Source organism: Heloderma suspectum, chromosome 4 (genome assembly GCF_057233095.1).
Source record: "Heloderma suspectum isolate Gila_16-S chromosome 4, 16-S_ref, whole genome shotgun sequence".
NCBI lineage: Eukaryota > Metazoa > Chordata > Lepidosauria > Squamata > Helodermatidae > Heloderma > Heloderma suspectum.
In genome coordinates this window covers 131,614,859-131,759,037 of record NC_139461.1, presented here as the reverse complement: position 1 = coordinate 131,759,037, position 144,179 = coordinate 131,614,859, and the positions used below count along the sequence as shown (strand labels likewise).

General features: G+C 43.9%; 1 protein-coding gene and 1 pseudogene across 3 annotated transcripts; both read left to right on the top strand.

Annotated features, from left to right (window-relative positions):
• The first annotated feature begins 17,555 nt into the window (after nt 1-17,555).
• LOC146347398 (protein CFDP2 pseudogene) lies at nt 17,556-18,591 on the top strand (annotated as a pseudogene).
• Nucleotides 18,592-44,716: 26,125 nt separating this feature from the next.
• Nucleotides 44,717-141,053, top strand: BASP1 (brain abundant membrane attached signal protein 1). 3 transcript variants are annotated; one of them, XM_084850559.1, is made up of 3 exons: nt 44,717-44,917; nt 103,291-103,459; nt 139,326-141,053. In XM_084850559.1, the coding sequence occupies exons 2-3, from the start codon at nt 103,436-103,438 to the stop codon at nt 140,067-140,069; spliced, it is 768 nt and encodes a 255-aa protein (XP_084706685.1). In that variant the 5' UTR covers nt 44,717-44,917; nt 103,291-103,435; the 3' UTR covers nt 140,070-141,053. The 3 variants fall into 3 exon arrangements, with proteins under 3 accessions (XP_084706685.1, XP_084706687.1, XP_084706686.1); XM_084850561.1 differs by lacking the exon at nt 103,291-103,459 and having other exon boundaries at nt 44,789-44,917; XM_084850560.1 differs by lacking the exons at nt 44,717-44,917; nt 103,291-103,459 and adding an exon at nt 131,443-131,623.
• Nucleotides 141,054-144,179: the final 3,126 nt, after the last annotated feature.

Here is a 144,179-nt window from a genome sequence, read left to right as displayed (position 1 = left end):
TGTGTGGCTGAAATCTCAGAAGGCTGAAAACTGGCTGAATAATATTAGAATGGGGGCTTCAGTGACCTGTATAGCTCCTACCCCAAGGCTAGCAAAAACAGAATTAATTACGCAAAAATATAGGATAAATTATACAAATTAGATAATTTTTTCTCGCATTCCATAATTTATACTGGTTGCACAATTCAGCTTTTTGTAGTGCAGAATTTGGAATGTTTGAATGCAGATTATATGTGTGTGTGTGTGTGTGTGTGCAGTACACATAGTCCTAAAACAATCTAAAGAAAATGGTTGTGCCATTAGGAGTGAAGTAGAGTGTATTTATTTTGAAGCATGTATCTATATGCTGGGCAGATGACATATGTATGAAATATCCCTCCCCACTCCCCCCCAGTCAAAATTGAGAGGGAGGGGTTACTTCTGCAACACAAAGAACATCACAGAATAGCATAAGAGTCAGATGCTCTCAATAATTTATCAGAAATCTATAAAACAGTATTATATGTTGTCAGTAAAACCACCATATTATATCAACATTCTTGATTATATCGGTTCATACAAGAACCATAAACATATAGGAGAAATCACCCTTTAAAAATCACAGATTGTAATGTATACTTGGGATCAGCACAACCCAGATCACTTCTAAGAATACAGTTGGGATCAACACAGTAAAGATTTTTAGAAAAATCTGGGGATTTAAATGACAGTCTATTGTATTATTCTATAGATTCTGCCCCAATGAAGAGCTCAGTCACATGGGGACATTTACAGTGCAATCCTATACATGTCTACTTCCAGGTAAGCGTGCATAGGATTGCACCCATAGCAACTATTAAGAATACCTACAGCTTTTGACATACATGAAATGTGACTTCTATGACTTAACCCAGACTCTGATTTCCCACTGGATCCCTATAACTTGCTCATTAGCCACTCCCCTAACTTGTTGACTTCCAGTTCTCTAAGCACAGCACCAATGTGCTCAGTCCTCTGCACATAGGAAGTTCCTTTATTACGGAGTCAGATCATTGGTCCATCTAGTTCAGTATTGTGACACTGATCGGCAGCAGCTGTCCAGGGTTTCAGACAGTCAGGATTTTTTCCTAGCCCTACCTGGAGATGCCAGGGATGAAACCTGGAACTTCCTACATGCAAAACATATGCTCCACCACTGAGCTACAGCTCTTCCTCTTGCACCACCAAGGGACTGGTTGATGCCCTATGTTAGCTAACATCTACCGTCATCTGCTCCTCCACAATTATGATACACCTGGTACCAAACATCAAATCTGGAAGATCACGAATATACAGTATGAATACCTACCAGACTTACAAGTAATTTCATTTTCCAACAGACATGAAACCACTCACTGGGTATTTTCCTCTTTTCTGCAAAGAGCATTCCCCTCTATCAACAGAATGTGGAGATTGTAAAGCAAAGTTCTCAAAAGATCAGGAAATTACAGCTCGTTGTGCTTAACAAAGTTTTCCAACAGACTCACAGATACGCACAGAACTGGGCTGTATGTTGCAACCAAGCTGTTATATTTCTAGATTTAATGTCTAGGGCTATTTTAAGACTGCAACAGGGAGGTTCACAAATATTTTCTTTGGCTTTGGCTCTTTTAAACATTACCACTCATTCAATTTTGTTTGACCATTTTTAGATTTTGGATATTCGCTGATTCATTAAAAAAAGCTAACAAAAACATCCCACGCTGAATGTAAAAATAGTATTTTTCATTATTGTTGTTGTTGTAAAGCCATATTCCTATATTATTAAGATAAACTCAGACAGTGGGCTTCTGTCCAGGCCTAAAAGACATCTGTCTGTCCAGCTGAGCCATGCTGCCTGCCAGCTTCTTCATCCTTTCCTTCTCTTTGACTTGAATCTCCCTTTGTGTTTCATCTGGAGTCAACAGGATGCTGCATCATTATTATCCCCTTCCCGGTGGCAGTTTCCTTTGATTGCTATGGACGGTTTCTGGTGCCACAAGCATCTGTCATTCTACTTCTGCAGTCCTTCCTTTACTTGTTGCTCTGCTCTTAACAATACGGCTATTCAACCCGTATATGGTAATATTAATTTAGTCTTCAAAGCTGTTTACTGGCCCTCGTGATTCTAAAACAGGGCTGGGGAACCTATGGTCCTCCAGATGTTGTTGGACTGCTACTCCCATCATCCCTCAACATTGGTCAGGCTGGCTAGGACTGATAGGAATTAGAGTCTAATGACATCTGGAGCGCCACAGCTTCCCCAGCTCAGTTCTAAACCAATTCACTTATGAGTCAGGCTGTAGCCCTAAGCATGAGAAAGAAAGTCCCGTTGAACTAATGGTGTATCGGATTGCAGCCAGTGGCTCCAAACCCCTCCACTTTCCATGGCATGTTCTAATCCCATTCCGTATGTCTATGAGACCTCAGAGTGCACATTTTTTAGGACAGTGATTCCCAACAAGGTGGCCATGTGTCCTCTTATAGAGGACACACCTCTATTTGAAGAGCTGCTAGAAGACTGCCTTCTATTTGAAGGACTGTCCAGTCCAAGACCAGTATTAAAGAACCATCAGAAGGAAGAGCTGGACCTTGCCCATCAACAGCACCTGGACAGCAGACTGAGCAAGGCACACAGGTCACCTGGTCACATTCTTCCACACTATGCTGAGATGTGCTGTATTTCAATGTATCTCTACAGCAAGCTTAGACCCAAAGGTAGAATAAATGTGCATCACTCACATTTGATGAACTCAGTGATCTGGTTCAGATGTTATACCACCCCATGGTTTAAAGAAACCATGAATTGTTGTGAACTAGCGGGAGTGGGCATGCTGGCTCCTGACCACTCCCACTGTACTAAACAACTATGGGTTCAAAGTCTGGGTTGTTTCTCCCCCAACAACCCACAGTTCCAGATTGACACGGTACACTAAACAACTCAGGGACAGAGCATCCCTGGCTTGTTTAGTGCAGTGGAAGTGGGTGAGGAGATGAGAGCCAGCATGGTCACTCACTCCCAAGGAGCCCATCGTTTGTTTTCACCATGGATTGTTGTGTTGTCTGAACCAGCACAATGCAGGGCCATTAGCTGCAACTGCATTTTAGATTTGAATCCTAAAAAAGAATGGGTGGGGTCTGCCCATTCAAAAAATGGCTACTATGGTGGGCATGGCTGGCTACAACATACTCATTTCCCAGAAGACAAATTGGTGAGATGAAAAGGAAAGTAACTTGCCCAAGAGCCTAAGTACAACGCAGAGATAGAGTCTGAACTCCAAATCATAAAACTACTCCTTTAACCCTAAATAAAGATGGCACTGAAAGCCAGCATTTTGCGTTGCAGCATGCCAGCTTCCCAGTTAATTTTTTTTAATTAAAAATGTCTTAGGAAATAAAATAAAAATCAGAAGGAGCAGAGAGGCTGGCAGGCACCATGCTGGAGATCCCAGCCTTACGTGAGAGTTTCACATGACAGCTTCCTATCCTTATAAAACAGTCTCAGTCAACCCTTTGGTCTAAGGGAAAACCAGAGACTTCAACTCGCTGTCACACACCTTCCTTCTGAGTCTGGCTTGCCTTGTTTTGCCTTGTTTTTACCTTTTGGCCCCCTGTCTTCCTTGCAGTCCTGTCTGGATTGATTGTATGGTTATGGATGCACAACCCATTTGTCTTTGAGTAAGAATTAAAACAGATACATCATTAGACTGATGATCAAGTTTATTGACCTTAGATTTACCCCGTCGTGCTTGTGAACTTTGGTCTCCTGAAATGGAGCTGTCTGACAGCTATGTGAGCATGTAACCCAAGTACTAACTGTGATTACTAATTGTAATTTGATGACACTGCAGATCTCAAGTGATGGCTGTTAAGATTTTTTTTAAATTGTGTCTCCTGTGCTTATTATTATATTACTGGGAATCGAGAACAATAATTTAGTATATTTTGTGTGGTCTGTGAGCTAGCAAAGCATCCCTTTGAACTTAATCCCCATTTCAAAATGTGAAATACTGTCCTGTGAAATGTGGACACTGCACAAAATCATTGGAATAACCTTTGACAGCTTTACTCAGACTGCTTGACAGCCACTTTATTCAAACAACTGCTCAAGTTATTTGGCTTCCCTTTTCAGATAGCAGTCCCACCAATGCCTTTCTGCAGTACACCTGTTCTCTGTTTGTGGCATGCCATCGTCGGAACTGCGTGGATTGATCTGTGATGAACCAATGTGCGAATGGTTCTGCCCCTAGGCAGGGGCTCAGACTAGATGGCCTTTTAGCCCCTCCCAACTCTGTGGGCTGGTTCACACATGTATGGACACCACTTGGTTATTGTACACTTGATGACTTGCAGCTGCATGTGTGAACTGATTTACTCCAATAGGGTTGTAACGGAGGTGACGTCAGGGGATATGGACATTCTGTTTGGGGTGCTAGATCTGTAACCGGTCCTTCATAGTTGCATAGCTCACTTAATATTACATGCCTTCTCCAACCCCCCCCCCCAACCTTCACACATTCACTGAACGAATGAGAAGGGTGGGATTGTGCCAGCTAGCCACACCCCTAAGGACACGCCCCTGACATCCATGTGTTCCATTGAATGTGCAGGTGTGGCAAGAGAAGTACACTGACATTGAGTGCATAGCTAGCTGGTGTGGTCCCTCTCTCCACTCATGCATTCACTGAATGGCAGGAAGTCCCTCCCCCCACCCTGCAAAATCATTTAAAGGAGCTACAGTGTTCAAGTAATTAACATGCCATTTGTGAACCTCTCCTATAAGTCCATGAATACTCAGGACCTCTTCAAATATGAAATAGTGGCAAATACTCATCAGGGATCTGCAACCAATGCCAGGTCTATAGTTAATGTATCTGTACAATACACATATAAGACATATGTATGTTGTACTTCTATAATATATTCATTCTGTGTACAATGAAAAATCCTTTAAATGTTATGTGCAAGCCAGGAACATAAGACAGGAGCGTGGCTGAGCAGAAAGCCTTTCATAGAAGTGTTTCTTTCTGAGTATTTGTTGAGGGCTTTCCTCACCACCGAGTTGCTCCAGCTGTCCCTAGTTTTGATTAGGTTTAGAGGGCAGGATTTTGTGATATGGGGATGTGGCCTTCACCCCTACAAGTCCCAGCATTCCTTTTTTTAGAAACTCTGAACAGATTGAGGAAGGCTAAACCTGAGGTGCTTTGAAAGATAATTATCTCCTAACTCATGAAAACCACAGAGTGAAGCTATGAGCAACATGAACTGGATCTGGGTTTGGATGATGGTTTGAGGTAAGCAATTGAGCATTCCTCTCCTTACCCCTCCCCACCCAAATCCTGGCTTGTATTAACCCAGAGTTCCCTATGATATCTGAACTGGGGCCAGAACCATGGTTTATGAAGCCTTGAATGGTCATCTGAACCAGGCCACCAGGAATCAACACTCATATCTTAGGCTTAGTTTAATCATCCTAGTTTGGTTTCTCAGAATGTCAAGCTTCCACAGTCACGATGCAAGGCCAGGCAGTTTGCATTCCCTATATAAATATTTAACACCAACCGCCCCTACAAAAAAGGCTAATGAAACCTAGCCCTGCTCTTCCCCTATTCCTTCTAAGAAGTCTGCAAGCTGAGGTAAGAAGGTGCTAAAACTGAATGTTTCTATACCATGAACCTGCCAGCTGGATTTCCTCTGAGGGAGTGCCCTGGCACAGAAAGCAATGCTCATGCCATATCTCGCTGGGCTTTTCATCCACCCAGTTGGTGTTTTTGTCTTCCTCTCACTTGTTTGTAGTGCCCTTGAGTGCTATCAGTACATGGAGTTGCCCATTCTTCCATAATGTTCAAGGTACCTTATTAATCCTTTTGGGGAGGGGTGGGTTGTTTTATTTTTGCAACAAAATAATCGCACATTCCAAACTGTCAGGGAAGGGGATCTCTGGGGGAAAGAAGACTGGAGAAAAAAGGGAGGGGTTAGGGTGAAAAGGAGTGTAGGGAACTCGACCTGTGTCAAGCAGCCTCTGGGGAGGGAAGGAATAATCCGATATGGGTGTGGGAGACTTGAGAATGAAGCAGAGCTCTTTAAAGGTATGTTGTGATTTGTCTGTGATTTGCAGTATTTCTTTTTTTCTTTTTTTCAGGGACTGTCAGTCATTACCTGGAAAGCTGGAGTCTTCTCAAATATATATGTCCTTGAAACTCTTCTCATTGTTTTTAATGGGCTGATCCTCAAAAAGGAATGTCAACCAACCCCTCTTAGGAGACAACACAATTTCCCCACTAGCATAAGCCCTCATACATGTAGATACAATTTCAAATAGGAACACGAGACATGGAGCAAGGAATATGCCATGACAAGAGATCAACATGCTAAAAGCAATGCAACAACCCTCCCCGCAAACCACAAAATATCACCAGGAAATCAGACACAGTCTTAGAGATGGGGATTAGGGAAACCGGGGTGGGGGGTTGACTTAATTTCTCTATCTAGCTCACTTTCTATAATATTGCCTCTGCTGTTCCTACAGATGTGATTGATTGCAGACTATTGACTGTGCTTCTGACTGCAATGCTTAATCCAGACAACACTTAATCAATCCCAAAACCAGAAGCAATCAGCTTCCACTGTGCAGACTCTGGTTCAGACTATCATAATGCAGACACCTACTTTCTGGATCCCAATCCATGTACCTGGATTCTCATTTTGATAAATGATCACAATGTTATATATGGTTTACACAGGGGCACTGAAAAACAATTCCAAGGTGGCAGGCTGGAGAGCTGTTTGGTTATGTTGAAAACAGTTGATCAGCTCTCTGGGGATCTTGTGTTCAATGTAAACAGCGAATTCCCTACAGTGAGGGTGCGGGAACTCTTTCAGCCCGAGGGGCAAATTTTGGATAAGGCTTCAGGGGCCACATTCCAGTGGTGGGTGGGGCCAAAGGCAAAAGAGGGTGGGTGTTAGGAATGAATCTGAGCATGTGGAGATGTCTGGCAGCTCAGATTTGGAATCAGAATGGGAACAGCAAGAACAGAGGGAGGCAACCTCCCAGGGAGCCCAGATACGACAAGACTTTCTTCCCAAGACCTTGACACACAGATGGCCCAGCCTGAGCAGCTCCCCCATTCCTCCACCATAAGAAGTCAAGTTTAGGAGGGAGAGAGGAGGAAGGTGAGGGACGTGACTTGAGGGATGCTAGGGTCTGTCACAGAGTGAAGTGGGAAAAGTTAGGGGCAAGGCTCAGACACTCTGCCAGGTTGACCGCTCGTGGAAGCCAACGTAGGAGGGAGCCACCCTAAGGGAGGGGCATCCCTGTGAAGCAAGTCTGGCCATGAAGTTCATGCCCAGACTGCTGGCAACTTCTCTAACTTCCACTTCATCTCCTGTATTGATATTTGTATATGTGTGGATTAGCTGGTTCTATGCAGTCTGAGAGTTTCCTAGAATCTGTATTTGTAAAGAAGCTAGTCCTTTACTAATAAAGTAGTGTTGGCCTGAAGCTTTGTTTCCTGGAATGTTTTGATTGCAAAAGGAGAGAACAAAGGAACATGACAGCAGGGCCAAAATACCAGCATATTTTAAAGCTCTAATTGCTAGAAACTAAGACTGTTTTTACATGAGGCATTTATAGTGCATTCATGACTGGCCATCTACAGAAGTTTGTGGGTCCTTTACATGACACCGTTGTCATCCAGGGCCCCTCCTGTGCTAAGCCCAACAAAAAGCACAGTTAAGAAAGAAAACGCAGTTTAAATGAAGTATTTAAATTCCACAGGATGCATCGCCATTTTTCAGCCACTATATGGTGCTGTTTTTCATTGAAAGATATTCGGGATGGTGAGAAAGGACGTTTCTCGCATTCTTCGAGAATCTCTGCATCAGCCTAAAACCCAGCATTTAAAACGGGGCCATCTGCTTCTGTTTTAAATGCAGGATCACAACAGACTCCCTTTACACGGCTTCCTTTCCCCCTCCCCTTTCCCCCTCCTTCTCCCCTTTATCTGAGTCTTCCATATGTTTCATTGACCTAGCTCCTGTTCTTGCGGCTTTTCCTTTTTTACAGAGGGAACTCAAGTGAAACACAAGTGCGGTAATTTGATATCTCATTATCTCTGATCTTTCACCAAATGGAATAAATGTCACTTAGTGCAAGAGATGCCCTGGACATTAACAGCATCATCTAAAGGGCCCACAGTCTTCCGTGAGCAACCAAGCTCAACAGCAGGATAAAAGCTCTGTGTGAAGAAGTCCTTTGTCTAATGAGCCAATTCTCATTGCGCCACAGAGATGGAAGAAAATGCTCCAGGGGGCTCCCAAATTTTCCTTTAATACAGAGATATCCTAAGTTTTAGAAGAGGCATTTCAACCTATTAGGGTGAAGAAAAATTTGCACAAAAGCTGGGAAACCACCAAACAATTAGTGTTTGGGGGGGAGGGGGTGTGACCATCTGGGGAATCCCAGAGGGCTGGATTGGGACCCCAGGAGGGCCAGATTTGGCTCTTGAGCCTGAGGCTCTTCACCCCTGCTCTACACCTATAGTTTCCAAGAAGTGGCCAGGTTGACACCTGGAGATTTTCGCTTTATGTTTATGTGCTGCTGAATCTGGAAACTCAACAGCAGCCATGTTCTCTCCCCAATTTGTCACACACACCCCTCTCTCCTGTAACATGTAGGACTCCAGCTGTTCCATTTAACAGGGAGAGGAGGGGGCAAACAAAATTACTGGGGGTAAAACCAATGGGAGAAGCCACAGCTGCTGAACACAGATTGAAAGGGAAAAAGGAAATCCCTGGTTAGCATCCTGGTAATTTTCATTCTTAAAAACTATTGCATGGCTGTAATGGATTCCTAGCCTACCTAGATGGCTTGAATCAGAATGCAGAAGAGGGGTATATTGGAGGTGGGGACAAGGAGAGTGGGTTGTGTGGGAGTATGAGAAAAAGAATGGGAAATGTGGAGGTTAGAGAATGTAGAGCTTTAACATGTATGGGATGGCTGAGGTGCACAATTGTGTGTCCGTCCTTGGAACTGGGGGCAATGCTGGATGTCAGAAAGCCTTCAGGCAGAGATGGCACAATGCGTAACCCTTCAGACCTTTTGGCCTACAGCTCCCATCAGCCCCAGCAACATAGCTAATGATGAGGGATCATGGGAGTTGTAGACTAAGGCCCCTGGTGGGCTACAAGTTGCCCATCCCTGACTAAAGGGCTAGAATAGGCCCATCCAACTTTGGTTATCTGACCCTACGGTATAACATCCTGCATGACAGTTGATGTGCTTGTGTGACTTTGTCTGATGGGTGCCCTGCTCAGAGCAGCAAGGGGGCAGGCGAGAAATGCATGTGGTGTGATAGGCAAGATGAGAACATGACCTACTTTGGCCTCACAAAGGAAACGTGGGTAGTGCCAACGCATAAAGATCCGAGCTGGATTGAGTTGTGCATGACAGGAATCTGTGATTGCCCTCTGGGAATCAGCACAGTGTCTACATGGGAGTCAGGAATCTGCACTAACCTCAGCTACAGCCCTGAAACAGCAACAGGATCCTAAAATTACAAAGGTCAGAGAGTACGGTTTCCTTCACAAGGCAGGTACATAGCCATCCAAGGCTTGTCATGTGACAGGGCACACTGGTTGCTTTGTTGGGAGAACAGCTCAGATGCATCACTTGCTCTGTGACCATGCTGTAAATGGCCACCCTTCGGGATTGGGGTTACAGATCATAGGATCATTGGGAGGATTTTGAGACAGTTCCCCTCCGTTCTTCAGGAGCACCTATTCCTCTGGCCAAGTCACTCGCTCAACAAACTGTGCCTAAAGAACTGCACAAGTAGTTTTATGCATTCAAGGAGCCTTTGGGGTAGTATCCAATGTTAGTCCTACATAGAGTAGATCTGTTGAAATGAACAAGACTTAAGTTAACTTAAGTCTTAGTCATTTCAATGAATCTACTCTGTGTAGGACTAACATTGAATCCTATCCTTGGCTTGTGTTTCTTGAACACGCCTACTTGCCCCATGGCAAACTGCTTTTGCAGCTGAGGAAATTTCCAAAAACAGTGTGTGACGTGGCATGGGATTCTGCTGCTCGAAATGAAAAAGAAAGAAAACCACTGAGCAAGTCCAAGAAGCCCTTGGATGCGCCTAAAGGAGCTCTTTTGATCCCAGTAAAAGTTATTCTTGTTATAAATGCACATCTGTACTAGCTGTCCATGCCAAAAGTCAACCCCCTTTGCTTCTTCCTAAAAGGGGACGACAGTCCTGTATTGATAAGCATTGCTATAGTTATTAATGAGCTCTTAAAAACAAATGTTCTTCAAATACACTGCTTTTTTTGAATCTTGAATGGGTCTCAAGAGCAGGCCTTTGGAGCCTGTTGAATTGAACACTTTGCCCTGCTACTGAAATGTGAAATGGCACCCATGCCTGGTTTGCTTCAGGGTGGCCATGTGTCCTCTTTTACAGAGGACCGATCTCTGTTTGAAGGGCTGCCAGAGCACTGTCATCTGTTTTGAAGTCATCCTCTGTTTGAAGGAGTGTCCTGACTAAGTCCGATTTAAAGATAAAGAACCATCAGAACTGTTTCTCATCAACAGTTAGCACCTGAATAGCAGACTGAACAGGCAGGCACACAGATCACCTGGTCACAGTCTTCCACACTATGGTAAGATTACTGTGTTGCAGTGTGATAAATTTTTTAATTCAAATATTTTTTTTCTAAATGTGTATAAATTAGCATATGCAAAGTTTATGCAAACCAATGTCCTCTTCTGTCCTCTTTTTTGCCAATTCATAAGCGGCCAACCTATTTAATAAGGAAAATGTCCGTGAAGTAAATGAACTTGCAAACCTGGCAAAACTAAAAACTGTGACAACCACAGGAAATCTTGTAAATCCTGGGATGGTTTTTGATGGCAGGAGCTCAGTGGGTGATAGCGGGCAAGGAGTATTGTGGGTTTTTTTTACTAGCTTAGCCATGTTTTAATGCATGTTTTGGGCAAGTTTATGTCTTAAATCATTGGAATGTCGCCTGACCCAAGCCTTTGGGATAACATGAGCTTTACATTTATATATCAATAAATATTTCATCTCAGTCTGCCTTGGGAAATCCTGTTATGTGTTAAATTTCATTGTATATCCCCGGCCCCATGAAAAAGTGTTTCAGTGCACTGATTAACTTTAAAATCATTCATAGGCATGTACATAATCAAATGGGTATCACTGTTTGCAGCCTAACAGGAAAATAAAGAGATGAAAAACAATTCTAACAAACTAATTAACCCAGTGAACTCTCTGTAGGGACTGAAGTCTGAAGAAAGAGCCTCCAGGCAACTGTAAATAGTGCAGGAGGTCACTGAAAGCTCATCTGTTAGAACTCCGTGAATCAGCTATAGTAGTAAAGCAAAATGACTGTGATTTTGAAACAAGATGTTTAACTAACCACTCAGTTTATTAAATAGGAAATTAGAGGGGTGGCTTTCTACAGTCTATCCATCCATCCATCCATCCATCCACACTTTCCCTTTGATATTTTGATTCATCTTTAATTACAGGTGGATTGAGTTGATGCAAGCAACTTAGGACAGAACTAGAGGTCCAATTTCTTTGAAAAAGGATGCACTGAGCCAGGGCCAGCATCAAGAGTTGGCAGAGCTGGGCGCCAGCCGTGGGCCCACACCCTAGCAGAGGGCCCACTGATAAGAGCCCCTGCAAGCTGCTTGTTCACCTGCCTCTGGCTCTGGCCCAGACAACGGTGGTGGTGGTGAGAAGGAGGAGCAGTAGATGCCACTGCCCGCTTGACCATTGCCTCTCTGCCTGGCAAGCAAGCAGGTGGTAGCAATAATGAGGAAAAGGAGCAGCAGCAGCTGTTGACAATGCTGGTGAGCAGGTAGACTCAATGCGGGAGAAGGGCCCATTGCGGTCATGTTGCCCAAGGGCCCCCCAAACCTGGAGCCAGCAGTGCACTGAACACATCGAGTCACGTGGGGGCAGAGATGGCAATGGCGATTTTAATCGGAGAAGGAGAGGGTGGGAGTACTGAACCATTTCTCCACCTGCTGCTTTCTCCCCTGCAAGTCCTTCTCCCAGGCCCTTTTTCACCTACCTAGGCTCTGAGATTGAAAATAAACCCAGCGCTAGGGTGGTGGTGGTTGCAGGAAAAACAGCAGCAGAGAGCATAAGAGCATCTCTACATCAGCCTAAAATCCTACATTTAAAAGTGGTCTTTCTGCTTCCATTTTAAATGCAGGATCACAACGGACTCCCTTTACACATGCTTCTTTCCCCCCTTTCCCCCTCCTTTTCCCCATTATCTGAGGCTGCCTTTACACTCCCCCCCCCCCGCAGTCCTCCTGTTGTAGATCCTTTCTGCTTCTACAGCGGGCTCCCAGACCGCGACCATGTGATTGCTGAGAGGGGAAGTTTTTAATTTTCAAGGTTCCATAGAACTCAATGAAACAGCGTCATCTAGTAGCTGTTTTAATAGCACAACAATCCAACTTAAATAGTTCATTATTTCTGGATCTTTTTGAGATGGGATAGCCAGGAAACACCTCTGGATGTGCCCTGGAGGTTGACAATGTAATGAAAAGGACCCACAAACTTCTGTGAGTGAGCAATCTCAATAGCAGGATAAAAGCTCCATGTGAAGAAGCCCGGAGTCTTCCATATGTTTCATTGACCTAGCTCCTCTTCTTGCGGCTCTTCCTTTTCCATGGAGGGCATTCAAATGGAACACAAATGGGTAATTTGATAGCTCATTATCTCCAGTCTATTTAAAAATGGAATAAAGGTCATTTAGTGCAGGAGATGCCTGGGAGGTTCACGACATCATCTAAAGGGCCCGCAAACTTCAATGAGTGAGCAATCTCAACAGTAGGATAAAAGCTCTGTGTGAAGAAGCCCCCAATGTTCAGAGCAACTCCTTGATGATTTTCTACTTGAAATCACTCATACCTTTCACTCTGCAGCAGCAAAGCGACGCTTGAGGACAACTCTCTGTTACCATCACATTTACTTCTGCCATTAACAGTGACTGACTGTGCAATCCTATACATGTTTCTTCCGAAGTAAGTCCCTCTATGTTTAATGGGACTCACTCCCTAGGAGGTGCGTTTAACATTACAGCCTCCCTCAAGGAAACCTATTTACAGTAGCATGGATATACTGCAGTGGATCTATACCAGCCTTGCCTAACCTGATGCCCTCCAGGTGTGTTGGATAACTGCCACCATCATCCACAGCCAGCATAACCACTGGACATGCTGGTTGGGGATGATAGGAGTTATAATCCAATACATCTGGAGGACGCTTGCGGAAGGCTGATCTGCACTATATTTTGTATAACAAATGAGCTCTATGGTGCAGGATTCCTCTAAGTAGGAGAAAAACAAAACAATAACAGTATATGAATGCAAGCACTGTGTTTGCTTTCGTGAAGAAGGAAAGAAATCACAGTAGTCATGAACTGATTACACTCAATAGATGTGTTCATCTCTACAGATGTATCTATTTTAAAATGGTCTTTTAAAAACCAGTTTTTTAAAGTTACTGCTGGGAGCAAAACCAACAGAATTCTGCTACGCAACAGTATAAGCACAGCGATGTGAAATCCAGAATTGACCCAGTAATGTTTTAACAAGAGAAGATTAGGGGAATGCCTGTAAAATTCAGTTGCCTTCTTCGTCATTTGGATTAAAAAGATTGCTCAGTCTTAAATAATTACTCTGCATGCCTTACTTCCTGCCAAAAGCATGGTTTACTAATCCTATAACATTCCTGGATTAAGGGGTGTGTAAATCTCAGGCTCCTTATAGACTATTTCCACTAGTAAGAATTTTGGGCTCTAATGTTTCTTTGCTCAATTACAAATAGAATGTATAGCTCTCTACATCAGTGCTATTTTTGTTTTAAGCCTGTATAATGGTCACAAGTTTAAGTTTCCACTACGGCATCTGAAAAGTGCAGGGCCAGTCCATGCTTTGAACATCTACACACAAATCTATTGATGGGAAAATGCTTCATTTTCTGAGCATGAGCTAGACGACAAAGATCTAACCAAGAATTTCAAGAATTTTCGACAGTGACTCATCATGTGTTCAGGCACCATATGGCAAAACTTACCCACAATTCATTAGGTGACCATCTAAAGTCTGTTGAGCTGCATACATTCTAGTGACTTGGGAGAAGTTGTACTTCCAATGAGGAGTAAACCAAATGACTTATTATTATTGCTCCACACAGGCCTACTTCAGATATTAAGTGGGCTGCACACTCCGGGAGAGAGCGGAGGACAGGAAGGCCTGGTGTGCTATGGTCCATGGGGTCACGAAGAGTCGGACATGACTGAGTGACTGAACAACAAATGATAGCTGCTAAAAAACAAAGGCACATGGGGAGCTGTTTGTGTGAGCACACGATTCAGCTGATTTCAGCTACACCACTCTAACCCCAGCAAAAGAGGAATTATACCGGTTTAGTTGGAACTGGTCGATCTGCATGAGGAAACCGCTTCACACAAAACAGCTCATGAGATGGAATGGCACCAGGATCAGATCCAGGTTTTGGAGGGCCCTTGGGCAAGAGACCCTCAGTGACCCCCCTCCCTCAGTGAGTCTCCTTCTCACTGCCATTGCCACCAGCTGCCATTGCACCTCATCTTCTCCTTCATCATTGCTGCCATTTGCTTGCTTGACAGATAGCGATCCGGTGAGCAAGTAGGAAGTGGCATCTATTGCTCCTCCTCCTCCCCCTCCACCACCACCACCACAATTGTCTGGGCCAGAGCAAGAGGCAGGTGAACAAGCAGGTTGCCATGGTGAAGAGGAGGAGCATCTCCAGGGGGCTCTTGTCAGTTAGCCCGTTGGGGGAGTGTGGGCCCTCGGCAGGTACCCAACCATGCCTACCTTTGACATTGGCCCTGAATGGCACATACCCACATGCTTTTGGCAACTATTGTGCTACAATATATTACTATCTCTGAATATATGGTTATTTAAAAGGGGAAGTGTTTTGTGAGGGAGTGTCCTGGGGACATCTCCAATTTTCAGGGGGCAGAGGCTGATGCCTCAATAAACCATGTCCATTGGAACATGGAAGTAATCATGTAACCCTGGTGACTAATGTGATTGGCACTTTTTCATGTTGCCAATGTGACATGAACTTCCAACCACCAGGAAACAGTTTCCAGCAGGAATCTCTTGCTCTTCTTCTACTGTAATATAAAATGACACCACTGTTAAATCAGGGCAGACTAGGGTGGCCACTTATGAACTGCCAAAAAAGAGGACAAGAGGACACCGATTGGTAGGAAACTTGCATGTCTGCATTTATATGTATAGATGCAAATTTAGAAATCATTATGATACTTTAAATAGAAATACAGTACATCTCACCATAGCGTGGAAGGCTGTGACCAGGTGACCTCTGTGCGGGCCTGCTCAGTCTACTGTCCAAGTGCTGTTGATGGGCACCTTCAAGGCGCAGTTCTTCCTCCTCATGGTTCTTTATCTTTAAACCAGACTTGGCCTGGACAGTACTTCAAATAGAGGACTGTCCTCTGCAAAAGAGGACACATGGACATTGTATCCTAGACCATGTGGGACTTTTACAACACAATCTTTGGCATGTTTACAAGTAAGTCCCAGTGAGTTTGATGGGAATTGCTCTCAAGGAAGCTTGCATAAGATCACAGCCTTAATGATAGCCAATGTAATAACACTTATCTTTCCCTGGGTTTTTTTTTGTTTTTGTTTCCAGGCTGAAGCCTTTGGAATGCGGCAGGCTATAAGAATAAACAAACAAACAAATGCAACACTAGCAAATTTTCATCAGAGGCCCTATTTTAATCAATGGGGATTTTGCTTAAGAACATATTGGTATAAGGTAGCTTCAATTTTTTTTTTTCCCAAAACCCTATCTATCTGTCATCTATCTATCCTGTACATGTTACACATGGAACTGGGTTTTTGGTCTTTTTCTAAGTGCTCATGGCATGGCACTTCTGTGATAAAATCATAACTACTAAAAATGGTTTCTTATACCTTTGGCAGACATCCAGATTTTTCACAAGCAAATGATATTGTGAAGGCAACTTGAATAATTGTTCTCCAAGTGTTTCCTTTGGGTATATGAAGAATGCTGACTATTCATGAAATGGGGAGCTGGATAAAACTTCTTGGTTGCATGATCAGCTGAAGTGTTTGAACTGAGCAGCTGCTTATCTTGTGAATGGAATTTCCTGTTAGTACACTTTTCAGCCTCCTTCTTCAAGAAAAGAACAACAAAAGTCAACAAGCCATGTCAATGTATTATGTCCTAATATCTTAGCAACAAGATTTTATTTCACAGAGTACTTATTTCTTATATGGTATATTCTTCCGTGTGAACAGGGGCACCATTTCAAATTGTGGATGGTCACAAGGAATAGATTTCAGCCAGAGACAAGGTTCCAGCAAGGTTTTAAAGCTTGCTCTTGAATATATTCACCATTAAATATTGCCCCCCGCAAGGGCAGTGTATTTTAAAAACATTGGTTGTGGGTTTTTAAATATCTTATAATAGCTATAGTAATGTTATCAATAGAAGCCAAGCCATCGCCTGCTTTGCTTTGCTTTATTTTTAAAAGGGGATTTGTGCCTTTGGCTTACATTTCTAGTATGCAGGCCCATTTCATTGTTTAACCAAGGGTCACTCAAAGTAGAAGTAATACAGGTGGAGAGATATAGGTGCTCCTGAGAATTAGTCAGTACAGTCTGAAAGTGGAGCGTGGGGTGGGGGAAATGACACAAAGCTCTCTCTGAATATCTGGCCCAAGCCAGTGCTTCCAAAAGATGTGTAAACTGAACTCCCATCATAGGGGGTGGAATCCCTTATTGCACTCTTGGTGCCTGTACAGCAGGGGTGTTGAACGTTAGGCCTGTGTGCCAAATCTGGTCCATGAGGGGTCTCAATCCAGCCCTCTGGGGTTCCCCAGAAGGCGCAGTTAGCGGATCATTTGGTGCTTTTCCGGCTTTTTGCATTCTTCCCCATTGAAGAAAATTGAAATGCCTCTCCTAAGATTTAGTTACTAGAAGGGTAAGAGCTTTAAACTAAAATATGCTGGTATTTTTGGTCTGCTGCCTTTGCCTTTAGCCCCACCCACTGCTGGATTATGGCCTCTAAGAGCTTCTCCAAAACTGAATTCGGCCTCCCCTGGGCTGAAAGAGGTTCAATGCCCCTGCTGTACATGCTGTCTATATATTATCATAGGCAGTACCACTAAAAGGGTGCCTTTGGTGGATCCTGGAATTGTGATAGAATATAGGGGAGGCATTTTGTGTTTTATAGATTAAAATCAGAATCTTTAACAATGTCAGAAAAAGAGCACAGCATTTTACTCAGCATGTGAAGTAACTTTTGAGAAACCTACAGTGGCCCTATTTACATCTCTGTAGTAATGAGTGTGCATGCTGGTCCCAAGCCCGGATAAATGGGGAGGGTTGGAGAAAGACCAGGCAACCTACTCTGGAAAAAGTTTGCCAAGAAAATTTTATGGAAATGCTCTCAAAAGTATCAGATATGGTACCCAACGGCAGGCCCCCCAGGCCAAAAGGTACCCAACAAGCTACTGGGGAAGAGCAAGGGCCTCTGATAAGTAATCATGGCAAAAATTATGTGTCTGAGGTAGATCCAGCAGGAACCCCATCTGTTGATACAGCCAAAGGTGAAAGTAAGGGGTCTGCGCTGTACAGAGATCCATTGAATAGCAACATGGAATGTCAGAGGAATGAGTCTGGGCAAACTGGATATTGTTAAACAAGAAATGGAGAGACTAAAAATTGACCTTCTTGGAGTCAGTGAGCTACACTGGACTGACAATGGCTTTTTTCAATTTGAGGACTTTACTGTTTATTATTCAGGACATGATACTAAGAGAACAAAAGGAGTGGCGTTTATTGCAAACAAGAAATTTGCTCGAGCAGTAGAAAGTTTTTCGATGGTCAACGATTGAATTATGACCATTCGTATTCGTGCCAAACCCCTCAACATCACAGTTGTCCAGGCCTATGCTCCAACGACTGATGCAACAGAATTTGAAATAGAAAGTTGTTATGCCACCATACAAGAAACTTTGAAATCAGTACCCAAGAAAGGCAGCGTTTATATACTGGGTGATTTTAATGCAAAAATTGGCACACAAGTAGAGATAGGCATCACAGGTAGATTTGGTCTAGGAGAAAGGAATGATGCAGGTGACCGTCTGGTACAATTTTGTCATGAAAATCAGTTTCGAATCATGAATACATGGTTCAAACAGCACAAACGTCGCTTATACACTTGGACATCACCAAATGGACTTTATCATAATCAGATTGACTATGTCCTATGCAATTATGGATGGACCAGCTCAGTACTTGCTGTCAAAACACATCCAGGCGCCGACTGTGGTTGAGATCATAATTTGTTGGCGGCAAAAATCAGAGTTAAATTATGTAACATTAAAAAGACTGCACCACCACGGAAGTTTGACGTCACCAAAATTCCTTCTACTTACTTAAGTGAAGTGAAAAATAGGCTGGAACTGCTGGATGCAGCAGAAAAAATGCCCAATTAACTGTGGCAGGAAATTTATAAGATCATCATTGAAATGGCAGTTGAGCATATACCATATGGGAAGCCAGATAAAAAGTGTAAGTGGCTCTCGAGTGAAACTATCAAAATAGCAGAGCAGAGAAAAATAGCCAAAGCAAAAGGAAAATGGGAAGTCGCATGAAGACTGAATGCAACTTTCCAGAGAGCAGCAAGGAAAGATAATGAAGTCTATTGGGGCGAGTATTGCAAACAGTTAGAAAAGGACTACATGAGGGGCCATATCAGGAATGCATTTATGCAAGTTAAAAAGATTCGAACATCATTTACTGCTCGCAAAGGTACTATTAAAAACAAGCAAAGGAAAGTATTATCCAACCAACAAGATGTCAAGAACAGATGGCGAGAATATACTGAAGAGCTGTATACTGGTAGCAAAGACGCACTGCCGCTGGATGCTGAGGATTGTGAAGTGGAAAAAGAACCATCCATTCTTAAGGAAGAGATTGTGTGGGCTATGAGACAACTACCAAACAACAAGACCCCAGGCATTGACAACATCCCTGTCGAATTGTTAAGGCCTGTACCATCCAAAATTATCAAGTTTTGTGTCAGAAAGTCTGGGAAACCAATGAATGGCCATGGGACTGGAAACATTCAGTGTTTATTCCACTACCAAAAAAGGGAGACTCTAAAGATTGTTCCAATTACCGCACAATTGCTCTCATACCTCATATTAGCAAAATTTTTCTTAGGATTATACAAAAGCGCTTGGTACCAACCATTGAAAGGGAATTACCAGACGTTCAAGCTGGCTTCTGAGAGGGACGTGGTACTCGTGACCACATAGCAAATCTGCGAGGGATCATGGAAAAATCTCATGAATATCAAAAGGTCATCTACTTATGCTTTATTGATTACAAGAAAGCTTTTGACTGTGTTGAGAATGACCAGTTGTGGAGAGCACTACAAGATCTGGGAGTACCAGCGCATTTGGTCAAGTTAGTACAGTCATTGTACACAAATCAGGAAGCCACCATTCGAACATCATATGGAGATACTGATTGGTTTAAAATAGAGAAAGGAGTACGGGAAGGCTGCATTCTTTCACCTTTTCTTTTTAACCTTTATACCGAAATGATCATGAGGAAATTAGAGCTCGAAGAAACAGAAATCGGGGTAAAGGTTGGCAGAAGGATTATAAATAACCTTCGTTATGCTGATGACACAACTCTCCTCTCAGAAACCAAAGAAGGTCTGGAATACATGATCAAGAAAATCAAAGAAGAGAGTGAGAAGTTTGGCCTCTCCTTAAACATCAAAAAGACCAAGCTCATGTCCACTGTGAAGAACGGAAATATCAGCATAGTAGTTGATGGTGAAGAGTTTGAATGTGTAGAAGAATTTATTTTCTTAGGATCACAGATCAATCATAGTGGTGAATGCAGCCCAGAAATAAACATCGAATTGCGATGGGTCACACAACAATGATGAGCATGAACCGAATATGGAAAAACAAGGACATCAGCTTGACAACTAAATGCAGATTAGTTTGTACCACCATGTTTCCCATAGTTACTTATGGATGCGAAAGTTGGACAATGAAGAAACAAGACAGAAAGACAATTGATGTATTTGAGCTGTGGTGTTGGAGAAGGCTCCTGCGCATTCCTTGGACAGCTAAGATAACAAATAAGCAAGTACTGGAACATATAAACCCAGACATGTAATTAGGTGGAAAAATCATGAAATTGCGATTGACTTATTTTGGCCATGTTATGTGGAGGAACTCACTAGAAAAAGCAATTATGCTCAGATTGGTTAGCGGAAAAAGGAAAAGAACAAGATGGCTAGATACCATCAAAACTGATACCAACCAGAGCATGGAACAGCTCAAAGAAATAGTACAAGATCGGGATATGTGGAGAGAGATGATCCATAGAATCGCCAAAAGTTGGACACAACTGAATGGATAATATCATCATCAGTAATGAGAGAAACACGTACAAGACAAGCACTGGAATGGGATGCATGTTTGTGAACACATTTCATTGGGCATCCATTATTCTACTGTTTGCCATATGTAGCGAACTCAAGAGTTTATGCAACTGCTTCTTCACTTATCCATTTTAAAATGGTGAGTTATCCTATCTCCGTGTGCTTTATTGGTAGAATAAACAGGAGCAGGGCCAGCATACAGGGCAGGCATGGTTGGGCACCTGCCGAGGGACCACGCCCCAGCAGGGGCCCACTGGCAGGAGCCCTCTGGACTTGCTCCTCCTCTTCACCACTGCAACCAGCCTGTTCATCTGCCTCTCGCTCTGGCCCAGACAACGGTGTTGGTGAGAAGGAGGAGGAGGAGGAGATGCCACTGCCCACTTACTCACTGGCTCTCTGCCTGTCAAGCAAGCATGTGGTGGTGGTGATGAGAAAGAGGAGGAGGAGCAAGAGCAGCTGGTGACAATGGTGATGAGAAGGTAGACTCACAGAGGGAGGGGGACCACTGAGGACATCTTACCCAAGAGCCAGGACCAGCCCTCCTACCTCAAGCAGCAGTCTGGGAGGAGTGGTGAATTGCATACTCCCCGGCCTTTGCCAGAAGGGCTCCCTGCTGCTACATCACTGGACTGAATTGGTCTGGAGAGTCCCACGGGCCCTGCTTGCCCACTGCAGCAAATGCCACAGCAGGGGAGCAGCTGGTTGGGCTCTCCGGAGCAGCCACCCACCTCTGTTTCACTCTGAGAGGGATCTCAGAGCAAGACAGAGGACAGGCGGCTGCTCTGGAGGAGCTGCCTTCCCTCTGGCTCACTCTAAGAACCCTCTCAGAGTGAGCTTGAAGATGGGCAGCCTCTCTGGAGGGTCACCCAGACTGAAATGCCAGAACTAGGCATTTCCTGGCTGGAGAGATGTCCCAGGAGACTGCATGTGCTGCAGGCAATCTCTCAGGACACTCATCCCCTGGAGCAGTCAGCTGGTCCTCTGTTTAGCTAGAGCTAACAGAGGATGGGCCGCTGCTCCGAAGGAGAGATGTCTTAGGAGATCACCTGCAGCACAGGTGATCTCCTTGGACACCTCTCCAGTCAATGCCTGGCTCTGAGGAAGGACCCCCTCAGAGCCAGGCGTTTCAGACTGGGCGACTCTCAGAAGAGTTTTCGCCAGCCGACATGGCTCTTCAGAGAGGATGGCAATGATCTTTAATTCTGGCTCTGTGGCAGAGGAAAACTATTTTATACCAGCCAGGTGTCTGGCTCATAAATGACTGCAACAAATGTTTGTAAATTTGATAAGTATTGACTCTGGTTTAATCATTTAATTCTCTGGCAATTTTGTTCTTTGTTATGGCCTGTGGCTTATAGCAATTGGACTGAACTGAATTGCACTGACTGCCAGGGGCACTGGCAGTGATTCCCTTCATTTATTTTGGAGGTGCCAGAAAGGCGAATTAAGGCTGCAATCCTATACACACTTACCTGGGAATAAGTCCCACTGAACTCAGTGGGACTTACTTCTGCGTAGACATGCACAGGCTTACACTGTAAGGGTGCAATTCTATACCATCTTACCTATATGAGTAAGCCCCATTGAATTCAGTGGGACTTACTTCTGAGAAGGACTGACCTATTAGAGTGTTACAGTAGTGAGCATCTCATCCAGACGTCCATTTGAACATTTCAATCAATAAAAACGTATTTGTATGATTTTGATATAGTTCTATAATCTGCCATCAACTGTCCTGTGGGAAGGATTCCAGTAGAGAGAAGCAAGTGAAGGAGCCCCCCCCCCCCCCGCAGCCACCCACCATAAACAGCCCTGTAGCCAAGAGAGAGGAAGATGGCAAGAGACACTTGCTCCTGTTCCAGCTGGACTGATTTTTGTGTGTGGCCATTTTATAATTTCTATGCTATTTGTCAGCCACCTTGATAGGATTTCTATCCTGAGAGGCAGCATATATGTAATTGCAAGAAATAAAATCAATAATCAATGTTAGAAAGCTTAAAATGCAAACAATCTCTCTGAGGCAACATGAACATGGATTTATTTGGGTTTTTTTGGCCCAAGACCTATATCAGTCCTCCTCTATAAAGGGACCTTTCAATACTTTTATATATATGCCCAGTTCAAACACATAGAACAGACACACACACACACACAGAGCAAACAACAATGCCCCTTTACTGGGGACTTAGAAGCACTAATAAATTCAGCTTAATAACAATGTTACATTTTGACCAGAAGGGGACGTTTTGAAACTTTTTGCTGTAGGTAGCAAATTCAGATCAGGCAATACACAGGAGTGGAAGATGCATAGACTAATGGCACAGACTAATTATCATTTCTCTAAACTGAAAACTTCCAGCTTCTTCCTCTGAGCCAGGAATTATCTCAGGGACTTTCCATATCTCATTTGCTGAGAAGTCCCTCCTGAATGAGAAATAAATGAATGTGCTGGAGCCATCTAGGGCTCTCATAATCCAGGGCTGTAATACTCCTCATCCAAGCCCTCAGGTTTCCTTGGAGTTATTGCCGGCATGATGCAGAGGGCCAAGGGTCAGTTCCCCCTTCTTGGATAGGTGGAGCTTGCCACACCTCCCTTCAGGGTATCATTCTTTGCATTTAAAACATGCAAGAGAAGTACTAATTTCAAAACTGCAAACCACAGTTAGATGAACAATCCAATTATATCTGAAGGTTGCTTTGTGTGGAACATTGAAAGCATTCATAACAGGCTCCTCCATAGCTGTTTGTTTGTGTGGTTTCCCCACTCCCATTTTTACTGTGTTCCTATACTGAAGTAACCATGTTTCTCCTGCAGTTGATGGAGGAGGAAGAAAACATGGAAATGTTTCCTGCCATTTTCCAAGGCTCTGCCTGGCTGAACATGGGAATCTATTCTTTGGGCCTAAGGGGCCCAAACCTGTATCTGTCTAGACCAGCCTTCCACAATCTGGTGCCTGTCAGATGTGTTGAACAAGAACTCTCATCATCATGAGGATGATGGGAGTTGTAGTCCAACACATATGGAGGGCACCAGGTTAGGGAAGGCTGGTCTAGGCTGTCTATCTCCACAAGAGCTTTCAGTCTTCTGCCAAAGGACCGTCTGACTTCATGATGCATTCACAATGGAGAATTATGGGTCAGTAAACAACTGCAATTTCTCAAGCTGTTACACTGTCCATTTGAAGTTACAAATGCAACAGGCTTTCCTCATACTAACTCAACAAATTCTCTGCCTATGGAGCCACAGCCCTAACCTTTAAGATTCTTCCCTCTAAGCCTGCATGTATGAGCAACCAAAACAAGAGTCTGTACACATGCATACACAAATGTTTATTTTTATCATACTAAAAATGGCCTCGGTTGTATCCTTTGTTTTAGACCTCTCCATATGATCCCTAAGTAGTGGCATGTCCACCATTTACTGTATATAGGCACTAAGTGTAGCTATTTGTTGCTCCTTACTTTCTTGGAAATGGACAGCTGGCGGCACATACGACATTCATTTCAAGACCAAAGTTCTTCCTCTATACCCATTTGCAAAACTTTGCACCTAAAAATATCAGATGAAATTAAATCCCTCTGGCAAAATGGGGTAAAATTTCAAAGCAAGACCCAAGAATTAAGTAGCGACTCCCCATTTAAAGAGACCTCTGGCTTAGAACTTGTCGTGTGTCAGTCTGCAACATTTTCTGCTTCCAGGGGTTAGCTTTTCAGCTGCCATGCCACTCCTTGCAAATGCATCCACCCACAGAAATGTGGGTGTTCTATGGGGAGAGCTTCAAATTGCAGCTCTGTTATTGCAGTGATCATGCAAATATCTCTAATAAGGCACTCAGTTTTTAGTGGGCATTATTGTCCCTTAAAAGGAAAGTGCCAGCATTTTATTATGGACTCTAGTAATCTGGGAAAAATTGTAAGCAGTGAAACTAGCAGGGAAAGATTGGAGTGACTTTTGATACTACATAACTTTCTCTTCTCTGTGCATCTTTACTATGTCTGAAGCTCATCTTTTGCACCCCTTGCTGTCAGATGCACCAGCTCCCAACTTGGAGAGGTACAGAAGTTGATCTTTGAACCCTTCCTTGCAGTGACAGGAAGCGAGAGTCACTTGTATGCCTGAAGTTGTTCTATATTTCTTTTAGGCCACCTGGGTTTCGGTTCCCACTAAAAAGGCTTAGGGTGGCAGCAGTGGATGGAGCAGAAAGGAATCATATAATGTTGGGTGAGGGTTTGCTACATGTGATTGGTTAGGTCTGAAGAAACTAGCTGACTTCAGGCTAGGATAAAATAATCTATTCCAAAATTTGCCATGTGAACATTTGGGCATTTGTTAATTCAGATTTTGAGTTTTTGATATCAGTGTGTTTGGGCAATGAAAGATTTTAATTATAAAACGGTGCTTATTTTTGCCGATATGTGATCAGTTTGATGGTGGAAAATGCCAATGGACAAATCTCACAGTGGAAGAAATGAGAAAGCACTTTTGGCATTTGTGACAGAGGAGAACCCAAAGTAACTGATGTTAAATGGGAATTTTAACCCCTGGGGCATCTCCCTCATATAAGAGAGAAGTGTTTTCGACTAAAGTCGTTTTGATTATCTGGGTGTGCCACCTCGTGGCCAGATTACTGCAATTCAGTGTAAAGTTATTTGGGAAGGACCATGTCAGAAAATCCTTTTTTATCATGGAAAATTTTCCTTCCCAGATTTTCTCATTTCTTACTGGGCTCTGGGAGGTTAGGCTGAGAGAGACTGACTAGCTTAGAGCCGCCCTCACCCAGGGAGCTTCATGGCTGAGAGGGGATTTGAACCCCAGTCACTCTCCAATATTCTGTTCACTACATCACACTGGCTCTTTGTAGCAGCCAAACAAATGATGTAGTGCAGGGGTGGGCAACATGTGCCCCCTCCCGTGTTTTAGCCTACAACTCCCATCATCCCTCACCATTCACTATGCTGTTTGGGGCTGGTGTAGGCCAAAACATCTGAAGGGCCACATGTTGCCCACCGCTGATGTACCACCTGATGCTAAAGACAGAAAAGGAAGAGGCAGGCAACAGGAAAAGGATTCCAATGGGGTGGTGATGGTAGATGCAAGAGGAAATAGAGCTCAAGCCACAGCACCACTTCTCCCTGTACAGACTACACTAGCCTTCCCCAACCTGGTGCCATGCTGGCTGGGAATGATGGGAGTTGCAGTCCAACACATCTGGAGGGCACCAGGTTGGGGAAACCTGGCCTACGCTATGGGCTTGAGTGTCATAGTCCTGCTTTTAAAATCCTATCCACTTGAATTTCAGGTTTCTCTCACTCTCCACCAATTAAGGCCTTTCTGCTCCCCTCAATTCTGTCATGCTGTTTGGTAATCATCGTTGCATTAGGCAGATTGCTGGTGTATAACTCCGAGTGGTGGGCTCATGGGAGCTAACAGTTAGGAGATAGCTGGAGAGCATCTTGCTCTCTTGAGTCTTTGGAATGAGATAGTCATCGGAGCTTGGAGGAGGTGACCCCACCAGGTAAGGGGAAGGGCTAGGGGTGTGTGTGTGTGTGTGTGTGTGTGCGCGTGCGTGTGAAGAAACAGCATTTTGTAGTTTGGGAATAGAGACAGAGGGAGACAGCAAATGCTAAACCAGGGGTAGGCAACAAGGTGCTCATAGACACCAATGCACCCCCAAACACCTTTCTTGCTGCCCATCAAGGTGACCTACCTCTGCTTTGACACATTTTCTTGCCAGCAGTTGGGACCAGTGCAAACTAGGTTTCTGTTGGTGCTGAAAATTGTGGGTTCATAGGAGTTGTTTTAGAGTGTTGGGGCTCAAACTCCACCTCTGCCTCGTACGCTGTCTTTTTGGGTTACTTGTCCTTTGCCACACATCCCATGGCAGCCAATTTGTGTTGTGCCCAGGACAGTTTCTGAAATTGCCAGATGTGCCCATGGCCCAAAAATATTGCCTACCCCTGTGCTTAGCTGAAGGTTGAAGCACCTTGGGTATGCAGGGCCTCTCTCTGGCGACCTGATGGATGATCCTCCACCTTGTAGGAGTGCCTACTCTAACTCCAATTAACCTCTTATATTTGACTTGCATCTTTATAAATAAAGCAGTTCTTACAAAGATACCTTAAGTGTCTAGTGCTCCCAGTCAAAGAAAACCAAACTGAATTTCTGCTGTTTCTGGAAAGTCCTACCACTCAGGAGTGCAGAGCACACATAACATTGTCTCCATCAACAGCCAAGACCATATTTCTGCTAAGAGGTTGTGCCTACTATGTCACAATGTCAGGATTCTGACAGTGTCCACAGGGACAGAGAAATATAAAGGATATTTCAGAGACCTTTAGGCTGAGTTGGAAATCGGGAACTGTTGAGCTGACAGCTGGTTTGAATTCAGAGAGAGATTTGGATTGTCTGTCTGCCTTGTTTAACAGTAGTTTCCTTTTCACAGGGAACTCTGGGAATTGTAGTTCTGTGAAGGGTGGGGAATCCCTACAGGAACATTTTCAGCATCTTCTCCTGGAATTCTTTAGGGCAGGTGTAGGCAACCTGGTGTCATCCAAGTGTTTTGAACTACAACTTCCATCAGCCCCAGCCAGCATAGGCAATGGTAAGGGATTATGGGAGCTGTAGTACAAACATCTGGAGGGCACTAGGTAGCTTACCCATGGTTAGGAGAAGTCATGACAATTACGCTGGTATAAAACTGATATACATTTGTAGAGTAAATATATCCTGAGGCTGAATAATTAGCTACATGCTGAAGAAACATTAATTATTTAGAACTCCATGAGAAACTGGTGGTTCCTTGACAGGTAGACAGAAAGGGCTGATGGGAGGACAACAGAAACACTCTGTTAATCATGTGGAGACATTTCCATTCCTGACTGCATGTTTTAGGATAGGAGAGCCAGTTCTTAGAGCAGGTAGATTTGCAAAAAAGTATGTGCTGCTAGTACACATATATTGCTAATGAAACAAACATGCACAATGTTAAGGAAATATCTATGTAATCTGTAATCTGTTTAATAAAGAAGCATTTCTGGACTATATATATGTGAGTGTGTATGTGTGTAGATAGATAGATAGATACAGTAGATAGCTAGCTAGCTAGATAGCGTTGCATGCATAGTTGTCTATTTAGACTGCAGACTATCAGCCTGAATGATTTACTTGAGTCTGCTTATAGATGAGAAAGAGCTTCTTTTTAATGAACAATTGTATGTGACTGGAAAGTTTGCATATTTTTTCAAGGAGAGTCCTCGGGCCAAAAACCAATTAGTCAACCAACCAAAATCTATTTGGGCATGTGCCTATAGAAACTAAAGGAAAAGTGAACTGGCCCACCCACCCAAAGATCCAAGGGCTGCTGGGAGTTCGTGCTCCTTCATGGCAGCAAGAATGTAATGAAGAAGGGAAGACCATCCCTGCCTCATCACTGCCTAAGGACAAAAGCTGTTTGGTGACTGGGTGGGGTGGGGACTACTTTTTCTCTCATACGAAGGACTTCACCATAAGTATCACTTACTCTCTGGGTTGCTGCTTATTTTCGGGATGCATATGACCATTGCTGGGGAAAATCTGTTTCTTCTTCTTTATGAAGAAAATTGTAATAATTAAAGCTATCATAAAGGATAGAACAATATACAGAATGAATATATTTTCAATATATTTCCATAATTAGCTAAACATATCACCACTTCAGATGAAGAATCTCTAACCTTTCACCTTTCTCTTCCCTCCCATCCCTGGTAAAAGGCTCTTGAGCTCCTTCCAATATTTCTGTCTTAACAGCCGTGATTACTTTGCTATCCCAGCAATATAGTCTCTGCCAGGGGATCCTGCCTGCTTCTTATGTCATAACGCCGGAGTTCTGGTCTCCATGGGGACCCAGGAATACAAAGGATACTTCAGAGTCCTTTATGTTCAGTTAAAGATGAGGAGTCACTGAGTGAGGACTAAGTTCAGGGCTTGTGGGTTGCCTTGGCTGCCCACCTCAGAAACGGAGGGGCAACCTGCCCAGCATGAAAAGAAGACACACAAGGTAGGAGGTGTGAGAGAGTAACCCCTAGATCCTGTGGAGTGGGGAATATATTTTAATGAATAAAGACACGCCTGGTGGAATATGGTGTGGCAGTGATTGTGCCAAGGAGAGGAAACGAAATTGATGCAGACTGTAGAGAGCTGCTGAATGGTGAAATATTGATGCCAGAGGATGAATGGGTGGGAAATATATTGGGTTACGTCTGGTATTGATGGGAAGGATGGGAAGAATTAAAGGTATCTCAGACCTCATGTAATTGGAATTGGGTTAAATCTTAAGAGGTTTGAACTGTTCATGGGGGTGGGGGCAGGGGGGGAAAGGTTTTATTAAAGGAGTTAAGAGACACCCCCATATTTTTGTAAGATAAAGATTCTCAGACTGGCACTGCTCAAAGTAAACATCCAGAATTTGTCTCATGAGATAGTTGGAGAACAGTTAAAAGAGTCTCAAATTGAAACAGTGCAGATTATCTATAATGAGGTTCAGGTTGTCCTGCAACTGTAAGCTGTGAACATTCTACTTCTCCCCCTCCCATCCTGGGCATGGGATTCCAGAATGTTCCCTGTGTGGCTAAAGGATGGGGAGGGAGAGAGCACATTTTCTTCCATGGCGGTGGGTAAACCTGCATGGAACTCTGGGAAGTCCAATTCACTGTTCCAAGATGGATGATGGAATCTAATGACATGCTTGATCAAATGCCTTTATGGTGACATTTCTCAAGATAATATTGGGGACTGGAACTCAGTTGGCATGTTTGGCTGAAAACCAATACTGAAAAATATATCGAGACTCATCTTTCTTCCTCTACTGCTAACAGTAGCTGGGTGTGGGGTGTGTGTGTGTGTGTGAGTGTGTGTAGGGCTTGGCATCAAGAAACTGGCATGGTGGCAGAAGAGTTATTTCTCCCCACCACACACACCGCAGTCCTCATCCAAATTGCCTCTCCCATGGCTGCTTTTTTGCAAACAAAAAGAGCAGGGAAGTTAAAAGGTAGGATTTCTTCACACCACACACAGTTAAACTATGGAATCTGCTACCACAAAATGTAGCAATGGCCACCAGCTGGGACAGCTTTAAAAGGGGATTAGATAAACTGCTGGAAGATAAGGCTATCAGTGGCTACTAATCATGATGGATATATACTACCTTCAGGAGCAGAGGCAGCATGCCTCTGAATATCAGTCACTGGGAAACATGACTGGGAGGGTGCTGTTGCACTGATGTCCTGCTTCTGGGTTCCCAGTGGGCATCTGGCTGGCCAGTGGCCACTGTGGGACCAGAATGTTTGTTTGTTTGTGTGTTTTATTTACAATATTTGTATACCTTTCCATATCTAAAACAGATTTCAGAGCACTGAACATAAAAGATAAAATAGTAAAAGGATTAAAATATTAAAATAACATTAAAATTATGCTTTTTAAAAACAGAATACCAATAAAAACATGGCTGGTCAGTTAAAGAATGCCTTTTGGAACAGTACTGTTTTGAGGAGGTGCTGGAAGCAACACAGTGTTGGTGCCTGCCTGACCTCCAGAGGCAGGGAGTTCCAAAGAAAGGGGCCACCACACTGAAGGCTCTCCTCCTGGTGGACTCCAATCGGGCCATAGGTCCATGTGAAACTACCAGGCTCATGCTCTGGTGGAATGTTGGACTAGATAGGCCTTTGGTCTGATCCAGCACTATATTTTTATGCTAAGAGGTCCAGTCACAGATCTCCTGCATCACATTTAGCTTGACTTGCAAGGCTGCAATTGGTAATTTTTATAGGAGGGACAGATATGCCTGCCTTTGTAGCAGTAGGGTTAGTATACCTCCTACTTTTTAATGGTAAAAATATAATCCTCAATTATATAACTGACAATTGGTCACACATTAATGAATCCTCAAAGCACTGTGGTCACTTTACCAGATGACATTCTAGCCTTGTCTAATATTTGGTCTGATACTGATATCATGGCTGGTGGCCTTGGAATAACAAATTGCAAGTAACAATGGTATTATCCTACCTTTGCTGAACCCGGCCTTCGGGAGGAGAGGCAGCATTTGTAACAGAAGGGATTTGTAGTAGAAGTAACCTTCTGGCTGATGTCATCAGGATGGGACTGTTTTGTTCATGAGTTAGTTGCAGTAAAACACTTGGAAAAGTAATGCCTGTTTCAGTTCTGTTAAAGTACGTGGTGTCAGAAGTGGATGAATCCTGCAACTAACTGCATAATAGTACTAGATTCTGAAAGCAAAAAGAAGGCCCACTAGATGTTAAAACTCAAAGATGTCAAAAAATATCAGGAATAACATAGCATCAGTGACGGCACATTGAGCATAGAGGGGGGCAAAGGCCTAGTAAAGGAACAATACTGGAATGACTGAACAAGCTTCAGCAGGCCCTGACTCTATATCATAACACATTCCAGACCCAGATAAAATGGAACCATTCAAGCACACAGCATCAGAACAGTTTGATTTCTGGTCCCCTGGAATGTGGCCTAAGTGGATTAGGTGCTTCAACTAATTCAGAGAAGTCTCCAGTTTAACAAGTAAGTATGTTATGGGGGATCAGACTGATGAAGTCCTAATGTCAGTTCTACTCCCTGCAGAATACAAAGCTCAGTAGAGTAAAGTGATGGAAGCTTTTACAGACCATTTCATTGGAAAGAAAAATGTGGTTTATGAGCAGACTAGACTTAACCTCCACACTGGAACCTGTAGACAGTTGTATCATGTCTTGGCACACACTAGCAGAATCCTGTGAGTAGGGTACTCTCAAAGAAGACCTCATCAGGGACCATCTTCTAGTAGGTCTTCAATATGATAAGTCATCATAACAATTACAATTGGATCTTGCTTTAACTCTTTGAAAGGCCATTGTACAAGCTCAACAATCCAAGATGATCAAGACAAATTAAAGTAGCAAATGTTCCCACGTCAGATCTGGGCAGAGAATCTTGAACAGAGCTGGCCCAAAGCAGCATTATTCGGCCTGGGTGTGTATATGTGTTTTCCTTTCTCCAGCTCCAGGCTTGGGGATAGCTTATCTTGGGCAGCAAGCACAGTGCCAGGCAGGGCCAGAAAGATGATAAGTTGGCCCACTTGGTGCTATAGGATGTCCCGGCTGCCTGTCTTTCCTTGTTACAAGGCTGAAATGGCAAGCTCTGCATCAGAGCTGGGCAGACAAGAGGCATCCCAGGCATCTTGAACACAGCTGGCCCAAAGCAACGTTAATGTCCCTAGGGGAATGTGTTTTCCTTTCTCTCCCTCTAGCCTTGGGGTAGCTTCTCTTGGGCAGCAAATATATTGCCAGGCAAGGCCAGAAAGATGGTAAGTTGGCCCACCTGCTGCTGTAGGAGGTCGTGGCTCCTGAGCCAGGTGAAGTCCAAAAGAGCTGATAATGAGTTGAAAACTGCATGCAACCCAACCAAGTACTACAGCTGACTTGTCTCCAAAAGTTGCAGATAAATTCCATCAGAAAGATAAAGTGATAATATGTCACCAGAGATGCAATTTCAATACCAGACACACAAGCAAATATGTCTCAACTCTTTCTCCATGGCAGAAAGTTTGGATTCCAGAAATAGGAACTGTCTGGGCTAATGCAGAAACTTCTCATTCATATGTAGGGCCTTTTCCCGTGGAATCGAGAACACCTTGTTTACATTCCTCCTGTATTTCACTAAATCAGAATGTACCCCAGTTCTACCAGAAGGAGTAGATTTGTAGAAGACCTAGTTATTACAGATGCAGTAATTAGAAAGGAAAAAGTTAGAAGTAAAGTTTGAACAGAGTTACCGTTATATGTTTGAACATGGGGCTCCTCAGGGGTTGGTTTTGTCCCCCATGCTGTTTAACATCTGCATGAAACCACTGAGTGGGGTCATCAGGAGTTTTGGAATGTGATGTCATCAGTATGCTGATGACACACAACTCCATTTCTCCTTTTCATCCTTGCCGGGTGAGGCTGTGGATGTGCTAAATCAGTCCCTGCCTGTGACAATGGACTGGATGAGGGCTAATAAACTGAAGCTCAGTCCAGACAAGACTGAGATGCTGTTAGTGGGTGGTTCTTCTGACTGGATGGAGGGTGCTCAACCTGTTCTGGATGGGGTTGCACTCCTCTTGAAGGAGCAGATTTGTAGCTTGGGGGCTCTCCTGGAGTCAGCTCTGTCATTTGAGGCTCAGGTGGCCTCAGTGGCTCGGAGTGCCTTCTACCAGCTTCAGCTGGTTGCCCAGCTACACCTCTATCCAGACAGGGATAATCTGGTTTCAGTCATCTATGCTCTGGCAATCTCCAAATTAGATTACTGCAAATACATTCTACATGGGACTGCCCTTGAAGACTGTTCAGAAACTGCAGCTTATGTAAAATGTGGCAGTGAAATTAATAACTGGGACCAGAAGGTCTGAGCGTATAAGACCAATTTTGGCCCGCTTGCATTGGCTGCCTATATGTTTCTTAGTCTGATTCAAAGTGCTGGTTTTAACCTATAAAAGTTTTACATGGCTCAGGTCTGCAATACCTGACGGAACACCTCTCTCAACCTGAAAGTACCCAGACACTACGATCAGAGGTCTTCTTCCGAGTTCCACCTCCGAGGGAGTCTTGGAATGTGGCAACAAGGGAGAGGGCCTTCTCAGTGGTGGCCCCCTGACTGGTGACACTGTAATCTTTTTGGCACCAGGTTAAGACTGCCCTCTACTCCTAGGCATTTAATGGCATAAGATGGGTCATTTATGACTGTTGTCTTGAACAGGTCTGTTACGAAAAATTGTTTTACCGAAATTGTTTTTAGCTCTTTATACTGTTTTAAATTTTGTGTGTTAAAAACAGTCTTAAAATTTTTATTTTATCATACTGTTGTCTTCTGTAATGCTATTGCTGTATTTTTAATGAATTGTTGTAAACTGCCCAGAGAGCTTCGGCTATGGGGCAGTATAGAAATTAAAATGACAATAATAATTATAATAATAAATTAAATCAATTTGCTGCCTATCATGACACCCAAAATGTGCTGCCTAAGGTGGCTGCCTCACTCTGCCCAATGGTAGGGCAGGCCCTGCCTGCTGCAGCTCCTGTCTGCCTCAGCTCTATTAATAATGCGGGATTCTTTAGGAAGAGACACCCACTGACCCCTGCTCCAGCACCAAAGAAGTATTGGCCAATGATATGTCAAAGGACACTGGCAATCGGTAATCGAGGTTGTCATCGGTAATCGAGGTTGTCATACTGGGAACCAACAGTGGTGCTTGCGAGACAAACCCACCACCAGAGGTAAACTAGTGTTACTGCCATGACACTTGCATTTTCCTAACTGCCATTGCATCTCTTGATAAACCATTGTATCCCCTAAGGAAACCCCAAAGCTTTTCTGATATTAAAACACACTGATACGGATTCCTTTGTGTGTGTGTATGTGTGTATTCTTGAGCTTTTCTTGAAAAATAGCTTTTCCTTTATCCTTTTGCTCTCTAGGTCCTTCTCAGCTCTAAAAGCAACAGTTCCGGATGTAGATGCAATGGTTACCATTTCTCACAGCACTTTCTAGGCCCTTCATTAGAAGGCAAATAAAATCTGTGGCTGGAGGTCATTAAGGAGTTCCAGCAATTGAGTGTAGGTGTCTGGGTTGCTAGGCCTATGTTTACAGGTGGCCTTCTCCGGGGATCAGGGAATTGGCTTCTCTTGCCCAAATTATCTGAATGCCCCCCATCTCAACTTTTCAGATGTAGTGTTGTCATTTTGTAGTTGAAAAAAAGAAAATAATTTCAACCTTATCTTGGTGCTAGGTTTCCTCGAATGAACAAAGTCTTGCTACTTCCAGGCACAACAACTACAGTTCTGTGTTTTCTCTCATCACTGCTTAGATTGTATGTTCTGAAAGAAGTTGGCTTCTGTCTGCTTATGTGAATGAACAGAACTACTGGGTGCACAAGAAAGAAAGTTTCAGTTAATAAATGAGTGCAAAACAAACCAAACTAAAAGAGTTTATTGTATTATAGCAATTTGCCCTTATACACAGTTACAGGGGGGAAAAGATTACTATACAATTTAAAACTCTACTGATAGACCCTCAAAAACTGAATAATTTTCCTTACAGCATTTAAGCTTTGTAATACGCATCTGTAAAACATTGACAAGAAATTTAGATGTTCTGAAGGATACATATTTGTCAGCAGCAGACAATAGAAAACAAACCTTTACAAGAGATGACCTTCCCTTCAACGATTTTAACAATGGATGAATATATTTGGCTCTAAAATCATTATAGATAGAGCATTCTAGAAGTACATGAATAATATCTTCAACTGATACAGAATTGCAACCACATACTCTGTCCTTCTTAGGAATCCCTTTATGCTGACCGACCCAATCTGCAAAAGGAAGAACATTTAATCTTGCCTGAGTAAAAGCTACCTTCATTTTAACATTTGGCAGATCTACCAAGTATTTTGGGAGCGATAGGTATGAAGGAATAAAGGAGGCAAAGAAGTTGTTAGCTTGACAAGCCTTAATTCTAGCCATCTGAGATTGCATCTCAGTGTCTTGAAGCCTTCGGAGCAATATTACTTTAGCTCTATCATATCCTTGGATTAAGAGAAAAGAGGCAGAGAATCCCAAACTCATGACAGCAAGTTGCATTTTTTGCTTCCAAGAGTTTGGGCCCATCTCTTCCAATACCATCAGAATAAATTCTGATACCCGCTTAAAGATGATTTTTAACTAAAAAGCAGGGCTAATCTAAGAGCTCCAGCTTTGATAGTCATCACACCCAGTTCTGTACGAACCAATTCCAGTTTTGTAGAAATGGGAACTGCCAGAAGTCTATGCAGAAATTTATTTTGTGCTCTTCCTAATGAATCTAAATTGGCCATAGCGCATCGTGGAGCTCCATATAGCATTTTTGGCAGAACCCTAGTCTTATACAATTCTAGGGTGAGCTGAACCAGACTGCCCCCTTTTGTATGATAAAACTGTAAGAATCAGTTTAATGTTCTTCCAGCTAGTAAGGTGCTTGACTGAACCTGTGAAGATCATGTACCTGTCCAGTGGAAGACCACACCAAGATACTCAAAAGAGAATACTTGCTCCAATTTATTCCCATCGAGTGACCAACTAAGAATTTGCTTGGATTTATGAAATATCATAGTTTTTGTTTTCTGGTAATGGATAGAAAGAAGCACGTTCCTACAATATAAACTGAACCAGTTCAGCAATCTATGAAAGCCCAACTGGGTGTGAGAAATCAGGATTGCACCATCCACCTAAAGGAGGATTGAATATTTCCGATTTCCCACTTTAACTAGAAAATAATGGCCACCCCTTAAAAACTCTACTACATCATTTATAAATAAATGGAAAAGGAGTGGGGCAAGTAAACACCCTTGTCTTACTCCTTTTGTGATTGGTACAGAGTCAGATAAATGTCTTCCATCAATTCTAACTTGCAAAGATGTCCCAGAATATAACATCATTATACATTTTAAAAGCTGTGGGTCAATGCCCATAGATTGTAATTTGCTCCACAAACGTTCCCGAGAAATAGAATCAAAAGCAGCTTTCAAATCAATAAAAGCCACATAGACATGTTTGACAATTCCAGCCAAATATTTATCAATCATGTATTTCAGCATAAAGCAGTTATCTAGAGCTGACGACCTGGACGAAAGCCAGCCTGTTCTGGAACAAGCAAAGCATGATCCTCCACCATGATCCTCCAGTTTTTCTAGGAGAGATGTGGCATAAATCTTCCCTGGAACATCTAATAAACTAATTATTTATTAGCCTATAATTTGCCGGGTGTGCATGCCAGAGAGTTGCTGTTAAATGAACAAGAGCGGTAAAGAATTTGGCAACTGGACACCCCTCTGTCTTCATGATTGCATCTTCTCCCATTGTGGATTATTGCTCATGAACAATAAGTGTTTTTCTTCTCCCTCTTCCTGTCATATGTGTGTTGTATTCTGTAATGCTGATGTTGCATTTTTTATGAATTGTTGTGAACCACCCAGAGAGCTTTGGCTATGGGGCGGTATAGAAATGAAAATAATAACAACAACAATAATAAATGACTGCCAGTGTCAGAAAACTATGCTTTTGAATATACTTACCCCTACATTTAGCTCAGAGCCGAAGCAACTACTCTCCTCAGTGTTTATAGTAAACAGACTGTGCCCTCTTGAGGGCCTCTGTGGAAAGACACTGATGTTGACTTAATTTTATGACTACAGCAGTTAATGAAATTCTGGATTTTGCTGGGAAGACCAGTATATTCAACAATCAAAATTAAAATGGGGTGATGTACGTGATGATGTGAGATTCCTCATGTTTTATGGCAAACTAGACATAGCAGCAGAGCAGATCGGTGTGTCAGAACTGGGTTGCCACCAATTTCCTTTAAAGCAGGGGATAGGGGCGATTTCAAGCCCCGCATGGATGGGCAGGAGCTATTCCCTCACTCGCACTTTCTCCCCTGAAACCAATTCTCCCCATCCGTTTTTCTCCCAAGGGCATCTCCATCAGGAGAGAAATAGCGGAAGAGAAGCAGCTTCAAAGGGGAAAGCATGAGCATTGGAAGCCTCCCCTCACTTCCTGCCCACTCATGAGGCACTTCTCTCCCCCTGCTCTACTTTATAGTTTTTGAATTTTAATATTTAATCAGAATTTTAATCAGAATTTTAAACTGATGATTTCAATTTATTTATTTATTTAAAATTATTTTTAGGCTGCCTTTAAGGGTAGAACCTTTAATTTTTATTTTTTTAAAAACAATAATGTAATAATGACATTTTTTGTTTGTTAGCCACCTTGAACTCCTAGGAGAAAAGGCAGGATATAAATGTTTTAAAATCAATAAATAGATAAAGCAACTGGCAGGACCTGCATTTGGACACATGCGTTGTGCGGCCATAATGTCTCACTTGCTGTAACATTGAGTGCTGATGTATACTGAGTTGTGTCTCAGAAGTCATAAAAAAACCCCTAGGCTTGTCCTCTTGAGTGCATTGCAATAAGGTTGACAAAAAAGGGGAAAGGGATGCTGACTTGGACTCTAGAGTTTTCTATCCTTTATTTGGTGGTTTAGCAGATAAAGTCCTAATGCGTGTCCTGCAACTAGTGATAACTCACCTTCTCCACTAAGGTTGCACATCACTTCTGCCTATGGAACTGAGCATCAGTGTTCAGGAAGACACCTATAGCCAGGTTAAAAGAATTAAAGAGTATGTGCAGGCCAGCATCTTATTTTTCCTTCATTTCAGTTGGGAATATACGGGGTTGGATCCAGACTTAGTCATACTGAGAGAAGACCCACTGAAATCAATGGGTCTTGAGTTAGTCATGACTAAGTTAAGTTCCATTGATTTCAATGGGTCTACTCTAAGAATGACTCAGTCTGGATTAAAGCCATAGTTTATATTTTCAACAACAGGTTTGCCCATGTTTGTGAGGAAAGACCAGCATAAACAGAAAATAAGGTTACACTCTGAACAAATGCACACTAAATGGTGAATCTCTCGTGTGTGTGTGTGTGTGTGTGTGTGTGTGTGTACCTGTCAATCTAAATATTTCTGGGGTAGTTTAGAATAATAAAATCCAATACAGCAATACAGCAATAACACAATACAAGATGGAACAGCATATAAAATGCAGCATTAAAACAATATCACCAAAAATGAAAAGTCCTGGGGAAATAAAAAGGTCTTTGCCTAGTGCTGGAGTTGGCAACAGGTGAGCCTTCCTGGGGAGAGCATTCCAAAAGCAGGGTGGCACCACCTAGAACACCCTCTTCACAGTAATAAACACCTGCCTCGCCTCAGATGGCCAGGGGGATCCAGAGGAGAGCCTCTGAAGATGACTGTGGTATATGGGCAGGTTCAAGTTGGAGTAGGTAATCTTTCAGGTAGCCAGGTCCTAATCTGTGTAGGGATTTGTGCCTGGAAATGGACTATGAACCGGTGAAGCTCTTTAAGCACTGTCAGTATATGTTCTCATCACTTGATCACACTTAGCAGCCTGGTACCTGCATTTTGAACTAACAGCAGTTTCTGAGCATTCTTCAAAGTCAGCCCCACATATACCACATTACCTGGAGGTAACCAGAGCATAGATAACTATGGCCAGTTATCTTTATTATCATGTATTTTCAGACGAGGAGTAAATAAAGAATAGATTAATAAAGGAAGGAGTCTTGCTTGATGTGTTGATGAGATATGACTTGGGGTGCTGTTTTAATGTGTAAGGCTAACAGAGACCCCAAATCCAATTCCATACCATTCCCTGTTTGGATTTTCACAAATCTGCTATATCATGTGACTTCTTCTCACTGCACTGAAATAAATTACTTCTGCTTAATTTCCACAGAGAACTGGGGACTAGCCATTATAGATATGAAGCAGATAAATTGTAGATGTCAAGGATCAAGAGCTTTCAAAAAAGTGTCTCTCCCCACACCCTTATGGAAGCTCCTTAAATCTATGGTCTCTAAAAATCTATCACCATGCCCCACATCTCTGTGAATCTGTTTGTCTACTTTATCCTCCTGAACATTTTTGTTTGTGTGGGTTGGAGAAGTACCATTAGAAAGATGAAACTAATAGAAATAATGTTTGGGAAACAATTTCCCACATAATTTGACAAATTGCACAATTTTATCTGGGATACCACCCCCCAAACTACCCTTCTTCCTAGGAACTCTATAAAGGAATAGCACCATTCCCCTATTTTGGGGAGCCAGCAGTGTGTCAGAGGTACCTCTGAGCATAGGCAGTGGCAGAGTAGCTCAGATTCCAAAGAGGAACCGCAAAACGTGGGGGAGGAACTTTCCCAGACTCTTCCAGACAGGAGAGAGAGACTCCTCAGGTTTCAATAGTCCAGCTGGATGGAGAGGGCCTGTCTTCACACACCCCTGTGAGAGATAGCGAACAGGGAGAGGTGGGGATTGGAGAGCCCGAATTCTTAGACGCCAGGTGCAGACGCAGAGCCAAGAGAGAGATGGAAGGGGTGGAGCTTAGGTGATCTGCCCGATTGGCCCGGTGGGAACAGCTATGCGTAGAGACCTCACGAGATAGATGGAGACCCCCCCTTAAGTTAGGAAAGCGTGCCCACCTTTTCTCAAGCGGTGGGCAACTTTCAACCTTCGTAACTTCCCTTTGAACTCCCTGTGGCATTTCCTTTGTAGACCGTGAGTTACTGACAATTTGCATCTGTATGACCCATTGAAGTAAAAGGATTAAAGAGCCGTGGATAGAAGCCTCTTGTCTTTGTTTTGATTTGGCTATTTGAAGTTCAGCAGGGACAAAAGGGAACCCTGACACAGTGTTTTTGTGACACCCACAGTAGTTTCACCAATCACTGGCCTCATCTCAGACCTTCTTACACAGCTAACTATCAACACATCTCACATTAAGGAGGGAGACAAAAGATTAGCATGCTTAACAGGCCTAGAACAAAGAGTCAAAACATGGACACAGAGGTTACCAATAACCAGCCAAGGCCAGCCCAAGACATTTTGCTGCCTGAGGAGGAGCAGGCACCCCCCAACACACACACATGGTGCATAGTACCTACAGCCAGTCAAGTCATTTTGGCACCTGAGGCAGAAAATCCCACAAGGCCCTCTCCCTCTCAGTCATCATGATCATTTTAATAATTTAAATGTTAATTTGTTACACTTTTGTGACACTCAAAATTAGTTGCCTGAGGCCGCTGTCTCACTCTGCCTAATGGTAAGGCTGGCCCTGAGTTACCAGCACAGCTACTCTGGAAACACAACTGAGGGACAGGAGTTGGCGAAACAGGAATACATTCTGCAAGGGACATACCAAAAACAATAGCAGAGATGAACTCCAGACTCTAGACACATTCTCACTGTTTGGTGAACACACAGCCACGGGGATGGCCTACCTATAGTCGAATAGGACTGAAGAGCAGGCTGAGGAAAAGATGCAGATGAAGCAGCAAGTATAGGCAAGGTTCCTAAGGGACACAGAGAAGAAGGAAGCAGGAGCCAAGGAAAGGAATGGCAACTGAGAAGGAATATTGTGGCTGATACACACTTAGCTATAGCCTTTTTGGTCATGTTTTCTGTACATTAGGGATAAGCAGCTGGAGGCTCAGAGCCAAATCTGGCCCACAGCATGCTCCCTGATTACAAGGCCTTGCCCCCTCCCCACATGATTACTCACCTCACCTACTTCAAGCTGAGGCACGAGCCCTTCATTGTGGCTCCGCACATACACTAAACACCCGGAGGAGAGTGGGATCACACCCTGCTAGCCCTGCCCTCCAATGTCTGATGGGGTGAGTTGGGGTGGGGTGGGATGAGTTGGGGGCCGGGCCAGTGATGTGTGGTCTTGCCCCGTCCACGTTTACTGCACAGCTCACCCCCTTTTACTGTCTCTTCCCCAGTGTGAAAAAAAAAAAGCTCTGCCAAGAGTTCTGTCATGTTTGCACCTCAGCTGCTCACACTCTGGCACAAACCAAATGGGAGTGAGCCACTGCGATTCAAAAAGAGGTAATAGGTGAGCTCCTGCTGCTGTCATGCTGAAGGGAGTGGGGGTGAAAAGGCCCTTTCCCTGTCTCTTGGATTTTCTGGTATCAGTGGGCAAAGTCAATATTGCTGAGCCCTCACTCGCTTGAAAATATGGCCCATCAAAAATTATTTGCTGACCATGGATGTATACTTTCCCACCATGCGGTGGTAATTTTGTTGCTTGTTGTTGTTCAGTCGTTCACTCGTGTCCGACTCTTTGTGACCCCATGGACCATTGCATGCCAGGCCTTCCTGTCCTGCACTCTCTCCCGGAGGGTGCTCAAGTCCATATTCATTGCATCGGTGATGCTGTCTAGCCATCTCATCCTCTGCTGTCCCCTTCTTCTTTTGCCTTCAATCTTTCTCAGCATCAGGATCTTTTCCAGTGAGTTTTCTCATGTGTGGGTAATTACATGAAGCCTTGGAAACTTGAATCTTATCTCCCATTTTTAGACTACACTCCTCAAAGCATTTGAGCCCAGGAAACTAATAAAAAACTGCAGCTTGCTTTCAAAAGGAAAAGTAGTGCTTGCTCAGTGGAAATGTAGTAGCCATGGCCACAGAAAAACCTTCTCACAAACGTATCCAGTAGTTCAATACGTAAGTGTGCTGGCTATTCATGCTTAGGACACTTCTGGAGAGATTTTACAAGGTAGTTAACTGTACATTGGTGACAAGCAGAAACAAATAAATGGCATTAAGCACTGATTTACAATAATTTGAATACTGGAGCTAACGTTTTATCAATTCATACCAGTCATTTAGTTGCATATAAACATATTATGGCTCTTTTATAGCCTACATAGGGACAGCTTAATAGGAATGCATTCTGGTGGATTTGCATTTCTTAATCCTGATGCAGGCTTTGTCTCTTGTTTCCATAGCAATGAGTGGATCTATATTCCAATCACGCTGACTCCTGGGCTTGTTGCCTCCATGAGGAGAGCGGAGCCAGTTACTTAAGCATGTATGAATTTTGGGGAATGATGTGGCATGGTGGAATCTAAAATAAAGAGGCAGATTAATCGAATGAAGGAATTTGTTTGAATTAGGATATTTCAATTTAGTAAGCTGGCTGTGTGCATTCCTTCAGAACACTGGCTCATCATTACAGAATAAATTAATAGATAATAAGTTTGATGTATATTGCCTTATTGATATAGCTCTTGAAAATTGGCATGTGTCTAGCCGCTAGACTCAAGCATGCTTATTGCAGATGAGAAATTAATGCTTTCTAAAAAAATAAAAGATCTCCCAGAAAAGTGAGCTGCACTCTTTTGGCTATAGTGTATTTTCCTCTCTCTACAATAGAAGTTATTTCTTTTTATTCTAATATGTTTGGTGGTGGTGGAATGGTATTAACATATAAATGCATTTTATTATATTAAAATATTATGCCAACTAGGTTTGTTGCTACTGAAATCTGTGCTCTGTTAAACATTGAACAATGGATTCTATACAGCAAATCTTTGGAATGAGGTTCAATAATATGTATTTTTGACCACCTGTTAGTTTTCTACACTGCTCTGTTTACCAAAGCTTAAGTAAATACTTGCTGAACACTTCATATCTGACAAAGTTTATGTGTACGTATTATAAAACTGAGTACATTTCTGAGTAAATGAATATTAAGTCTGTGTTTATTTGAAGTGACCTATTTGTTCCAGCTCCGCTATTTGCTCTGTCTTCTGATATGCAATTCCTAACTGGTATTTTGTCTCCTTTCCAGGTCCCTTATCTTCTTTATGTGGGATCTGTACGGAGAATAGTTAACTTTCATCCTAGCCCATTGACGTAAGCCATTGAAACAAGTCCCATTGATTTCAGTAGAATCTATGTTAGGGTGTGCTACACACATGAAAGCTGCAAACCTATGCACATTTGCCTGAGAGTAAGCCCTTTTGAACACAATGGGACTTCTAAGTAAACATGAATAGAATGTACACTTCTATGTACATATTCTAAATGTAATTCTAAGTACACTTACTAGGGAGTAAGTCCTGTTAGACAAAGTGGACCTCCCTGCTGAGTAAACATGCTGATTTTTTTTTTTTAAAAAAAACCACTTTTGTGGCCCTCATGCGATTTGTGTGCACATATGTGAATTGTACACATATGTGTAAAAGCACATGTGTGAAAGTGGCATTTTCCTGCTTTTCTAGCTAATTTTAAATTCACATTACAGATGCAGGAAATGCAAGCTTTTTGGGTGTCATGTCGAGTGCATATAATGTAATATTCACCCGCCATGTGAATCAAGCATCTTAGCCTGAATTCTTAGTACAAGTTACTTTATCAAGTTTAGGTTAATTAAACAGGTTTGCACAATATTCCTCCCCTTTAAGGTGCTGGAATAACTTTGCACTGCGACACAGAACACCAATATTGTAGCAACGTATTTTTTGGAAAAATATTGTAACTTTTATTTTTATTCATTAAAAATATGACCTGCTATACAGCTCTTTACAGAGCAGAGGGCGCCACAGAACTACAAATAAAAACCCACCAAAATCTCTCTTTCTCCCCCTCCTCTCCATTTGGCCGCGCGCTAAACACATGCAGCCCTTGCTTTATCAAAAAAAATAAAGCCGTTGCCCTCACATTATGGGAGTGGTAGGGGAATCACAAGGCTGTAGAATATCTGGAACCTTTACTGCATTTTAATACAAGGAGAAAAGAGTGCATGAGGGGTGGGGTGCTGAAAGTCCTTGAGCATGATAAAGAATCCTTCCAGACCTTAGAAACACTGCGCCTCCACTTCATCAGCATCCTTCCCTTTCTCTTCAGAGAAGAGTTGCCTCCATGGTTTCTAGATTTAACGCAGTTCTGTCTTCTCTCCCCAAGGTCTCCGAGATGTCCCATCACCAGAGGGAGAATGTCTTGCATTTCCCCATAAAGATGGAACTTTTAAAGCAGGCATGCGGGCTGGCTTGTAAATGGAGAGCCTCGCTGGCCACTGTTCCAACCGAAGCACAGCAGCACGCCGCACATTCCAGCATGGAGACTTCCCTGGGTGGTCTTCGTTGTCCTGGCTATGAGCTGTCGCTCCTCCAGAGAAGCCAGGGGAGCGTGGAAGTTCTTTTGTTGGTCTCTCTCTGTCTCTTATTTCCAACCCAGTAGCAAAAAGTGCTGCCGCTAGACGATCAACAATAATAACCACACATATAAAATAAATAATACCAATACCAATAATCCTCAGGCTTTTAAAAATGGAGAGGGGGAAAAAAGTACCAATTACCTCTGAAGGATTGAAAGATCTCTTGAGAAAGGAGGAGAAATCCACTAGGAGAGATCCTTTTTTTCAGTCTGTCCCTGGGATCCCTTCACGTGGGGGGGGGTGAAGCTCACAAGGTATGTTTATGCACCTTCCAAAACAAGACTCCTCTTTGAACGGGAAAAGCCTATATTTAAAACCTTGGCTCAGGACGCCCCCTATGGGCGAGCGAGAGCATCTTTTGCAGCGGCTAATCTCGGGCTGCTAGTAGTGGGCGAGGACAGAAAGAAATAATTTAAAAAAAGAAGGGAAGAAACCACACCAAACCCGTTGAGTGCGTGTGCGTGCGCGCATGTGTGGCTTTTGAACTGCCCACAGACTGTCAGAGAAGCGGGAGGGAGGGAGAGAGAAGTGCAGAGGCAGCAGCGGCGCCGCTTCAATCAGCCAGCTCCAGCCACTCCACTCCCAGCAGCCGAGCGAGGGAGATCTCCGGCGACTCAGTGGGCAACAGGGCTAGCCGGGACCCCTCTCTTTGTGACCCCGGAGCGCACAAGCCCCCACACAAAGGGGGACCGAGGAGCGAAGGTAAGAGCCGCCGTTTCATCCCATCGGAGACGTGACTGAGACGCTGATTTACACCCCATTCGATCCGAATTCTTTTCTCTTCCCTATCTCCCCCCCGCGCAAAGCCGTTTCTACATTGTTACTCAGTCAATGAGTGGTGGAGGTAGTAATACTGTCGGATCTACATTTTTTAAAAATAATCATAATAGCGCTACAGTAGAGGGAGAAGCAGATCTTGCGAGTGTCCCCCCCCCCCCTTGTGTAGTCCACATGCCTTGAGCACGGGTTTCTACGGAAGGGAGGAAAGCTATACATTGATGCGAGTAAGATATGTAGTGAAATCTGTTCTAGACTCGAGGCGCCTGTGGGGAGATTGTATGATGGGGAGCATGCATGGGAAAATCGGGTGGAGGGCTTTTGAATAGATTTTTTTTTTTTTTTAAACAAACACCACCCCTCTTTCTGGGGTGGGAGGGAAATGTTACAGACTTCTTTTGAAAAATTACTGTCTATGATATGAAAAATGCCTAGGGGAGCGGGACACACACACAAATACATCCATGTTAAGATCATGTAGAGGAGTGTGTGTGTGGAGGGGGGAAACAGGGAGGTAGAAGAACGTACAGCGAGATAGCTTGTCTGAGATGGTTTTCACGGTATTACCTGTGGAGCACTTTGGCGAAAAGCCCGAACGATCTGTGCGTGTATATTGGTTAAACCTTGAGAATTTAACCCCTCCAATCTTATTTTTAGTAGAGGGCAGGCAGGGTGTGTGTGTGGGGGGGGGGGGAGAGGAAAAGATCCAGCACTTGTAAATGGACATCTGCCAATTTAAACCATTCTGCCGTGAAACAGCGCAGTGGTTCCTGCTTAGGCGATCCTAAAGAAAAGAGCATAGATCTTTATTAAGCAGGCACGAGTGTGATTTAAAACGAAGAAAGAAAATTACAGCAGTCGCTGCATCAGTTTTAATCTCCCACCATGCAAATTAGTAATGCCCAGGCAAAAGCTGGAAAACGAGAGGTTCTTTAAATAAATTTTAAAAACAACAACCCGCAAAGATCCGTCGGATCTTCTAAACCTTCAGTGCGATTAGAAATGTTGCATGGATCCCCGTGGCTTCATCCTCCCCCTCCTCCCCACGAATATTCACAGAAGAAGAAAAAAAACCCTCCCGACATCCCAACAGCTCTTCTCATGCTCCCAAGCAAATGTGGCTTTTTGTAAATCATAGATCCTGCAGTTTTGCTTCATTCTCCACCCCTGCTGGGTATCCACAGGATCACTGCACATAAAATGAGCGTTTAAATAGTGGCTCTAAAAACATAGTGCCCAGATCCCACCGTTCCTTTAAAGGATGCTTTTTAAGGAGCCGTGGCACACACCGTCTGCCACATCGCGTAGATAGGCGAGAAAAACCTCCAGTTTGGACTCCCTTTTGCGGTACTGCAGAGGAAATGAATGAAAGTCTCCTGTAATTACCTATTCCTTTGTCTTCATCTCGCGCATGCGTGGGACAGCAGGGTGTGGAAGAGGAACGGGGCAAATCGCTCCATCGTCAGTCAGGCTTATATCAGAATTGGTGGAACAAAGGCAGGCGTCTTCAGATAATAATCATTCAAGCCTTGTACGATAGCATTTGCGGAAAGCCATTTGCCAATAGATCCATTCTGTATAAGTATATTGTTGAATGCTGCATTGGTTTTAAACGGGGTGGGGGGATTTGAGCCCCTGCACCAAATTTGCAGCCCCACTTAAAAGAAATAGTGTGTGATATTAAAGGGGAAAATCTGTGCACTGTAGAATTGTTAAGATTGGCATTAGTGTAGCACTGCTACCACGATTTCTTTTCCTCTGTGGCAGAATCCCCTTCCCCCCACATCTTATCTGCCATTTAGAATAATGAAATTAGGATAAAGAAGTCAATAAGGTGGGTGCAGGCTCTGATAAATTTTCACTCTGTAGTTTCTCGCAAAATGGCCTTCAATCAACTGTGCTGAGAACAGGGGCAACCATTTCACTGTGTTCCTCCACTCACTGACTAGTATCTGCTAGGCTGGCCATCTTGTCTGCAAACATCAGGGGTGGTAGATGAACGGCACTAATTAGACCGATTCATTAGAAGAGGACAATTAGGCACCTTGAGTGTACCTAGTACAATTAAGTGTCACTTTTAATGACAGTGTGAAGAAGCTGTTGCTATAGGAGGCAATTGAGCTGCGTGCCAAATCTCTCCACTTTTTCTTCTTCTGTATTTTCTCCCATAATGTTTTCCTTGGGGGTGGGGAAATAAAAAGAGATACTCAAAATCTCTCATATTTGGGTGGTCTTCTCTTGACATCTGGTTCATTGTTTCTCTTCTTTCCACTCTTCTCTCCACTAATTTTGAGGAATGTGATTTATCAAGATGCCCAGAGGATGCAGACTGCCATTTCCCCACACATCTGGAATGGACGTGTGGTAAAACGCTCCTTACGTCTTGGCAGGATGATGCAGATGACTGAGTTTATCCCAGAGTAGCCTGGTAATCTGTATAGGCTCACAGTTCAGTTCCTGGTGAAAATCTTGGAATTATCGAAGGTTGTGGGAGTATACAAATTCTTTTTTCAATTAATAAGGGCCAAGGGGAAGGATTTGCGCAAGCAACATTTGCTTAGACAACAGCCGTTTGAGAGGTACAAAAGAATTCTACACCCACTGGGTAGATTGAAATTGCAATTTTACCATAATTCTGTGTGTGGTGATATTCTCCTTACCATATGGGAGGCCCATACAAATGCCCGTGTTCACCCTGGATTAATTTGGTTGTCTAGAGGAAATAATAGGAATGAATCGGGTGAATTTTCAAGCTTCGCCGGGGCATGGATCTATTCAAGGGTTTGCCAAGAGAGAGAAACTGTCACATTTGAAGAGAATCGCCACTTCTAGGCCCAATTAAATACAGATGTAAATGGGCCAATAGAACACTATTCTCTTGGAATGCAGATTGGGTAACCTCTGTCCACAGGCCTCAGAATCAATCAATCAACAGTTTATTGCCTTGACCACAGGACATAACAAACTAGTGACAGAATCTATCTGAAAGCCACCAGATTTCAGTCTGCGGGAGGGGGATAATACTTTACTCAAGGGCAGGGCCAGATTCTCAGCAAGCTGAAAAGCCTACTGTTGGAAATCTTACATTGCCAAAATAAAAAGTTATATGTTTTGAGAGCATTTGTTCTGGTTCCTTTTCTTATACCTCATAATAACTATATCAGCACAGGTCAAGTAGTCACCTTAAAAACAATAACAATAACAACAACCAAAGAGCAGAAAACTTTTTGCATTTGGCATACCTGGTACTTAGGCCCAATAATTGGTTAATATGGTATACCAGGGACTGGCCAGACATATAGGCCCTTCAGAGAAACAACTGCACATGATCTGGTCTGAAACATGGGGGAAGCATTATTGTCCCACCTTCCCTAAACAGCACCCATGGTTTGGATATTGAAAAAGAAAACAGAAACTGGAGTTTTGGAAGGAGAGGAGGAGCATGAAAAGAAGGGAAATAAGCTCCTCACCAGTTGCTGTGGTCCCCTATTAGAGGCTCTGCATATTAATGAAGTACCTGCCAAGTTTTATTACAGAATAAACATTTGCATCTTTACATGTTGAGGATTTTACTTTCAGGTGCAGAAGGCTACACTCCACTGTCTAATAAAATGGCTAACAGGAAACCACTCTGGGCCCCCCACAGTTGAGCTCTCCCTCTTCCTCACTTGCTTTGGCATGTGCTAACATGTCCAAACAGCTGATTGGGTAATTCAGGAAATTTGTTAGTGAAATAACTGTTGGGGAAGCACACAGCATTGCTGCTCTGCAAAACTGAGCCCACTGAGATGATGACCCCTGATTGCATGTTGTTAAAATCTTGCTCAAATGGTCTAAACTTGCTCAAACATTCTGTTTGATATAATGTTTCTACTCTTGCCTGCTTCCCCCACCCCCCAAATACGATGTGTTTAAAAAGAGACTGTAAGATAAGAGAAATTAAGTTCTAAGAACCCTTCCAAAGTTACACCAAGGACATGTACTTTCTGAAATCATTACCATCCACAAAGATGGCAGCAGTAGTAACTGCAACTGGAAGTTACCAATAAAATGTATTTTCTAAAGTGTTCTGTAGTTTTCTGTCTTTCTTGCAGCCCCTTGTTACAGCTGACGTTGTGATCAGTTAACTAAGCATTTTGTGTAGGGTGCAGTTGTACTTAGAAAAGCATCTTTCATGTAGAAAACAGAAGTCTATTTTTTTTTTACTAAGTATTTGCTGAAACCCATAATATAAAGTTGAAACTTCCTCTCCCATCATAACATCTCTTTGCCTCTTTAGCAATGTCACTTTTAAATGTCTGGCACTAATATCTTCAACATAGCCACTAGAAGTGCAACTCACTGAAATCACTGGGACTTGCTCCCACATAGGTATGTTTAGGATTAAGTGTGAGTTGCCTTACGAAGCTGTTTTCTCATAATTGTTAACAGCTAACAGCCAAGACCTAAGTATGATTACTTGGAAGTAACTCCCACTGAGTTCAGTGGGAGTTAATTCCTGGTAAGTGTGATTCAGAGAAGTCATGTATCCTGATCCCATGCAAGTTTACTCAGAATTAAGCCTTACTGAGTTCAGAGTGGCTTACTTCCAAATAAGTGTTTATAGGGCACACACTTCCAGATATACCTAAATCCCATATAAATCAATGTGACTTCCTTCTAAGAAAAGTTGGTTGGAATTTAGCTGTTAATCTGTCATGCCTCAGTAAATCTCTAATTCTTTAGGCCTGATCTTGATTTGCAAAATTTAACCTAGTGAAATTATAGGCTTTTACTTACTTTGTTTGAAAATATCGTGTTTTTAGCCCATATGGTTTCCAAGGAGCGTTTATGCAAGTGACTCAGAAACTAAATGGAGTCTTAGGTGGAGTTTCTATGTTCTCCTACATCCTATTCCCTCTTTGCTCCTTTTGCGTCTCCCATATCATGTCTGCCCTTCTTCCATGTTCTGTGCCCATCTCATTCGTGACACAATATTTGAAATTCTGTGAATATATTCTGCATTGGAAATGCACTGGATCAGAATATACTGTGTAAGTCAAGCAAATGTTTGTCATTTGAAAGATATGCGTAATTTACTGGAAAGGTAGGATTTTGGTTTCTTGTTTTGGAGTCCTACCAGTGTGGTTATAGACTTCTGGTAGCGTCACTGATTGCTGACTAGTGAATTTTGACTGACCCATTATATCCTTGTAGCTTGGCTAGTACAGATATATGGCCATTGTCGGTATTTCTTATCCTTTATCTAATTAGTGAATTAAATATTCAGAAGTGATGTAGCCCAAGATGCACATCTATGCCCTCCCCATCACGATGCACAGATAGCTTTGGGATCCAACACACAATGCGGGGCTTTCCCTTCTTAGCAAGAAATGGGTTCTGTTGTACAGGGCACTACTCTACTGAGAGTAAATATCTACTGAAAATGCAAATGCTATATACTTTAATTGCAAACTGGATCTTTAGATCAAACATTCAAACACTATGGATTGGGTGTAACTAAATTGCTCTGGTTTGTTATATCCTCTGAGGGTCTAATAAGAGAATGCAAAAATTCAATCAAAATTTAGGAACCACAATCCAGCTACCGTACCTAAGGCTGTCATTGTATCCTTATTGCTGCCCCTCTCAAATCTCCCACTACTATCAGGATTGCACCATACATTGTCACAAACACTACACTTTAGAAAGATTTGGTTAAGCTTTGAAAAACAGGTCCCATTTATGCCTTAATCTGAACAAGGGTTCCTGCCTTAGGTTTCCAGCGCCCATGCTTCATCTCAGAACATGTGAATTAACTGAGTGCTTCTGGGTATGTGCAGAGTTTTTTTTTTTAATCCCATTACTGAGTACTAGGATTACCCTGAACACACCTACAATTTCAGAGGAGGTTGAGCTCCCCTCCTGCATCTTCAGTTTTAAAAATTAAATCACTGATTCAATGCCTGCTTCTTATGGAGGGCTTTGTGCATTCAAAAGTCCCTCCTCAGCATGGTCCTAAAATCTATACTCTCCACCATGAATTTAAGCTAGTGATGAAATTTCTAGGGTGGTTATCTCTCCCCTTAATCCCACCACGACAAGAGGTGCATTTACTACAACCATAACCATTGTTTGAGATAAGTTTAGCCTCAGGACATATTTCAGGTTTCATGGGGACACATTACCTGTGCCATGGGGATGATGCCAAACTCAGCTTCCTGTGGCATGGCCTCCAGTCTGCTTTCATAGCATTTTCATTCATTCATTCCATTTATATCCCGCCTTCTTTTCCTCCTCAAGGAACTCAAGGCAGCGTACATAATCCTCCTCTCCATTTTATCCTCACAACAACAACCCTGTGAGGTAGCTTGGGCTGAGAGTCTGCGACTGGCCCAAAGTCACCCAGTGAGCTTCCATGGCCAAGTGGGGACTAGAACCCGGATCTCCCAACTCCCAGTCCAACACTGTAGCCACTACACCACACTGGCTCTCATTTTGAAGTACCTTATCACATAGGACGCCACCATAATGCACTGAGTCTTTACACTACCAGCAGTGGCTGCCAGTAATATGGAGCAGCGGCATGGAGACCCTCAGCATGATTGTTGCACTTCGTGTAATAAATGCCCATATATGTTACAGTACAGGAATGAACTAGACATAGCAAATATAACATGTGCTCTGGCTGTCCAGTTCAGACAGGTAGATCTGAGGATCCCTATGTAATCTAGTGTGTTTGGTTGGGGACCAGTTCAAACTAGATACGACAGGAGGCTAGGTGGTGCTGGCACCATGCCATGATGGTGAGCTCATACAAATAACAAAACTACCTGGGGTGAGCTGTCTCACCCTATCAGTCAATTTTATTACAGTCATAGATGAGCAAGTGTCTCTCCCTAAGGTAGCTTGGTCATCTGTATCAGTCTGCCAAGTGGGAATAAGATTTTACCATGTATCAGGTGCGGATGTGTGATGCAATGTGTGCTGTGGTGGTAGCTTGCCCATTCACAGTCCAGAACAGTTATTCTCAAACGTGGTCCGCAAACCATAAATGTTCTGTCAGCTCCACTCAAGTGGTCTGTGGAAAGTCTGTGAAACAGTCGAGAATATCTGTTCTTGGTCCTGCATTTGATTTATTTTTTTCTGACAACAGAGACTGAGGTCCTTTTGACCAGGCCCAAATTATTGAAGAGGCTAACGAGGCCCTGACCAAATACAGAAACAGGATGAATGCAAAACCTGACCTGAGGCTAAAGCTGACAAACATTACACCTGATTTCATGGAGTGTTGCTCACAAAAACAGGTACAGCCATTGCATTAGGAAGGCAAGATCACAGTGATTAAAATATGAGTTGTTTCTGTGCTTTGATTTGAAGAACAACAAATAAGGAGTCCAGCAAGATGCCCAGCAACTTTCAAGTGGTCCATGGGGAAGTTTGAGAACTGCTGGTCTAGAACAATAAACTATCTAAGAAGCCAGAGTAGAGCAGAATGGTAAGGTGAGGGATAGGGTCAGGAAATGGTATTGGAGGAGGAGCAAAGCCAGCAAGACAGGCAAGTTGATTTAGATACAAGCTGTCTTGAGCTGAAGGAGGCTGCCTTCTCTGGGGGACAGGAGAAAGGAGCCTCAGGCTCTGTCCCCACTCATGAATCTCACTCGAGTGGCTGTGGTAGTAATCATATTTATTGTTTTATAAAGCATCTCAAATCAGTAGGCACTGTACAGTAATGAAGTTAAGAGGAACAAACCCTGCCTGCAGACTTGCAGTCAAAAGAAATTGTTGACGTGCTTATTGTTAAGGCTAAAGGGGATAAGAATTCTAAACCACAATGTACAGTGAACAGTGCTAGAGACTAGGGCCGGCCTTACCATTAGGCAGAGTGAGGCAGTCACCTCAGGTGGCAGGTGCTGGGAGGTGGCAGAAAGGTGCAGCCTGCTCTGCACCCCCAAAGCTAGCCTGCTGCCTTCAGGTGCAGTGGAGGACACTGTCCCATCCACAGAATTGAAGTAAGATTCAACTGCCAGTCCACTTGGCTTTTGTACATGGAATGGGAGGGGGCACCATCTTGTTCTTTGCCTCAGGCAGCAAAATGGCTTGGGTTGGCTCTGGGAGAGACATTGGTCCTAACTGCACACTACACATGACTGCATGTAACAAATGCTCAATGGCTGTTTTTTTCTAGAGGAAAGCAACTCTTGGAGGGAGATCTGGAGTGGGGAAGCAGTGGTGGGGAGAAATGGAGCATTTAACCCAGGGGTGGGGAACCTGTGGCCCACAAGATCAGAGGTGTAGAACTTCAGGCCATGGGGCCAAATCTGGAGTTCCATAGGAAGGGCATCACCACACTGAAGACCCTTTTATGGGTGGACTCCAGTTGGGCCATAAGTCCAGGTGGAACCTCTCTTAAGGGCGAAGGCATTCTCTGAGGTATCCTGGTCTCAAGTTGTTTAGGACTTTGTGCACTAGTACCAAAACCTTAAACCTGGCCCAGTAGCAAATAGGCAGCTAGTGCAGGTCCCTCAGCAAAGGAGTTGCATGCTGAAAAGGGGCAGCTCCCGATACAACTGAGCTGCTGTGTTCTGTCCTTACTCCAGCTTCCGGAACAGCCTTAAGGGCAGCCCCACATACAGCACATTGCAGTAATCCAGCCTTGAGGTTACTAGCGCCCACAGTGGCCAAGCTATCTTTGTCTAGGAGAGGCAATAGCTGGCGAACCAGCTGAACCACTCCAAGCCACTATGGCCACTTGGGCCTCCAGTGACAGTGATGGATCTAGGATTACCCCCAGACTATGAACCTGATCTTTTAGAGGGAGTGCAACCCTGTCCAGAACAGGCAGTGAGTTTGTCTCCAGGACTTGGGAACCACTCACCCACAGGCCTCCCATCTCGCCAGGATTCAGCTTCAGTTTATTGGCCCTCATGCAGCCCATTACTGTGTTTAGGCACTGATCCAGGACTTGCACAGCCTCACCTGATTCAGATGTCACAAGGAGATAGAGCTGTGTGTCATCAGCATACTGATGGCACTTGGCTCCAAATCCCCCAATGACCACCCCCAGTGGCTTCATATACATGCTAAGCAACAATGGGGACAGGATGGTACCCTGCGGAACTCCTTAGCTCAATTGCCAAGGGGCCAAGGAATGGTTACCCAATGTTACTTTCTGAAATTGACCCCGCAGGTAAGACTGGAAACACTGTAACAGTGCCTCCAATGCCCATCCCATGGCATTGATCTTTTAGTGCATGCCAAGCCTTGTCCAGCCACTACTACCGTTGCCTGCCTGGGGGTTGTTTGGTGCCCTGAATTCTTGGCGCCCTAGGTGACTGCCCAGTTCGCCTGCCCCTAGAAACAGTTCTGCATGCAAATAAGTTCATACTTTACATTTCCACCCATAGTAACATTTTATTTATTTATTTATTTATTTATTAAATTTATTAATGTGATATTGCATGGCTCGTGCCAGTTGTACGTCTACAAGACGGTGTTTGCCAGACACCAGACAGCTGAGGCATGTTGTTGCCTGAATTAAAACTGGAGGCACACTTCTCACTCTTTAACACCTGAAAAAGGTTTATATTTAGAGTGTGAACGAGTAAGAATTGTCCTGTTTTAGGAAGGCCCACCCCTTATGATTCTGTGCGAGTCACTGTTCTTGGATGGAATAAGGGAAGCCCAGGCTCATGCTGAGATGCAATGGGCAACTTCCTCTGAGAGCAGAATATTCTGCTGCATCTCTGCCTCGTCATGGTGGAATGGTCCAGTCCCACCTGAGGCATAGATGAGGCAGAATTAATTTGTCCCAGCAGAGGCCAGTTGGAAAGTGATGAGGGCAGAGGAGTGAATCATGCACTGATGCAGCAGGCAGCCTCCCTTGTGGGTGGATACCAGGACTGGCTCTGTGTCTGAGGAGCCCTAGGCAAAGTGCCTGGTAGGGGCGCTCTTACATCAACTTGGGCTTATTTGGTAGTGGCAGCAGCAGCAGCAGCATTCCAAGGGTGGCTGGGAGCTGCTGTTTCAATTTCCCAGAATGTCCCAGAGTGCTTGACTTAGTGTCACTCTGGAGCATTGTGGGAAATTAAAATGAAGGCTCACTAGGCATGGAGAGCTCAGGGCAGGTGCCATTGCAACAGCTGCTCTAGGATGTCAGGTGCTGACACTGGGCCTGGCAGGTATTTCAGGATCACTGAGCCTTTAATTATTTCATTAATTTCTCAGGGCACATCAGCAATTCTCTTGTGGCATACAAATGTGTGAGAATTAACTCCTGTAGGTGATGCTGTTCCTAGCTGCTTTCCATATTAGATTTGCTGGGGTGTATGTGTGTAATTTACTGCATAACACCTGGAAGTAATGCAATTCTCTGTTTCTGGTTCAAAAAATAAATCACATAAAATGTGAAAAAACATACACGAATGAAAATCTTTAACATTATATGCTCTAAAACAAACAATAGATTTTCAAGCTATTATAGTACCAAGTTCCATCAGATAAGAAAAGAAACAATATAAATTTTTTCATAAAGACATCACAAGTATCTTCCTTTTCTTTCTGATTTTGTCTCCATCTTGTGGGAAAAACATGTGAAAAATAGGAAAAAGCTAGAGAAGATGTCTTCCTCCCAGACAACAATCCCTTCCAAAGGCTGAATGTTTTGGATTAAGTTGTTGAGCTGAGTTGGGAAATATAAATTTTGGGGAGTGGGAGAGAGAACTGTTTGGCCTTTTTATTGTCTATCAATATGAACTGCAGCCAGGCAACAATGAAGGAAGTCAAGGAACAAATTCCTAAAAGCTTCTGAGATTTGAAAATAGAAACCATATGCAACGTAATGGAGGCTTGATGCTTTAAGAAATGGTCTCAGGATACGATATAAGAGAACGATGCCTATGGAGAATAGAAAGTGCTTGTAAGATTAATCTCTCTCCTGCAGCATTTTAAGATTACACATACCACAGCTTTCTTGTCTTCCAGATACTGATAGCATCTCAACATCTTATTTCGAGAGAGATATGTTTGAATAGCTTCAAACTGTATCTGTTGATTTTGCAGAACAAATGAAACAAATGTAATATGGAAATGGTTCCTATGCAGTTTTTCTGCTTTTGAAAAATAAAATAATTTCTCCTGAGAGCTTATAAGTACACATAAAGAAGACCTAGTTGTTACCAACATGTGTGAAATGGCCAGTTTGCATGTAAACAAAAATATGCAAATGTCCATAGTTAATTATGAATTGCCACAATTCAGATGCATTTAAGTACACTTAAATTTCATTTATTTCAATGGGACAGTTGATTTAAATCTCTTCCTCTAAAATCAATGGGACTAAATCTTCCTGACTTTTGGCTTGATTGTGTCTAGTATTTTAAAAACAAAATCCATGTGGATTTAGACTGCACTGGGGGCTCACATGGTGGAAATCTCCTCCACCAAAAAATAGAAACAAAAACAACCATTCACACAAAAAATACCCTGTTGGGGAAAGATAGCTCATCTTGCACCCTTCACCCTGACATCTTGTTTTCTATGTAGAGGGAACTTTTCTGTAAAGTTCCCTCTACAGTTCAGTTTTGTGACCCCCAGCTGCAATCAGTAACTTTTGGTGCAGGAGAATGCTGGGAGTTGTAGGACTTTTTTCTGTCTAAACATGCATAGGATTGCAGTCTTAAGACTCAGGGCTACTGCCTCAGTGAGACCTAGGCTATAGCTCCTGCTTGTTAGAAGACTCCAGAGTTCAGTCCCTCCCAGAAACATTATAGAACACCATTCCAGATCACATAGAGACATCTTTTCCTCCTCCCGCAAAGGACTTGGTGGTAGTCCTGATTCCTGGGCACCTGTGAGATGTGCCACTGTGACAACAGAAGTTGCTACAACAACTTTTATCCCCCACTGTAGTGAAATGCAAATTTTGGAGAGGGTTTCCAGTGCTTGGACAAAAGCCATCAAAGAGAAGGTGATTTTTTTTTTAAATGTAAAGATCTATGGATCTAAAATGCCTTCTAAACATCTTCTAAAGTTGCATTCATCCCCATGGCTTGCTTTTCTCATAGGACATTGCAAAACTACCCCACTCCCCCAGCAGAGCAAATGTGGCTTCTTATAAATCATAGACCCTGCAGTTGTGCTTCATTCTCCACCCCTGCTACAGATAAACTGTGATATCTGCTTGTGTTTGTTTCCTCCCGAACCCTGTGTCCCCATTGAGAGATGTCAGTACATGGGCAGTAGATGAAATTAGGCCATGTGGCTTAATTGGTAGGAGAGAGGGTAGAAGCTCTTTGGAGGGAGCCTTAGGATGGGGGAGGGGTGTGCGGTTCCTAAATGAGCAGTGCTGGTTCTTCTGTGGCTCTGGCACAAAGGAGCCCTTATGCCTTAGGTTGGCCACTTATGGTTATGCCTCAACAAAGAGAGGAAATGCATGACTAAAAAGGAGAACAGAGGGCAGAGATTTGCATGAAATGTACATGTGCTGATTTATATGGATAGATGCACATTTATTGATAATTACTATAATTTAAATAGAAATATAATACATCTCACCATAGTGCAGAAGACTGTGACCTGGTGATCTGTGTGGCTGCTCAGTCAACTGTCCGGGTGTTAACTGTGGATGGGCAACTTCAAGGCCCCTGCTGCTCTCCCTTCTGATCATTCTTTATCTTTAAATTGGACTAGGACTGGACACTTGACAAATAGAGGACTATCCTCTGGCAGCCCCTTAAATAGAAGACTGTCAAGTAGGGCACATGGCCATCCTATCACTCCTTCATTGCTATCATGGTGCGGTACAGAAGTAGGCTGCCACTTACAGAAGTGTGTTCTTGATTTCATGGAATACTGGACAGTATTTAGCTGTGGTCAAATAACGGGCTATCATCTAAGATGATTTCACTGGCCAAATGCTCAGATGGAAGAACAAGTTATTTGGTGTAGTGGTTTGAGTGCTGGAAAAGATATCTTGCAAGGGACCACCTCCAGGTTTGAAGGGCAAAGCATTCTCTTGTGGGCCTCTCTTATACAGTGGGCCCCCTCAGGCATATACCTGACAGTGGTGGTGGCAGCAAGGATGGTTGGGAACTGGCATTTGAATTTCTCACAATGCCTTGGACACCCAATGTAAAGTGACTCCAGGGTGTTCTGGGAAATTTAAATGGTGGCTTGAACACCCAGCTACCTTGCGTGCCCCTCCCCCAGGGTAGGCATTAGTGCTGGTGGACCTTGTTGGGGCTTTGGGGCCCAGGTAGCTGCCCTCGTATGTCATGTGCTGATGCCATGCTTGCAAAACACCCCCCACATATCCTTGCCTCACCTTTTATTAAACAAGGAAGGAGAGTCTAGAGAGTCTACCACCGCTCTAGACAGCTTATTCCTTTTGCTTGACTAATTAACAGACTATTAATTATACTGAGACATAAACCCAAGAAACAAGGAACATAGCTTACGTTCCTTCTAGCCTGGTCTTCTAAGTTTTAAGATAACACATTGGTTCTGGCAGCATGCACAGGGTTAAATGTACTTCATATGAAAAAAATATATATCTAAAAATTTTGTTTGTTGTTCAGTCGTTCATGTCCGACTCTTTGTGACCCCATGGACCATAGCACGCCAGGCCTTCCTGTCCTGCGCTCTCTCCCGGAGTGTGCTCAAGTTCATATTCATTGCATCGGTGATGCTATCTAGCCATCTCATCCTCTGCCGTCCCCTTCTCCTTTTGCCTTCAGTCTTTCCCAGCATCAGGGTCTTTTCCAGAGAGTTTTCTCTTCGCATTAGGTGGCCAAAATATTTGAGCTTCAGCTTCAGTATCTGTCCTTCCAATGAGCACTCAGGGTTGATTTCCTTTAGGATGGACTGATTTGACCTCCTTGCAGTCCAGGGGACTCGTAAGAGTCTTCTCCAGCACCATAGTTCGAAAGCATCTGTTCTTCAGCGCTCAGCCTTCTTTATAGTCCAGCTCTCACAGCCATACATTACTACTGGGAAAACCATAGCTTTGATTAGACGGACCTTTGTCGGCAAGGTGATGTCTCTGCTTCTTACTATGCTGTCTAGGTGTGCCATAGCTTTCCTCCCAAGGAGCAAGCGTCTTGTAATTTCATGGCTACAGTCACCATCTGCGGTGATCTTGGAGCCCAAGAAAGTAAAATCTGTCACTGCTTCCATTTCTTCCCCTTCCATATGCCAGGAAGTGATGGGCCCAGATGCCATGATCTTCGTTTTCTTAATGTTGAGTTTCAAACCAGCTTTTGCACTCTCCACTTTCACCCTCAACAAGAGGCTCTTTAGATCCTCTTCGCTTTCTGCCATTAGGGTGGTATCGTCTGCATATCGGAGGTTGTTGATAATTCTCCCAGCAATCTTAATTCCGACCTCTGATTCATCCAACCCGGCATTTCTCATGATGTACTCTGTATATAAGTTAAATAAGCAGGGTGACAATATGCAGCCTTGTCGTACTCCTTTCCCAATTTTGAACCACTCAGTTGTTCCATCTCTGGTTCTTACTGTTGCTTCTTGACCCTCGTACAGGTTTCTCAGGAGACAGGTAAGGTGGTCTGGTACTCCCATCACTTTCAGAATTTGCCACAGTTTGTTGTGATCCACACAATCAAAGGCTTTAGCATAGTCAATGAAGCAGAAATAGACGTTTTTCTGGAATTCTCTTGCTTTCTCCATGATGCAGCGAATGTTGGCGATTTGATCTCTAGTTCCTCTGCCTCTTCGAAACCCAGCTTGTACTTCCGGTAGTTCTCGGTTCGCATACTGCTGAAGCCTAGCTTGTAGGATTTTGAGCATCACCTTGCTGGCATGTGAAATGAGCGCAATTGTGCGGTAGTTTGAACACTCTTTGGCATTGCCCTTCTTTGGAATTGGAATGTAAACTGACCTTTTCCAGTCTTGCGGCCATTGTTGAGTGTTTCAAATTTGTTGGCATATTGAATGCAGCACTTTAACAGCATCATCTTTTAGGATTTTAAATAGCTCAGCTGGAATACTGTCATCTCCACTAGCTTTGTTGTTACTAATGCTTCCTAAGGCCCACTTGACTTCACTCTCTAGGATGTCCGGCTCAAGTTCAGTGACCGCACTATCATGGCTATCAGGGACATTAAGATCTTTCCTGTATAGTTCTTCTGTGTATTCTTTCCACCTCTTCTTAATCTCATCTGCATCTGTTAGGTCCCTGCCTTCTTTGTCCTTTATCATGCCCGTCTTTGCACAAAACGTTCCCTTGAGATCTCCAATTTTCTTGAAGAGATCTCTAGTCTTTCCCATTCTATCGTTTTCCTCGATTTCTCTGCATTGTTCATTTAAGAAGGCCTTCTTGTCTCTCCTTGCTATTCTCTGGAAAAAAAAAAGCTGTGTAGAGAAAAGAATGGGTCTGCACATTGATATCATTTTGTATGCATGTGCTTAATCTGTTGCAAGGTGGTATTTTGACTGCAATAGTTGAGTTGTCGCATAACTTGGTTTTGTGGGGAAGCCCTGGTGCAGCAAATGGAGGAAAGAGGAGAGGCGGCAATGGGGAGACAGAGATGAGGTGGTCTATTACGGGTTTGCAAATCTGAGCTTGCACATAGTGTACACTCAACAGGGACCCATGACAAATGCTGGATCTTTGATGAGTTTACTTCTACAGTACATAGGCTTACAAATAAAAGTTTGTCTACTGCACATTTTAGTGTGTGCCTATAAAAATAATTACGTTTTATGTACACCTACAAAATGTTATGTGTGTTCTGCCTTCTGGGATAAATCCTGCAGGTTATAGAAATACTGCTCAAAGTACCCAGTGATTTCTGAACCATTTCATGGCCATGCCCATGTGTTTTTCATATCTTCCTCAAGAGTCATAAGGCCTGGGAGGAAAGGTATGTGTGGGGTGTGTGTGTGTAAATGAAGGGTCTCCATAGTTTTTTGCATGAGATGCCATTTTTCTTGCTATCTATTTGGCCAAACTACATTCAACTTGACTCTGTGTGTGTATGTGTGTGTGAGTGTGCCATTGGAATCAATGGTGGGTTTTCTTTCTTTTTTAGTCCCTTTTAGTGTCAGGTGGGGGGGATTTAGGAAAACAAGTGGCTGGAGTAGGGGAAAGTTTAAACCTTTCCTGCCTGTGCACGGTAGTCCCAATCCAGATTGATGTCCCTTGCGCTTACTGTAAGTAAAAAGTACAGATAGTCAGCTGCACATTACATATTTAACGTGTCGTGTAGTTTGACCCTTAGTACTAATTGTTTTCCCATGCTTTTACACAAGGTTTAGCAGCACTGGTTTATATAAATACACTGAAACCATGTGGAGGTTTTGTCCCATGCCTCTCTTGTGTCTTTCACCCTTCAGGTAACTGAGGAAAGAATAGATTTTGCTCATGTGTCAGACTGAAAAACTGTCAGCCCTTCTCTTACCAAGGGTACAGGGTGGTTTGATGCTTCATGAAGGCACAGTTGTGGACTATTAGTTCAAGCTAATCTGAATATGATAAGTGAAAGGTAGATGCTGCTTTCACGTTACAGTAGAAAACTTAGTAACTCTGCTACCGTTCTCTTTGTTACATTCTAAATAAGTGAAACATGTACAGAGCATTGAAAGAAGGAGCTCTCATAGCCAATGTTAGTCATACTTCAGACAGACCCATTGAAATGAATGGGACTTAAGTGAGTCCCATTTATTTCAATGAGTGTACTCGAAGTAGGACTAACATTGGATACAACCCAATGTGCTTAAGTTGATCAACTGGCCGCACAACATACCGCTACTGTAATACTAATAACACTTAGCATTTATATAGCTCCTTTTCAATGTTCATAGAGTTTCATTCAATTATTTCAGATGTAACAACACCCTATATATAAAATAGGTCAGTACATATTATCCTCTTATTGCAAATGGGTGCTGAGGCTGAGAGATGTTGGCTTATCTGAGGCCATCCAGTGAATCGGTGGCTGCCACTAGAATTTTAACTGGCTTCCTGTTTCACAGCTCAGCTGGTATATTACATAAGGAACTTTGACCTAATAAATTGCCTTAAATCATTTGAACCCTGTGCATGGTCAAGGCCTACTTAAGAAGTGAATTATAGACATCATCTTTTTTTTCTTTTTGATTGACCCTTAACCCTCCCCTTCAATATCTTACTTCTCTCTGGCTCATTCAGGGATAAAACTGACCCAGTCTAGTATGAAGAGCCCATAAACGCTCTTCTCACATTCTGCTCTTGCTTTCCTATCAGTCTCTTTCTTTCGTTTGTTTTTCCTGGTGGATGTCTTGCTGCCATCCCAAATTCAGTAGGATGACCAGAGAGCTCCTTTTCTTTTTATTTAAAGTTCTCCCTCTCCCACTCTTCCTCCTTCTGCTTTGCTGATAGCACAAAACATGGATGCCATTTGCAGTTCTTCCCTTTCCACCCCAACCACTTTCAGACCCTTGCCAAATTCTGTTGTTTCTGCTTCTTCTTTTTTCAAGTTCTCCAAAAAGCTACACTTTCATTTCTTGGGCTGTTGCTGAAGTTCTTGCTCTTCTCTTGATTATTTTTTGTTTTGACAAGCATAGCCTCTTCCTGGCTGGCCTTCTACCTTTATTCAGTTCACAATGCCTTTGCTAAATACTATCATTATCCATTTTAAGGCTCTGTACTACCTTCCTTCTGCTTTGAGCTCCACTTTCTTTCACTAAACTGTATTGACTAAAGGCACAATCCTATGCATGTTTAGACAGAAAAAAGGCCTACAACTCCCAGCATGCCCCAGCCTCCAACTCCTAGCATTTGTAGGCCTTTCGTCTGTCTAAACATGCATAGGATTGTGCCTTAAAGCAGGGGTCCCCAACCCCTGGCCCGTGGACTGGTACCGGTCCGTGGCCTGTTAGCAACCGGGCTGCAGTAGGGGTGTGCAAAACCCCCTGACCTTGGGTCCGCAGGGGGGTGGGGGAGGCGATCCGTCCCCCCCCCCGGACTCCTCACCGGCTCTGGCCGGCTCCGCTCCGCGGTGAGTCCATAGAGCTGCCAGCCGGCTCTGGCCGCTGGCGGACTTCCGGCTGCTGGGACGCAAATGGCGTCTGCATAGCGGATGTCATTTGCGTCCCTGTTCTTGAAGTAATAGGCTACATAAATCTTTATGTAGCTGATTATTGCAAAGAATAGGGATGCAAATGGCGTCCGCTATGCAGACGCCATTTGTGTCCCAGCAGCTGGAAGTCTGCCAGCGAAACCGTCCCCCCCGCCGGTCCGTGGAAAAATTGTCTTCCACGAGACTGGTCCCTGGTGCCAAAAAGATTGGGGACCGCTGCCTTAAAGGATGTATCCAGACTACTTACTGATACTGGTTTAATACTCATCCCCCCCCCTCCGCAGGGAATCCTGGGAACTATTTTTCTCAGAGATGAGTTAGGGATCTCTGAGCATCTCAGTATCCCCACTAGACTATTAATTCCCAGGATTCTTCTAAGGAAGCCATGACAATTGATTTGGCATAAAACGGATATTTTTGTAGTATAGATCTGCCCTAAAAGTCTACTCTGTTGTGTTCCAACTATCTCTCTCAGCTCCCCTTATTTAGCTGTTGTGCCCTACTGGTAAATTAATCTGGTATGTGTTGTATTGCATTAAATTCCCTGGGGATCTCTATTTTCTTTTCCAGAGTAGAGTGGTTTTTCCTGGAAATTCAGTATTGTGTGTATGGGACAGCTGGTTGTGACCCACTGTAGTTGTGGCAGTACAAGTTAGTGGCCTGGATCCAAAAAACTGTACAAATTGTTCCACCCACACAAGGGAGGTTTGGATTTGGGTCTCTTGAATAGAAGCCCTGCATGCTGCATGGCAGGCCTTTTGTGAAACTGAGGGGTGTTTCATAATCATAAGGGGTTTGAGATACTGCATGGGGGAATCTGCCATTCAAAGGGGGGAAAAAATCAACATTTCCACAGGCCTTGGCTGCACATAAAATAGCTTTTTGGGTCCCAGTCAGGGATTTCTTTACTACATGGAGTGCATAGGACTGGAATATTTATAAAAAGTCAGGCCACTTGCAGAAGTACAATCTTTCTGCCTTTTGCAGAAAGGTAGCCAGTCATTTCAGCTTAGGAACCCAAAGATGTGTTAATCATCAACAAATGTCAGGTAACAAAACACCAAAGAAATGGAAAGACTGAGGTGCTTCAAATCTGCTGCACTTGTACAGGACATGCTTTGCACACAGGATATCAGGTAGCAGGGCTGGGAAAAAGACCTCTTCTGCCAGTCAGAGTTGATAGCACTGTGCTTGATGGAATAGTGGTGCAACATAGTATGATGCAGCTTCTTGCATTTATATATCCACATAAGAAAGAGAAAGGCTTGGGTCCTAACTTTCATTGCCCTAATCATGTTTTGGTGGGAATGCAGGATATAAATTAAATAAATAGATAAACAAATAAATCATTACCTTACTTCTGAGCAGGCTTTGAATGGTAGTAATCACATTTGGTCTCCACCCACAGGTGGAGTGTGGCCCCCAAGACTTTTTCCATTTTGCAATTTGGCCCTTGGGCTGAAAAAGTTCCCCACCCATGCTCATGGAACAAGAATTCACATTCACAGAACAAGTTTTTTTTGCCTCCCAATTCCCGCTGCTGCCCCCTGTACCCACCCCAGAGACTGTTCCTGGGTGTTGAGGGGGCAGTGTTTGGAAATGGTGAGAGATATGGTGTGGCAGGTTACAGATGGAGGAGAGAGCTGGCAGAATTCGCCCCCCCCCCCCGCCATTAGGTTAAAGAGCAAGTTAAGATCCAAGCTAATGGGAATAATGTGGGGACAAAGGAAAAATGGCAGGTGGAGCCCAAACCTTGCATAATAAGTTGGTGCATATTGTTTTGTCTCTTTAAGAGGCAAGCCAGGAGGCCCACCATGAGCAAACCATGGGAGAGAACTGGAGGAGACAGTTTCATTTCTGCAGCAGAAACCTGAATGAGTGGTTGGGCCTACATAACCTCCTCAGGGGGCAGAAGATTCTGGGGGCTAGATGGACCAGTAATCAGAGACAATTCTCAGTTAAATTTCACTGGTTTATTTTCCTCAAATCCAAGTTTTTTTTTCTGCCCTGGGTCTTCCTAGTGAGTTTTAATAACAAATAGATGACAAGTTGGAAGTAATTTAGTGTATGCTATGGTTTTCCCATATATGCAACCATTCTAATGGACACTGATGAGATCACTGTTATAGAACCTGCTTGGTGCAAATACTCTTGTATTTACATATGCTGTATATGTCTCAGGTTTTCTTTTTATGGCATTTTCCAAGGGAAACTATATTAGGGTTGGTTAGAGCATTTGTTTCAATGTTCTTGTAAGTAAAAAGGATATAAACCTAGCCATTGCTCTGAGTACCCCAACCTTTGATTTGGAAGACAGAGAGAGAGAGAGAACAAACGTCTCAAAAGAATGGATGTTAAGATTTTTTTTGCACATGACTGAGGTAATTCAGAAGGACTTATCTGATGCTCCCAAGGATATAAATAGTTTCTTTCTGTTGCTCTGATTCTTGCACATGTAGACTCATAACTTGAAGGGGCCTTGTGGATCTCTTAACCCAGTAACCTGCACAGAAGCAGGAAACACTGTATTCAAAACATTCCTATCATATCAGCTTGCATAATGTAAAAAAATGGATCCCATGATCAAACCACAGGCAGGAAGGATACCGTATTGAAATCCAGGAAGCAGATACCCCAACGATTAACTGATGTTCCTAAAAGAAAAACGAGTTTCTTCACTGTGTTTTTTGCCTTACATGGAAATAATAAATAATGCCTGCATCAATAGAGAAATTGGTCTGGTTTGCACATAATGCTAATTGATAGTTTGTTGTCCCACCCACTGTTTGTCTGGCAGACGATGGTTTTTCTCAATCCCTGGGTTCATTTTTCTCTTCCTTTGCCTGCTCCCTCCCAGTATCCCTTTGTGGTGCTGTAGTACTAGCATGTAGAGTGCCTGGTGTTTGTGTTTTTTTTACTACTCTTGCCCATCATCGCTGTAGCCTGGTGAATAGGGCTGTTGGAGGAATCTGTCCAGGGGTGGAGTTTGCCAAGCTTTCAGCAGCTCGGCCCCCCGGACTTCGGCTCACTTCCCCATGAGTTGGCCTGACTTGATCTGCATTGAGTTGGGCCAGCTCACGGATTTTCTGCTTTTTTCTTCTTGTTGTCAATAGAAAGTTGTGCAAATTGGGACCAGAATTTGTGTAATTTATGCAAATTTCACCCAGAATTTGTGCAAATTAAGCAAATTGCAGCTGCAATTTGCTGAACTTTCTATTGATGGGGAAAAAAACCCTGCAAAACGTTCCTGGATTTTGGGAAAAGCCCACGGCTCTGCTCGTGAATGTAAGCTGAATTGAGTGGGCAGTGGGGATCTATCGGGCCTAAAAAGAGCAAGATTTTCAAATGATAGACATCCCTACTGGTGAAACAACCCACGCACAGCCCATAGTTCTGGGTATACACATAATGAGAACCCATGGTTTAAACAACCCAGAGTTCACAGCCTAACAACAAACCATGGGTTCTCTTTCTGGGTTGTTCATTGTTAACAAACCATGGTCTGTTAGTACAGCTATGTTCACACATCAAAAGAACCCAGAATTCAACAACCCCATACCATGAGCTAGCATTATGTGTGAACCAAGAAACCAATATAGGCATGAGTATAGATAGATATGGATCAGGTAAGGATTTCCTTTCAGTCTCTGCTCACTCTTTCTTCTTTAGGTCTATTCGAGTTTTGGGACATGCTTTCCCCTTTCTGCAAAGATTTGCACAATGAGGTTGCGTTTGGCTTACTAGGTTACAAGTTGCGTAAACTTGCCTTAGGGAAAGAATCAGTTACTCTTTTCTGCTGAACCTCAGCTTTTTGGGTTGCCAGTCTTTTTTGCTGGCCACTCCCAACTGCTTCACAACCTGTATCCCCATTCACCCGATAAGCCAGAATTACACCATGTAGTGTTTTCTGCATAGAGTAATTCTAGCATCTGAGGACAGTCTGCCAGTATCATCACCAGCTTTTTCTCTGTGATCAGTTTGCACATCAAGGCAAAACTGCAAATGGAATGCCAGCAGTTGTAGCACAAAGCCAAAGGAAAGCAGAAATGTCATCGATCATGTTTATTTTATGAATTCAGAGTTAAGATCCTGACGCATACCTTTGTCCAAAGATTTTATAAGACATTTGCAATATGAATGGCACTGGGACGTTTATTAATTTTCATTGATTTATGAAGGTCTATTTCTATCGCGTTCCTAAAGCATAACCTGATGGGTTTAAAAAACAAAACAAAACAATTGCACATGGTTTCCAAATGTTATTGCTTGCCACAAACACAGTGAACTGCTTTAACATTCAGGTGTTATGACATGTACTTGTAATAGCCTATGGCCAATGCAATAAATATTTGAAAGATTTGACTCCGAGGCCACGTTGCTCTGGGCAGTGCCATCACAATGGTTTGAACAATTCCATTGGTAATGAATGGATATTTGTCATGATTCAGACAGAAGGCAGGAGTGCGGTGAAGAGGGCTCCTCCTTTTCTTGGCATGCAGCAGCACACACCTACTCAACATGATCGAAGAAAGGGGTACTATGCGGTTTAATGGTAATCTACAGCATGGATGTCAAAACAAGGGAGTTCGTGGTATCCATGGACAGGAGCATGAAGGTAGCTGCAGAAGCTCTAGACTTCCTCGCTTTTTCCAGCTCGGTGCTCTCCAGTTCAGTGGACTAGAGGAAAGACCTGTCCCAAATCACAGTAGATGTGACTTTTGGAACATAGTTGGCCACCACTGTACTATATTAATTCCCCGATTTCATGTCCATGATCCTTTTCCTTTTCTGAGGTACTGAAGGGGCTTTGTTCTTTTTTCAGACCTTCCGCCCTTTGTCAGTTCTAGCACAAGAGTCCCATGCCTCTGGATTGCACTGCATAGAACAGAAATGTTCAATTGGATTACCTGAGGCAGTGTGAATGTATAGATTGATTGGTGTACTTCTGGGACAGTTTTAGAGATATAAAAACTCTGGAAACTTTGAAGCCATGGGGAAAAAATGGAAATCTGGGGGGAAATGAAAAAAACAAGCAATACTTTTTAGCATTCTTTACAGATCTAAAGCCAATTTGTTCCTTTAGAACAGCCTTCCCCAACCTGGTGACCTCCAGATATTTTGGACTTCAGCTCCTATCAGGCTCAGGCAGGATAGCCAGTGGTCAGGAATGCTGGCCATTGCAGTCCAAAACATCTGTAGGGCGCCAGGTTGAGTAGATTTGCAACTACTGTATGAATAAACAATAGTTTTAAAATTTAATATACCAAACATGATTAATTTTATTAGCAAACCAAGTTATACATAACATATTTTGGGTTCCTAGTTTATGTCTGACCAGAGGGAACTTCAGCAGTAGTCCCTGAAACAACTGAATCATCCTAGAAGCCAAAAGAAGCAGGAAGAACTGGAGGCAGAGGGAGACAAGTCCATAAACACAGGACTCTGTAGAACAAAATCTAAACTGTCAAGAATGTACATTTTCTTCCATATTATGACATGATGATTCTATTCACATGTTGGGAAACTGAGCATGACCTGGAGCATCCCAAAGTGTCTATTAGTAATAGATACATTGGATCAATAATTTTAATAAGAAATGGAAGTTATAACTATGCTGAGAATCTTACAGAGAGGATTAAAAAAACATTTCCCCCCATGGCTTCATTATTTCCAGACATTTACATCTCTAGTCTTTATATAAAAGTCTTTTTATGACATAGTTTTTAGAACTCGTTTGGGGAGAGTAAAGGCTTGGTAACAATATATAAACACCTTGTCTTAAATTCTAAAAGAAAATATTTCATAATTCAAAGCTGTTCAATTTTTCCATTTTTTGGAAGAAAAACAGAAATGGTCCTTGGAAAAAAACAGAAAAAACTGGGTTTTCCCCAAATGTTTCAGTTTTTTTTCCAGGCCTTCACATCTCTAGTAGGTTTACACAATGCTTCTGGCGTGGCAGTATGAATCTTGCAAAGCTTATGTTCATTTTATCCAATCTGTGTACAAGGCTGAGCACTTCAAATGGCTGTCTTGCTACTAGCAAAATGAGGAATTGAAGCACAAGCCAAAAGCACATCCTGATAAGCCAGAGTGGCTGTGTGAATTGCCTCTCTATCTGATGAATGGTGCTTTTCAAACCTTTGCCTTCTCAGGAGATTGAGGTGGAAGAATGTTGCGATAGTCAATTAGAGCAGTATCCGTCAACCTTTTCAGATCCTGGAACCACCTTAACCCCAGCCTGCAACATGGGATCAACTTTTATGTTTATTTTTACCATGTACCTTTGTTTTTCTCCTTTCTCTCTTTGTTCTCCTCTCTTCAAAAACCTAGGGGAAAGAAAATGGTGGTGATCCCAGTGGTAAGATCCCCCTAAAGTCATGACCCATTTATTGATCTCTCCTACCCAGTTGTGGAAGACCAATGGATTAAAGGACATTAAGCAAAATTATATTATGGGTTTGCCTTAACTCCAAGCTCTGTCCCACCATGAACATAACATGATTTCAGAAGTACATTCAGTGGTGTCTGGCAGGAACAGCGATGTGCTGTGGTTCACTCAAATGTGCTTTGGGAATTCTATATATAGAACCTTGAATAAAGACTCCAGCGAGTCTCCAGAATATGTGAGGCACAGTAGCTTTTCACAGGCATTTGAATAATTACGAGGTCACTGGGAGTTCAGCTGTCATGTACTTCTCCAGATGAGTCAATCTCTCTGACAAACTGATTTCTAAACAAATTATTGATAGTGATGGCAACTGAACTGTAGGGCTTCTTGTGGCGACTCAGAACTTGACCAAAACAATGCACTGTATTGACAGTGTCCATTAAAGCGTACTGTCTTCTCAGTCATATCTTGAGGCTGTTGTGTTGAAGGTCGTACTCTGTGGTTGGCGGTAATTGTCTCGAAGTGCTTGAACTTGACTGTGCAACTTAACACTTCTTTCCTGAAAGTATTGTTACCTAAGTGTCATAGCCAAACAAAACCATCTGTTACTTTTGGCTGACAAAACTTTGGATGTTGATGCGTTCTGTATTATGTAGGCTTTGTAATAACTCCTCAGGAGGACTGGGCCCAAATTATCCACTCAGTTCTGAAGAAGAACCAACATACAAAACTTGTTCAAGCACTGAGGTAAATGCCTGTGGTTTATGCCGCATTTATACTACAGCGTTGATGGCTATTTCACACACAACAATGACCCAGTTGCTGCAGGAGTATGTAGGGCTGCAGCCAGCCAGGCTCCTGTAGAGGCATCATATTGGTGATGTAGGTGCAACTGCAGAGCTTTTCACTATGGCTGTAGCTTGAAAAGGGGCCAGGGGAACCAGGGAAATCTTTTTGGTTATGCATACACCATCCATGTGAAGGGAGGCACTGGTTCACACAGTTGTCTCCATGTGAGCATGGCCTGGCTGCTAGCATTGCACTCCTGAGGAGATCATGTGTCATTTTGAATCAGTCATGAATAAGTCTGCTACTCTGCAGCTGCTCAAGTTGGCATAGGACTCAGGAGCGGGCAACTTGTGGCTGTCTTCATGTTTTGGCCTACAACTCTCGTGATCCCTCAGCCCTGGCTATGCTGGCTAGGGCTGTTTTAGGCCAAAACATCTGGAGGGCCACAAGTTAACTACTCCTGCCACAGGTTAATGAACCAAATGTGAAACTGAGAGACCATATTCTAAAAGAGACAGAAAGTTTGTGCTTTTCTAGTCCGTTACAAAAGTGAGCCTGAATGTTTGATTAGAAACATGTGATTATTTCAGTTTGCAGTGTGCGGGGTGATAGAATTTGTGCTGGCAATAGGGCATATCCAATCTTAGGCCTACTTAGAGTAGACCCATAGAAATGAATGGGACTTAAGTTAGTTATTCTCATTCATTTCAGTGGGTCTACACCAAATAGGACTAACATTGGATATAACCCAATATATACAGTTTATTTATTTCTTACATTTCTATACTGCCCAATAGTCAAAGCTCTCTTATAGCCATTATGGTGTAGTGCTTAGAGAGTTAGACTGGGTCTAAGGAGATCCAGGTTCGAGTCCCCACTCAGCCATCAAGCTCACTGGGTGACTTTGGACCAGTCACTGACTCAGCCTAATCTACCTCACAGGGTTGTTGTGAGGATAAAATGGAGAGGAGGACTATGTAGCCACCTTAGGTTCCTTGCAAGAAGAAAAAAAGGTGGGATATAAATGTATTATTAACATAACAAATCAACTATCTTTCTATGCTCATGCCCATGCTCATCAACTCAAAATCTGGACTGGTCAAGAACCAAGGTGTGGGTAATCTCTTTAGGATCACGGCCAGCAGCAAGTGCTAGGGGGAGTAGGGCCCCAGTAACTTAAATGGGGTGTTAGCAGTTTGTTCTAGATGGGAGGATCAAATACATAGGATCAGGATCAGAAAATGAAAAGGCAGAGGGGTAGAGCACTCTGGCACTTTGAGGGGTACAATCCATTTGTTCCCCTTCCCCCAAAATTTTCATCCCAGAGGCAAAAGAGAGCTGAATGACATGCAGCTAAAGTAATGGGATTTAGCAGCAGGACTTTCTGGGAGGGAGGGTCTTTGTCCTTGCCTTGCCATTCCAACTACCTTCCCCCAAAAAGATACTTAATAAAAACAGTTGCTGACTAAGGTATACAGCTAAGGACAAAATCCAGCAAATGTGCCCTTGAGGGCAGACTGGAGGATCCAAATGAACTAATATTGGACTTTGGAATGCTTAAGAGGAAGTAAGGCAGGGAAAATGCCTGGAAAACAAAAGATCCCTAGGTCCAGGGAAACAGGGACATAACTGGAATTAGGGACAAGGAAAGGAACACAGGGGTGTGGGAAAGATGACCAAAGGCGTGATTTGATGCAATGAAAACAGATGAAGCAGCCTGGCCCAGAAACAGATATAGTGGCTGACCAGAGTTCCAGCCATCTCATACCAGTTGGAGGTCTAAACAATTAACTAGCTTGGAACATTTCTTAATACTGCAGAGCAGGGCTCAGCCATCACTGTCAGACAGCTTCCTAAGGAGGGGAATGGCCTTCAGAGCATACTAATGTAGATCCAAGGCCCTATTAGGCCTCTTGCACCAGACAACTCTGCACGCATTATCTCTCAAGGAAGGCTCTTGTTTCTCCTCCTAAATCAGTTTAGCAGTCCAATTGGCCTGCACAAAGAATCTGAATGGTCTTGAAATCAAGTCATCTGGTCTAGATATTAGTCATTTCTAGCAAATGGAGCTACTTTAAACTTAAAACTGCCCCATAATACTTAGCATTTACATAGCACACTTTAAATGTTCAAAGGGCTTTGTACACATTTATCTCAGTAATCCCATAGAAAATAAATGGGGCTTAAAACTGTATTAACTCTGGCAAAATCATGTCTGTATTAAGCACAATCCAGCCAAAGTTAAGCCCCATCGATTGCAATGGGTGAGAGATTATTTCTTTGCTTTAAGTATTTCTGTCTTTTGTCTTTAGCTTGAAGGGTTCCCAGAATGGCTTATGAATAAAGAATAAAACATAACCATCAATATAAAACATATCAGAAATACAACAGAGCAGCACAAATTAAACAACATACACATTCAAAAGAGAAGGATTAAAAGGTTTAAAATGGTTGGGCAAATAAAAATGTCTTCACTTGGTACTGAAAAGACATGAAAACTTGGCACTGGGTGACCCGTCCTGGGAAGGGTGCTCCAGAGAGCCAGAGCATCATGACTAAAAAGCCCTGTCTCTGGTTACCACCCACCTTGCCTACAAAAGCAGGGGAGAAGGGCATCTGAAAAGGATCTCAGTATTTGGACAGGCTCATATGGGATCAGGCGGTCCATAAGGAACCCAGGTCCAAAGCCACCTTATATCGTGCTCAGAAACAGACCAAGAATCAGTGCAGTAGTTTCAAGACTGATAATATGTGTTTCACATGCCTGGTTCCAGTAAGTGATTTAGTAATATATTTTAAACCAACTGAAGTTTCTGAGCAGTCTTCAAAGTCAGCCCCATGTGCAACATATTTCAGATGGGATGTTACAAGAGCATGGATAATGGTGGCTGGGTTATTGCTTTTTAGAAGGAGTTGTAACTTTTACCAAAGCTGGTGAAAGATGCTTCATGCCATGGATGCCAAGGCCAGATCCACTGGCACACCCAGACTGTGGATCTCATCCTTTAGGGATCCTGCAACTCTGACCAGAACAGGCTGCATCAATAATACCTCGGTCATGTCTGGGTTGAGCTTCAGTTTGTTGAGCCCTGTCCAGTCCGTAACTGATTTCAGACATTGATTCAGCACTTCCACAGCTTCGCCTGAATCTAGTGAAAAGGAGATAAGCATGTGCTTAACTGTCCATTGAAATCAATAGGACTTAATTGTGCTTCGTTGGCTGGATAATGCTCATTGAATAGGCTAGAGAGACATTGGGGCAAGGGCAGTTTAGCACAGATTCTCTTTCCTAAGAAATAGGGAATCCATTTAATAATTCAACTCCATTTTGCTGCATGCTAATTAATACTTTATTTTACTCTTCTGTAAGTCTTGTTGAACCTGATAAATGTAATGCTAAGAAGTACTGGAAGGAAGTGCAATCAACACCTTTGAGGTTGTTAGTTTTGGCTGCAGTACAGTGGTGCCAAACCATGATAAACATCCGTGACGGGAAATATCCATATGATAAATGGCAAAGCCGAGACAAATACATTTATCATGTGTCTTTAGTCATAGTAGCTTCTTTGTGTCCAGTCAATCTGCCCCATTGGGAGCTGCTTCACTACCACCACTGTCCTGCCAAGTGGCTCCCGGCAGTTGTAGTTACTATTTTGCTTGGTTGTTTGTTTTTGTGTTTTTGCCTTGTTTTTATATCAAAAAACCCTAGGAGAAATATACCTTCATTTTTATATTTTGTAAAAATTTATCCAGGAAGTTGCATGGCCAGGATTTCTGGATGGCTAAGTTTTAGTTCACAAGCAAAGATAGATCCCAGTCCTGCCTAAGGCACACAAGAGTGAAGACTTTGGACACCTGACCATATAATTAATGTTTGAATCACTGATGTGTATGAAAACATGGCCTGGTCTACCATTAGACAAGGTGAAGTGTACTTCCGTAGGTAGCAGATTTGGGGGTACAGTTAAAAGGCAGCAATTTGGTAATGAATGTATTATTTTATTTTTGCCACTATGGGTTCCATGGGCAGAGGGTTTCATGGGTGGAGGGTTCCATGGGATGGGGGGAGTATTTGCCTCTGGCACCATTATGTCTTGGGCCAGCTCTGTCTGAAATATATCCCAGATCAGCTTATTAAGGTTTGGCCAGGGGCTGGTATTGTGCTGTCTGTATTCAACAATATGTGGGAAATTAGTGGTAGGCAAATAGCAATGTTTGCTCTGCATGAATCTTGAATGAACTTTACAGTTTGGTCATTGTCTTGCCTTGTGTTTATGGAGTATACAGTTTGCAAAGACAGTCCCATGATGAGTATTTACAGAGGCCCTCAACCTTTTTGGGTCAGTGGACACAATTGGAATTTTGAGAGAATGTAGTGGGTGCTCTCACAAAATGACTACCCATTCATAAAATGGTTACCACAGTGGGCATGGCTGGGCACAAGACTGTCAGGGTAGAAACTGAGCCAATAGAGCTCCAGAGCAGTTCTGATTCTGAGGAGCAACAGCAATCCGTGGGAGAGGAGCTCGCTCATCTCTCACAAGAACAGCAGCTGGCAGAGATTCCTCCTGCCAGCATTCCTGGGATAGATAGTGACCCTGGCAGTGAGAGAGCGCTGGAGGGGGGCTTGCTGGACACTCGGCACAGATGCAGGGAGTGACGACAGATGGAGGGTGCAGAAAGGCGGCATAGCGCTCGTTTGGCGCGTCAACAACGGTCGCGTCCCGAGGACCCAAGGGAAAGAGGGAGGATCTCTCCCTAGCCCATAAGTTCAGGGTCTTCCCGTGATTCTCCTTCAAACGGGGACCAACTGCCTTACCTGGAGCTTAGGCTACTCTTCTATCTTTCCCCAGTACTGTTCCTTGCTTTGGCGCTAGCAACTAGTATTCTGAAAGAGTCATAAAGGAATAAAGTCTCGGAAAGAATTCGTCGTCGTCTGTGTCCTGAGTTGGCTATTGGTGGGGACTGCAAGAGGCAGCTAGGGCACTCCTGACAAAGACACTCATTTCCCAGACAGCAAACTGGTGAGACTCAAAAAACCTACATACAAGGCAGAGGTGGCATCTGAGCTCCAAAACACAAAACAATGCTTTTGAACCCAGATAAAGATGGTGCTGAAGGACAGGCCTTTGCTTTGTTTACAGCATGCCAGCCTCCCAACTAATAATAATAATAATTTTAGAAATCTTGGAAATAATAATAAAAAAAACAGAAGTGGCAGGGAACCTGGGGGCACCAAGAGATGTGTCTTCAGGCACATTGGTGCCCATGGGCAGGATAACATTAAAGACCCCAAGGTTAGCACATGGCTGATGTAAGCTGAATTGGAATTCTTTGAAAGCTACTGACTTCTAACTGCAGGATAAGATGATGGGTTTTAATACATAGTTCAAAATATTCCTGGTAGATGGCTCTTTGCTTGCTTCTAGTCTGGGAACACCACAGTATAAGTGACCCTTTTAAAAATGTTAAAAAAGGAGATCTTGCCTGAGTATAGGAGAAATGTGAATCCTTTTGAATACTTTATTATAACAGGAGGGCAGAATTCAGCTTTGTAAAGCACATTTAAGCCCAATCAACTTCAGTGAAAGAAAGCTAAGCACATGCTTAAGGTTTCCATTGAGGCTAAAGAATGCTTAGCTTTGGCTGGATCATGCGCATAGGTTAAAATCTGTTAAAGTCAAAGGGGGATTGGCCTTCCTTTGCTAGCTTCTCATGCTGCCCTTGTTTCCTAGTATGAAGTGAATGGGATTCCTTGATGACGTGGTGCCTCAGAAAGACTTCTTTAAGCTTTACTCAGGATAGGCCGAATAACTCATCCCACGGTCAGGTCACTTCCAGATGGTTCTTTTTTTTTAAGAAGTCATACACATCCATTCAGCGCAAGTGACTCCCACCCTCCGTCATACAAAGGCTACGCTGATCCCCTTGTTGATCCTTGTTAGTCCAAACTGCATATCCGGGGCGTTAGCAAGGCCAGCATTATTGGCACAGTCCAAGTGAAGGATTGCTGCAGAATTGCTGCACAAAATCCCACCCAGCCTTTTCTGTGGGGTGGGGTAGTAATTGCCTTTTTGCACTTCCCGTTCAATGTTAAATCATACAGTCAGCTCTGCTGACAGCATCCTAAGCTCCTTGAATGAAAAGGCAGTGTGTGTGTGTGTGTGAGAGAGAGACAGAGAGAGAGAGAGAGAGAGAGAGAGAGAGAGAAACTGCAAAGTAGGAAAAAAACTAGTGGCTAGTGGCACTGTAGATCTTTTTAAACCAGGGGGTGTTGATCTTTCAGCCTCGTGACTAAATTCAGTTTTGGAGAAGGTCTTGGTGGCTGCGTTCCTGTGGTGGGCAGTGCTGAAGGCAAAAGGGGACAAGGCCAAAGCACCAAAAATGCCAGCATATTTTAGTTTAAAGGCTGACTGCCAGTAACTAAGCCTCAGGAGAGGCATTTCCAGCTTTTAGAAGGGGTGGGGTGGGGTGGAAGTGCAAAAGCCAGGAAATCACCAAATGATCCACGGTGGAAGGAAAGGTGTTGCCGGGAAAGGTGGGAACCCCAGAGGGCCTGATTGGAACCCCAGGTGGGCTGGATTTGGCCCATAGGCCTGAGGTTTCAGACCCCTATTTTCAACCGAAAGATAGGCTACAAATGTTTAATAAACTAAAACTGGCAATAAGGAACACTACAGTTACTTGCATCCAGGAACACAGCTTCTCCTTTTAGTGCACAGGGCCGATTCACCTAGTGGACAGGGTAACCCTCCTTGTCATACAGCACTGGCAGAGACTAGCCCTTTCTATTACAAAACAATATACACCTTTGCAGTTTTTGTAGTATATGAAACCAATCACACAACAATTGCAAATTAACCATGCTACAGTGGCTGTCAAAACACTTCCCAAACTGTCTGCCTAGCAGAAGCAGCCATCGCATTAGAGCCAGGAGGCTTTCTTTGCCAAGCCATGGCTTTGCAAGACTGCACATTCATTAAAGTCCTTTTTGGATGCTTTGCTGGCTTGGATCTTACTAGCACAAATTCAGGAGGCAGCACACCAACATCAGGTTCTCTTGAACTGCTTGACACTTCCATCATGCCTAATTAGGATATAGCCTCCACACTTGATGAGGCAATAGTGTAATGACCATTTTACAGTCAATGTTTCCCTTTCTGCTTCTGAGAGATTGAAAGAAACAAACGAAAGGAAAGAGGAATAAATCTTGTCCCCAGGTAAGGGCAAGCATGCAATCATATTTGCAGCAGTTGGACTGCTCTCAAAAGCAGGAATTGGTTCAGCATCTGGCAATATTGTAAAAAGGGAGAGCATTGACTTCAGTGTCGAATAAATACTTCTATTGATGGGTGGAATTATGCTGACAAGTAGAAGTAGAATAAACACTGCCACTCTGAAAATCTAGGAAAGGGAGACAAAGGACACAAACCACTGGGAAATTATCCTGCACACACCCTTTTGAAATGTATGAGAACTATGTATGGTAGTGCTTTTGTGCAACTAGTTATATGCACATGGGCCTCCAACATGTACTCTACAATCCACTGGTGTAGCACATTATCTGAGGTCTTCTCATTGATGTCAAGGACAGGGGAGAGTACCCCGTGCATTTGCAGAGCTTGACGGAGGATAAGGCTATCAGGGGCTGCTAGTCATGATGGCTATATGCTATCTCCAGCAGCAGAGGCAGCATTCCTCTGAATATCAGTTGCTGGGAAACCAGAGTGGGAGGATGCCCTCATGTTCTGCTTGTCCTACTTGTGGTCTTCCATGGGTATCTGGGTGACCACTGTGTGAAAAGGATATTGGACTAGATAGGCCTTTGGTCTGATCCAGCAGGGTGAGGATTTTACCACATGTAAAATGACATGCTGTGAATCAACCTTCAGCCTCTGGGGTAAGCAAATCAAAAGAAAAGGGAAGGGATCGTTGTCATATTGGCTTTCCGGTATGTTTGAATATTGGAAGGTCTCATGACAGGGTGGGAAACAGGGAAGGAAAAAGCTCATGTGAAAAAAAATGGAACGTGTCAACAGAATGTTGGTTGGACAGCCACACATATTCATTGATAGGTGGAGGGAGAGAAAGTACATTATGTTTCTTGACATACCATCTTGGGAAGATCCATTTCCACCATGGACAGCTATGGCACGTAGTCACCAGATTTTGCCAGGGCAAATCAAATGTTCCTAGTAAGCCTGTATCATATAAACAAAGCATACAATGGCTGGGTTTGGATGATCAGCAGGGAAAAGAAGCCATGGTTGCTTTTTTTACCCACCCTGTGTATGCCATTCGTGTGCCTGCCATTTCCCTAATTAGCTTTGCTGCAGTGTGGGTTGCCATGTCATCCTAACCTGGTGAGGTGCGTGGTGGGGGTGACTTCCAAACCACCCCACAACCTGTGGCTTGTTGTAGGGGTTATGGGGGTGGGGATGGAAGTCACCCTTGCTGCACACCTCATCAGGTTCGGACAACATGACAACCTGCGCTGTGGCGAGGGTAATCAACGGTACACACGGGGCGGAGAAAAGAAGCGACAGTGGCTTCTTTTCTTCTGCTGATCATCTGAACTCAGTAAATAACAAAATACCTGTCCCCTCCGACTAATATTCCTACTGCAAACTGCAAAGTAAACATGGAAAACCTGTCAAAATACATCATTAACAATTCTGTATATAATTCTTTTAAGATGGATTCTTAAGCTTTGCTGTTTATTCCCAAATGTTTGGCTGAAATTAAACAAATTTTAAAATATATTTATAACTGTTATTACCTGCTTTTTATTATAAAATATTATTATAAAAGAGAGCCAGTGTAGTGTAGTGGTGAGAATGACGGACTGGGAGCCGGGAGATCCGGGTTCTAGTCCCCACTTGGCCATGGAAGCTCACTGGGTGACTTTGGGCCAGTCAGAGACTCTCAGCCCAACCTACCTCACAGGGTTGTTGTTGTGAGGATACAACGGTGAGGAGGAGAATAATGTAAGCCGCCTTGAGTTCCTTGCGAGAGGGAGAAAGGCGGGGTATAAATGCAACAAATAAATAAATAAATAAATAAATAAATAAAATAATCCCCAAACAGGGTACAATACCAATAAAACCATACAATCATAAACAGTAAAACGGGAGAACACATGCAGATAAATAACAATTTACAAGACACAGTAACACAGAAGATTCAGACTGGTGTTCAATCCAGTCTACCTTTTTGTTGTTGTTTTTGGTATTACAGGTTTTAAAATGGCAGAAATGGCACATCCTTATTCTTAACTGATAGACAGAAGAATTGTACTAATGCAAGAAGTCTGTGGAGAAACAAGGTTACTGAAAATGAAGCTATGTACAAACATTTGGAACACATAGCTACTCAACTGTAGTAGTGGCCACAGTCGGTGTGAAGGCTGAATTTGGTGTAAGGAGGAAAAGGCTGTATGTGCTCTCCAGCTGTTTGAATAGGCTGGCAATGCAAACACCTTTGCCCAGTCCACTGCTGAAATGGTAGCTGCCTTCTGGGGATATATAGTATTATACAACAAGCTTAACCTGTATTCCTTTTGTCCTTGAACTAGACATGGCATTTATTTAACCTTCAAGCCTGCCTTTCCATGCTTATTGGAATTTGCAACGTGCTGTCAGAACAGGAGCTTTTCCGGACTTTGGGCCTGATTCGCAGAATTGTGTGACCCAGGCAGGCACCTGGCATGGTTGGTTTGTTTCTTTATTTACCTAGGTGCTTGAAATTGTAGCTGCACGTAGCCTCTACAACCTGGCACCCTCCGGATTTGGTGGACTACAACTCCCAGCACCCCCAGCCAGCCATGCTAGCTGGGGCATGCTGGGAGTTGTAGTCCACCACATTAGGAGGGCACCAGGTTGGCGAAGGCTGGCTGCACTGAATATTCAATATTTCCTTTTTTCTGATCCTTCTTCATACTGTTTTGTCCTCTGGTTGTTGTTTTTCCCTTTTCCCTGGAATAACCACATAGGGAATCCCACTTAATTGAGGATCCCACAGTGGATTGGATGATGCAGTGGGAGCAATGCTAGTGGTACTTTTGCTCTTGTGGAACTGTATGGGGTGGGATGGGGGGCCTCTGGAGTGGAAGTACTGTCCCACCAGCAGAATGGCACCTCTGCCACCTCCAGTGACCCTGCAGCCAGCAACTTTGGCAGGGCTTTGGATGGCTCTGCCCCTGGACATTTGTTTTCAGGAAGTACTGGAAAAATAGCCATTATTCTCTGAATGGCTATGATGATTATTCCCACCACTATGGGCATCATAGTTATCACATATGGCAATACACGTTTGAAGGAGAGATATATATTCTCTCTGCTTCTGTGAGTCTTCTACGTTTTTGCCTGCCTTCAGTCTGCTAAGTTCATTTCTAGACTGATCCTAAACTAGAAAGTCAATCACTAGGAATATGTATCAGTTTTATATCTTGTTTTCATCTGCTAAGTGCTTTACAGAGCAATCTTATATAGGTCTATTTAGAATTAAGTCCTATTGAGTTCAATAAATAAGGGCGCAATCCTGTCGGGATAGGTGGCTGCCTTTGAGGCAGCTGACTATCCAATGCAGGGAGGGCGGAGCACAGAGGGCATCCTCTCCTCTGTGCTCCAGCCTCCCTGCATTTGTGGCTAGACAGCCGGTTTTGGCTGTGTAGCTGGGGTCCTCGGAGCGGGAGTGGGGAGGCTGCACAGCGAATAGAAAGCATTGTAAGAACACTTCTGCAGTCTCCTCCCCTCCCTGTCCCCAGGAGTGCCCCCTTTTTGCCTGCTCCCTGCAGCAATTTCGAGCATGCAGACAGGTAAGAACCGTGCCGCCTACAAGGTGGCAGGAGAGGGGGCAGGCAGCATGGTTTCTGGGAACTGAGCTCAGAGCCCAGGCTCCAAGCTCATCCTATGGTTGTCTAGACACTGTCTAGCAGCCATAAGATTGTTCTCCCCATGTGTATAAGATTGCAGCTGTATAGTCTTATGAGTTGTTATCTTTTTGGCCCCAGGTTAAGCCCTATCTCTTTTCCCAGGCATTTGGCAGCATATGATGAGTTTTAATCAATCCTGGATGTATCTTTAGTTATGACTGACTGTTCAATGTTGTTTTTAGTTATATGTTGTTTGTGTATATTGTCTGTGTGCTTTTATGTAAATGACATTAAAACTTTGTATATTGTATTTTAATGCTTTAATTTTGTAAACTGCTGAGAGAGCTTTGACTATGGGGCAGTATAGAAATGCTGCTGCTGCTGCTAATAATAATAATAAGAATAAGAATAAGAATATAATCGTAATGAGTTTGCCTACATAGGAACTTGGTAATGTAGGCTACTATTATGTCCATTTTGCTGGTGGGGAATTCAGGCAGAGATAGCAGCCTGCCTAGGACCACACAAAGAGTCCATAGCAAAGGCAGAACTTGAACCCAAATTTCACTGCAGTTATTTTAGATGTCTTTTTATCAGCAGCTCTCTGCAGCAACAGCCCCCTCCTCTACCAGATTTACCTTCAATTCCCCTGAAATAGGTTCTGTATGTTACATGCAGGCAACTTTGCTTTGTGTCCCAGGTCTTCCTGATCAAAGTCTGACTTTGTTTTATGGACCACACTAGCTCTTGGAGCCTGAGCATACTCCCCACCAGTTGCATGGAGGCTGGTTAACACTGCTGCCCAGGGCAAGAGTTCCATGTATTAAGCTGTTGGGTGCAGTGGCTCAACCACGTAGATCTAACGGTTTTCTTCATGGCACCCCAAACTTCACCCAACAAGATAGTTTGCTGGGCAGACTAGCTGCAGCAAAATGCATCCTTTGGTTCACTGCATCAGATTTCTCTCTTAAATCTCTTGAGACAATGCTTAGCTCCTGAGAAAACCACCAAGTGCATACTGCCTTTAGTCCTGGAGGAAATATATATAGCTATCATGACTAGTGGGTCTCTAAAAAAACTGGTTTGTGGGACAACCCCCTGCCTTGTCACAGTACTTGCCCTCACTGAGGGTTAGATCTTAAGGTATAGGGTTGGCATAATAGCCAAGTCTATGTGGCTCTACCCCGTACAGCTCGGGATGATATTTGAGCTCCAGAAATCATGTGGGAGAGCTGACAACATGGTTGCTTCCCATGGCAATGTCATACATAGAATAATCCAATTCATGGCTCTCGGACATGTTCTTTGGTGTTCAAATGTTACAGCATGGGACTGAGCCATGTAGGAATGGAAGCCACAACACTCCAGTAATGCAAAATCTGGCCCCTACCTACACTGCAAGTGAATGTGCAGGCATTTCAAAAGCATATTCTTCCCTATGCCACATCATATCATTCTTATGACCCTGGGACCTTGGCTGAGTGAAAGTTCAACCATCTCATATCCTTGCGAACCTAGCTTAACCAAGTGGTTTAGATCCCTTATTCTATTATCAGAGGTCTGATTAAAATCAGTGAAGTATGCCTATATGCTGCCTCCAGTACCAGAGGCAGTGAGCCTATGTACACCAGTTGCTGGGGAACATGGGTGGGAGGGTGCTGTTGCGCTCATGTCCTGCTTGTGAGTTCCTGGTCGACAGCTGATTGGCCACTGTGTGAACAGAATGCTGGACTAGATGGACCCTTGGTCTGATCCAGCAGGGCTCTTCTTATGTTCTTATGTTCTTTAACTATACGAGATAAACTGGTTTGAACATTGTCATCTTGTTCAGTTTTCATTCATATTTTTGGCAATGAAAATATCATTACTTAAAATTTTGAACAGTTCTGGCTCTTGCACAGTTTGAATGTGTGGTTCAAAGTGAAAGAAATTGGGTGTGTGGGGCTGTGGATGTAGATGTACAGGATCCCGATGTGAGTGTTGCATCTAGTAAGAACTATACTTTTCATCATCTGCCTCTTTATTTAAGATGGTTAGCTTAGTCTTTGAGATAGTTATCCACTTCATTTTACAGAGTCCAAAGCATTTAATCGTATGGAAAATGGAGATCCTACAGAAAACTGACTTCTTACCGTCAGTCCCGGCAACACAATTGACATTTGCAGTAATTCTGTTGCAGTGGATCTTTTGGCCCTAATCTAAACATTCATGCCTCAAAAACTAATCCCTCTGCAGAAAGTAGATATGTACTACAGTGTTTTATCAGACTGGTGAATTTGGAAATCTGACTGAAAAGCCTTCAGGTCAATAAAGTGTAATTTTTGCCTTTTCGCAGAACACCATTTCATTGGGTCCCAAGATCCATGAAAGTTGTGATCCTCATACTATTGTTTCTAGAGTAACTTGTTTGAAGCCAGAGGGAAGACACACAAATAAAGGGGTTTTAGAATTACAACATGTTAGGGCGCAATCCTATGGGGATAGTTGGCTGCCTCCAAACTTGGAGGCGGCTGACTATCCAATGCAGGGTGGGTGGAGTGTGGAGGGGATCTTCTCCTCCATGCTCTGGCTGCCCTGCATTTGTGGCTAGATGGCCATTTGTGGCTGTCTAGCCAGGGTGCCTTGGGGCAGGGACGGGGGAGGCCAGATGGCACAAATGGTGCCTCTCTGGTCCCTTCCCCCACTCCCAGGAGCTCCCCCTTTTCAGCTGCTCTGTGCTGCTCTTCTGAGCATGGAGCTGGGGACGACCCGTGCCTCCTACGAGGTGGCAGGGGAGGTGGCAGGGAGTCTTGATTTCTGGGAACCTACCTTGGAGCTCTGGCTCCGAGCTGGGTTCCCAGAAACCAGAAAATGCTATGGCCATCTAGACACTGTCTAGCGGCCATAGGATTGCACGCTTAATGAATTACCAACGTCTGATTTCAAAAATGCTGGTATCTGAGCAAGGCCCAGGAAAGCCAGGTTGCAGTGGTTAGCATACTGTGGCAGGTCATGGGGCGGCAGAGGTGTTCTCTCTGCTCTTGTGGATAGGAGGCACAAAGAGTGGTTTGAGCATATATTTAGGTTTTAACACAGGTGGAGGAGGTGCACAGAGACAGGTGACACTGGAGTAGTTACTGCAGCTTCACCTGCCACACTGCCACATTATGCTGGATTCTTCCACATGAGGCTTTTAGTAATGCACACTTTTTATAGGGCATCCAGTCATTTGTATGTTGTCATCCAGTCATCCCTTGTTTTTTCCTGTGATTCTTCTGCCTTTTCGCAGACCACAGAAAAATCCAACTTTTAAGAAAAAAATGGAACAGTAGCACAATCTCCATAGGTGTAGATATCTTTGGTGCTACTCTCCCTAGGCAGCGATGTATTAGGCAGGTGAACTTATTGCCACTTGGCACACCTTCACCATTACCTTTCCAGTCAGCGCCATTTAATCAACATTTAAATGTTTATCAATCTTTTAATTAAAGCTAAAATGCTATTTCAGCTATGTTGAAAATATTGAACGCAGGAAGCTGCTTTAGACTGAGTCAGACCTTCTGTCCTTCTAGTTCAGTGCCTACATGCCCTGACTGGCAGCAGCTCTACAGAATTTTGAGACAGGAGTCTTTCCATCCCTCCGTGGAGCTGCCAGGGATTGAACCTGGGTCCTTCCGCATGCAAAGCAGGTGGACGCAAAGCACTGTGAAAAGCGGTGCTTAATGAAAGACTGATATAGTACTAATTAAAATTTGATTTACCCCCTGCCCCCGGGCCTTTCTGTCACTTCCACTTTAGCATTGTGTCTTGTTTTGTTTTTCAGTCTGAAGATTTGCTGGGAACAGTTCCTAACATCTTAAAGCAATTTTGCGTAAGCCCTGAAAGCCTTGGAATCATACAGCTGTGCTTAAATGAATAAGTTGTTGTTGTTGTTGTTCAGTCGTTCAGTCGTGTCCGACTCTTCGTGACCCCATGGACCATAGCACGCCAGGCCTTCCTGTCCTGCGCTCTCTCCCGGAGCGTGCTCAAGTTCATATTCATTGCATCGGTGATGCTATCTAGCCATCTCATCCTCTGCCGTCCCCTTCTCCTTTTGCCTTCAGTCTTTCCCAGCATCAGGGTCTTTTCCAGGGAGTTTTCTCTTCGCATTACGTGGCCAAAATATTTGAGCTTCAGCTTCATTATCTGTCCTTCCAATGAGCACTCAGGGTTGATTTCCTTTAGGATGGACTGATTTGACCTCCTTGCAGTCCAGGGGACTCGTAAGAGTCTTCTCCAGCACCACAGTTCGAAAGCATCAATTCTTCGGCGCTCAGCCTTCCTTATAGTCCAGCTCTCACAGCCATACATTACTACTGGGAAAACCATAGCTTTGATTAGATGGACCTTTGTCGGCAAGGTGATGTCTCTGCTTCTTACTATGCTGTCTAGGTTGGCCATAGCTTTCCTCCCAAGGAGCAAGCGTCTTTTAATTTCATGGCTACAGTCACCGTCTGCAGTGATCTTGGAGCCCAAGAAAGTAAAATCTGTCACTGCTTCCATTTCTTCCCCTTCTATATGCCAGGAAGTGATAGGGCCAGATGCCATGATCTTAGTTTTTTTAATGTTGAGTTTCAAACCAGCTTTTGCACTCTCCTCTTTCACCCTCAACAAGAGGCTCTTGAGATCCTCTTCGCTTTCTGCCATTAGGGTGGTATCGTCTGCATATCAGAGGTTGTTGATAATTCTCCCAGCAATCTTAATTCCGACCTCTGATTCATCCAACCCGGCATTTCTCATGATGTACTCTGCATATAAGTTAAATAAGCAGGGTGACAATATGCAGCCTTGTCGTACTCCTTTCCCAATTTTGAACCACTCGGTTGTTCCATGTCTGGTTCTTACTGTTGCTTCTTGACCCTCGTACAGGTTTCTCAGGAGACAGGTAAGGTGGTCTGGTACTCCCATCACTTGAAGAATTTGCCACAGTTTGTTGTGATCCACACAATCAAAGGCTTTAGCGTAGTCAATGAAGCAGAAATAGACGTTTTTCTGGCATTCTCTTGCTTTCTCCATGATGCAGCGAATGTTGGCGATTTGATCTCTAGTTCCTCTGCCTCTTCGAAACCCAGCTTGTACTTCCGGTAGTTCTCGGTTCGCATACTGCTGAAGCCTAGCTTGTAGGATTTTGAGCATCACCTTGCTGGCATGTGAAATGAGCGCAATGGTGCGGTAGTTTGAACACTCTTTGGCGTTGCCCTTCTTTGGAATTGGAATGTAAACTGACCTTTTCCAATCTTGTGGCCACTGTTGAGTGTTCCAGATTTGTTGGCATATTGAATGCAGCACTTTAACAGCATCATCTTTTAGGATTTTAAATAGCTCAGCTGGAATACTGTCATCTCCGCTAGCTTTATTGTTACTAATGCTTCCTAAGGCCCACTTGACTTCACTCTCTAGGATGTCCGGCTCAAAGTCAGTGACCGCACTATCATGGCTATCAGGGACATTCAGATCTTTCCTGTATAGTTCTTCTGTGTATTCTTGCCACCTCTTCTTAATCTCATCTGCTTCTGTGAGGTCCCTGCCTTCTTTGTCCTTTATCATGCCCATCTTTGCACAAAACGTTCCCTTGAGATCTCCGATTTTCTTGAAGAGATCTCTAGTCTTTCCCATTCTGTTGTTTTCCTCGATTTCTTTGCATTGTTCACTTAAGAAGGCCTTCTTGTCTCTCCTTGCTATTCTCTGGAACTCTGCATTCAGTTGGGTATATCTTCCCCTTTCTCCCTTGCTTTTCTCTTCCCTTCTTTCATGAGCTACTTGTAAAGCCTCATCAGACAGCCACTTTGCTTTCTTGCATTTCTTTTTCTTTGGGATGGATTTCGTTGCTGCCTCCTGAACAATGTTACGGACCTCCGTCCATAGTTCCTCAGGCACTCTGTCTATCAGGTCTAATCCCTGAAAACTATTCCTCACCTCCACTGTATATTCATCAGGGATATGATTTAGGTCATACCTGAACGGTTTAGTGGTTTTCCCGACGTTCTTCAATTTAAGCCGAAATTTTGCAAGAAGCAGCTCATGATCTGAGCCACAGTCAGCTCCAGGTCTTGTTTTTACTGACTGTATGGAGCTTCTCCATCTTTGGCTGCAAAGGACATAATCAATCTGATTTCGATATTGACCATCTGGTGATGTCCATGTGTAGAGTCGCCTCTTGTGCTGTTGGAAAAGAGTGTTTGCTATGATCAGCATGTTCTCTTGGCAAAACGCTATTAGCCTTTGTCCTGCTTCATTTTGTACACCAAGGCCATGCCTGCCTGTTATCCCGGTGATTTCTTGACTTCCTACTTTAGCATTCCAATCCCCTATGATGAAGAGGACATCTTTTTTTGGTGTTAGTTCTAGAAGGTGTTGTAGGTCTTCATAGAACCAATCAACTTCAGCTTCTTCGGCCTCAGTGGTTGGGGCATAGACTTGAATTACTGTGATGTTGAATGGTTTGCCTTGGATTCATACTGAGATCATTCTATCATTTTTAAGATTGTACCCCAGTACTGCTTTTCCCACCCTTTTGTTGACTATGAGTGCTACTCCATTTCTTCTAAGGGATTCTTGCCCACAATAGTAGATATGATGGTCACCTGAATTAAATTCGCCCATGCCTGTCCATTTTAGTTCGCTGATTCCCAAGATGTCGATGTTCAATCTTGCCATCTCCTGTTTGACCACCTCCAGCTTACCTTGATTCATTGATCTGACATTCCAGGTTCCTAAACAATATTGTTCTTTACAGCATCGGAGTTTCTTTTCACCACCAGACACATCCACAGCTGAGTGTCCTTTCGGGTTTGGCCCAGCCGCTTCACTCTTTCTGGCGCTACTTGGAAATACCCTCTGCTCTTCCCCAGTAGCATATTGGACACCTTCCGACCTGAGGGGCTCATCTTCCGGCATCATCTCTTTTTGCCTTGTGATACGTTCCATGGGGTTTTCTTGGCAAGAATACTGGAGTGGGTTGCCATTTCCTTCTCCAGTGGACCACATTTTGTCAGAACTCTCTGCCATGACCTGTCCGTCTTGGGTGGCCCTGCACGGCATAGCTTATGGCTTCACTGAGTTACGCAAGCCCCTTCGCCACAACAAGGCAGTGATCCATGAAGGGGAATGGATTTTACAAATGAAAAACAAAATGACATGCTCAGGTGAATTCACACGCCCACACCCACACCTATGTGTCATGTCCAGTAGCATGGGCAGATTTTAGTGGGATGTACACACCAAAAAAGCATAATCCTTCCAAAAGTGTGGAAAGTACAATTGCTGTTCTGCTTGTAGCTTACAAGGGAAGAGCAGTGATTGTGTTGTGCTAGCAGCTGCCTTTTTGGTGGTGCTCATTGCTTCCCCCTCTTTTTCCTTTAATCTTTGACCAGTGTTTCATTCAGTTCAGCAGACCCTCTGGAGGGCACATGCAGAGGAACCACACACCTGTGCACAGCTGTCTCACTTGCAGCAGTGCTAGGACTGAGTCAGTGACCTGGGCTCCTTCTTGCACATGTGGGACACTAAGTTCAAGCAGGTTACCTATGAGAAAATGCTGTGGGTAGCTTCTATTCAAAGTATTCTGGCAACTTGCCCAAATTTCTGGCTTCTACACATCACAACTCTGGCAACTGGCCCAGAGGTTGGTTTTAAAAAATAAATTCGGATATGCCCCACCCACCCCAGTTGAGGGACAACCTTAATGATCATATACCTATTAACAACCTGCCAGTAACTCATACAATTTCCCAATGAAGTAGTTCCTCTGGGTGTAGGCAGTTGATTCAGGGCTTGAAATGATCATCCTGGGGATGTTTTGAAAGGTAGCTTAAGGGCAGAAAACATCTGCTGTCTAGACACTCTGTATCAAGTATTTATGAAGGTGATGCAGCTAGGGCTGTACCTCAGCACCAAAGTCCCAGACCCCTGTAGCCCAGGGCCCCCCAGCTGACCAACCAGTGAGCTGCAGGTGATGGGGCAGTGGCGAACAAGCCCCACTTGATCACCTGGACCAGCATGGCATGCCAGGGCCCAACAAGGGCTGATGCTGCTCACCATAGCATCATTTCTTCTTCTTCTTTTTTAAAATCATGTTAAAATTAGAGGGCAGCTGACTAGACATGTACATGGTAATAGATGCACATTTTATTATTTTTACTTATCCTTTTCTACAGCAAAATGGAGCGAATTCCATTTTATTCCAATAGTCATGACAGTGCTATAATTGAAGTAAGTTTAAAATGCAAAACTGCACATGCTCAAAGTGCTCTCGTATTTAATATCAGGGTTGGCAAACAGATTTTTCCTCCCTCTATCATTTCAGGAATGTAGAAGAAGTTATGGAGCATGAAATAGCGGTGGCGGGGGGTGGGGAAGAGAAATGTAGTTCTGTGCTTCACAACTAAAGTAATACACATGGCCATTTAAAGGGGTCCCCCATAAGACCACGAAGTCCAGGATCTAAAATTACCAAGCTGCACCACTGAACTTGAATCAATAGAAAGCTTTCTAAGGGCACAATCCTATGCATGTTTAGACAGAAAAAAGTCGTATAGCTCCCAGCATTCCCCAGCCATGCTGGCTGAGGAATGCTGAGAGTGGTAAACCTTTCTTCCTGTCTAAATATGCAGAGGATTGCACCCTAAGATGCTTTGAGCCAGGACCTAATGTCTTGTTTCACAGGATAGCAAAAAGGGTTGGGTGTATGATGACTTGGAAACAATGAACATAAGTTTGCCAAATGACCCCAAAATATGCCCTGACCTGCACCTGTGCCTTTAACAAGCTTGGTAGAAAGGTTGGGGGCCTTGGTAGAAATGCTAATTCAGGAATCAGCATGTGAACGTTTAATGGTTTGGAGATAAGAATTGTCATCCGCTAAAGTGTGTGTACCAAGCTGTGGTTAAGGGGTCATGAGTAGTGGCAGTGAAAACAGATGGCAACTGTAAACAGGTTGTATTAAATGTTCATCCAAAGTGAACATGAATCTAAAAGGTAATTACTGTTAAAAGATATGAAGAGCTATCTTCAGCTTTCTAGAAGGAAAAACAACAACAATTCTCAATAACGCATGCATTCAGTGTGGGCTAAATGCAAATGGTGTTTATCCACAAACCCTTTAAAGACTTGATTTCTGATTTCAATGGGAAAAGGTTTCTCTATGACCCCTGAAAGCATGCCAATGAAATCTTCCAGCACATGCCTCAGTAAACAACAAATGATTCAGTGAGGTGCTCTAACAAGGACTGATGTGTCTACCCAATTAGAGGGTATAAAGAGACATTTTCCCCCTGTAAATCTCTTTGATTCTCTTGGGTTGCTCAGCTTTCCTTTAAAACTGTGTTGAAGCATTGTCTGAAGAGCGTTGTTGACTTTTGGGCGTGGGGAGGAGGAGGTTACAGAGTTACCTGGTCTGACCAGTTTGTGACATTTACAGTGATTTATTTAAGTAAAATATTATGGTGGAATGAAGCCAGATAACGTCCTTAACTCAAGAATGGTGGACAGGCTTTTCTAAATCCAGCTTCCTAAATGTGGTCTGAAGGCCCTTTTCTCACATTCAATTACTCTGAGGGCCAGCACAGATGTAATCATCAATCATGATTAAGTGATCTGGAATGAGCTACAAGTTTACACACTGCTTCTTCTTGGGCCCTTCCCTTTCATTTGAATCCCTCCTGCCATTCCTAACCATGGTTATATTGGCATCTTTATTAACAAAGGTTAAACACTACCCAGGTTTCACAATCTTAACCAGGGTCTGGTAGCCTGACCTGCACAATTCCCATGCATCTCAATGGGCTTTCTGCAAAAGAATGTCCTGGTGGGTTATGCTCAGAGTTCAATAGGAACAAAGTCAGCTTTTGAAAAGGAACAATCATGTCAGACATTTCTGAACTGTGCAGGTTAGTCAGAGTTAGCAACACTGATTTAGAGTTACTTCTTGTGAGGATGCTATCTCACTTTGAATCAGCCAACTTTTTCTTTAATTCAGAGATTAATTGCTAGGTTATATTGTTCACACATCCCTCGTGACACTGTTTGTTTGTGGTTCACTTTGTTCATACAGTTGTGGGTCATTGACCTGCTCTGCAAGTTCAGTAGCAAGCGATCTAGAATTCCAAACAGTAAGGATCTGTTTTGTGTCACTGCCTTGTGTGTCTCTAAACGTATCAGCTGCTTTCTGGCTGTTGTGACGGTTGCCAAGTTCATCTGTGTGCCAGGACCTGCAGTTGTGTATTTAAAAAAAAATCAATGTGTTTTTTAATATTAACTTTTTATTTAATTATCCTTTTGCCATGGGGGAAAGGAATCATTGCTGCTAATATTCAAAACACAATACAGTGAATTTGGTAGCGAAATAAAGTATTGCAAGGCAAACTAGTAGCTTCAAAATGTGTAAAACATGCCTGCATGACTTGTGACCCACCAAGTTGAATGTAGACCACCAGCAGCTTAATAAATATCATAAGGCTCAGCTAACAGTACCCCTTACTTTTCAACATATTCAGCAGCACTGAGAAGTGCTCCCCCTTCTTGATTTTTTTAAACAATTGCTTTGCATATGTTCACCTATTCAGAAAGCATTGCCTCCGTTCTGAAGTGATCATTTGCCCTTAGTGAGGTCAGCATGGTGAGTGGCTATGTAATAGGTGTCACGTGATTCCTTATGGGATCCCCAATTAGCTGGAATCATCTATGTGACTGATCCAGGAAGCATTGCCAGCACTATGTGTCATCATGTCATCAAATCTAATTGGCTATGTAGTAGCATTATTTATGACATTATTATATTCACTACATGATCACCTACTGTTTGAGATTTCTGCCCACCCCCCAAGCTCTACTTCTGGCCTGAAAAATTGAAATGGGAAGTTGCTCAGTACAGCTCTAAACCTGTTTTTTTCCTGTCTGTTTGGGATTGCAAGAATGGTGTGGCAGTGGTAGTGGTGGGGGTAAAACATTAATCAGGCCACAGTGCAGGGCTGATGGATTTGCTTGGCAGTTGACAAGTTGTGCAGACCTGTGGTACAATCCATGAATGGGTGGTTCCTTACATTTCTAACATGATTTGGTGATGTCCTGAATGGGGGGGTGTTGGTGGGTGGGTAAAGGAGAGAGAAGAGTCAAAGAGAAAATCAAAGCTTTATGCCTGACCAATGGATTAGGAGAATGAATGAGGAGAGGAGAACTTTGGAGGAAAGGTGAGAAGTTTGGTCTTTGGCATACTGAGCTTGAGTTGATGAAGCATCCAAGTGGGAAATATCAAAGGCACTTGGTTATGTGGAACTGGATGGAGGAACAAAGTTCTGGGGTAGAGTATTAGAGCTGGGGTAAAACATATAGGTGAAAACATATAGGTGGTATTGAAAGCTATGGGATGGGATGTGGCTACCTGGGTAGAGTGTATATATAGAGACTATCAGAGGGCCCAAGAAGAGAGATTTCAGAGAGCCCAAGGGAGAGAGAAAAAGCAGAGGAAGAGCTTTCCTCTATGGAAACATTTAAAGAGCAATGGGGTAGGAAGAAAACTAGCTACCTAGACTGTCCTGCCTTCTCTTCTCTGTCCTTGGACTTTATTTTTGCTCCCTTCATCTTTTAGTCACTGTCATTGTAAATGGACCAAATAGACCACCTTGCTTGGGATGTGTTGTACATTGCCTTTTGTGTCAGCTTCTGGCAACCTTTATTGGTCCCTTGCTGCCAGCCTGGAGTGGGGCAGAAGATGAGGAAAAAGTGAAGAAGGAACGTTTGTTACCTCCCCTTGGGGTCTTGACTCATGCTCTGCCTTGGGCCCTGGCTTCTGAGGGGATGGGGTTTATTGTCACACTTCTCTTCCTCCCTGCACCCTTCCGCTAGGTACTGCTGGAGAGCCACAGTGGAATGCCCCTTGGCCTGGCCTTGCTGGGTCTAAATGACCTCTGGCAGACTCTGCGATAACCCCACACCTTCCAAATCCTGCATGACAACCAGGCTGCTTTGGACTACATGTGGCCTACATCAACCCGGCTGGTTGCCAGGTTAACATCTGGAGTCTTGTAGCTGAGTACCATTTGTTGCTCATAATGTGATGGCTCCAGTGGGCCCCAAGCATCTCCTTGCTGTGTCACTTGCTCCTCAGGCTTGGGTGGGGTTCCTTCCAGGGAGGGTGTCCTTTGCTACGGGGTTGTTGAGGACAATTGCATGCAAGCCAAGCCTTTTTCCAGACCAATCCCAGTCCTGCAAATTGTTGCGTTTGGAAGATCAGGAATCTCTTTTAAGAAGAGCAGCTTTCCCTTTCTTCTCCTAGTACAGAAAACTGAGAGTCAGTAATTTTGCAAAAGGGGAAAAGGAGGGAATTTGGCAGAAGGTATATGTGAACATTCATTAGGCACAATGGTAAACTTCATCTAGGGGCCTTCCAGGCAGTTGGAAAATACCTGGAGATGTGTATGTGTGGGTGTGAGAGAGACAGGGATATCTCAGGTACCCTGACAATTCTGTTATGCTGGTCAGGTGCCCAAGTTGCAGGTCTGGCCTTGCCTCTGATAAATACTTCCATTCATCCTTGGTAGCCCTTGTACAATGTGCGACCTTTACCTATTCACATGGGAAGGTAAAATTGGAACCAGATGAAACTGATGTTTAAATGTTTACCAGAAACAAGACTTCATTGTGATAATACAGTGATTTGTCACTCCACTGTGTCAAGAATACACAGAAATGGGGTTTTGTGGATACATGAGATCCGTAAAAATAGACTTGGTAGATGTTGGTAAATAGTTACTTGTATGAGTTTACATGAAATGTAACAGCAAAGGCTAATCATTACACAATAACCAATGTGAGACATGTGTGTAGATATATCTGGAGAGAGAGAGAGAGAGAGAGAGAGAGAGAGATGACAGACAGATGGCATATTTAAAATCTAGGGCTCCTACATTAAATTGTTTGCTTGCTTGCTTTATTTATTTATTTATTACATTTATATCCCGCCTTTTTTCCTCCAAGGAACTCAAGGCGGTGTACATACTCCTTCTCCTCTCCATTTTATCCTCACAACAACAGCCCTGTGAGGTGGGTTGGGCTGAGAGTCTGTGACTGGCCCAAAGTCACCCAGTGAGCTTCCATGGCCGAATGGGGACTAGAACCCGGATCTCCCGACTCCCAGTCCAGCACTCTTGCCACTACACCACACTGGCTCATTGAATAAACCACACTGAATAAATGAAATTATTCCGTCATTAAATGAACAAAAATGGAACAATATTTAAGGCTGGGGTTTGCAACCTTTTTGGGCTTGTGAATTTGAGAAAGTGTCATGGGTGCCACTGCAATTCTGTGCACACTTACATGTGAGTAAGTCCCATTGAACTCAGTGGGACTCAGCAGTCTTACGTAGCTCTACTCAGAACTCTTTCCCTCCCACCCAGTACCACCTCCTCTCACACACCTGTATGCACACACACCTACATATATCCCTTCAGTGTATGTTTGATGGTGGTGTGAAGGGGATTCCTTGTAAGAAACTTAAAGATCCATGAGGATCACTGTTGGTACACACACACACACACACACACACACTAAGCCAGGGCCTTGCACTTGCTGGAACTAGCTGGAAACAGGGGTGTTTGGGCAAGTGCTACAAAAGATGTGTCCCCCCAGGAGAAAGTAATGAAGGGGCAGGGAGTGGGGGGAGAAGGGGATCAGAAAGAGAACAGAGGGAAGCCACTGGCCTGGGGGAAGCTCTCGGCCTTGCTGGTTTCTTTGGGGAGGGGCTCCTGGCTATGTTCAAGGAATGCACAGACACAACTCAGGGAGAGGGGCCACATCTCTGCTGGTGGAGGGGGTTGAAGTCAACCAGAACATTGATAGAACTTAGTTGGTGGAGGGAGGTGGCATAGGGCTACCTCTTCCCACAGGAGACAAGCTTAAGAAGGGGCGGAAGAGGATGGGGAACCAGGGGTGGATTGAAAAAATGGGCATGTCTAAAGAGCTGCAGGTGGGGTGTGTGGAGGGTTGAGGCACCATGTCGCCTCTCTAGAATTAAGACCTGCTGAGTGTGCCCCAGCACTGGTGCTGTTCCCATCACCCCTTTCCAGGTGTCTAAAAAGCATCGCCTCCTCCATCAGCAGCAGGAGAGAAGGGGACAAGTGGGGAATACTTCCTTCTCCATTGAAAAGGGCTGGTTGGGCCCAGAGTCACCTCTGCCTTCTTTTCCAACACAAGGCAAATGGGAAATGCTCCCAGTTTCCGCCACTACCACCAGTGCCCCCCTCCCCATGGTAAAAAGGGCTGGCTGAGCCCAGCACCGCCTCCTCCTCTTCTAGCACCATGAGCCAAGCAGGAAGGGACCTTTGCAGATAGGAAAGCAGGACTTCCCATCCCCACGAGTGAAAAGGGCTGCAGCAAAAACAAGAATGCCTCCTTACCCCCAATGAATGTCTTGCTTCCTTTTGCCCCCTTTCCGTGCTCTGGTGTCCAGAATCTACCTTTCACCTTGTCCGGCCACCAATAGTTCTGCAATCTGATTGGATGACAGTAGCGTCCAATCAAAGGAGGGCAATACTGGTATCCAATCAAAAATGAATGGGGAAAGGTAGTGTGTTCAGACTATGACAGACCCAGAAGGAACTGGGCCTGGAGGAGAGAGAAAAAGCTAGTGTGGGCAGCTTTTTAAACAGGACATTTTGGAGTCCTTCCACAGGCACCAGAGGAGGGGTTTATCGGTGCCCATGGGTGCCACATTGGAGACCCCTGATTTAAGGCATCAAGTGCTGTGTACAGCTTTGGATAAGATACAAATGGACGAGAATGAGCAGAACTTGAAGCTCAGATCGACCTCCAGAAATAACAATAACAATAATAATAATTTCATCTAGTTGGGTCCCTTCTAGTCATTGCCAGATGTTGCTGCCCTAGGATGTTTTAGGGTTTATTGTATTCCTGTTGTCTTTATACTGAGTTCCTACCATTTAAAATCCACCGTGCAAGTATTTAGAATACATTGTCAATTTGGGCAGCTCAGAAAGATGGCAGTGCAGCACTTAGGCCTATCAACTTTTGATTTCAAACATTCATGCATCTCGGTGGGTCTGGGCCAAGGTGCCAGGGGTAGGTCAGAGCCTGGCAGGCTCTGGAAGGAGCGCAGCAAGGACGTTCTCTCTGTTCCTGTGGCTGGTGTTGCCAATTACAACGAGCACTCGGGCTGTAGCACACAGTGAAGGAGCTGCATGGGCAAGCAGGGGTAAGAGCCATCCAAACAGCTGCCTCTGCTGCTAAGTCACCATGATATTCTGATGGTCTGCCAAGACCAACCCTTGGCCTCACAGAGCCTCCAGGGGGGCGCCACCACCAATGCACACACACATGCGCTCTGCAGGTCCTCGCTGCAGCAACTTAAAATAATGAACTAGGGCTGAGCTTGGCTGCTTAGTGCACATGTGTGGGCAGTCAAGTAGTTTATAAGGAAGACACTTTCATTTTTATTTCCTCTTTCTCTCTGAAGCGTAAACTTCAGCTGCAGGGTTTTTTTTTGTTTTTCATTTGGCATGTTTCAGTCATCATAAATTTGTGTAGCAAATTCAAATGCTTAATTTTAGTTTGCTGACATCCTGTCTTGCTGAACCAGTGCTATTGTTCAGTTTATCGTGCAAGTTTCCCCCTCTTTATGTCTGTGTTCTGTGAAGAGAACGAAAACTACTGAAGTATTTAGGAAAAGGGAAAGGAAAGACTTTTTTTTTAAAACAAAAAATCCTGCTCTGCAATTTGATAGCTAATATATAGGCTATGAAAAAAACGGGTAGTAATATTTATTTGGGTTTTGTAGTTTGTCACATAATTTAAAGAAGTATCTTCATACATGAAGTTTAAATCAGATCATGTTTAAATCAGTTTGTAATGGAAATATAAAACCAACATTGGCTAGACTGTCTAGATTTAAAACTGAGTCTCTCACTTGCTTTTGATCCACATTGAAACCATTCATACACCCATAGTGCATGACCGAGGTTCAAAGACACTTCTTAATGTCAAATGTGAAAGTCTTAATTTGCTATTGAAACCTCAGGAACCCACTGAAAAGCATCTTATGATTTCCTACAAAATAAAGACATTGATAGTACAATTATATACATCTGCTTAGATGTAAGCCCAATTGGATTCAGTGGGATTTACTACCAGGTAAGTGAGTATAGGATCGCAGCCTTACTCATACTCAAATTTAGACTTGTGTGTGATTATTGTTTGGAAGTAATCTTTTAATTATGCTTCCCACACCCCTTTGGCTATTTGTTTAACAAAAGTCAATGGCATAATGGCAAACTATGTGGCAAACTTCGCATCTAATTTGGCCCCAGTGGGGTGGCCTGTGAGCTATTTAGGGCCAGACTAGATGTGTGCACCTTAATCACACATGTGCTTGCCTGTTTACCTATAAAATGGGTGTGGGGAGTCTAGTTTTTATATTGAATTGGGAGCACAGGGTTGAGGAACGAAACCGACCTTCTCCCATGCCTTCTTGCCATATTCAGCTGCTTTAAGTGGCTTTTCCTAGCCCAGCTCAGTTGGGGAAAAGCCATGCTGGATTGGGGGGAATGCTGTGAAGCAGCTGAAGCACAACAAGCTAAGGTGAGGGAAAGGGCCAGTTTTGCTCCTTTCCCTCATACACTCATTGTCAGACAAAAAGTAGAGCCCACCGCTGCTTTATAGATTAAACATGCACATGTAAGGTGGAAAACAAGCTGTACTGCCTCCTTAGCCTCTTTTGCTTGCTTCACAAAATGGCAGGATTCTGAGAAGAGATTTGAGCAAATGATTTAAAACTGCTTCAGGGGCCAGGGAAAGAGAGGCTAACAGCTATGAAGACCTGGCTGAAGTCATTTGGTAATATTATAAGTTGTGAAGATGGCCTCTCATTTCTTTTGTCCTTAGGTCATAACACAATAGGTGAATAGCACCCTATCAATCCAGATTCAAAGAAAATAAGGGCCAAATTCACAAAGCAGGAAACCCCACTTATCCAAATCTAGGATAAGCTCTTCATGAGAGGGATATTTAGTTCAAAAGAAGCTGAGCTCCTGTTCAAAAGCACAGCTCCTGTAAAGGACTCTCAGTGGCTGAGCTTATTCTAGCTCAAATGCATAGGGTTTCCTGTTTTGTCAATAAATCCAATTTTGTACCTGTTACTCTCTTTCTGATCTCTTTTTCCCCCCTTGTTAAATTTTCCTTGAAGTCTTCAAAAGGTCTGTGGCCTAAGGCTGATCCTACACCAATGTGTAGTTTAAGGCGGACTGTGAGTTAATCCTCTGGCAGCAGAATGCTTGGAATGTGGATGCTGCTCTTAACCATCCAGCAGCAGCAGTTGCGTCTTAGGGATTGCTCCCTAGGGTGCTGTATTTTGGAATGCATTCCATTCATTCCAGTCTTCTGGCAGTGATTTTATGGCCAAAGCAGGAAAACCATTATTGCCTTCCTGCTACAATTTCCAAACCCAGGGGAAAGGTCGGTGTGCAAGAAATGCCCCCTTTCCTCCAAAGATATTCACAGTAAGCCTTACCACAAGAGGAGAGAGAGAAAGAGAGAGAAGATGATATGAGCTGGTTCCATGCTGCTTCTGCTTCTCTGCCCCATTTGCCCCTCATGGGGCAAATGCTAGTTTTTTTGAATACCTAATCGCAGAGCGACTCTGCTTTCTTGATCCGGAGCGAAGCACATCTTTGCCTTATGACACTGGTTGAGGAAGGAAGGTGAACAAGTTAACACCTTTCCCCTGCCCGAATGCAAGGCTCTGAATATGGCCAGGTCAGGAGATGTGTGGTGCCGATTCTTGCTGAAGCTAAGCAAGCTACTTGGATAGGCCACAAGAGCCAGTTGTTAGCTGCTCTTATCTCCAAGGAGGAAGAGTCCGCTACGAGAATAATAAATAAACTTCCAGGGCAAGAGCACCCACAGTTTCAGGCTGCAGTGCTGATGTTGTTGCTGTTCATTTATTTATTTACAGGAATTATATACCACTCTTTATACCTGAGAAAATTCCCAAGTGGCGCACAGTAAAAGAAGGGGGAAAGGATCAAAATACAGAATTAAAATATTTAAATTCAGATGATGTCAATAAAACCATGGGTTGGCAATCAAAGAAGGCTTGTTTAAATAAAGATATCTTCAGCTAGTGCTGAAAACAAAACCATGTTGGTGCCTGCCTGACATCAACAGGCAGGGAGTTCCACAGACGGAGCCAATACATTCCGGTCCAAGTGGACTCCAAAGATGAAGGAGTGCCTCGACCTCAGGGATATAGGCTGATAAGGGAGAAGGCACTCTCTCAGATATCTGTTTAGGAAGACCAGATGCAAAGGAGGGCAAGGGCTGCGGTAGCTTTTAGGATTGCAGATGCAGGAATTTCCGCAGGTGTGGCTTCTTTCAGCCCTGTATGACAGGTCCAGGAGCCCTGTTCTCTTTTGCATCTGACTACTATTTTCATCTCTGATCTTTATCTCTAATGAGACAAAAATAGGCAACCAGAGACAATCTATTCAGGGTGACAACCAGAGAATACACTTAGACTTCACAGATCAAATTTCATCCCCTTGTTGAACTACAAGCATTGATATTTTTTTTGTATTAGGATTCCTATGCCTTTCACAGCTGGCTAATAGGTAAAATTTAGCAGAGAGGTATTTCCTTACATGGAGAAATGCAACTGAAAAACTATCTCCTAAAGTTCAATATATTATATAGTAATTAAAGGCAGAAGACCTTAGTTAAATACAAAAGGGCAACCCTAACCCTATCCTTGTTGTTGTTCAGGCGTTCAGTCATGTCCGACTCTTCGTGACCCCATGGACCATAGCACGCCAGGCCTTCCTGTCCTGCGCTCTCTCCCGGAGTGTGCTCAAGTTCATATTCATTGCATCGGTGATGCTATCTAGCCATCTCATCCTCTGCCGTCCCCTTCTCCTTTTGCCTTCAGTCTTTCCCAGCATCAGGGTCTTTTCCAGAGAGTTTTCTCTTCGCATTAGGTGGCCAAAATATTTGAGCTTCAGCTTCAGTATCTGTCCTTCCAATGAGCAGTCAGGGTTGATTTCCTTTAGGATGGACTGATTTGACCTCCTTGCAGTCCAGGGGACTCGTAAGAGTCTTCTCTAGCACCACAGTTTGAAAGCATCAATTCTTCGGCGCTCAGCCTTCCTTATGGTCCAGCTCTCACAGCCATACATTACTACTGGGAAAACCATAGCTTTGATTAGATGGACCTTTGTCGGCAAGGTGATGTCTCTGCTTCTTACTATGCTGTCTAGGTGTGCCATAGCTTTCCTCCCAAGGAGCAAGCGTCTTTTAATTTCATGGCTACAGTCTGTCACTGCTTCCATTTCTTCCCCTTCTATATGCCAGGAAGTGATAGGGCCAGATGCCATGATCTTAGTTTTTTTAATGTTGAGTTTCATACCAGCTTTTGCACTCTCCTCTTTCACCCTCAACAACAGGCTCTTTAGATTCTCTTCGCTTTCTGCCATTAGGGTGGTATCGTCTGCATATCGGAGGTTGTTGATAATTCTCCCAGCAATCTTAATTCCGACCTCTGATTCATCCAACCCGGCATTTCTCATGATGTACTCTGCATATAAGTTAAATAAGCAGGGTGACAATATGCAGCCTTGTCGTACTCCTTTCCCAATTTTGAACCACTCGGTTGTTCCATGTCTGGTTCTTAATGTTGCTTCTTGACCCTCGTACAGGTTTCTCAGGAGACAGGTAAGGTGGTCTGGTACTCCCATCACTTTCAGAATTTGCCACAGTTTGTTGTGATCCACACAATCAAAGGCTTTAGCGTAGTCAATGAAGCAGAAATAGACGTTTTTCTGGTATTCTCTTGCTTTCTCCATGATGCAGTGAATGTTGGCGATTTGATCTCTAGTTCCTCTGCCTCTTCGAAACCCAGCTTGTACTTCCGGTAGTTCTCGGTTCACATAGTGCTGAAGCCTAGCTTGTAGGATTTTGAGCATCACCTTGCTGGCATGTGAAATGAGCGCAATGGTGCGGTAGTTTGAACACTCTTTGGCGTTGCCCTTCTTTGGAATTGGAATGTAAACTGACCTTTTCCAGTCTTGCGGCCATTGTTGAGTGTTCCAAATTTGTTGGCATATTCAATGCAGCACTTTAACAGCATCATCTTTTAGGATTTTAAATAGCTCAGCTGGAATACTGTCATCTCCGCTAGCTTTGTTGTTACTAATGCTTCCTAAGGCCCACTTGACTTCACTCTCGAGGATGTCCGGCTCAAGTTCAGTGACCGCACTATCATGGCTATCAGGGACTTTCAGATCTTTCCTGTATAGTTCTTCTATGTATTCTTTCCACCTCTTCTTAATCTCATCTGCATCTGTTAGGTCCCTGCCTTCTTTGTCCTTTATCATGCCCGTCTTTGCATAAAACGTTCCCTTGAGATCTCCGATTTTCTTGAAGAGATCTCTAGTCTTTCCCATTCTATTGTTTTCCTCGATTTCTTTGCATTGTTCATTTAAGAAGGCCTTCTTGTCTCTCCTTGCTATTCTCTGGAACTCTGCATTCAGTTGGATATATCTTCCCCTTTCTCCCTTGCTTTTCGCTTCCCTTCTTTCCTCAGCTACTTGTAAAGCCTCATCAGAAAGCCACTTGGCTTTCTTGCATTTCTTTTTCTTTGGGATGGGTTGAGTTGCTGCCTCCTGAACAATGTTACGGACCTCCGTCCATAGTTCCTCAGGCACTCTGTCTATCAGGTCTAATCCCTGAAATCTATTCCTCACCTCCACTGTATATTCATAAGGGATATGATTGAGGTCATACCTGAATGGTTTAGTGGTTTTCCCTACGTTCTTCAATTTAAGCCGAAACTTTGCAACAAGAAGCTCATGATCTGAGCCACAGTCAGCTCCAGGTCTTGTTTTGACTGACTGTATAGAGCTTCTCCATCTTTGGCTACAAAGGACATAATCAACCTGATTTCGATATTGACCATCTGGTGATGTCCATGTGTAGAGTCGTCTCTTGTGCTGTTGGAAAAGAGTGTTTGCTATGATCAGCGTGTTCTCTTGGCAAAACTATTAGCTTTTCTTCTGCTTCATTTTGTACACCAAGGCCATGCCTGCCTGTTATCCCAGTGATTTCTTGACTTCCTACTTTAGCATTCCAATCCCCTATGATGAAGAGGACATCTTTTTTTGGTGTTAGTTCTAGAAGGTGTTGTAGGTCTTCATAGAACCAATCAACCTCAGCTTCTTCAGCATCAGTGGTTGGGGCATAGACTTGAATTACTGTGATGTTGAATGGTTTGCCTTGGATTCGTACTGAGATCATTCTATCATTTTTAAGATTGTACCCCAGTACTGCTTTTCCCACCCTTTTGTTGACTATGAGCGCTACTCCATTTCTTCTAAGGGATTCTTGCCCACAATAGTAGATATGACGGTCACCTGAATTAAATTTGCCCATGCCTGTCCATTTTAGTTCACTGATTCCCAAGATGTCGATGTTCAATCTTGCCATCTCATGTTTGACCACCTCCAGCTTACCTTGATTCATTGATCTGACATTCCAGGTTCCTAAACAATGTTGTTCTTTACAGCATCTGATTTTCTTTTCACCACCAGACACATCCACAGCTGAGTGTCCTTTCGGCTTTGGCCCAGCCACTTCACTCTTTCTGGCGCTACTTGGAGATACCCTCTGCTCTTCCCCAGTAGTATATTGGACACCTTCCGACCTGAGGGTCTCATCTTCCGGCGTCATCTCTTTTTGCCTTGTGATACGTTCCATGGGGTTTTCTTGGCAAGAATACTGGAGTGGGTTGCCATTTCCTTCTCCAGTGGACCACATTTTGTCAGAACTCTCTGCCATGACCTGTCCATCTTGGGTGGCCCTGCACGGCATAGCTTATGGCTTCACTGAGTTACGCAAGCCCCTTTGCCACAACAAGGCAGTGATCCATGAAGGGGAACCCTATCCTACCACCCTGGATTCACTGGGTGGCCTTGGGCATACCACTATTTCATTTTTTGTTATTAACAGTTTGGGCATACGAGTATTTCTAAGGATGCTTCCAGACAAGGCTCTTATTGTGTGATCGGTCTGCCTCGTTCACAGAATTTTACAGGGGGTCCAAGCATTGTGGTATTCCATTTGTAACCTTCCTATGTTTTCCCACCAACTTCTTCCATCTTTTTTCTTACCACAGAACATCTGTTAAGGAGGGAAAGACAGAACAGCTGTACAGTGTCTTTTGACTGGTAGTGCCAGGAGCCATCCATCTGGAAGCACCCTAAGCCTCAGCTCTGAATCTGTAAAATGGGAACATTAAGGAGCTGTTTCATAGTTCTACTATGAAGATAAATGCGATAAGTGTTGTAAGTAAAAACTGTCAGAGAAAGGATCAATAATGTCAAAACTGTGTATGAGAAGTTGCTCAGTTCTGTGCCCTATGAACTTGGATCATATACTTTTTGAAGTCAGTGGGAGAATTATACTTTTCTGTCAGCAACGTCAGGCCACAACTAAGGCCTTTGATAACTTCACCCGCAATGCCCAAATCTGTGCCTGGTTTCTAAAATTAAAGTTAATCCTCTTTCAACCAAAGTCTTCTTATTAAAAACAACAGGAGTACATGAACCTTCTAATCTTGCCAGGCCACCATGGGCTGCCTTTTTTCAAACTCCATAGAAGAACTGTACTGATGCCAATACAAGATTTATATTTTCCTCTTAGAAATCTCAGTAAATGCATTAAAATAAGCCCACAAAAATCAGATAAGGAAGTGAGAAGGGAAGCACTGAGATTGGAATGGCATTCTTGTGGTTTCTGAACATGACTGATTGGGGCACAGGGTTGCTCAGATGAGTAGGAATGCTGAGAGGGAGTGAGAGTCTGAAGGGTCCATTTCTTTCTTTCTTTCTTTCTTTCTTTCTTTCTTTCTTTCTTTCTTTCTTTCTTTCTTTCTTCCTCCTCCTCCTCCTCCTCCTCCTCCTCCTCTCCTTGTGACTCAAGGTGGAAGGTGGAAAGATGGGAATTCTTTTGCTAATTGATTAACTTGCCTTAGGAATGTGACTCCAGTGATTTCTGAAGGTTGTCTCTGTGAATAGGGGAAAAAGGCCAAGAACAAAACAAAGGGCCCATAGCTCAGTTGCAGAGCCCAGGCTTTGTTAACATATAGGAGGATCCAGATTCCAGTGAAAGAATCTCAGATAGCAGGGCTGGGAAAGGGACCTTTGCCTGAGACCTTGGGGAACTTTAGAAGGGAGATTAGATACATTCATGGAGGTTAAGGCTATCAGTGACTACTAGTCATGGTGTCCATATGCTTCCTCCAGGGTCAGAGGCACCATGCTTCTGAATATCAGTCATAATGGGACAGATATAATGGGACTGATACTGCCATAATGGCAGGAGGGTGCTGTTGCATTCATGTTTTGCGTATGGGCTTCCCAAGGGCAGCTGGTTGGCCCTTCTGGGGAAAAAGAATGCTGTACTAGATAGGCCTTTAGTCTGATCTATCAGGGCTCTTCCTCTGTAGCTGTGAGTCCAAGTAGGCAACACAGGGCAGGCTGGATGGGACCAGTGATTTGGCCCAATATAAGGCAGCTTCATACATTCAAGAACAGAATGAAAGAAATGGTTAAGGACACATTCCTTGGGCTGATATGTAACCCCAATAGACTGATCTGGTGAGTACATACCAAAACAGTATGGGTGATTTCATGCACGAGGCTTATGGGGAGGAAGGCTTGGGCTTGCCTTCACCCTGCCCACTCCACCTGGCTAAATCCAGTTTTCAGGCCTGGAGTTATATGAACGATACAATTAAAACAAGCAAACAGACAGCTCTGTGAAAAAAGCCTCCTTGCACAATGAGTTCACATGCCTCTTTTTTGTTGTACTGGAATGGGTCTTGGGCATAAACTAAGGGACTTTTCAAACACCATGCGGTGAAAACCCCAGGTATGCTATTAGTATACTTGGCTAACAGTATACAAGACAGTATTCGTAACAGTATCCATTAAGTCAGAGTCAGTCCTGGCTTCCTTAACAAATAGATGCATGTGATGCCCATGTTTGCAAACATATGTTTGTCCCCACAAATGTATGGATTTTGAATGTTGTGTCTTAATAACAATTATCTAGATGTGTTCATGACACCTGTACACAGGGCCAACAGAAGTAGTTCTTCCAGCAAAGCAGGGTTCATATTGCGCTGGTGCCTTAACACACCCAAAGAACTGGAACCAATGAAAGACCAAAAATAACCAATCCTTTCTCGTTAGTATTTGCATTTTGAATATTTGCGATTCATGAACTGCTGATAAATGCCAGTTGAAAGCTAAGTGGAAAGAAAAGAAGAGTAAATGAGCTTCGAGTGACCTGAAAACAGAAATATATTTTGTGCTGTGTTCTAGAGCAATTGAACTGTGTCTGATATATTAATTTCCCTTTCTAAAAGCAGTGCATTTAATTTTATGACTCAGATTAAAAAAAAAAGTCAAAAAGGGAGTAATGTCCAGTTTCTATTCACTTCAGTACAGGGATGGATACCTTTGATCTTCCTGATGTTAGAGGACTGCAACTCCCATCAGCCCTAGCCAGCATAGGCAGTGGATGATGGGAATTTCTGCCAAACAACATCTGGAGAGCTATACACTCCTCCTCCTGCTTTAGTGGGATTAAATACTAGGTTTCCTTATGTAGTCTTGACACACTATCTATAGGTATTAAGCAGCCAAAGCATCTGTGACATGCCAATGCCAGGAAAGAAAAATTCCCATCCAGTTGCGCAGCTCCCATTTCAATCAGGCTTGCAACAGAACAGCCTTTTGGAGGACTGTGTCCCAAATGGGCAGACAGATAAAATGGCATTCCCAGTCCATATCTACCTTTATATTTTGCTAATGTATTGCTCATCTTATTTGCTCCATACCAACTTCATGCTCTAAACTCTGACATTCCAAGTCATAGAATCATACAATAGTCAGGTTGGAAGGGGCCTGTAAGACCATTGAGTCCAACCCCCTGCTCAGTGCAGGAAAAAGCATCCCTGAAAGATGGCTGTCCAGCTTCATCTTGAATGCCTCCAGTGTGGGAGAGCCCACCACCTCCCCAGGTAATTGGTTCCATTGTTGTATTGCTAGAACAGTCAGGAAGTTTTTCCTGATGTTCAGCCGGAATCTGGCTTCCTGTAGCTTGAGCCCATTATTCTGTGTCCTGCACTCTGAGATGATCGAGAAGAGATCCTGGCCTTCCTCTCTGTGACAACCTTTCAAGTACTTGAAGAGTGCTATCCTATCTCCCCTCAGTCTTCTCAAGGCTAAAAATGCCCAGTTCTTTCAGTCTCTCCTCACAGGGCTTTGTTTCCAGTCTCCTGATCATCTTTGTTGCCTGCCTCTGAACCCTCTCCAGTTTGTCTGCATTCTTATTAAGGTGTGGCACCCAGAACTGGACACAGTACTCCAGATGAGGCCTAACCAGTGCTGAGTAGAGGGGAACTAGTACTTCCCGGGATTTGGAAGCTATGCTTCTATTAATGCAGCCCAAAATACCATTTGCCTTTTTTGCAGCCAGATCACATTGTTGGCTCTTATTTAGCTTGTGATCCACAACAACTCCAAGATCCTTCTCGCTTGTAGTATTGTTGAGCCAAGTCATTCCCCTTCTCCGTGATCTAGCTATACATTCTGGGCCAAAACAGACATTGCTTTTAAATCTGTGTCTAGCAGCTACAGCTTTTTCTTTTCATTTTTTACTATAGAGTAGGTGCAGGCCCTCTGATCTGGTTGGCTTTCTTTCAGCTTATTTGCACACAACATGTTTACAGGAGTGGGTTTCCTCTGTGTAAGGCATAATATTGTACAACGATATTTGCAGACGTCCATAAGCTGTTTTGGGGTTGTGGGTGGTTTGTTAACCATGCCAACATCCCACCCTGGCTGGGTTCACATGACACAACAAGCTCGCATTTTAGAGATGCTGGCTGGTCTGCAACGATAAGCCCCACAGGTAAATTAACCTACGTGGCTTGTCATAACATGTGAACCAGGTCTGTGTAAATGGAGGTTGCCACATCTCCAGTGCAGCCCGGAGACTTCCACAAGTACTCTTGTCTTACATTACACTGCATAGACCACTTATGGGAGTGGTTTGTTATGCAAATGAGCTGGCAGAGAGACCATTTGAACTGTCAGGGAGGAGAGGTAGCAACCTGAGAGGTATTGGCCAAGAGCACCCTGCATTGTATGAGCTTCAGAAATAGGTTGGGCGCTAGCCTTGTTTCGACTGGAAGGGAGAAGGGAAGTCCTGGGCTTAAGCAGCATCAGTGTGATGCTGCGTAGTTGCTAAGGGGAAACAGTATGTCATTCACACCATGGCATTGTTGTGGCCACCCACAGTCCTTTTGCTCCACCTAGTATTGCAGCTGGGGTAGATGATATTATACAATTTGACCTTCATTTAAAAAAAAAAAAAATCTTTTGACACCCACATTTTCCCAGGCATCCTAAGTCCTCTTGTACTGCCCAGGTGTGTTTGCAAGCCGTTTAATATGCTTGATACTCAATACCTCATGCCTCAAATATCCAAGCTAGTTGATGACTATGAACCTTAATCTAACATACATGAATGTGGGAAAAAGAATAGAAGAATTTGATCCACTATTGGTGGCAGTTGGACAAACAGAGAGAGAGAAAAATGTCACCTGGTTTCAGTGCAAGCATGAAACTCTGGTTCGGTTCTTTAGCCTGGAGAGGAACTTGCTCTTTTCTTCCATTGATGTAAGCAAAGGGCATTGGTTTTGGCCAGAACCCAGATGAAAACCTGCCATGAGTTGTAACTGGAGAACAGGTGTAACTGAAAACTTAAATGCAAAAGAAAACTAGGAGTGTTGTGGGTTTCCTATGCACACAAGAATTCAACATGAATGGAAAATACCCAGTTTTGTGCTTGTTATAGATCTGAGGAGAGGGGAACTTTCCCTATGGGCAGATCCCTTTGTTTACAAGGATTCGTCCAAAAAAGAATTACGATAGGCTGCCACCTATCATAATGCACCATAGGGCTTCTCTACATTATGGAACAATCCCACAGTCTTACCGGGCTTTCTGCTTCTGTTTCCGTGGTGCAATTAAGACGGGCTCCTTTAGACAACAAACATGTGAGGTAGAATTGAAAACGTCCTCCCTCCCCCACCCTTGCTGAGCTTTCTATATTTTCAATGAAACAGCACCATCTAATGACCAAATTATAGCGCTATGCCGGCATTTCACGCTGGTATCTCCGGTTTTTAAAAAAATGCCAGCTTATCTCTGACCTTTTTGAAAGCGGGATAAGCAGGAAATAGCGTGGGAGATGTCCTGAAGGTGACGATATCATGTAAAGGACCCACAAAACTTCTGTGAGTGGCCAATCACAAGCATGCAATAAATTGCTCATCTAGAGATGCCCATAATCTGTTCAGTAGCTTGGGGAATTTTGAACCCCTTCTGCCAAGGACCTCTCTCTTCACCCAAATGCCAAGGAAAAGTAAAAAAAGAAAGGTGCTTTGGATTTACCTGCTGAAAGCCCAGAAGACACAGAACTTAACAAAACCTTGTGAAATTTCCTAATACCATAGTATCCAGGCTGCCTTGCACATGGGGAAAGTTTTAGTGAGGAATTTCTTTTTAAAACAATGCAACCGAATGTCAAGTTATAAAAAGGAGTTTATTTGGGGGAAGCAAGAAAAAAAGGAAGGCAACAATCACACAAAATTCCAAATAAAAAAGACAATCTAGCTTAGCTAGTTATATATTGCCTACTTGAGTAGAATCTTGGATTTCAGACCATATGCAGAGTTCCTTGCAGAGAGGAGGTTCTGAGAGAGAGTGTCATTGGAATGCTGATTAGATGCTTCCAGGAAGAGGAAGACTGGGGGTGGTCTCACATATTTATGGGAATTGGAGTATAGGCAAAGCTAACCCTGTAAGAGATGGACTGTTATTTTGGAGAGATAAGCTCTATTTTTGATGTCAGGTATCTGACAAAGGAACTGGCAGAAGAACTCTCAGAACCGCTGTCTGTTCTCTTTGAGAAATCATGGAGGATGGGGGAAGTACCAGATGACTGGAGGAGGGCTAATGTTGTCCCTATCTTCAAAAAGGGTAAAAAGGAGGAACCTGGGAACTACAGACCAGTCAGTCTGACATCAATCCTTGGGAAAATTCTGGAGCAGATGATAAAGCAATCCATCTGGAAGCACCTTGAAAACAATGCAGTGATTACTCGAAGCCAACATGGATTTGTCAAAAACAAGTCCTGCCAGACGAATCTGATCTCATGTTTTGATCAAGTAACCTCCCTTGTGGACCTTGGGAATGCTGTAGACATCATATACCTCAACTTCAGCAAAGCTTTCAACAAAGTGCCCCATGATCTCCTGATGAGCAAACGAGCTCAAAGTGGGCTAGATGAAACAACGATCCGGTGGATCCACAGTTGGCTACAGAATCGGACTCAAAGAGTGCTTATCAATGGAACCTTCTCAAACTGGGGAGAGGTAATGAGTGGGGTACCGCAGGGCTCAGTCCTGGGCCCAGTGCTCTTCAACATTTGTATTAATGACTTGGAGGAGGAGGTGCAGGGAATGCTGATCAGATTTGCAGATGACACCAAACTGGGCAGGATAGCTAATACTTTGGAAGACAGAAACAAAATTCAAAGTGATCTGGATAGACTGGAGCGCCTGGCAGAAAACAACAGAATGGCATTTAATAGGGATAAATGCCAAGTTCTGCACCTAGGAAAAAGAAACCAAATGCACAGTTACAAGATGGGGGATACATGGCTCAACAACATTACAAGCGAGAAGGATCTTGGAATTGTTGTGGATCACAAGCTGAAAATGAGCTAACAATGTGATGTGGCTGCAAAAAAGGCAAATGCTGTTTTGGGCTGCATTAATAGAAGCATAGTTTCCAAATCCCGGGAAGTACTAGTTCCCCTCTACTCAGCACTGGTTAGGCCTCATCTGGAGTACTGTGTCCAGTTCTGGGCACCACACTTTAAGAAGGATGCAGACAAACTAGAGAGGGTTCAGAGGAGGGCAACGAAGATGATCAGGGGACTGGAAACAAAGCCCTGTGAGGAGAGACTGAAAGAACTGGGCATTTTTAGCCTTGAGAAGAGGGGAGATACGATAGTTCTGTTCAAGTACTTGAAAGGTTGTCACAGAGAGAAAGGCCAGGATCTCTTCTCGATCATCCCAGAGTGCAGGACACGGAATAATGGGCTCAAGTGACAGGAAGCCAGATTCCGGCTGAACATCAGGAAAAACTTCCTGACTGTAAGAGCAATACGACAATGGAACCAATTACCTAGGGAGGTGGTGGGCTCTCCCACACTGGAGGCGTTCAAGACGAGGCTGGGCAGCCATCTGTCAGGGATGCTCTGACTTGGATTCCTGCATTGAGTAGGGGGTTGGACTCGATGGCCTTGTAGGCCCCTTCCAACCCTGCTATTCTATGATTCTATTCTATCTACCCAGCAAATCAGAAAATTATTTAGCAGCTAGATGCACCTCCCTAATGACTCTGAACTTACATGGCAAAAGAGCTAACCAGTTTCAGCTAGTGTTAGTAATGTGAAAAAAGAGATTAACTGTGGATATTTATTCAGAGACAAAGCGCAGGATATATGCTTATTCAGGCTTCACTGCAGGGGTGCAAAATTGCAGACACTGTAGGTGTCAGTATTGAGCCTCATCATACTATAGGGTTTCATCACTATGCTGAAGATGTTGTATGTGAAATGTTTTTACTAGAGAGCCTACTGATAATGCATGGAGTAAAAAGTTGGCTACATCAGTAAAATATATGTAAGGAAATGACGTAGATGTGAGGAAATTACTGACAGGGGGCTCAGAGTCAGTCTCCCATTGAGGCACCGAGTAGACCAAAGCTTGCTTACAATGTAGAAGCATCATTTGCCTGCAGACCATTATCTGGGACCATGAACGGCCCTAGCAACAACAGTGTGATGAGAATCATGGACCATTAAGGAGGCAAGAGTGGCAACAAGAGAGCTGGCGGGGGAAGCAAAAGAACTGCTAAGGGGGAGCTGGAGGGGAGAGGTGAGGAGAAAAATAGTTGTGTGGAAAGACCCCTTAGGTAAGGTCTTAGGGGCTGTTCACACAAGATGCTAGCCCACATTCAGTGGCTGAGTTTGGGTTGTTTTGAACCATGGGTTGTTTGTTGAACTGTGGGTTATCATGTTGTCTGAACACAGCCAGGGTGCCTTGTTAACCATGCAGTATGGCTTATTTTTCTTGAACATGCCACCTTGAGAACCATGGTTTGTTGCTGGGTTGTTCAGGGTGGTTAACAAGCCATCCTGCTGAAACTGCGCTACATTCAGATAACCCACCCTGCACAAAACGTGCTGCGTTCAGACAACACACTTAACCTGTGGTTCAAGAAACAACCCACGGTTCAAAACAACCCACACTCAACCACTGAGTGTGGGTTAGCATGTTATGTGAACCCAGTCTCTGAGTGACTCAGTGATGGGGAAAGACACCGTGGGGAATGTTCTAGAGTGACTGCCCTCCTGTTTCTGATTCTTGGAGCCGTTCCTTTATTGAAGTCCCTGTATTAGGACTATATGGACAATCCCACTGCAAAATATCCTCAGTGGTGCACAGCCAGGCCAACCCAGGGCCCATTTTAGGGGGCCCATTCTTACATTATATTGGTGATTTGACTGCTGATGAGAAATCGACAAATAGCCAGCAGCCTGGACACGTATGAAGGCAGGCAGGATATATGTACTGAAAATAAATAAAATGGAACAAGTTGTAAGAGAAGCCATTTGTGTGATGGGTCCCCTGCCCACAAGTGTTGAATGATTCTAACTATTGTGCATTGCTGTAGGTCCTTCACCATGCACTGCGACTGGTATTCGTTTCCTCTGCAGTAGCCTGTCCTGAAATGATTTAAAAGCAGGGAGGGTGTTCCTTTTGCTGAATGATATAATAGCCCAGAACTAGAACATATCCGGCCTGTAATGTTCTATCAACAGTTCAAAGTTAACCTCATCAACTTCAGCTGGTGAATTAGCAGGCTGTGCCCTGCAGGGTGCCCTGGTGGTCATACTTTTGGATTTAGATGCATGTTCACTAGAGAAGAGCTGCCTCCAATTGCACTCAGGGATTTAACACACTGATTTGAGCTCTATCTATCTATCTATCTATCTATCATCTATCTACTCTTACTGCCAAAACAGGCAGTAATTTATGAGAGACCAGTACTAGAAAACTGGAACTGTTCCTGGTAAATAAGGGCCTTTGGAGTTTCAGATACTGGGATAGTGGCTTATGTGTGTTCTGGGAACTGACATGGGTATTAGAGAACTGAACTGTATGGTCTGGCTGAACGTGTGAGGAGTGATCTGACAGTGTTCAGAATTCTAAAATGTCTGAAGTTCATATTTCTGAGATTTGGCGCTTATTTTAAACTTTGGTTTTGCAGTGAGTATTTAATAGGAGTTAAAAAGGAAGCCTGCTACTTTCTGCCCATACACTCATGTGTCCTTTTCTATTGGGATTAGGGAAAGTGTGGCCCTCCAGATGCTGTGGGATTGCAGCTCCCATTACCCCTAGCCAGCTTGGCCAGTGGTGAGAATCCCAACACCATCTGGAGGGCCACATGTTCCCCATCTGTATTTTAAACCTTACGTTGCATTGAATAATGTTTTTGGTCTCTCTTCCAATCTAGTGTGAAGAGTCTGTAAAAGAAAATTGCTATTTTATTGACTTACATAGCAGTACTTCGAAAAGATCCCCTCCTGCCGCTCCAGAAAAAAAGTACCTATGGAGTAACATGCAACCGTACACAGTTACCCACAAGTACTCAGATGTATTCTGACATACACCCTAATCATGACTACTTAAGAGTGCAATCCTTTACACACCTACCTAGGAGTAAGTCACATTGAACTCAGTAGGTTCAGTTCTGAGTAGTTTGAGGAGATTATAGAATAGCAGGGTTGAAAGGTCCCTACAAGACCATTGAGTCCAACCCCCTGCTCAGTGCAGGAAGCCTGATTCCCAGGCGGTCCTCCATCCAAGTACTAACCAGGGCTAACCCTGCTTAGCTTCCGAGATCAGATGAGATCAGGCACATTAGGTCCTTTAGATATGCAGAAGATTGCACTGTTATTTGAAATTAGGTCCAATGGATTTAACTGGAACTTACTTCCTGCTGAGATGTTCAGGCTGGGAATATGTTCATTTTGGAGTCAATAGGCACAATGCAGAAAACCTGAGCTGCAGTCCAAGGGGAATAAATGGGATTGAAGTGCATTATTCTGTGTATAAATGGTGTTGATTCTGTGGGGCATTCACACCTTTTTCTGGATTGTAGTCCTTGAGGTTCAGTTGTCTTAAAGGTAAATCTTTCAGTTTATATGTGGTTGTGGTATAAGCTTGTGGCTCCAGTTTTAAACATGGGCTTTGTTTCATTTACTCACCACACCAATCAATCATTTCTGCAGTGTTGGCAATAACAGCATGTTTTGTAGATGAAAGCATTTACAGCTGTGCTAGTCCCACAGAGCAAAACAGAGTGATACCTCTGAATGAATTAACTTTTCCCACACCTTGTTGAAACATTTTGCTACCTGGTTAGAGGGAAGTGGTGTAACCTGATCTCTTCAGCAAGGCCAGGCACTTTGTAACCCAGTCATCATAGTTTCTATTTTAAAATCCCAGCTCTGTTGGTTTAAACAACAAGTCATTTCCCTGGGCAGCTGTCAATCTGATTATTTGATTTCTTTTTTTGAAATTGCTTTTCTGAAAAACTTAATCTGAAGAAAAGTTCTGTCTCTCTTGAGAGCATGGTTCTGGCTTTCATGTTTTATGGTTTTGGATTGGCACGGCTGTTGGTGCAACCCATCCTAGGTCTGTTAAGATAAAAATAACAGGGCCTTTCTGGATCAGACCAAAGGCCTGTCTCGTCCAGCATTCTGTATCTCACAGAGGCCAACCTGATACCTCTATGAAGCCCACAAGCAGGACATGAAAGCAATAGTCGTCTCCCACTGTTGTTCCCCAGGAACTGGTGCTGAAAGGCCCACTGCCTCTGAAGCTGCAGCCACTGAACACGAGAAGAACTACCACAGCAAATCTCAAACTATATCTTTCCCAGCATTTTCTCATGCAATTTGCTGATTAATACTCTTGTGAGGAGCAGGCATGCTCCACATCCCACGGACTATCTCTGTTTGATCTCGATATCCTTGTTTTCTATCACAAAGGGCATATCATACAGACAGAGTCAGACTGGTTTAATAGTCTGTCTGTCTGTCTGTCTGTCTGTCTGTCTATCTATCTATCTATCTATCTATCTATCTATCTATCTATTTCATTTTTATACTGCCCAATATCCAAAGCTCTCTAGGCAGTTCACAAAAATTAAAACCACAAAGTGCACCATAAAACAATATAAAATATGAAAGTTTAAAACTACAGTATAAAAGTACAACCAGAATAGAACCTAGCAGCAATGCAGATATTTAAAATACAGATTGAAAACAGCAGAGCTAAAAGGCTAGAGTGCTAAAATGCTGAGGAAATAAAAAGGTCTTCACCTGGCGCTGAAAGGAGTACAGCGGAGGTGCCAGGTGAACCTCTCTAGGGAGCTCATTCCACATTCGGGATGCCACAACAGAAAAGGCCCTCTTCCTGGTAGCCACCCACCTCACTTCCTTTGGTAGGGGCTCCCAGAGAAGGACCCCTGAAGATGAACTTAGGGTCTGGGCAGGTCCATATGGGAGGAGGCAATCCTTCAGATAACCTGGCCCCAAGCCATTTAGGGCTTTGAATGTTAATGCCAGCACTTTGAAGCAGGCCTGGACATGGACTGACAGCCAGTGCAACTGGAAAAACACTGGCATAATGTGATCTCGTTGGCCAGTTCCCGTGAACAGTCTCGCTGCCTTTTTTTGACCAGCTGAAGTTTCCGGACCATTTTCAATGGCAGCCCCACATATAGCACATTGCAGTAATCCAAACAAGAGGTTGCCAGAGAACCCTACGTAGTTTTATGAAGGAACTGGGGATTCTCAGCCTCTTTGCCAGTCTATAATTCCCAGTACCTTTCTTTTTTCAGAGACCTCCAAATGTGTCGGAGGGGGTGCGAGTGGAAGGGTGTGGTAGTGTAAATCTGGCATTGATTGGGTAAAACAAACCAAAACCCCAGTAACCAAATTGGAGTCTGTGATTCTGGTATGCAGGAATGCATGTGATACATACACATTTCCAGGCTACAGACAGAGAGACTAAAACAAAATGTAATCGGAGGATAGGTGCGGACATTAGGTTCCAGCTTAGCCTGTTGCTAAGGCATTCATTCGTTAGTCACAGTGGCTGACACTCCAGCACATCTGAAACTTTATCTCTCGTCTGTGGTGATTCACTGACCACACTGACATGGCCTTGGCTAAGGAAAGCAGTGTATCCAGACCACCCTTTCATCAAAGTGGCCCATCAGTCTCAGAGAGTAATTTGTGAATGTGATTACTCGGATTTCAGGAATGCAGAACCCTTTTATCATCAGTTCTGTCCTGGGGGGTGCTTTGATCTGCATGATGTGGGTATCCATTCTCACACTAGGTAAACGAGGAGATAAGCATCAGACAGAAGACAGATGATAAGCCTTGCTCAACAGTAGGCAGGTAGCCAGGGTGTATGATTCACTCTGGGCATTTTTAATGTAAAACTGTGGTCCCCCCCCCCCTTCAGCTCCTGGGATCCATTACACTGTTGTATCACTCTTATCTAGGTGCTATTAAAACAAGCATATGCAAGCTCTCCTATTCAGAACTTATCTGGCCCTGGAATTTGTTACACTGGAACTGGCTGGCAATAAACAATCCCCCCACTCCAATATCTATGGCACTGGCCGGCATTCAGGACATAATTGCAGAAGAAACCTCTGCCCTTGTAGGCAAATCTATGTCATGATAGTATGTGATGGAATTGCCAGGCTGTGCATTTGCAATATTCCTGTAAAAATTTGTCCAGTCAACAGTGTGATAGAGTTTAGCCAATGCATTCCTACACTCTTAGGTTTGGCAACATTTTCTCCCACTTTTTAAAAAATCTGCTGTTATGGGGGAAAGAGAGGATTGCCAGTTAACAGTCCACATTAGACCAGAGCCCAAGTCCTTTAAGACAGAGGCATCAGCCCTTCACCCAGCACAGAAGGATTAGGAAGCAGTAGAACCATCCCGTCTTCTCTTAGTTGTCATCTGATTGGCTCCAGTCCCAGCATTCCAATTGGATGGGAGCGTTATATAAACTTCAAAGTGAGGGCAGGCCAGTTCTGTATGGTCTGCTGTGACAACCTACTTGCCAAGTCAGGATGACTTTGTTATGCTCAGCCCGCTTGTCCCATCTTTTCCTGCCTTAAATACCTGCTCTTTGAGGTAGTGTCCTGCGCCACTGGGCACTCAAGTCTTGCAGGAGACACCAGTGACATCCAGTGGAGTAAAGTCAAGCAAGATAAAGTCCTGTCAAGGTAGGCAAAGTTGAGTCATGGTGGGCAAGGTCAGATCAAGAAGATGAAGTCCAGGCAAGACAGGCAAAGTCAAGTCAAAAACCTTCTTACTCAAAGGGCAGACAAATAGGACTTGGGACAGCTTCACGTGAACCCTACTGGCTGATGTTCTCTCATACTAAGGTAGCTATAGACATATGATGCCTTAGGAAGGAGCTAGAGCCAGCTGATGCCATGTGAAGGCTGACACGACCTGTAGTGTGGTTCACTACACCTCTCTGGAAGAGTCCTCCCCTGATTTTGCAGTTCTTGACTTGTGCAAGGCTGGGGAGACTGAGGTACTGTAGCAGACTCCATCTCCCCAGGACTGGGCCCTCCAGCTTGGAAGGCCATAAATAAAGTTCTCCCTTCAAGGAAGTGGCCTGAGCCTTGTCTTCATCAGAGCACTCCACCATGCACTATACAGTCCTAGGGTGAAGACAGCTAGAGTCAGAGTGAAGACAGCTAGAGGCTGGCTCCCTTAGTTTAGATCAGGGGTGGGCAACCTGGTGCCCTCCAGATGTTTTGGACTACAACTCTCATCAGGCCCAGCCAGCATGGCCAATGGTCAGGGACTATAGGAGTTGTAATCCAAAATGACTGAAGAGCATCAGATTGCCCACTCCTGGTTTAAGTTACTTGACCATGATCATTGCATCACTTTCTGTAAGTGTAAGTCTTACAAAAAATAACACATCATTTATTTGAGGAACCAAACTAAACAACAACTCTTCTTTTATATTCCTTGAGGTGAAGACTTACTGTCATTTAGTCTCTTGATTTATTAAGCATTCAATGGGTTCAGGAAATATATGATGTATGATGTTCTTCTGTGTGATCTAAAGAGGAAGGCTGAATTGTGTGATCAAGAAAGAATTGAGATTGCAGTCCTAAACATACCAGGGAGTAAGCCTCATTGAACCCAGTGGGGCTTCCTTCAAAGAAAACATGCATAGGCTGGTGCTGTTAGTCTGCTGGTCAGAACATCATCAATTGCAAATGCTCTGAAGCTTAAAAGCATGTTTAGAAAGAATTTGGCAGATTTTTGAGGTGACAAACATAACTATATTACTCTTTGAAAAGATGGTTATCAGTGAAATAACATGCTTGTAGAAAATTGGCCAAGCCATGTAGTCCAGTACTGAGGGCGCCCTGTGTGGAGCCATAGCTTGGAGGAAGAGCACAGGCTTCCTAGGTTTGATCCCTAGCCTTGGTTTCTGAAGGAGAGAGAAATACTGAAGCATGAAAGTGCAGTGTGGTAGCCAGCCAACCCCTTCAGACCTGTTCATGCTGGTTGATGCCCTTTATTTGCCCCAGCCCCCTTGATCTCACCCAGGCATGCCTTCCCTTTCATTTTCTTTAGGATGATTGACAATCAATATGTGCTGATGATTTTCTCAGGGCACCTAGTTATGCACCTCCTCCCTCCACTTCAGGTAGCCCAGGGGTGGGGAAACTGTGGTCCTCCTGCACAAATAACCAGTGATGGGGGGGAGGGGGTTTAGCCAGGAGAAGAAGGGGCGTAGCCTTCTGTGGAACCCTGGAGGGCTGGATTGGGATCCCAGAGGGCCAGATTTGGCCACTGGGTCTGAAGTTCTTCACCCTTGGTTTATTGGATCATCATCAGTCATCAGGATGGAGGGAGTCAGGGTGACACTGAGATGCTGGGATCTCCCACCATTCCTGCTAGTGCCCCAGGGCCAAAGTTACAATCAAGATGCAGAGCCTGAGGAAGGTGAACTGGAGACGGGTACACGGAGCTGTTGCTATACCACTTCCCAGGATGTATTCTCCATCGTGAAAATAACTGAGGTGAGCAGCAAATGGGGGAGGGGCCATCTGCCAATCATCAGAAGAACAGTGTTGCAGCTGGATAGACAAACATTTTATTGAGCAGCATTGGGTGAGTTCTGACAGCATCACAGACAAATGGGTTGCCAAACTCTTTGTTCATAGAGGACCATGTGCTTGGGAGAGTGGTATGACAGGTACAAAAGTTCCAGTTCTCACTATCGCTGCATCTCCATGCTGGCGAATGCTGTACCTATTGTATTACTGCAAGTCACGTCCTCTGGAGAGGCATGGGAACCCTGCTACAACAAAAATGTCACTTCACAGGGGAACAGTTGACTGCCTCTGGCCACTGCTTGTGGTCTGTATGATTTGCTGTGTAGGGCACAACCTTGCCTCTGTTCATGGGAGCCGGTGTGGTATAGAGGGTAGAGTGTTGGGGAGTAGAACTCAGAAGACCTGGGTTCTACTCCCCTCTCTCAGCCATGAAGTTCAGTGGGTGACCCTGGGCCTCTCTCTTTCCCTCTCTCTTTCAGCCTAACCTACCCCACAAAGTTGTTACGAGGATAAGTGGAGTGGGGCTACACCACCCTGAGCAGTTTGGCAGAAGGGTGGGTCAACAAATGTAATAAATGTATCAATAACGTTGAACATAACTTGGTTGCCTGTGAGGAGATAACAGATACATGGGGGTGGTGAGGAGTAATGGGATGCAACCGCAACAGATAGTTCCTGTGACCAGGGGTGCTTCCAGATGGATGGCTCCCAGCGCAACCAGTCAGAAGGCTTTGTGCAGCTATTCTGTGTTTTCCTCCTTGACGGTGTGTGTGTGTGTGTGTGTGTGTGTTAAGAAAAAAGGCAGAAGAAGCTGTGGGAAGACACAGGAGAGTTACAAGTGGAATATGACAATGTCTGGGCCCTCATAAAATTCCATTAATGAGGCAGGGCGATTGCATGCGAAATGCCCCATCAGGAAACACCCTAGGTGATGGTTGAGTAAGCGAGAAAGAGTGCGATTACTTTGGTGCTTTCCCATTCCTCATGCCTCAGCCTAGTTCCCTGTTCTCCTGCTGGCAGTTCCCCTGATCTCTCTGTTTGTGGGTTGACCTATTCGGGGAAATATTGAGACAGCATACTCATCCTCTGTAAGGAGCTGCATTGGAACTCTGTCTCCAGGGAGTATACAGAGTATAAGAGTATACAGGGATATTCTGCCAGGGAAAATGAGTAATGAGTCTTTGGCCAGCAGTGTCAACAGGAGTGCCTAGTATTCACCAGCAGAGGTCACTGTGCTCCCCACTGCCCTCACCTGTCCATCCTGGGAGCTTACCTGTATTTGGGTATTAGCATCAGGTGCCCCCTTACTGCAGACTCCATACTTGCCCTGTTGACTTCCATATGGAAGACACTGCCATCTCTTGTTGCAGCAGTGGAGTTGGCATTCCTGGTGGGTGCTGATGCTCTGAAGCAGGGTATCTTCCCCAACCCTTGTACCCTCCAGATGTTTTGGATTACAACTCCCAGAATGCCTGACGATTGGCCATGCTAGCTGGGGCTGATGGAAGTTGAAGTTCAAAACGTCTGGAGGACATCAGGTTGGGGAAGGCCGCTCTAAGGATACTGAGAAGACACATTTTATTAATCCGCCATTCATTTTTTATTGCTCTTCATGCGCCAAATGCTCTTTTTGTGCATTAGCCCCATTTTTGCCAGTTGCCTGATTCTAGTCCTCACACAAGGGGCAGAGCAAGGTGGCTCCATGCTGTGCATTTTGATACGAGAGATCCTTGTTCTCCAGCTGGATCTTTCTTGTATACTCTTGATGTTGTGCTGTGGAATTAGTGGAAATCCTCTCCTCCATTGTGGCTAGAGGGACAGAGGATGTGAAAGGTGTGTTGCAGGTGGGGCTTGGTGCAGGGGGAGATACAGGAATTTTAAGTTTGCAGATGTAATGCTATGCTGGCAGTAGGGGAACGGGACCAACCTTGAGTGGGTACAGGATTCTGACTTTCTACTTTGACCCCATCAGTCCATCAAATTTTTTTCTTTGTGTTGGTGGAGTCCTGCCAGCATAAGGGTTACAGTCTCCTGCTGGTACAAGGATATTGCTACCCTGGTATGAATTTTTTTCTCCTGTCAGTGTAGTGTTGTGATCTGCCACTGCAAGGGGTTTGAGAGCAATCTTCTCTGGCCCAGCAGGTGTAACTGGAGGACAGGATCATGCTGATAGGGTGCAGTCCTGTGTACATGTCTATGGGTATAAGTCCTATTGGAGTCAGTGGGATTTGCTACTGAGCAAATGTTCATGCTGTACCTCAGTCAGCCCTAAAGCGGACTACCTGACCACTTCATAATACCACTGTGAAGTCATAAGCCATCTCAAGCAGTTGAGGAGGCAGGCTAGTACGGAATTAAGAAACGAATACCCCATTTCCCGATTAAACTAAATTATCAATGATCGATATATAGATTCCCTGAATTATGGATAAGACTGACTGAAACTAAATATTTTTAAGATGGAAGGTGTGGGAAGACATGCTCAGATTCTGCCGCTTGAAGCTGTAGGAGAAGTCTGTTGTTTTGCAACTATGACGGGAATGCAACTTCAAACAGCTAAATCCTCCATGGCATGTTTACAGCAACATTGCTTTGAACCACTGAGAATCTAGTAATTCAGACTGTGAAGTTGAAACTTTTGAGTTTCAAAGTAAACTCTTTCTGAGAACAAGCATGAGATAAACTTACCAGCATGCCATACAGGGAAAAGGAGGAACCTATATATGTGTGATATAGAAAAGTGACTGTTTATTGTGGAACCTTAGCTGTGAATTTCCTAACTCTCTGTAACCTCCCGCCAGCTCTGGATGCTTTAAGCTGGTTTGAACTTCCTCTTGCTCAACCACTCATATTCAAATGTTCTCTGTAAGCAAGCATCTTTTAAACAGTGTTTACTTTGTCGACATATAAACATTCTTACAGCACAGCTGGATATCCAGCTTCAGAATTTAAACCCAAAATCCTAAGGAAAGCAACTTTTTTGAGGATGTATCATTTCCAAACACGAGCATGATCCAGCCAAAATAAATCCCTTTAAAGTCTGTTTGATTTCAGTGGGAGACAGTTATACATATGCTCAACTTCTCCATTGTAATCAATGAGAACCTTGGCTCAGTCATGCTCAATCGTTTTTGTCATGTTGTCCCAAATTATTTCTGCCGTTTCCTATTTATCGCTGTCAGTTAATACTAATATTTTCATTTTACAAGATTCACTCATACACCAGAGCCCTCTTTATTTGGTGGGAAAGGTCTCAATTGCACAACTGGAAACCAACCATAGTGTGAATTCTAGATTTACCCAAAATTTGAGTTGCAGGGTTTTTCACCCAAATCAGAGGAAAAACCCAAGATGAATGTTACTGAAATTGATAAGGCTTGGGAAACCACAAAGAAAAGCGGTTATCCCCTCAAAATCGAAACCGCCAAAGTGATGCTTGTCTCATCACCTTCATGACATGGGAGCAGTCCATGCTACCTCATAAGCTCCTTCCTGCATAGTTTGGCTAACATCAGAGGCTATGATGATAGAGCCTCCACAGTGGCTTCTCCCAGGGGCAACACTGGTATGGAGAGGAGTTTTGGTGTGGGCTCTGCCCACATGGTTTGAGGTGATAGGAAGGAGCGGCACCAGGGCCAGCCCTACCATTAGGCAGAATGAGGTGGCTGCCCCAGGCTGGGTGGTGTGGGGACAGCCCTCCTGGCCATCCCTCCTCTGTTGGAGGACAGAACTGCATGTATCACACGGCCTACCCTGAACCCCTTAAACTAGCCTGCTGCCCTCAGGGGCAGCGAAGGATGCTCTCCCATCACTAGTATTGAAGTGAGACTCAGCAGTCATCTTCTGTCCATGGAAGGGGTGGGGGGCGCCATCTTGTCCTTCGTCTCAGGCAGCAAAATGTCTTGAGCTGGCCCTGGCAGTAGCTCCGTCACACAAAAGGGGGCTCTCTCTCTATATCCATAGCCCTATGCAGGTATTCACTTCCTCGCATATAGAGCTAAAGTGTGGATGGGGACGTGAGTGTGCATGTCACCCCTACCCTCAGTGTCTCCGCATGCCTGGCTTCTAGTTTAGACTGAAAAGGGATCTATAAACATGTTCATTTGAATGTGCTTACAGAGTTCCCACAATAAGGAACCCTGAAGAAACTCTGTCTGCCTTCCTCCCTGCCTGCCTGCCTGCCTGCCTGCCTGCCTATCATCTCTTTAGGCTCCTTGCTGCTGTACTTTATCTGCTGTTGCTTTCTGCATGTCTTGTGTTTGTTATGATCTTATTGTTTTTAAGTTTTGTAATGAGCACTGAACATTTTAATGGAAAGGTGGGGTAGAAATACAGGGACTTAAGCAATAGCATTTGGTGATAGAATGCATTTTTGTGGAAAGACACTCACAGCAAATAACACTGAGCACAACCCTGCCAGAGTGAAAGACTTTTGATACATTTCAGTGGGAGAGATTCACAGTTCATTCCAATACATGTCTACTAATAAGTAAGCATCACTGAATTCAATTAGACTTGTTCTCAGTAAGTGTATGTAGGACTGCAGCCAGAAGCATTTGCTTTACTCTCCCATTGAAATCAATGGCCTCTCTGGAAGGTGGGTGCGGGGGTTTGAATCCTAAGATAAGGAAGGTTCTCATCTTCTCCTTCCCCAGTATCCCCTTGTACCCCATCCCACATTGCTCTTGAGTGACCCCAACACGCCAGAAAGGCATTTTGGGGTTTGCAGGTGGCTGCAGCAGGGAGGAGGGAACAGAAAACTATTCTTCTGTTAAGTTCCTTTAAGGTGTAATCCTATGCATGTTTAGACAGAACAAAGTCCCACAACTCTTAGCATTCCCCAGGCAGAATGGGTGGCTAGGGAATGCTGGGAGTTGTAGGACTTTGTTCTGTATAGACATGCACGGGATTGTGCCCTAAGTCAACTTATATTAGGAGCCAATCCAATTTCTTGAAGTTTAAATAAAGAAGGTTCTTGAAGTAGAGCTCCTGGTAGAACACGAGTAAATACATTTGAGATATTTTTTCATGCATCGTACACTACGGATGTTATCCCCAACAGCCCAGTCGTATCTTTTAAAAGTAGAATGAGAAAAACCCTGTAGTAACTACATTAGGGTTTTGTATCTGAAGGGTTAAGACTGCACTCTTAAGCATACTTCCTAGAGAATTAGCCCCATTGAACTTAAGAAGGACATACAACTGAGAAAACAGTTTTGCCTTCTTACTCTTGCATCAGAACATGAATCTGCGAGAGACGTTCCTGAGCAGAAAATGCTTTCGTTGTACCTCTTTAAACGTACAAGGCACAGTGGTGTAGTGGTAAATTTTGAAGTGCAGTCGTTCTTCATGACAGTTCCCATAGCCACGCCCCCAAGGAGAGTCCAAAAATGCAGGCAGCTGCATTGATCCATATCAAGAAACCAGTTCTAGCGGCTTTCATGTCCACCAGGAGCAAATCTTTTGTAAAGCTAATGGGTCTTAATTGCCCATTCAAGACCAAGCCACCCCCAAATACTTTGCATTACAACAGGGAACCATATAGTGTTGTCAAAATTCATTCCCTCCCAGGTACTGCTGGGATTGCAGTTAAGCTCAGAGGGAACGTGTCAACTTCCCTTATAATCAAAAAGTGCTGGGAGCGCTGGCTCCACTACACCACTGACAGGGCATTATTAAATGTTATGTGGGCCTGACACTAGTGAAGCCCACGAGTAACTGTTCTACTACAGTCTGCATAATTTTGGTCCAGATCTTTCATAACCCTGGGCATTTCATATACCCCCCACTGTGGCCATGATCTGGCCAAAGTTAAGCGCTCTTAAGTCCCACTGATTTCATCCTAGTCCATGTAACAGCATCTTCTCATTGGTGCCTGTTTTTTTCCTCCTTCCCTGCCCTTATCTGTCCCCCCCCCACCCATCTAAATGGAGATTGTAAGTTCTTTGGGGCAGAGACTGGTCTTTTTTGTCGATGTTACTCTATAACATGCCACATATATTGCTGCCAATGTATCAACAATAAGAGAGGGTTTGGCTAGTTCTATTTTAAAGCTGGCTGCCATTTCCAGATGGCAACTTCACTGCTGTTACACCTGTTTTGTAGTTATACTTGGATAGTTGATCACCACTGTAGGTGTCTAATGACTGGATTGGGACTGTTGGCATTAGATTCTCCACTTTGCTCCACTATCAGTGTACCAAAGTCATCAGCTGCAATGCTATTTATTGTCTCACTCTTCTCAACACATGATTTCAAATCCCATTTTCTTATCTCCCCGTGTTACTCTTGCTCTAAAATATGTATGAGAATCAGGCTAAAAGAAGTCATTTAACGATGTCATAATAAGGCTGCCATAATGTGAATTTGCAGAGTTTAAAATTCATCCTCTCTGTTGCCTAATATCAGCATGGTAAATAGTCTGAGCCTGCGTATCTATCTATCTATCTATCTATCTATCTATCTATCTATCTATCTATCTATCTAAAGAATTTCATGCCAAGATGTATCTGCAGTTTGGATGAATTATGCAGATGAAACAAATCTTTCTCCCTCTCTATTGATGTCTCTCTTGTGTGCATATACACACAAACACACACACAGTTGTATTTCAGCTGTTCGATGAGCAGAGGCAAGGGGCTTGAATACCCTGCATTGGCCTGATCCATGGAAATCTGACTCTTTCTGAGATTTCCCCATGCATTGTTCACACATTTCCAAGTACATCTTTGCAGCCTTAAGGTCTAGAAACTTGTCTTTGCTTTAAAAAGAAAATAGAAGAAAGCAACATGAGGTTCTCAGATGTGGGATTCAGCACCCAGTGGTACCAATTTATGCATTCGCATGGAGTGATGTGGAATTCATACAGCCCTGTCTAATGGCTTACCCAGGCAAATGCCAGAATGGATGTATGACATCTCTTACTCCCATGAACTTTTTAGGGTTACATGGTTTCCCCAGTCCTGTAATTATATGATTAAAACATTTGATGAAATGGAGAGGTCTACAGGTACCCCACTGTTCTTTTTAACAATCCATGCTGCCATACAGAAGAACTATATGCACTTCTCTCACCTTTCGACCTGCTGCTGCTGCAATGAAAAATATCCAGCTGACTAGGGAAATGCGGCCCCACAAATAGCAATATTCATTGGTGCAAAGCTTTACTATGTTCAGCATCTGGATCATAAAATGCAACACATGTTCGAGACGGTTATGGGAAACAAACCCTTATCTCATTAGGAAATCACTGGGGACATCCTATAATTGTAAACTTTCTGTGTTAAAGGCCCAGGGCTTTTGGTAAAACATATTATTGCTTGGAGTCATTTTCTGCAAAGCACAGGCATTCTGGTTCAGTGCAGAGGGCTTCAAATTTCTCCTGGATGAGATTAGCATGACATATAGATGCCAATATCACTACATCAGCAACGAAGGTTATCACAAGACTGATTAGAAGTGCTAGCTTTGTTGACTTCTTTTCTTTTTGCATTATACATTTGCCTGTGGTGTTCAAAGAACATCATGGCTTGTTCTAGAAGTGTTATCCTTTGGGGCTGTAGCTGGAAAAAAATCGAAGAATACCTTGTTTACCATGGCATGGGATTTTATAGGCAGTACAGCAATCTGTTCCATATTTTGCATATCATCACCATCATTATCATCCCAGAACCATAAACATACATGATACTTTACAGTGCAACTTGAACCAACAGCTTTTGGGGGTGGACTTGGCCTATTCCTACTCTAAACCCTCCTGTGATGTTGGATAACTTGGGTAGGGCTGCACCCCCAGGAGCTTACAAGGACACATCTATTGAGGTGTGACAGGGGGTGAACAGAGCAGCTTCAAAAGTAGCTTACAATCTGAATTTTGAGAGAGGGGATGATAACAGAGGGAGGGGAGGGGAGAAAAGATTGGTGAGGCTAACAGAAAGATAATGCCCAAATGCAGTCACATTTACTTAGGGTTAGGACCGAGGTATACATGCCATTAAATGGTGCACAGTGAGGGAGCATTTAAATTTTTCTCTCTATTCCACAACCCCGCTGAACATTCCCCCACCAAGCTGAAATAAGCCCTGGGAGGGAAGCTTCTGTTGGTGCCCTTAGTTTCAGGGACAAAACAGATGGTTTGCACAATCAAGCAGCCCATTGTGGCTTATTTAAGGCATAGTGGGCTGCGGCATGTGCAAGCAGCCATTTTGAATATTCAAACTGTGACTGTGGCTTGTCATGTTGTCTGAACCCAGTGAGTGTGGTTGTTGGCATGGTTAATGAACCACGAACAACCCTAAAACAGCCCATGGGTTCGGGGTAGTTTGTTAACCATGTCTATAACCCACCTTCGCTGGGTTTGGACAATGTGAGAAGCCATGGTTGTGACTTGAATCTTGAAAAGCCACCCGGCATGCGCTACAACCCACTGTAGCTTAAATAAATCATGGTGGGCTGCAGTGATCGTGTGAACCTGGTCATTATTGTATATCTATATGTAGTGGCTACATCTTTTTTGTTTTCATTTTGACTCTAGAGTAGGTGCAGAGAGCCCTATCTGGATTAGGACCCTAGAGTGGGGGTGGGGCTTTAAAGATCCGGATTGGCCCCCCTGTGCCTACTCTAGAACAATAAAAAAAGATGTGAACGAATTCAAAAAGATGACTTTGTTGGTACCATAGAATATCTTTAAATTCCAAAGCTGAAATTTGATTATTTTCTGTGAGTGTGCATTGCATTTATATTTTATGTGATGAGTTTATAATATGTTGTATAAATTTTTAAATAAAAAGAAAAAAGAAAAAAAAAGAAATGTCTGTTTCGGTCCTCAGTGGAGGATGAACTCTCTCATTGGCTTGATCTTCCTCCCACTGGTGAAACCTGGTGTACTATCAAAGCTTTTGCGTGAGGGGTGAGAAATTTTTACTTTAAAACGAGAGAGTCATTTATAACCGCATCATGCTATAAGAGCGCAATCCTTTGGCCACTAGACAGCAGTTAAACAGCCATAGGATTGTTCAGTCTCTGGGAACTGACCCCGGAGCCTGTGCTCTGAGGTCGGTTCCTGGAAAACCGCCCCCCTGCCCCCCGTCACCTTGTAGGCGGTGCGGATTGTCCCCGGGCTCCAGGCTTGGGTGAGCAATGTGGAGCGGGGTGAAAGGGGGCATTTCTGGAGGCGGGGAGTGTGGAAGTGCCAGTACGATGCTTCCTATGCGTCATCCAGCCTCCCCCCCACTCCAAAGTCCCACAGCTAGACAGCCGAAATTGGCCCTCTAGCTGCGAATGTAGGGTGGCCGGAGCACGGAGAAGATCCCCTCTGTGCTCCTCCTGCCCCACATTGGATAGGTGGTTGCCTCCGAGTTCGGGGGTGGTCGCCTACCCCATTAGGATTGCTCCCTAAATATCTGAAACAGCAAGGACATGTCTACTGAGGTGTTGCAGAGGATGAACAGAGTGGCTGCAAATAAATCTATAACACCACTTAATAAACCAAGCGGCTTAATCGATCTCTTCACTGCTGAGAAAGGGAGAAAGTAAGGAACTATTGCCGGAGCGAAAGGCAAATGCTGATATTAAGCGGAGATGGGATGGGACGGAATGCTGTCTCTACAACAGAAGGGGTAGAAAGCTAAAGCATCAGAGCATTTTCAGAGTTCTAGACCTGATTTCCCTGTGGTTGGTAGAGGGGAAATCTCTCAACTTGCAACCTGGAGGATATTGGGGTGGTACAATGCAGGGAATTCTCAGCTTTTTTCCTGCCAACCTTGCACCATGCTGGTTGAGCTCATCCTATAAACTCCATAGTCAGCATCTAATATTTGATAGGGGCCATATTTTTAACTGAGCAAGAGCTGAAGAGCCTGCAACATTAGCTCTGCCCACTGGCTCACTCCTAAACAAGCCAAAACATAGGCAAAGGGCTCTTAATCCTCTCACCTCTAATGTGAACAATAATGGAGGCTTTCGTAGAGATCGTTCAGTACTATTTCCCCTGTGTATTCGCTTGGGTGTAGGAGTGAACAGCTGTGGTATGTAATAAGAGGAGGGATCTGCCAAAGCCTCTTGCTGTTCATGCAGGAGGGGTTGTAGGAGATGGGTTTAAAGACTCCTGTATTTAAAGAGTGCCTGTATTTCCCCTTGGAGAAAGTGGCAGAAATGCATAACTGTGTGTTTTTCTCTTTGGCATCAGAACCTAAGCTGGTAGCCAAAGGGAAAGCTTTTGGAGTTGGATTTGGCCTGCCTTTCTCTAAACTTTCCTGTGATGTGAGATAACTTGCGTTGGGCTGGTTAGTCAGTGGCTAATAGCATAATCCTATGCATTTACTTGGAAGTAAGTTCCACTGTCTGCAGTGCGACTTACTGTCTCGTAAGTGTAGGATTGCAGCCTAAGACTGCAATCCTACACACACTGACCTGATTCGCATGTAATGACAACGCAAGAGTATGGGTTGTGTTGTTGTTGTTGTTGTTGTTGAATTATGGGCTGCATTGAATAATGGGTTGTTGTTTAATCATAGCTTGTTCTTATGTGTGAATCCTGCACTATGGTTTAACTATGAGTTGTTAACCAGGAACAACCCAGGAAGAGAATCCATGGTTTGTTGTTGGGTTGTGAACTCTGGGTTGTTCAAGGTTAACAACCCATAATTAAACCATAGTGCTGGGTTTTTACATAACGAGAACCTACGATTCAACAATAACCCACGATTCAATGGCAACTCACACTCAACCCCTACTTTGGGTTGTCGTTACAGCGAACCAGGTCACGGTGACCTGGTTTGCACATAACACTAACCTATAGTTTATTTAACCCATGGTTTGTTGAATTCTGGGTTGTGATGTGTGAACCTGGCTACATTAACAAAGCATGGTTTGTTAACCAGGAACAATCCAGAAAGAACTTATGGTTCATTGTTAGGTTGTGACATGGGTTGACATTACGTGTGAGCCCAGAACAGTAGGGTGTTTTGCCAGGCTACAGAGGTGGCAGGGAAGAGCGATAAAAAACCCCAGATCATCCCAAACGAGTGGAAAAGGTTCCCCCCCCCCAAACTTAATTGCTATGCAGAGGTGTGTGTGTTAATTCTTCCCTCCCCAGCTGCAATTGCCCTTGAAAAACACCCCCTGCATGGCAATTGAGCTGAGAAAAAAAGTCTTCAGTTGGCACCAATGGACACTCAGGGCTCTGGGGAATAGCTCTGGGGCCCTAGGAAATAGTTTTGGAAATAGATTCGGGGTCCTATGGGCCTAGGCCTTAGCAACAGCCTAAAAGGGTGTTTTCACAGGTGATGTTTAAAGCTATTTCTGAGCACCTCTCATGTCTGTAATTCAATAATTTATATAGACAGACATACACTTACATATGCAAGAGTTTACATTATTCATATATTCAATATATTACAATATTCATATTGGATTATTATAGTAGTCATGCATAAAGTAGATAGGAAAGATGAAGGCTCCATGCGGATTAAATGCTGGCCCTAGGACATTGATGAACCACGAGATCTATCCTCAGAAAGACAGAAGTCCCTCAATAGCATCCATCACACCATGCTGTTAGGCCGAATTTAAACGTGATGCTAGACATATATACAAAACTGCGTTGTGTGGTCGTCTGCGTAGCTGCTGTTATGTCTAAACTGGGCTGCTGGCACCTCCTGTGTTTGCAGTGCTGACACCTGAAGTAACCATGGCTGAGGGAATATTCTATTCTGGTGTGCTCATGCCGCACAGGTCAATACTAGCAACTCTGGCTAGATAGGATGCTGGCAGTGTAGGTCCTCAGCCCTCTGAGGGTTCTGTCTGGCTTTACACCTCCAGAGGTTCAACAGGGATATAGATGAGCAGCATAAATGTGACTTGGCGGCAGCCATTTTGGGGACTGTGCCCTTTGTTCACCCTTAGCTAGAGAAGTGCAAATCAGCAAAACTCGAGCTTGCCAAAGTTCTCCAAATTCCATCTTGAAGCTTATTCTGACTCATGTCTGTATCAGATTGTGAACTTTGTTTTTCCTTTTCACATGAAAATCTGTGTGTATTTTCATGCATATTTCCCCAAACATACACATCAGTTGTGCGCATCTTTGAAATGCACACATTCTTCTCCCATTGATTAAAGCGTATTTGTCCACATTTTTAAAAAGTACACATTTTTTCATGAGCATTTTGCAAATGTATGTGTGCTGCTGAACACATTTTTGGGGGTCTGTTAATCACATTGCAAGCTTGGAAATGTATGGACTTCAACCACGGTTTGTGTCTGAGTCTGTGTTCAGTCTGGAAGGTGCAAAGTGGGTAAATCTTGATAAAAAAAATGAACTAAATTGAATTTCTCATACATCCCAACCCACAGCCCTCTTCTCAGAGTGGCCCTCTTAACAAAAACATCTTGAATGCTGACCAGAGAATGTACAGTTAATTAAAAAGATATCCTTTGGTAAGATATGCTGCTAACCCTATGCTTAGTACCACACTGTGACCCTCCTGTTCACATATGACAAAACCTCTTTTCCTCCATAAAATATTCTGTGTGGGCATTTGCAGAAATTGGGATGTAGTGAGGAAAGCTGAGACTCCAAAATGACAAAGTTTTCTGAAGGACAGGAGGCCTAAGCAACAAGAATGGAAAATGGGAGAAGTGAGGAGGTTTCAGTATGGGGAACCAGGTAGCTATGATTATTTTGGAAAGGAAATGAAAAAGATAAGCAAGAGGGGAGGCCAAAGTAATGTGTAATGAAACAGTGGAAGCGGATATGGAGAAATGTGGTGTGACAGACCTACTATGGGAGAATGAACCAAAAAGAAGAAAAAAAGGGAAGTCGGGGAAATGCCAAGGGGAAGAAACTATTTCTTAACTTTCTAGTTTCAGGCAGAGTTGTTGCTGACAGGAGGTTTAGATGACTCTTCTGTTTTTACTGGCACGAGAAACCTTTCTTCCCCACCAGTTCTTTACTCAGTTGAATTTGTGTGGCTGAATATTTGCAAACACTGCAGTCCGCTGTCACTCAATCTGACAGGTGCCAAGCAGTCCCATCCTCTGCACCGCAGAGGGAAGGAGGTCCACCTGATAGCCCTCATCCAGTGGCTTCCTCACAAGCAAAGTGAGAGTGGTCAGGTGAGTCCTAAGCACCACTGAGAGACTGCCACCTCCTTTACATTCTTCCTTTCCAGCACTCTGATCTGAACAGCTTGAAAGAAACTTCACCCAAATTGGATTAAGTAACACTAACCTGCTTGGCTTCTATTGACTGTATACCTAATGCATAACCTAAAAGTAATCTTTAGCTTTGCTACTATTAGGACAACTACATATTTTTTTTGTTTTATCACTATATATTTTCATATTATTATGAGCTATCTTGGGTGCTTTTTGGGGTGTAAATTGTATGATTTTAAAAAAAATGAATGAATATATAAAAGCCATATCTTTTTACTTCTGCCATCTACCTTACAAGAGACCCATGTCTTCTGATTAGTGCTAGAGACAGATCTAAATAACTGCTGCATTTATGTTTTCAAAGGGTGAGCAGCTATTTCTTCTTTGTCCCTCAGATCTTTTTTGCAGCTAGCATGGTCCCTAATGAACAGTTCAATCTTCTACATGTCTACTCAGAAGTAAGCCCCATTGAGTTACATGATCCTGATTTGTAGAGGTTTACTAGCAGCCATGGGCTTCCCAGTTCAGATTGGGGCCATGGCATTATGGGAAAGGACTTAACCCTTTCCCCACATCATTTTTCCAGTGAAAATCCTCCCCAAGCTATTTGTCCCATGGGGCAAAACATACAAGTACCCATATAGCACCTGACTATATCAAACTACAGGTCATCATGTCCAGCAACTTTCTCTCTCTCTCTCCCCCCCCCTTCCCATTTAGTTTCTTGCTTAACATCTAGTTGAAGAAGAGCTCTGGTGAACTTGGAAGCTTTCTCACTGCTTTGAGATATCTTTTTTTCTCCTAAGGAAGGTTTTATGCTACCGTTGCTTTATAATGTAACTTTACAAATGCATTCTTGAAGCAACAGAGACTTGATAATATGCAACAAGCTGGTTTCTTCCACTGTTCCTTCAACATGAATGCAATTTTGATGCAGGCCTAATGAAATGTAGCCCTCCCAGGGTGTTCAAAGGTAGCCATGCCTTGTGTTGTTTTCCATGGTCTTAATCTCCGGATGCTTTCATCAGCTTCGTATAAATTCCTTTGGGCCACAATGTACTGGGAACTTTGCTGGGAAGCCCATTTGAAGCAGCTGGGACTTTCAGAGCTACAAGTGGGGGCCTCTTGCTTCAGCCTTTGTACTCTCCAACCCATGTCTCTCCACAGCTAGTTTCATTCACTGTTACTTCAACATGAATGCAGCTTAGCTGTGGACAGCGCCTGTTCCAGCCCCTTACCTTGGTATGAAGGCAAGGAGGGTGGGAAGAAAACCTTGCACTTGTTTCTGTGAATCTTGAGAGTTAATTAGAGCTTTGGAGGCTGGTTTGCAAGATTGCACCATCCCTTCGGGAGACTAAGACAACATCCTGCAGGAGCAACACTGGCACAAACCACCGCTCAGTGGTAGAGCACATGCTTGGCTCATTCGAAGTTCCAGGTTTAGACCCCATTTGGTATCTCTAGTTAAAAGAGAGCAGGGCTGGGAAAAAGACCTGACTTAGGTTTGGCATTTGACTGATTAAAAAAGGAAGGGGGAAATGTGGTCTCTTGACTAGTCCAAAATATGAGCATGCGTGTCAAATTATTACAACAGTAACAGAATAACAGATCAAATCGCCAACATTCACTGGATCATGGAGAAGGCAAGAGAATTCCAGAAAAATGTCTATTTCTGCTTCATTGACTACGCTAAAGCCTTTGATTGTGTGGATCACAACAAACTGTGGCAAATTCTTCAAGTGATGGGAGTACCAGACCACCTTACCTGTCTCCTGAGAAACCTGTACGAGGGTCAAGAAGCAACAGTAAGAACCAGACATGGAACAACCGAGTGGTTCAAAATTGGGAAAGGAGTACGACAAGGCTGCATATTGTCACCCTGCTTATTTAACTTATATGCAGAGTACATCATGAGAAATGCCGGGTTGGATGAATCAGAGGTCGGAATTAAGATTGCTGGGAGAATTATCAACAACCTCCGATATGCAGACGATACCACCCTAATGGCAGAAAGCGAAGAGGATCTCAAGAGCCTCTTGTTGAGGGTGAAAGTGGAGAGTGCAAAAGCTGGTTTGAAACTCAACATTAAAAAAACTAAGATCATGGCATCTGGCCCCATCACTTCCTGGCATATAGAAGGGGAAGAAATGGATGCAGTGACAGATTTTACTTTCTTGGGCTCCAAGATCACCGCAGACGGTGACTGTAGCCATGAAATTAAAAGACGCTTGCTCCTTGGGAGGAAAGCTATGGCAAACCTAGACAGCATAGTAAGAAGCAGAGACATCTCCTTGTCGACAAAGGTCCGTCTAATCAAAGCTATGGTTTTCCCAGTAGTAATGTACGGCTGTGAGAGCTGGACTATAAGGAAGGCTGAGCGCCGAAGAATTGATGCTTTCGAACTGTGGTGCTGGAGAAGACTCTTACGAGTCCCCTGGACTGCAAGGAGGTCAAATCAGTCCATCCTAAAGGAAATCAACCCTGAGTGCTCATTGGAAGGACAGATACTGAAGCTGAAGCTCAAATATTTTGGCCACCTAATGCGAAGAGAAAACTCTCTGGAAAAGACCCTGATGCTGGGAAAGACTAAGGCAAAAGGAGAAGGGGACGGCAGAGGATGAGATGGCTAGATAGCATCACCGATGCAATGAATATGAACTTGAGCACACTCCGGGAGAGAGCGCAGGACAGGAAGGCCTGGAGTGCTATGGTCCATGGGGTCACGAAGAGTCGGACATGACTGAACGACTGAACAACAACAAAACAGAATAACGCTAGGTACATGGATGTCTGTCTTTTAGAAGATGCTGGAATTTAATCCATCTCAAGAGCTTCATGGAGTACCATGCCAGATCATGGGGTGGCTCCTTCTCCCCAGAGCCTATGGTGGTCACCTGGGCCACTGTGTTGACTGGAACATAGGCAGCTGCCTTATACCGAGTCAGTCCCTTTGTCCATCTAAGACCAGTATTGTTGACACTGACTGGCTGCGGCTCTCCAGGGTTTCAGGCAGGAATTTTTCCAGCCCTACCTGGAGATGCTGGGGATTGAACCTGGGACCTTCTGTGTGCAAAGCATGTGTTCTGCCAAAGAGCTACGGCCCTTCCCAAAGGGCCTATTTATGCGTGTTTGTGCAGAAGGAGAGGAGGCTGATCATAGAGTAGGGTTGTGTGTGTATGTTATCTCGACTCGTTCTGGCCTGAAGAACACTTGCCCCTGAGATGAAATGACTCTTGTTCCAAAACACCCACCCCTTGTTTATATAGTTGTGTGTGCGCCTGTCACATAAGAAGCAGTACTTCACTGGCTGCTTTTGCCTTGGGTAGCATTGCTGTCCCAGGCCATGGAAGCACACACACCACATGCCACTTCCGATTGGGCAAGTACTCCTCCCTCCTGGCTAAGGATGGATGGACTCGCCTGCGCCCACCAAGCGGGAGTGGTTGCCGAGCTGCTGCCGCGGCCCGTCCCTGCTCACTGGACTGTGCAGCGCTCAACAAGCGTGCATGCAAGTGCCCCACAGCTCTGCGAGCGGGGTCTGGGGGTCAGGCAAAGGGGAGTCTGCTGGACTCCCAGACTCAGTCAGGCGCTTGCAACATCCCTACTCCTGGCATGAAATGTCTTTGGATCAGGCTTCTTCAACCTGGCAGCCTCCAGGTGTTTTTGGACTACAACTCCCATCAGCCCCAGCCAGCTTGGCAAGTGGTTGGGGGTGATTGGGGCTACAGGCAAAAGCATCTGGAAGGTGCCAGGCTGGGGAAGGCTAAAATGCCTTTCCTCGGATGTATTCTCCAATGCAGCCTCCAAACTTTCCCCATACACCTGAATGAGAGCCTTTCAGTTCCGTGGGTAGCTGCTGCTAGCCACAAGAGCCACGGTTGGCCTGACTGGCAGGATATAATTTTTAGAATAAATGCATACAAGCACAATGTTAAATGGGCTCGAATAGGGAGTTCAGGTGGGGGCAAAACCTGACCCTAAACATTGTGGTCACACAGCCACCACCCCCATTACTAGGGGCAGGTTTTGCTTTCATCCCATATTGCACATTTACTTAATCCTCATCAAACACATGGATTCCATTCACTCTTATCGATAAAAATAAAGTACTACACTTTACTGGGTGTACCACTGTGGGGGTGGCAAAGCCTGCTCCCCTGACACTAGGCAACCTGCCAGACTTCATTGACCATGGCCTTATTGGGGGTGAGGGGGAATTTATCTCTTGTGTGCAGAGTATGTATTTTTGGGGTCCCTTTCTCTTGAAACAGAGAAAGATACACTTGGCCTTCCTCTCTCCCCCTACTTCTCACTCCAATCGTAATGACGGGCATTTTGCTGGTCATGTCAAAAAACATAAGCAAAAAACTTGGAAAAAACAAAAAGCAAAAAACTTGGAAAAGTGGAAGAGGCACATCAAACAAAAGCATGCTTGTGTTATCCAAGCATTGCCAGGCAAACAAATAGAGGCTTAATTGGGGATTGGCTATCTGGAAGCAAATATAGCTCTCGCTATTGTTTAAAATCTTTGTTCCTGCTGATTTGCAAAACTGCTCTGAAGTGCAATGTGACTGGATGGGCATGAATGAAACATTGCTTTCTTTATATAATAAGCGCACAGTGACCTACATGGGCAGGTTGCGAGAAATGGGGTGGCTCTAATGTTGTTAGGCATCAGTGACTGTATGCTCCTGATGTCCCTTCTTGTGGCTTGTGCAGAGCCCATTTTGATTTTGGTGCACTATTCAGAAACTTTCGTAGAAGCTGTTATCCTCATAACGCTTTCTCTGGAGGAGCCAAATGGCCGCTTACGAGTTGGCACAAGAGGTTATAGGATCACTGCATCAAGTGGCTGATCAGAGTATCCACTGTTTAATAAAGAGATGGACATCCTTGTACCCACAGTGAAAACTGTGATCTCCTGAACTTATCTGGGGCTCACAAATCTCACTGCAAGTAAGAGCTGCCAGATCCTCTTCTAATGTTTAGCACTGACAAGGCAAATTTCCACCACCTATTATCCAACGGACTGAGGACCTTGCTACTCTTTCCATATTAGAATGTGCATCTGTCAAAGTTCCCCTTATGAGCTGGACCCCCTGAGCAACTCCGTAAGGATCTCTTGCCTCCTTAAGAGTCCCACCTTCCTTCTTTTACCTTCCCCTTTCCAATAACGTGCGGTTTAGGCTGTAGACATGGGGTGATTGACACCTGGGGTTTAACATAACAGTTTACTGGCAAATTAAAACAAGCCAATTACAAGTAAAGGTATTTACAGAATAGAGCTGAGTGATACAAAAGACATGAAAGGAAAATAAAAGTTGCAAAAACGCTAGTTCCCCTACTCTAGCTGCATTTAGGCTTCTCCAGGTTGCTTCTTCCTGCTCTCTCTTCAAGTTTTGGTCTTCCTCTCTCTCTGGTTTTCCTCTCCTATCTCACTGGCTCTCTCCCCCTTTTTATACCCTCCTTCCCCAAAACTGAAATTACAGTCTCAAACCTGAAGAAAGGAAACCTAACTCAGGAAAATGAAACTTAACCAGGGAAGTGAAACTGCTCTTCTCAGGGTTACCCCCTCCCAACAAACCCTCCCAGGCCTCAAGGGCTTTTTACCTTGCCTCTGTAGGCCTCAAACCTTCACAGCATCTTACCATTGTCAGCTTCTCTCAAACACCTACTTGGATATTTGGGCTGCATATTTTAATATGTATGTGTAAATACCTCTAGTCTTCGTTTAGTTCAAACCCCATCCCATCTCTATCCCCTTGTTTTCTCCTCCTCGCCCTTTGTTTTGTTGCGTATATAAATGTTAAAAATCAAATAAAAACTATTAAGAACAACCCCTCCCCTCAGTTCATCTTCTAATGTTACAGGGTATGTGGGGAAATACACAGGCCATGATTCAAGGCCTGCATTTGCAGCATTTTAACAGTAAAAGCTAAGTTATGTCATTCCCTCTCCCCGTCACATCCTGTCTTAATTTCATAAGGACATAAGAAGAGCCTGGCTGGATCAGACCAAATGTTCATCTAGTCCAGCATTCTGTTCACACAGTGGTCAGCCGGATGTCCACAGAAAGCCCACAAGCAGGACTTGAGCACAACAGCACTCTCCTGCTTGTGTTCCCCAGCAACTGGCACATGGAAGCATACTGCCTCTGATTCTGGATGCTGATACTTCTTAATGGAAATCAAGTCAATGTTCAGATACAACAAGGGACTCCAACATAATGCAAGTCCGGCTCTTTGCACCCAAGCTGCCATGTGATGGGAGGAAGGGAATACAGGAACACAGGAAGTTGCCTTATACTGAGTCAGACTGTTGGTCCATCTAGCCCAGCATTGTTGATGCTGACTGGCTGTGGCTCTCCAGGGTTTCAGGCAGGAATGTTTCCAGCCCTGCCTAGAGATACTGGTGATTGAACCTGGGACCTTTTGCATGCGAAGCGTGTGCTCTACCTCTGAGCTAAGAACGTGAGGCCACAGCACTGGGCCATGGGTTCCTAAAGCACTTTATATCTTGATTGATGGTCCAAATGTGGCCATAAGCTTACCAGGTCAGACACTTTCAAAATGAAGGATGTGATGTCTAAAATAAGGGAGGGCAATTTGCTTACCTGGAGTGAACTTAGTGATACATGTGGAGAGTTCTGCTCACCTTTAGAAATTTTGAGGGGTGTTGAAAAGAAGGGAGATAAGGTTAGTTAAATTTCTCAAGAATGTGGAGGTTGGCCATTTCTATCCAATTGTATACATTTATACCTTGGGGAGGGGGGAAGTAATTCCTCTTACTCCTCCTCCTAGACTCTGGAGGGGAATCTTAGTTTCCTCCGAGGGTTACAGTGATGGTTTGAATGGCATGTGAAAGAAGATGAACAGGAAGCTCACACCAAGAGCAATATTGAGCAGAATGCACACCCTGACAGAAGGTTGTCTCTCAAGTACATAGTGCAAGTTTGTTGTGGGCATATGTATGCTATGGATTTAAACTGGTTTAACCATCAGTTCCTCTCTCCAAAGGGAAGCTGTGGCAGTGAAACAAGTATAAAACTCTTGATGCTTGTAGTGTTGATATGGCCCCGGTCTGCAACTGAGGTCATCGGAGGGCTTGTTCCTGGTTGTTCCACATGGACCTATTGCCTGATTGGAGTCCACCAGGAGAAGAGCCTTCAATGTGGTGGCCCCCTTTCTCTGGAATTCCCTGCCCCTGGAGGTCAGGCAGGCCACCAACACTGCATTGTTTCTGGCACGTCCTGAAAACAGCACTGTTCCAGGAGGCATTCCTTAATTGACCAAATATGGTTTTTATTGGCATTGTGTTTTTAAACAAGTATAATTTTAATGTGGTGTTTTAATCTTTTTATTCTCTTACTGTTTTATTTCTTGTGAAATCTGTTCTAGATATGGAGTGGTATATAAATATTGTAAATAAATAAAATAAAATAAATAAACTGTAAAATCACTGGGTTGGATCCAGACTAAGTCATGTTTTAGTCATGGCTAACTTTGTTTGGTTCAGCCCACCCGTCTCCGTCACTATAGCAAATTCCAGTACTGCTCTTCCTGTTGTGTGAGAAGAGCAGACTCATATAGGTGCTTGTTTTCCTAGCTGATACACGGTGATGTTATTTTGGGGGTAACCCTCTCTCCTTTCTTGTTTCCAGGGCTCCAACATGGGAGGCAAGCTGAGCAAGAAGAAGAAGGGCTACAATGTGAACGACGAAAAGGCTAAGGACAAGGACAAGAAGGCTGAGGGAGCAGGCGCAGAGGAGGGGGAGGCTCCAAAGGAGAACGAGCAGAGCCAGCAGACCACAACGGAGACCACGGAAGTGAAGGAGAATAACAAAGAGGAGATGGGCGACAAGGATGCCTCAGTGGATGGCAGCAAGGCCGAAGAAAAGGAAGGGGAGAAAGAGAAAGGGAGCCAGGAAGAGCCCAAGAAAGCTGACCCAGAGAAGCCAGAGGCTGTAGTCGACACAAAGGTGGAGCCTCCGAAGAACAATGAGCAGCAGGCGCCCAAGCAAGAGGAGCCGAGCTCAGCCGCTCCCCCGGCCAGCAGTGACGTGCCTAAACCCTCTGAGCCCAGCGGCGATGCAAAAGCTTCCCAGCCTTCAGAAGTCACAGCTACTAGTAAAGTAGATGACAAGGGCAAAGAGGAAGGGGAGGCCAAAAAGACTGAGGCTCCTGCAGTACCTGCAGCCCAAGAAACTAAAAGTGAAGTGGCCCCAGCTTCAGACTCAAAACCTAGCAGCAGCGAGGCTGCGCCTTCTTCCAAGGAGACCCCGGCAACAACAGAAGCACCTAGTTCTACTCCGAAGGCCTCAGAGCCTGCAGCCCCGCCAGAGGAAGCGAAACCATCCGACGCTCTGGCAACTAATTCGGATCAAACCATAGCAGCGAAAGATTAAATTGGACAGCCTGTTGGGAAACAAAACAAAACAAACAAAAATTTAACCACTTAAAACAACCTGTGTCTTTTTTTTTTTTTAATTCTCTTTTTTTCAGCTCTACTAACTTGTTTCAGATCTGAAATAACAATATGTATTGCCCAGGAAAAATAAAAAGGGAAGAAATTAAAACAAAAACGGATTGTCCCATTAAGTTTGAGAGGGAGGGAGGGGGTGGGACGGGGTGGGGTGGGATGGTTGCTCTGGCGGGAGAATCCAAATAGTATTTTTGTGGGGGAAATATCTCTATACTTTCTGCCAATATTACAAGCAAAATCCTGTATTTCAATTAGTAATTACAATAAGAAAACAATACAGATGTCTGAAAGTGCAGCACCTCTTTTTTGTACCTGAACTGCTGTAAATGCACTCCACCAATCTTTTGATCTTTTCTTTTCTTCCTTTTCTCTAATGGGGGTTTGGGAGTGATGATGTAATTGATTCTGCCCTCTGGGCCAGTGCCACACCAATCAGATCTTTATGAAAGCAGTATTTCCTGTGGGTTTTTTTTTAATTTACAGCCTTTATCATTTTGTATTTTTTATGCAGTGGATGAATGGCCACTTTCAGATAAAACTCACGTAGCTGTCCACATTTTTTCCTCAATGCCAATCCTCCGATCCTTCTTCCTCTCCAAATATTTTTGGGAGTTAAAAAAAGTTAAAAAGCATTCTCATCCTACTTAGCCTACCTAGATTTCTCATGACGAGTTTAATGCATGTCCGTGGTTGGGTGCACCTGTAGTTCTGTTTATTGGTCAGTGAAAATGAAAAAAAAAGTCTGCGTTCATTGCAGTTCCAGTTTCTCTTCCATTCTGTGTCACAGACACCAATACACCACTCATTGGAAAAACAAATGAAAAAGCAAAATGTACAATGGATGCATTGAAATTATATGTAATTGTATAAATGGTGCAACAGTAATAAAAATTAAATAATTTAAAAACATCTAAGGTGTTAGTGGTTGCAAATTTATTTAGATTAACTCTTCTTGCTTTTGTATAGTGAAAAATATTTGTTAGTGGTCCCTTTCCTCTAGCTATGAAATCCAGGGTGTTATGCACCAGAGGGGCCTGGTGCCTCTCTATAGGGACAAAGCTTCTCAGAGGAAAAGAAAGAGGATCTGGATCTCCCCAGTTTTAGGCCTTTTCCCCAGAACGTTGGTCAGGCTGAGGTATCTAACCGGGGGGGAGACAAAATCAGAGGGACAAGCTGAGGCCAGTTCCCTAAAGGCAACCCAGGTGGGAGCAGAGAGAGAACTTGGCAGTAGGATTGGTGGGGCCGAGGAAGCAGAGAAAGCCTCGCACAGGAAGCAAAGCAAGAACAGGGCAGGCCGAGGAGCTGTCTATATGATCTGCACATGGTAGGTGCTTTGTTGCACAGACACAATCTAGTAAGAGGAAAGGAAAAATGTCAGTCATGACAAGGATAGGCAGTGACCAATGGGGGTGGAGGGAGAGCAAGGCAAAGAGCCTGTAAAGCTACGTTTGCCCAGTGAGGCCTGTGGTTTTCCATGGAGAGGCAATGGCTCCAGCCCAGGTCCCCAAAGGACTACCTTCCAATTCCACCTGTGGTTGCTGTCACCAGACGGCATTTCGACTCAGGTGGGCCATTTCTCTGACCCACATTGCCAATTTTTCCCTTCGTGGTGTGGAGAATAGGGTCTCGGTGGATGGGCTCTACCTGGATACTCTCCAGGTCACTTCCTGCAAGTACCAACTCATCTAGGATACTGTAGGTAGAACTTGGGGGCAAAGCAAAGTAATTGAGCTGCTCCTTGCATAAGGGAGTCAGTTTCCTCATTGTGCTGATGCATTATGGTATGTCATGGACTTTGGGAAAAAGCACTCGCTGTAGTGTGTCCTTAGAAGGTACAGATGATCTTCAGGGAGCAACAGGGAATGGGATAGTGAAATAAAAAGTGAGCATTATAGTTAAATGGCATTTTGATGGAGGTGGCCATTAAGTATGTTAGACAAACGTTACTTTCCTTTAATCTTTTCCCCTACTTAAAAATGACTAAATGTTTTAATTAATTTATTTTTATTTATTTACTACATTTCTATTCTGCCTTTTAACATAAATTCTCTCAAAATGGTTTTCATATAATGAAACTTGTGTTACATAAAATGGTAGGATCATTTACTAAAACAATTCAAAGGCAAAACCAGTAAAAGTACCCTTTTTAGCTAAACCCCAAATGCTTAATGGAGTGAGTGTGTTTTCACTCATCTCTAGGAGACCAACAAAGAACACAGGCCTCTTGAAGGAGTTGTGTTCCACAGCTCCAGAGCCATGACCAAAGAGGCCCTGCTCCTAGGAGAAGCTAATCTCAGCTTTCAGTAAAATTGCTTTTGGAGCAGAGCTTGATCAGGAGACCTTAAACCAGGGGTGTGCAAGTTGTGTTCCTCAAGATGTTTTGTCTTACAACTCCCATCATCCCTCACCATTAGTTATGTTGTCTAGGGCTGATGGGAGTTTTAACCAAACTTTGGAGGGCTACAAGTAGCCCACTCCTTTCTTAAACCCTGCAGGGCTCAAATGAGAGAAGCTGTTTCCTAAGATAGCTGGGACACAGGCCATGTAGGGCTTTAAAATAGCAAAACCAGCACTTTCTACTGGGCTCAAAAAACAAGTCACCAGTGCAGTCGTTTTAGAACTGAGGACATATGTTCTCTTCAGTATATACCTAAACAAGCAGCTGGCAGCATTCTATACCCTTTGAAGGTTCTGGATCATTTTCAACAGTTGTCCTACATAGGGTGTATTACACCAGTCCAATCTAAAGGTTATGAGGGCACGGCTGATAGTTGCCAGGTCTCTGAAAATCTGCTGAAGATAATCAAAGGCACTCTGGGCCACAGCTGCCACCTGAAAATCTAACAGCAAGGCCGAGTCCAAGAGCATCTGAAGTGGATGAGCCTGGTCAATAGGGCAGGCTGTGGCTGCAACCAAAACAGGTACTTTCCCAACCACCTAGGTCAGTGAGTCCCTCTTTATCATCACTCAGACCTGTCTGGATTGAACTTCAGTTTCTTAACCCCCATTTAGCCCATTACTGTCTGCACACACTCTCCAGGGAAGAGATCGCCGTATCGGCTCTGATGAAAAGGAGAAATTCATCAATGTGCTGTTGTCACCTCACCCCGAGTGGTCAGATGACCTTGATGATTTCATAGAGGTGTTCAAAAGCATGGGAGACAAAACTGAACTTTGTGGACCCCATATTATAATTCCCATGCAGAGTTAACAACTGTCTCCTAGCAGAATCTTCTGGCACCTGAACCCTCCTGGCAGGAATGGGAGTGCCACCAAGAGTGGAACTCAAAACACAGAAAGGTGGCCCAGAAAGATACTGTGGTTGATGGTGTTGAGAGGAGTTGATAAGTCCAAGAGAACCAAAAGTGTCACACTCACCCTGTTTCTTTCCTAGCTTAGGTCATCAACCAGGGTGACCAAAGCAGTCTCTGTCCAAACCAGGCCTCAAACCAGACTGAAAGGGATCTAGATAAACAGCTTGTTGTTGTTCAGTCGTTCAGTCGTGTCCGACTCTTCGTGACCCCATGGACCATAGCACGCCAGGCCTTCCTGTCCTGCGCTCTCTCCAGGAGCGTGCTCAAGTTCATATTCATTGCATCCGTGATGCTATCTAGCCATCTCATCCTCTGCCGTCCCCTTCTCCTTTTGCCTTCAGTGTTTCCCAGCATCAGGGTCTTTTCCAGTGAGTTTTCTCTTCGCATTAAGTAGCATCCAGCAAAATCTGGAATCATCCAGCCACTGCTCCCTTGAGCCCCTTGCTTACTAACGGTAAATTTGGGACTGATCTATATCTACTGAGGTCAGCAGGACATAAAGTTGATGTCTTTAATAGGGGCTGAACCACTGCCTCTTTCTAGGTGCCAGGTATGGACAGGGTCGGCCCAAGACATTTTGCTGGCTGAGGCAAAGGATGAGATGTCACTTGCCCCCACCCTAGTCATGGCACCCCATTCCCACATATGGAAACTGGACTAGCAGTCGCATTTTATTTCAACACTAGCAATGGGACAGCAATCACCCACCTGAGGGCAGC

Bases quoted from the DNA above. Each gene is read 5' to 3' on its own strand.
- BASP1 (XM_084850559.1), top strand. From the start codon at position 103,436: ATGAAGATAAATGCGATAAGTGTT. The intron at 103,460-139,325 runs GTAAGTAAAAAC...TCTTGTTTCCAG, and splicing joins AGATAAATGCGATAAGTGTT to GGCTCCAACATGGGAGGCAA.